We start from the raw sequence: 144,179 nt of genomic DNA, 5'->3' as shown, positions 1-144,179 counted from the left end.
AGAAAGAAATGCACTGGAATCCTGAGAATCGATTGATTTAGTTTTAAGTTGGGGGGGTGGATAGAGACAAAAGTTTCCAAAAGGATTTCATGTGTTAAAGAAGACTCACGGGATCCTGGAGGCCTGGCCATTGTCAAGCTAGGGTTGTTGTTTTTTTCTTTTTCTTTCTTTTTTTCCTTTTAGCAAGGTATTAACATTAAGACAGTTGGGAATTCCTGGAGGGTGTCATACTCTGCCGGTCTCAAGCAGATGCTTGAGGCTCAAGGGGCTGCCAGTTGTAAGATTTAATTTTATGTACCTTTCTTTTGTCTTTCTTCTCCACATCAAGGTGACAGAATGTATTTACTCACAGAAATGAACAGTGGCAGAAATTGCCATCAACACAGATTATACCAAATAGTTTTTCATTATGCTCTTAGTAGTAACACAACCATAGATTGGGTACTTACCCTGTGTTAGGTGCTCTGCTAAGAATATATGCACCTTATCTCATTTTGACCTTTACAACAACCCCATGGGATAGAAACTATTATCACCATCTAAGGGATGAGGCATTGGAAATGCAGATTCTTGATTCTTATTCCTGATTCTAGAACCTGTTCTTTATTCTAGCTCATCAGTGTCCAAGCTGGGATTTGAACCCATTTGTCAGCCTCCAAAGCTCCCGCTCCTTCTCATCCACTATCCTGTGACTGTTTTATATGCCATTTACTTACAAATTTGCCTTTTAAATGAATGTATAAAGAAGATGTGGTCTCTGTATACAATGGAATATTACTCAGCCATTAGAAACGACAAATACCCACCATTTGCTTCAACTTGGATGGAACTGGAGGGTATTATGCTGAGTGATATAAGTCAATCGGAGAAGGACAAACATTATATGGTCTCATTCATTTGGGGAATATAAAAAATAGTGAAAGAGAATAAAGGGGAAAGGAGAAAAAATAAGTGGGAAATATCAGAAAAGGAGACAGAACATGAAAGACTCCTAACTCTGGGAAACGAACTAGCGGTGGTGGAAGGGGAGGAGGGCGGGGGGTGGGGGTGACTGGGTGACGGGCACTGAGGGGGGCACTTGACGGGATGAGCACTGGGTGTTATTCTATATGTTGGCAAATTGAACACCAATAAAAAAAATAAATTTATTTTAAAAATTACCTTTTAAAATGATCTCCTTTTTGGGAAAAATCTGAAAGAACCGCTAGTTGAGTTGAGATGAAAAGATTTGCCTGGGATCCACTGCAGTCTCAAAGGAGAGATATGCATAGGGTGACACGTTGGGGAAAGCCAAGGCTTGCTGAGACTACCCTAAGCATGAGCCCTAAACTCCTATATGGAATTCCTAATCCTGCTAAGGCACTAGAGCTCCTTTGGTGTCTGTGATTCAAGACCCCAAGGCCAAGCCAAAAGCAATGGCCTCCTTGACCTTGATCTGTCCCTGCCAAACCCCCGGCCTAGTTTCAAATCTTAAAATTGGCCTTTGATGTTTTATGGCTCAAAGGACAAAAAGTTGGAGGACAGAGGATACCCAAGCAGCAAAAGGAGAGCATGGTTGACCTAATACATGATAATTTATATTTCTACTGCTAAATCTCAGCCCCTAACAATGAGGCCTAGGAATGCCCTTGACCCTAATTCACATTATCCTTTCTCCTTGGGAAGAATCCTCTCGTTTCTCCCAAGTAGCCCTGTGAGTTGCTGCACAAACCTGAAATATGCTCAGGGTCAGGGAAAAGATGCCCTGAATTCACAGCTTGCCTAGGGGCAATAATAGTAATTTGCAGTTGTCTATACCTACTTGTCGTAGGACAGGCTGATGATCCGTCAGGCACAAGTATGGGGGCATTCTATTTGTGCTTCTTTAAGGAATTAAAAATGTCTTAGACACATAATTAAACTGGTTCAGAAATAGATTAGTTGATAAGTCCTCTTATAAAGGGGATCCCTGGGTGGCGCAGCAGTTTGGCGCCTGCCTTTGGCCCAGGGCGTGGTCCTGGAGACCCGGGATCGAATCCCACGTCGGGCTCCTGGTGCATGGAGCCTGCTTCTCCCTCCACCTGTGTCTCTGCCTCTCTCTCTCTCTCTGTGACTATCATAAATAATAAAAAAAATTAAAAAAAAATTTTTTTTTAAAAAGTCCTCTTATAAAAACAACTCGTAAATATTATCTCTCCTTCCATTCATAAATCCACTCGATTCAGTATTTTTAAAAAATTCTTTATTTATTCATGAGAGACACAAAGAAGCAGATACATAGGCAGAGGGAGAAGCAAGCTCCCCGTGGGGAGCCCAATGTGGGAATCCATCCGGGGACCCTGCAATCGAGACCTGAGCTGAAGGCAGACGCTCAACCACTGAGCCACCCAGGCATCTCCACTAGATTCAGTATTACTCTCTGTTATTTATGTAATCAGATGTCTTAGTTGGGCCTTGGGATTGGTTAGTTCTGGTGAAGGAAGCTAGACAAAAATCTCCTTGTAACTCTTTGTGTCTCGTGGTTTACGGAGGGATCAAGAATCCTCTGGAAACAGTATTTGCCCCTTGCCGTTGTTGAGATTTAGATGTGTCTAATGGTCTGCAGGGGTCTCATGGAGATCAGATTGCAGGAGATGGAACCACAGGAGTAGGAAGATTCTGCTACAACCAGTAGGCCTGGCAACAGGATCAGAGTCTGAGGACATGGAGTTTCAGACAGGGTGTCCTCCCCTGAAGCAGTCATGATAGTCTGGGTGCTCCCACAAAAAAAAGAGACAGTGTTTGTGCCTTAAAAGAGGCTTCACAGTCATGATTCAAGGTACATTACCTCACTCCCTGACCCCTGGCAGAAAATAAACACGGTAGGAATGTTTCATTCATGGGGAGAGGCTTGGAGGACCATGGAGCCTCTACTTCTGAGACTCGTGGGCAATGTCTCACTTTCACAGATAGTCAACATTCAGACTTCCAGGAGAAGGGACAGTGCCCACCATGACACTGGGGCATGATTCCATCCTTGGAGCAGCAAAGCCCCCTGTGAATTATATGGACCAGGGACTTCAGAACCTTATGTGGACCAGCCAAGTGGTGAACAATGGTCAAGAATAATTCTTCCATTGTTACCACGTGTACACACCCCTGAGGAAGCCCAGAAATATTTAGGGAGGAGGTTTTATTAAAAACAAAACAAAACAAAACAAAACAAAACAAAACAAAACCCTAACTTTTTAGAGTCAGCTGGGGCTGATGGCCAATGGGAATGATTCTAAACTCCTGCAGTACTTGACAGGATGAGCACTGGGTGTTATTCTGTATGTTGACAAATTGAACACCAATAAGAAATAAATTTATTTAAAAAAATAAATAAACTCCTGCAGTTAATAAGCCTGAGAACTTTGGCATAATAGGGTAAAATATAACTTTATTATAAAACTCACATTGTATTTATTCTTTGTTCTCTGGGTCTCAGGATGACATTTGTTGGCACTCAGGTGTAGGCTCTGTGGCTGGCTAGAGCAGCCATATCAAACCCGTCCCAGCAGATGCATCTCAGGTCCAACCACATGGAAGCTGTCCACCCCCACGATATCACACTTATCAGAAAGCCAAGGGGTTGTTACTGTTGTGTAGTCATGTCCTCTAGTTTCTATCCCCAAAGTTCTATTCAGGGGACCTTATGCTGTATTCTCATATATTCCTATTGAGAGTGTAAATTGATTTAACCTCTATGGGGGGAAAATCTGGCAATTTTTTTCAAAATGACAAAGGTATAGATTCTTTGATCCAGCAATTCCACTCCTAGGAAATCGTCTTACAGATACATGCAAAAACATGTTTTTAATAGCAAAAGATTGAAAACAACTCAAATGACCATCAATAGGGGATGGATTATTTTTTAGATTGTATTTATTTATTTGACAGGGGGGAGAGAGAGAGAGAGAGAGAAAGCAGAAGCAGGGGAAGTGGCAGGCAGAGGAAGAGAGAGAAGCAGACTCCTGGCTGAGCAGGGAGCCTGGTGCAGGACTTGATCCCAGGACTCCGGAATCATGACTTGAGCCAAAGGCAGACGCTTAACTGACTGAGAGCCCCCCAGGTGCCCCCCAGGACTGATTTAATCAACTATGATACATCCTTAATTGGAATATGAAAGAATGAAGAAGTGCTATAGCTCTTTTAACAATTGTGGAAGGAGGAGGAAAAATCATATATGCACAATATAAAAATATATACAAATTATACTATGTAGAGAGCATTATAAACCTACAGTTTATAAATATATACACACATATAATTTTTTTCTACACACATATAATTTGCTTGTTTTCTGCATGAAATATCTAGAAGGAAGCATAAGAAATGTGTAAGTTTGGTGTCCTCCAGAGGCAAAGTTCAGCGATTCAGGGCAGGGTGGATGGGACAGTTTTCACTGTGTGCCTTTGTGGACCCTTTGTATTTTGAATCATGAATGAGTTACATATTCAAATAAACAAATAGTTTTTATTTTTTATTTTTTTAAAGATTTTATTTATTCATTCATGAGAGACCCAGAGAGAGAGGCAGAGACACAGGCAGGGAGAAGCAGGCTCCATGCAGGGAGCCTGATGCGGGACTTGATCCCGGGACTCCAGGATCATGCCCTGAGCCAAAGGTAGATGCTAAACCATTCAGCCACCCAGGGATCCCCCAAATAGTTTTAAAATTGCATATTAACTTTACTCATGATGCAACAAGGAACACAGCTCTAAGTTTGCCTAGAACTTTCACAGGACTGTTCCCTGCCTCTCTTCTGGTGGGCGGCATCAGAGAAGCCCCTTGTGTAGAAAGGAACATTAAAGCCCGAACAAGACCACACCATCTCTCAGACTAAACCATGTCCCCATTTCCTATTGATCCTTCTCAACTGTCCTATTAAGCGTGAGCTTCGATGTCTGGGAATCTTCAGGTGGTCCCCAGGACCAGCAAGGGGCCCCTGGGGATGTCCTCACAGCACCCTGGCCTCCCCTCTTATGGCAGTGGGTCATCTCACTGTCCCACCACTGCCCATTTACCCATCTTCAGCCCAGTCCAACTCACCTGGCAGGTGATTCAGGATCTGTGGACCTTAACTTCCATTCTCCTGTAATGCTATTAAGAGTACAAATTGGTACAATCACTGTAGAGGGCAATTGGCAATATTTTATCTGATATTATAATATCTTTTTTTTTAATTATTTATTTATTCGACAGAGAGAGAAAGAGCACAAGCAGGGGGAGTGGGAGAGGGAGAAGCAGGCTCTTCACGAAGCAGGGAGCCGGATGTGAGGCTCCATCCCAGGACCCCAGGCTCATGACCTTAGCTGAAGGCAGATGCTCCAGCTGAGCCATATGTAATGGCTCCTATATATCTTTTAAAATTGTAAAAGTACAACTCTTCTGATCCAGCAGTTCTTAGACATCTAACCTAATCTGAGAATTGAAGAATGAATAGGAATTATCCATTCTTAACAGGAAATGAGTGTGTTTCTTCTGAGAGACGCTGCTCTGAGGGATGAGCTCTGAGAGCAAGAATCATGACCGTCCCACTCCATTTTTAATCTCCAGAAGGCAAGACTGTCCCTCACACCCATAGGCATTCAATGAATATTTAAGTGGATAAATGACTGTACCCAAAATGCAGATTTGATTCATTATATAAAATTTATTTTTAAAAGCCCAGCATGTTCTTCTTCCAAATGGGACAATTAACCAGTCCTATAATTTTGAAATGGCAAAGCAGAGCATCTCTGAAGTGCTTCCTTTGTTGAAAACTGAAACGTATTTATTACTGACATTTAACTTTTTCTCCCACCTACTCCTTCCTTACAAATATTTCTGAAGAAAAATCCATTTCTGGATAGATTTATCCTCATTTGCATCGAATTCTCTTCAGACCACTCAGTGGAGGAGTGTTGGAAAAGGTTAGGACAGTGGGAAAAGGTGATAATCAAAGAATCGAGTAAAGACAGATCTTTAATCAACAATTAGTCAGAGTGAAGGAAGAGACAAAGGAACCAGATGCCTATTCTAAGAAGCAGCAAAAACTATCCACTTTGACTGATAGTTGCAAAGAACCTACAGAAAGGATTTCTTGTCCTTTTAGACTTGTCCTTCTTAAGCTGCAGATCCATGGACACATACCAAGCCAGAAAATGTCCCAAGGTAGCACCTAAAAGGTGAGCAAAACAGGAAGAACTCACCAATATGGTCAGAACCAGAGCATCCCTGATATTCCTGACTCATCTGGAAGGGTACATCTTCCTCTTACTTGGTTAGCATCGTTCTAGAATGATGTGCTTCTAGCACCTTCTGGGTCAGTGGTTGTGCCTATGGAACTAATAAATAACAGTAGTGACAAATTTGCATTTAAGGGCCATCTGAGAGCTACACCCAACCCAGACATTTCATGAAAACCGAAAATTTGATCTTAAACCAAATTGCTGAGACGCCTGGGTGGCTCCATGGTTGAGCATCTGCCTTCAGCTCAGGGTGTGATCCCAGGGTCCTGGGATCGAGTCCCACATCAGGCTCGCAGTGGAGCCTACTTCCCCCTCTGCCTGTGTCTCTGCCTCTCTCTATGTATGTCACATGAATAAATAAATAAAATCTTAAAAAACACACACACACAAAGAGTCTTTTCTCACAGTACACTTAGCCAAAACAATTACAGAAAATACTGGCCCTGAACTCCCGTGATATCTATTGCTTATATAATAGCAAATTTTGACCTTTTTGATCTCAGGACATATTCACACTCTAAAGGGAATGCAAAAGGGCTTTTGTTGATGTAAGATACATTGATCAATAGTTATCATAATAAACATTAAAGCCGGGAAGTTTTAAAAAATATGTATTAACCCATTTAAAAATAACAATAGTATACCTATCACCTGTGAACATAAATAACCATATCTTATGAAAAATAACTATGTAATCTAAAACAAAAACTAAATTTAGTGAAAAGTGGCATTGCTATGTAGTGTTGGAAATCTTAATATTTGAGAGATTTCTTTTATAAATACCAAATCCAAGTTCTTTTTTGGAAATGTGATTTGCAAATATTTCCCCTAGTCTGTGTCGTCTTTTCACTCTTTTATTAGTGATCTTGAAGATCAGAAAGTCTCAATCTTTCTAAAATTCAACTCAGCACTTTTTTTTTAGTGGATCATAATTTTGGCATTGTATGTCAGAAATCATTGCTTAACTTTGCCAAAGAGATTCTTTCCTACATTTTCTTTTGGAATTTTATAGTTTTAGGTCTTACATTGAGATCTATGATTAATTCTGAGCTAATTTTTATATGTGGCATAATGTAGAACTCATTTTGTTACATGTGGATACCCAATTTTTCCAGCAGCCTCATTATAAAAGTTGTCTGTTCTCCATTGAATTGCATTTGCTCCTTTATCAAAACTCCATTGATCCTATATGCATGGGTCAATTTCTGGACTTAGCTTGCTTCCATTAACCCATATGTCTATCTTTTCTCTAAAGTCATATTCCTTTGATTACTATGGCTTTATTACTAACCCTTAAAATCAAGTACAGCGAATCTTCCAACTTCGTTCTTCATTTTCAAATTTGGTTTGGCAATTCTAACTTCTTAAAATTCCAAGACATTAGAATTGGCTCATTGATCTCTTTAGTTTTAATAATAAATTTATTTTTTATTGGTGTTCAATTTGCCAACATACAGAATAACACCCAGTGCTCATCCCGTCAAGTGCCCCCCTCAGTGCCCGTCACCCAGTCACCCCCACCCCCCGCCCTCCTCCCCTTCCACCACCGCTAGTTCGTTTCCCAGAGTTAGGAGTCTTTATGTTCTGTCTCCCTTTCTGACATTTCCCACCCATTTCTTCTCCCTTCCCTTCTATTCCCTTTCACTATTATTTATATTCCCCAAATGAATGAGACCATATAATGTTTGTCCTTCTCCGATTGACTTATTTCACTCAGCATAATACCCTCCAGTTCCATCCACATTGAAGCAAATGGTGGGTATTTGTCATTTCTAATGGCTGAGGAATATTCCATTGTATACATGGACCACATCTTCTTTATCCATTCATCTTTCGATGGACACCGAGGCTCCTTCCACAGTTTGGCTATTGTGGACATTGCTGCTAGAAACATCGGGGTGCAGGTGTCCCGGCGTCTCATTGCATCTGCATCTTTGGGGTAAATCCCCAGCAGGGCAATTGCTGGGTCATAGGGCAGCTCTATTTTTAACTCTTTGAGGAACCTCCACACAGTTTTCCAGAGTGGCTGCACCAGTTCACATTCCCACCAACAGGGCAAGAGGGTTCCCCTTTCTCCGCATCCTCTCCAACATTTGTGGTTTCCTGCCTTGTTAATTTTCCCCATTCTCAGGGGTGTGAGGTGGTATCTCATTGTGGTTTTGATTTGTATTTCCCTGATGGCAAGTGACGCAGAGCATTTTCTCATGTGCATGTTGGCCATGTCTATGTCTTCCTCTGTGGGATTTCTCTTCATGTCTTTTGCCCATTTCATGATTGGGTTGTTTGTTTCTTTGGTGTTGAGTTTAATAAGTTCTTTATAGATCTTGGAAACTAGCCCTTTATCTGATATGTCATTTGCAAATATCTTCTCCCATTCTGTAGGTTGTCTTTTAGTTTTGTTGACTGTATCCTTTGCTGTGCAAAAGCTTCTTATCTTGATGAAGTCCCAATAGTTCACTTTTGCTCTTGTTTCTTTTGCCTTCGTGGATGTATCTTGCAAGAAGTTACTGTGGCCAAGTTCCGAAAGGGTGTTGCCTGTGTTCTTTGATCTCTTTTAAAAAAATTCCAGTAGGATTTTAATTGGAGTTATGTTGGTTCTACTGATCAGTATGGGAAAAATTGACATTTTTACTCTATGTAGTCTTCCAAGCCATGAACATGGTATATCTGTACATTTATTTAGGCATTCTTTGAGTTCTTCCATCAAGGTTTTGTAGTTATCAGCATATATGCATTTCACACATAATTATCTTTATGTCTAAGTAGCTTTTTAAAATTTTTTGTTGCTATTGTAAATGGTACTTTTTATTTTGATTTCTAATTGTTCATTTGCTAATATATAGAAATACAATTGACTTCACATGTTAACTTTGTATCTTGTGGTTTTACTGAACTAACCTACTGGTTTTCCTATAGATTCTTTGGGATTTTTAGTATAGAAATCATGTCGTTTGTGAATATTGTTTTATTTCTTTCTTTACAATCTGTATGTTTTTATTTCTTTTTCCTTGAATTATTGCACTGGTTAAGACTTGTAGTACAGTGTTGAATAAGAAGAGTGATAGCAGACATCCTTTGTTCTTAAAGGAAAGCATTCAGTTTTTCACCATGAAATACAATGTTGATGTAGATGCATTTATTAGATTGAAGAAGTTCCCTCCTATTACTAGTTTGCTAAGAGATTTTTTTTATTATGAAGAAATGCTGAATTTTGCCAAAGGCTTTTTCTGAAACTATTGAGATGATCTGATGGTTTTTCTTCTTTAGCCTGTTGATATGGCAAATTAAATTGATTGATTTCCAAATGTTAAACCAGACTTGCATTCCTAGGGTAAATTCTACTTTGTCATGATATAATACCTTTTTTTATATATTGTTAGATTTGATTTGCTAGTATTTTAAGATTTTTGCATATATGTTCCTAAGGGATATTAGTTTTTTGGTTGTCTTTTCTTTTTGGATTTATAGAATGAGTTGGGAGGTATGTTCTATACAGGGCCTGGGACCAGGGTGAGACAGCAATGTACAAAATTTATGGTGGCAGTCACTCATAGGCACTGACCCTCCACTTGCATTAATGCCTCTCTTACCTCACCTTAGTCCCAGGCCTGCTTTTATATTCTGGAATAGTTTGTGTAGGAATCATATCATTTCTTTTTTAAGTGTTTGGTAGCATTTGCCTGTGGAGTCATCTAGGCCTGGAATTTTCTTTTTTGGGAGTGTTTTAACTACAAGTTCAATTTCTTTAACAAATATCATAATATTGGTTATTGCTTCTTAAATGAGCTTTGGGATTTTGTGTTTTTCAAAACCTTTTTCTCTTTCATCTAAGTTATTTAATATATGGGTTAGGGTTGTTTGTAATATTCACTATTATCCCAAAAGGTCAGTAATGATGCCCCTTTTTAATTTCTGATATTGGTAATTTGTGTCTTCTCTTTTTCCATGGTCAATCTAGCTAGAGGTTTATAATTGTGTTGATCTTTTAAAAATGCCATCTTGCATTTTTTATTGAGTCATTTCCTGTTCTCAATTTCATTGAAGAAAGCTTTTATATTTACTATCTAATTCCTTTTACTTGCTTTGAGCTTCATTTGCTTTTCTTTTCCTGGTTTTGTTAGGTGAAAGCTTAAATCATTGATTTGAGACCTTCTTTCTTTTCTAATATCAGTCCTTAAACCTATCAATTTCCTCTACCCATTGCTTTAAATACATACCACAATTTTTAATACATTGCTTCTTTGTTTTTATTTAATTATAAATATTCCCTATTTTTCCTTGTGGCTTCCTCTTTGATCCATGTATTCTTTTTTTCTTTTTTTTTAATTAGTCTCAGGGGTAGAATATAATGATTCATCAGTTGCATATAACACCCAATGCTCATTACATCGAGTACCCTCCTTAATACCCATCACCCAGTCACCCCATCCCCCCACTCTGCTCCAGCAACCCTCAGTTTACTTTTCTAGACGTCAGCATCTCTCATGGTTTGCTTCCCTCTCAATTTTCATCTTATTTTAATTTTCCTTTCCTTCTCTTCCTCTATGTTCATCTGTCTTGTTTCTTAAATTCTACATATGAGTGAAATCATACGGTATTTGTCTTTCTCTGACTTCCTTATTTCACTCAGCTTAATAGTTCTAACCATGTCATTGCAAATGGCAAGATTTTATTCTTTTTGAAAGCTGAGTAATATGCCATTGCATTGATCCATGGATTATTTTCCAGATATCTTTGTGTTATTAATATCCAGTTTAATTATTTTATGGTCAAAGATCATACTTTGCATTGTTTCATTTTCTAAAATGTATTAAGTTTTATCTTATAGCCCAGAATATGGCATATCTGGTGACATGTTTTCATGTACATTTTATTTTATTTTAATTCCCATGTAGTTAACATACATTTTTATAACAATATAGTTATTCAATAATTCTATATATTACTCACATGTATACATTAAACATTTATGTATTCTACTGTTATTATGTGGCATATTCTTGAAATGTAAGGTCAAATGGATCAAAATAATTGTTCTAATTCTGAGTTTCCTCTTTAATTTTTCTATTGATTGCTGACCAAAGTTTTAAATTCATAAAAGTTTATAATTGTAGATTTATGTATTTTTGCTTTTCAATTCTATCAGCTTTGCTTCATGTATCTTGAAGCTCTGCTGTTGGTCGACATACACATTTAGGTTTATTACAGCTTCCTGGTGAATTGATTCCTTTATAATTAATGTAATACTCATCTTTATCTATAGTAATATTTATTCTCCTAAGTCTGCTTTCTCTAATATTAATATCAGCTATATTAATATAGCCACTTCAACTTTCTTTTTATTAGCATGTACATAGTAGGTCATTGTCATCCTTTTACTATCCTTGAATGTACCCATGCCTTTATAGTTAAGCTAGGTTTCTTTTTTAGACAATCCAGTTGAGTTTTGGGGTTTTTAATCTAATCTGACAAACTATATGTTTAATACTGATCATATATAATGCAATTATTGATTGATATTGTTGGATCAAAATAAATTTTTCTAGCCATTTTCTATTTGTTCCATGTTCTTCATTTCTTTTGACTGTTTCCTGCCTTCTTTTGACTTGATTATTTTTGTGATTCTATTTTATCTCCACTATTACCTCGTTTTTTATCTTTAAAAAGTGTTTTTGGTGGTTACCCTAGAGTTTAATTGTAGTCTACCTTCAAATAGTATGATGAGGGATCCCTGGGTGGCGCAGCGGTTTGGCGCCTGCCTTTGGCCCAGGGCGCGATCCTGGAGACCTGGGATCGAATCCCACATCGGGCTCCCGGTGCATGGAGCCTCCTTCTCCCTCTGCCTGTGTCTCTGCCTCTCTCTCTCTCTCTCTGTGTGTTACTATCATAAATAAATTTAAAAAAAAACAATTAAAAAAAAACAAATAGTATGATGACACTTCATTGCAGTCTAAGGACCAAATATACTGCCTTCTTCCTATTCTTTATGCTATTGTTTTCATATTTTACTTTGACACATGCTATAAAAAATACTATCATTGCTACCAGTTTTGCTTTACTCATTCACATTTTAGAGCAATTAAGAATGAGAAAAATATTCATTTTATATTTACCCACATTTGCACCATTTCCAGTGTTCTTCATTTTTTTGTATAGATCCAAGTTTTGGTCTGGCAACGTATTCCTTTCCCTAAACAACTTCATTTAACATTTCTTGCTGCGCGGATCTGCTGGTAATAAATACTACCAGTTTTTGAAGTATGAAAATGTTTTTATTTTTCCTTCAATTTTGAAAGACAATTTCCTTGGTTTTGAATTCTGTATTGACAGTATTTTCCCCCAGCACTTTAAAGATATCCCTCTGCTTTCTTATAACTGCCACTGCTTCTGAAGAGACAGCTTTTGTAAATTATTGTTCCTCTGAATTATATCTTTTTTATTTTTCTTCAAGATTTTCTCTTCACCTTCAGTTTCTAGCAGTTTGAATATAACGTATCTGAGTGGGGCTTTATGAGGGGCAGAACATTTATCCTTCTTGGTGTTCTCTGGACTTCTGGGATTTGTGGGGTTTGTCAAAAATCTCAGAAAATTCTTGGCCATTATCTCTTCAGAGATCTCTTCTACTCCTTTGTGTCTCTCCTCCTCTGAAATTCCAGTTACCGGCATATTAGATGATTTTCTTTTACCCCACAGACCATGAGTAATCTGTTTCATTTTGTTTTCAGTCATTGCTCTGTGTTTTTGTTTGAGTAATTTGTATTGACCTATCTTTAAGTACACTGACTTATTGGTTATGTTCAACTCTGTAAAGCATTCTTCATCACTGTTACCATACTTTTCTATTTCTTACATTTCCATTTGGGTTGTTCTTATGGCCTCAGTCTTGCTGCTAAAGTTCCCCATCTGATCATATACATCTGCTGTCTTTTCCCTCTGAGCCTTTAAAATATTATTCATTTATTTAAAATTTTAATAGTTCCAACTTCCATGTTATATCCAGGTCTAGTTCCAATGATTGCTTTGACGCTTGACAATACGTTGATTCTTTTCTTGTTCTTTTGCAAGCCTCATAATTTTTTGTAGAAAAAAAGTATTTTTCTTGCAATTTTGAAAGATAATTTTCCCAGTTATAGAATTCTGCATTGACAGTTTTCTCCCCAACACTTTAAAGATGTCTCCCTGTTGTCTTCTGATGGGTATATCGTGTGTAGGACAGTAGAGATCCAGATAAATGATATCCACGTCTGAAAACACACAAGCCTCTGTGATAATCCTTTAGTGTGGGGGGTTCAGTAATTCGAAGTACAGTATGGGATTTGTTGTTGCTATGGTTACCCTCAGTGCATGCAAGCTTCTAATTCCTCTAGCACCTTCTGTGTCAGGGCAGAGGCTACATTGTCAGAGAGTTTAGCCAGTGTCTGCTCTACCCTCGGCTTCTCTTCTCCCTTTTGCATGTGTACCTTGGAGAAGGCCTCTCTCCGCATTTGTGGCCCTCTGCATCAGTAGACATGTTGCTTGTTACTTATTGCTTGCTAGCTTGGTAGTGAGGGGCCCAGAACAGGGTCCTCTATTGTTCTGGTGCAGCTTTGGTCTTGGGTAGACCTCAGGGATGGAGTTTATTCAATGACCCTCCTTCTCCTTTAGTGATAGGAGACTCCCAAGGATCTGGGCCCAGCACATCTTCCTGCCCTCTCCTATCAGTATAGAGCTTTTGTGCTGTGGGTGCAATAAACCAAAGCATTTGTGTCTTTCCCACAGTGGCTTCTCCAAGTATACCATGAAATAAGCTTTCTCCATACCTCACTCTGCCTGGTCTTTCTCGTGATCACCCAGTAAGACTTGAGGAAGAGTCTATAATCACCACTCTAGGAGGTTGCTAAGGTCTGAATTTTTGTGGCACCCAAAATTCATATGTTGAGATCCTAACTCCCATGGTAAAGTACTGGTAAGTGGGGCCTTTGGGAGGTGCTTAAGTCATGGGAATGGGGCCCTCATGAATGGGATTAGTGTCCTGATAAGAGAGACCCCAGAGAGCTCCCTCATTCCCGCATTCCTTCTACCATGTGAAGACAAAAATATCAGCTACAAATCAGAAAAAGGGCTCCTACAAGAATGTGATCATACTGGTACCTTGATCTTGAACTTTCCAGACTCCAGAACTGTGAGAAATAAATGTTTATTGTTTATAAGCCACTTAGTCTGTGGTATCCTGTTAAAGCAGCCCAAAGAGACAAAGTCAGAGGTACCTGCTTTTTGTTACATTAGATCTCTATATCCTAAGCAGAAGCTGGAAGTCTCTCAATTTGGTTTTAATTTGCATTTTTCTGATGATTAATACTGATGACAACTTTGCCAGCCTCTTATTTCCACTTTTATATCTTGTTCTACGGAAATGTCTGTTGAAGTCTTTTGCCAAGTCTTTTGTTTTACTATAGAGTTGTAGGCACTGTTTATATATTCTGGATCTATATCTTTTGTCAAAAACATATTTTGTGAATATTTTTACCTTTTAATTTTCTTAATGTCTTTTTTTAAAGATTTATTTATTTATTCATGAGAGACAGAGAGAGAGAAAGAGAGGCACAGACACAGGCAGAGGGAGAAGCAGGCTCCATGCACGGAGCCCAACATGGGACTCGATCCCGGGTCTCCAGGATCACACCCCAGGCCGAAGGCAGCGCTAAACCACTGAGCCACCTGGGCTGCCCAACAATGTCTTTTGATAAGCAGTTTTTTTCAACTTTAATTCAATGTACCAGTTTTTATATTATGATATATGCTTTTTGGTTCCTGTCTAAGGAATCTTTGTCCAATATAAGTTCATAAAGATAGTCTCCTATGTTTAGTTATAAAAGCTTCATGTTATAAGCTTTTATGTTTAGGTTTATGGTCCATATCAAATTCTTTTTTTGTGTCTGGTGGGAGGTAAGAATTGAGGTTTCTTTTTCCCCATTTATCTAGTTGCCCCAGCATCATGTGTTGAGGAGATTTGCCCTCCCATTGAACTGACTTTGTGTGTTTGTCAAAAATCAATTGGCCATATATGTGCAGATCTATTTCTAAATTCTCCATTTTGCCATTGATCTATTTGTTGATTCATAATATCCAGTATTATAGCTTTATAGTAACTCTTGAACCTTGTTGCCTAAGTCCTTAAACTTTGTTCTTCTTTTCAAGATTATTTTAACTATTCTAGGCCCTTTGCCTTTTCAAAGAAAATCCTTGCTGGGATTTTTATTGGGGTTGCATTGAATCTATAGAACAACTTGGGAAGGACTTACTATTCCTTAGAAGCTATTTCCTAGCTTACTGTATAAAAAGACCCTAAAACCGGTGATACCTTAGTAGTAAGGAGCACATCTGGAATTCTCCACTAAACATCATTTTTTTTTAAGATTGATTGATTGATTGACTGATTTAAGAGAGTGAGAATGCGCGCACAAGCAGGAGGAGGGGAAGAAGGAGAGAATATCCAAGCAGACTCCCTGCTGAGCACAGACCCCCCCTACCCCCCAAAGCAGGAGTTGATCTCAGGACCCCGAAATCATGACCTGAGCTGAAACCAAGAGTTGGACACTCAGTTGCTGAGCCACTCAGGCACCCCCATTAAATATAATTTTTAAATACCATTCCCAACTAAAAAGAACCAAGGCTTCTTGAAGCAATGTTTGATCCCAGTCCTTTGATAGTGAAATTATAAGTCTATAACATCTTGTCCTATCAGAAAGTAAGGATGTATTAAAAAAATAAAAAGAAACCCATAGGGACATGTCAAAGGACCCAGGGCTAGCCTGCAGGACTACTATTGGACACATTTTGAATCATTTGAGAATAAAAAAATTATAGTAATGGATAATAATGCCTGGAATTTAAAAATGAATCTATAGGTCTGTGTTGATAGTCAGAAATGAGAAGGAGGGAGAGAAAAGGGGAAAGGTGAAAATAGGGAGTTCTTCTCTACTGATAAATGCCAACCAATAAAGGTGGGAGGAATTATAGATGTAGAAAGTCATTGTTTGCAATCCTCTATGTTATGATTCATCAAATGTTGTCAGTGAATGCTAAAATGACAAAATGAAAGGTTACCGAGAAACAAGATATTCACATGCTCTCAACACAGATTACTTATTGACTACAATAAGGGGAAAGGTGCCTTACCATGGAGAATGTTAGCAAAACCACATTAACTTAATGATCAAAAGTAACATAACCAGTGATAGAACAAACAGTCATCACACACTTCTTACTGTGATGCAATCGGAAGTCCATTATGTCATTGATGTGGTTTTCTCGTCAAAAGTGTTTAACCCACAACTAAACATAAAGAAACAGACAAATCCAGACTGTGGGGCACTCTACAAGATATGTGGCTTGGATTCTACACATGTGCACATGCACACACGTGCGTGTGTGCACACATACACACACATAATGTTAACAATTGGTTAATGTAGGTAAATTGTACACCAGTGTTCATTATGCTCTTATTTCTACTTTTCTGGAGATTAGAAAATTTTCAAAATAAAAGATTTATGCTAAAAAAGATTGCACAGGGAGTCATTTGGGCAACGTCTTACTTCACCCGGGATTACTCTCGTGGCAGAGTACTGACACGCTGGCCATCTCTTCAGCAACAAGCGTGGAAGTTTGAAAATAAGCCTAGGAGAGAAGGATGAGCAGTTGCAAATGCATGATGAATTATTGTTTGGGGAAATCTCATTGTCACCTCTGAGCTGGGCCAGAAAGACTCCAGAGAAAAGTGATGTGCTCATTAGCCGCCCAGGTTCAGCTCAGATTTGCACAGGTTCTACATGGTACAGCATCGCGGCCTCCCCTGCAGACGTCGGTTCCCGAGTGAGTGCCTGCTGTTTGCCAAAATGACTGTGCCAACCTCTCCCCTGGGGGAGCCGGAGGAGCGTGTGCAGCTCAGTGAGCCACCCGCCTGGTACACAGAGTGTGAAATGAGAATAGCAATGTCATTATCCCTGTAACACAGAGTGAGAAAGAGAGTCTCAGATGACCCTAAAGGGAAGTAGACTTTTTAAATATTCAAAAATGTGGTGGGAAGGGGGAAAAATGGCAGAATGTAAAATAATATCTGTGCTGTGGCCACAAATACATGTCACCTGTTTTGTCACACTACAGATCCAGTTGCTCATGCCCTTCCTTGTCTGAAGAACAAGGGACCCGCGGTGTCACACTGCCCCCAAGTCCTGAGGAGCTCTTTCTGGGGATGTCTCCTGTGAACTACCGAAGAGTACTTTTCATTCTTCCATTTCCTTTTCCTGCCCCCCATCATGATAACAAGACCCTAATGGGACCAAAGTGACATTATTCCCAAATAATGTCAGACCTTCCCAAAAGCTACAGACCCTAATGGGACCAAAGTGACATTATTCCCTTCAGCTTTCACTGGGGTTAAGGTAACGTGTGTTTCTCAAAGAACTAAAAAGCTGATCATGTCTCCTCTCAAGAGGCTCACCTCCCATTCAACCACCTGATTCCTCAAATTTAACTTCAAAAATATTCCTATAATAAAGCCATTTATCAATGCTCCCCATAGCTAATCTTCTTACCTGAGACTCTTGTTTAAATGCAGGTCCTGGCTCACTAGGCCTGGAGTGAGAGCTGAGGTTCTGCACCTGTCAGAGAGCTTCCAGGGATGCTGAGCCTACTGGTCCATGGACCACACTTTGAGCAGCAGGCTCCCATAGCACTTAGTACTAAGTCTGATTTACTTAGTACCTATGTTGCTCATACTTGGTAGGTAACCAGTAAACATGTTCTGGTGGGATTACTGCATCCATGGACTGTTTCTACAATAGTGGAATCAAGGAGAAAAGCCTTATGGAGACATCTGCCTTTCCTCCTACTTATGTGCCTCTTTTTTTCTTGGAGTAGGAAACCTGGAGGATGGTCAGGTGGAAGCAGAACTGGCTAAGAGGGATTTAGAACAAAGAGCATCACTAGTCGAGGGGCGTCATAGGCGGATGGAGCCTGTTGTTCCTGCTTGTAGCCACCTCCATCCCCACCTACACGACAATTATTGGTCAAAGTCACAGGTTTATTCATTGTTGACTCTCCCCTACTTTCCCTATCTTGAATACATATGGACAAGCACACTCCTTTTAATTTAAATTGATCCTTCTGCTTCTCTAATGAAAATGAGTTGTTTGATTTTACATTATTGAAAGCAAACTGTTAGTGGTATTAGCACCTTCTAACCTAGCCTTAGACCAACATAAACCAAAACACACATTCTTCATCCTTCTTTGATCATTAGAAATAAAATGTAATCTCAATGCGATCTGATTCCCTACACTTGTCTTTCTGAATAAGTATCCAATAATCTCTCATTTTTATTTCATCTCAATAATATAATCTTCAATTATAGGCTCCCTGTCTAAGACACCCACTCACTCTCAAGGCAAAGTGTTGTTCCCTCCTCGTGGTTGGAAATGCAGCATCATCTGGCTTTGCTATAGAGATAACCCCCAAAATATTCCTGGCAGGAGGCCTGAGTTCTCACAATAACCTGTGTGTGACCCTACCTGAAGACTGAACTAGACTAGGAGGTTTCTTAAGCCAAGTAGTCTATGATTCTAGAAAAGTCCACAGAAACAAAGCACTTAAAATACCTAAAGAATAGAGTATCTGTTCAGGTATATGTGACTGACTGCAATTGTGTGTGTGTGTGTGTGTGTGTGTGTGTGTGTGTGTGTAGACACACTCAAATGTTCAACCTCGTTTATATATATATATAAATTATATACATGTAAATTTTGCAACGTGTATAAATATTAATTTTTGCTATATATATATATATATATACACACACACACATATCCATATATCATATAAAATTTTGCTAATTCTACTTTGTTCTAGATTTCACAGATTACACAGATTAAAATATATACCACAGAGGCCTAGGAGTCAACTGGCTTACATTCTTTCCTCACTCTGCCATGGATTTCCAGTGTAATCTTCAGTAAGAGTTACACACACACAGATGCACACATACACACGATCACCAGCACCCACCACATTTCTGCTTCCATTAATCCAGCCCTGTCTTGAGCGGTGGCATTTTCAGACTTGTGGCTCAGAAGGGTTGTTCAGTTTGGATTGGGGTTTACTTAATTCGATTTGTTATAATAACAAGAGCTTTGTTTTAAACAAAATTCTGTACAGAACCCCAGTATATAAAATAAAAGTAGCCATTGTGATGAAAGCATGGAAAGCAATCTGAAACCCTGTCTCCACAGTTACCCCTCACTCCCCTGCCCCACATTTAAAAAACAGTCCACAGAATCCCAAACTTTCAACACTCTGGCCAATGCATTCCATCATTTTATCAGTGCTCAATTCCACTCACAGGAGACTGTGTGTTTTTGGTTTTTGTGGGTGTTTTTTGTAGTTGTTGTTTTGTTTTGTTTTTTGTTTTTTGGGGTTTTTTTTGGTGGGATGAGGGGAAGTCTAAGAACTTCAAAACTAAGAAAATTCTGACCCTCATTAATTCTTATTCATGAAATCTATTTCTTGATAGAATCAAGAATCACAATCTAGAATCACATTAAAAAAAAAAAAATCTACTCCCTCCTCCATATGACACCCTTCCAATAGGAGTTCACATTTCTCTCTTGTCTTCTTCAGGTGAAATTTCCCCCATCTATTTGGCTCTTGTGTTATATTTTCAGGTCTCTCATCACCTTAGCAGCCTCTTCATTCAAATTCCAGTTTACCAACATCACTTTAAATATATAACACATAAAAAAACAGTGGTATTCTCAATGGTTATGAGTCTTCAATAGAATTCTCAGATAAAGTGAGTTTTGTGGTTATTATCCTGCTACCCAGAGCTTTCCTCTCTCAAAGTAGACACTAGGATTTGAAGCATTTTTCAAAGATTTTATTTAGGGACGCCTGGGTGGCTCAGCAGTTAAGTGTCTGCCTTCAGCCCAGGGCGTGATCCTGGAGACCCAGGATCAAGTCCCGCATTGGGCTCCCTGCATGAAGCTTGCTTCTCCCTCTGCCTGTGTCTCTGCCTCTCTCTGTGTGTGTCTCTCATGGATAAATAAAAAAAAAATCTTTTTAAAAAATAAAGATTTTATTTATTTATTTGAGAGAGAGCAGAGCACTAGAGAGAGCATGAGTGGGAGCGAGGGGCAGAGGGAGAAGAAGCAGGCTCCCTGCTGATCGAGGAGCTCTTTGCAGAGCTCAAACCCAGGATCCTGGGATCAGGACCTGAGCCAAAGGCCAAAGGCCGATGCTTAACCAACTGAGACACTCAGGTGCCCTGAAGCATTTCTAATAGGAAAACTTTGCAAGGAAAAATATCCTACCCGTTGAGGATCTATTGGGGATACCTTTGCAAATATCCATTTTTATATTCATTGTGCAATTTTGGGACCATCTTTCAGATGGAAACTGAGCTCTATTTTGTTTCTTCGCTCATTGTGGAAGCAGGTTTATGATTCTTAGATTTCAGTTTTCAATCTGTGGTAAGCACACAATTGTGAGTCCTGCTTCACTAGTGTGCCACTCGGCGTCCTCTTTTCAGAGGATCAGGATTAGTATATTCTATTAAAAGATATTAAAAGATCTTTCCTCCATGATAGAGAATTTTCTTTGTATTTCCACTCTACTGTCCAAACAGTCCATATTTGTTGTGTAGAGTACAGTACACAGATTACGGTAAAGTAATCTTTACCACAGTTACAGTAAGGAAATTAATTACTCTGCAGCCAAATGGGATTGATTGATTGATTTCCTTCTTTCCTTCCTTCCTTCCTTCCTTCCTTCCTTCCTTCCTTCCTTCCTTCCTTTCTTCCTTCCTTCCTTCCTTCCTTCTTTCCCTCCTTCTTTCCTTCCTTCCTTCCTTCTTTTTTCCAACAGATAATTCCTACCAATATACATCTGAACCCTAGTACAGATGGACTCTGCCGTCCTGCTGGACTCAGAAGAAGCAGCAGGATAATACTGTTGTAAGGAACAATGGTATCTTCATTTTAAGAAGCACAGACCACTATTAGTAAAATAATATTTAGGCATAACTACTAATATATATAATTATATATTAACTACCTATCTGAATCGTTTAATTAAAGTACCACACATTATCGTAAGCTGTATATGAGAAAAAAATAATTAGATAAACTAACATACAGCCAAATGAGATTTCTAAGGAAGTGAGGGAGAGTTTACTGAACAAAGGTCTCTCTCCCACACATCTACGTAATATGTGTAGTGCGATAATATTTTGATATAGTAAAGTATTTTTCCCATCACGATACCATTATTTTCCTTCCCCATCTCTTATTTAATTGGTTGGACTGGCCTGTTGTCAGTTACTCAGAGGCGGGCTGGACAGGCAGATAAGTGAAACATCTTGGCTTTGATTTCAAAAGACCCAAGCATAAAAGAGAGCAGAGGGTATCCTGGCATAAAACAAGTGTTTGGGAGGACAGAAAATAGAGAAAGGGCCTCCCTTACAAAAAATGTTACTAGGTTAAGAGGAGTTCATAAATGGGACGCAGAAGGGGGATAGGGGAGAAGGAGGTGAGAATAGAAAAGTTAGTGGGACACAACATGAAAGGGAGGGAAATCTAGGCAAAAAGCCACCGGCAACCCAGCTTCAGTGCAAGTGGGCACCGGGCATCGCCCCTTGGGGTCACCCTGCTGCCCCTCCCAATCCTCATCTGCTGGCTGGTAGAAACAATATTCCAAACTACTGAGACGTAATCACTTAAAAAAAAAAAAAAGATTTATTTGCTTATTTTAAAGAGACAGAAAGGGTGGGGTAGGGGCAGAGAGAGAGACTCAAGCAGACTCACCACTGAGTGTGGAGACCAACATGGGGCTCCATCCCAGGAGATCATGACCTGAGCCAAAACCAACTTGGATGCTTAACCAGCTGCACCACCCAGGCCCCCCGAGACTTAACTATTTTAACCTGCATCTTAAAAAGTGAAGATTCTTGGACATATCCCAGATTCTCCAATATGCATCTCAGTCTTTATCTCTCATTTTGGGAAAATATGTGGAAAAAAATAATCTATTATTGGCTAGAAGTATAAATAAACTTTTTAAAAGACTCTTGATAAAATCATTTCAGAAAACTTTTACACTCCCACCAGCAGTGTTGGGGAAATGTTCAGCCTCATTAATATGAAGAAAAGCAAATTAAAACAAATAGGATAAACATTTTTATGATTTTAATGTTCAAAGCTGACAGGGGTAATAAAGAGATTTGTTCCCTCATGCACAATGATGTTATTGGCTGAGGTTAATAGACTTTTTATTTCAGTTGCCAAGAAGAAATGGGGGAAATTTACATCTTGAAAGTACCCTTCTTGGCCTAGGTGCTGTGCTAGGTAACAACACGCATGGCCTCACGTAATTGTCACTATACCCAAGGTGGCAGGTATGATCAGTAACCAAACTTTTAAAGAGGAAAAAAGCTAAGTGAAATTTGTTTAATATATTTTACCTAACCCAACATATCCAAAATTTTATTTCAACACATAAGGATATAATAAATTATTAATGAGATCTTTACACCTTTCTATACTGAGTCTTTGAAATACAGTGTGTGTTTTATACTCAAGAGCCCATCTCAATGGAGATTAAACACATTTCAAGTGCTTGCTAGCCACATGTGGCTCTTGGCTCCCATATGGGACAGCACAGGGCTAGAGAGGGCAAATTTTTCAGAAAAACTATGATAGGAAATTCTCCTTATAGACCCCCATTTAGCACACAGCCTTTCAAATCATGGGAGATGGAGGTGGAATTTTACAATTGTAACCAAATATTTTAATTTCACCAAGCCATTCATTTCTCACAGGAGCCTATTTTGCTCTAGAGGCATTTGAGAGTTCTTTCCATTTCTGCATTGATTTATCTTTAGCTCCCATAGAAAGCTTTTGGTGGGCATCCCAGTTCCAAAACTAACCTTGCGGAGTCCAAGACCCTCTCCTCTGATCCCTCGTAGGTTTTTTTTTTTTTAAGATTTTATGTATTTATGCATGAGAGACTCACAGAGAGAGGCAAAGACATAGGCCGAGGGAGAAGTAGGCTCCCTGCGGGGAGCCTATGAGGGACTCGACTCCAGGACCCCGGGATCACGACCTGAGCCAAAGGCAGATGCTCAACCACTGAGTCACCCAGGCGTCCCCCCATGTAGATGTTAAAACCAATGTCCCTGACTCCTAGGCCCTGCAGTCTTCCTCCAGGGCACACGTGGCACCCGTTTATGTGTTTGTAACTTTGATTTTTAGTTCCCTCATGTCCTGGCACCAGAGGACCCTCCCAACTCCTCTTCTTCCTTGTGAGCTCAGAAATGCATTTTTTAAAGATTTTATTTATTTGAGAGAGACTGTGCATACGAGAGAGCACAAGCCGCAGAGACGGAGAAGCAGGCTGCCCATCAAGCAGGGAGCCTGATGCCAGGCTCGATCCCAGGACCGTAGGATCATGACCTGAGCCAAAAGCAGATGCATCACCAACTGAGCCACCCAGGTGCCCCAGAAATGCATCTTTAAATGATGTATCTTTATCCAGAATTTCTATATGGTCATCGCTGGAGGTTTGGGGTTGGTGCAGTCTGCCATCTTATCCAGGTCAAAAGTGCTTATTTGTCGTATTCTTTGTTATACCATGAGAGAGGCAAAAAGGTAAAGGAAACTTGTGACAAAGGAAACACAGTCCCACTTCTGGCTTCCTGTGTCCATTCATTCATTCACCACATGCAGTTGGTCCTTGTTATTCATGGATGGAGTCCGTCCTGCAGTTTGCTGCATATATTGTACATAAATAAAAGAATTCATATATGATTTTCTGTATATTATGATGTTTTGTCATCCTGAAGAAACTTTCCAGCTGGGAGACACTGCCACCCCGGGCTAGCCAATTCTTCGAGATAGCACAGCTGTGATCTGCATGTTACCCAGTCCTGAGCTAGACCTCTCTCTCTGGCCTGTGTGCCCCAGGAGACAACATTCCTCTGCTTTCATCACCCCAGGAGCCAGGTAATCAGGGACACCCTGACAGCCCAAGCCTGCTGAACTGTTCACATTGGCCAGTCTTTACCTATTTACCTTGCCCTGTCTTTCCTTTCCCTGGAAACCCCAAAAAAGGCTGCGGCTGAGTGCTCTCCTCTCTCCTATTTTCTGCTCCCTGACATCGCTGGTGCTGCCCCCCTATGGGGGGCCCTGCATGGTGACTGTGCCTCATGCCTGCACGACTTTCGAGTTTAATAAACTTGGTTTCCCTGGATCTTTCCCTCATCTCCCCTTATAGCCGTACTTGACGGACCAGTTCATAAAAGAATACAAAACACATATCACGACATACTTGTAACTCCAAAATGAACATTGATGGCCCTTTCAGGGTCATTTGGGCACATGTGTCTGTGCAGAGTGGTGAAAAATTTGAGTCACCCAATGCACACGTTTCCCGTCTAAGGCTGAGCAGGGTGACACTGCCTTCAGCTTTCAGCTCTTGTACTGCAAAGGAGTGCCCTTTTTGCAATATATGTACTGCTCCTTTTTGGCATTTCTGTGCTTTATGTGGTGATTTTGCTGTTTAAAATGACCCCCAAGCATAGAGCTGAGGTACTACTGTCTTAGTGGTCCCAAGAGCAAGAGTATTGTGCGGAGCCTTACAGAGAAAAGGCATCTTAGATAAGCTCAATTCGAGCAGGAGACGCGGCGCTGTAGGCCGTGAGTTCAGCATTAACCTCGGCCAGCTCCACAGCCTAGGCTGAGCCTAGGGAAGCAGCTTAAAATTCACAGCAGGTAGGAATATGCTGGCTTTTACTTCTCATTGACTGATTAGATAGTTGGTGGAGCATGGTACCTGATTGACCTCCAGGCATCAAGGCAGAGGTTCCAAAACGCATCTAGGGGCCAGGTCGGTGGCTAGAAGAGAAGAAGTGGCAAAGGTGCATTTACTGCACTTGGGGGAATGGCATCTGCTTGGCCATCATTACCGCCGAGCCTCCACAGAGAAGTGTGGGAGCACGCCGCCTGCTATATTGCTTTTGTGTAGAAGTTTCAGAGTTCCCATTTCCTTTGCCACTGGAGGAAATATATATCCTCTATGTGGATCTGGTGCTATTGACTACTTAGTTTACCCACCACCTAGATAGACCCCTGAGTTTGGGAAGACAGAGAACAGGTGTATCAGGCTATCCAAGAAGGCTCATGTCTGAGTCTGCCCCTTCCTTGGAGAAACAGAAAGCTTTTGATGCTTTGTCCCAGGTGGCCCTGTTAGAGGCAGCTACATCTTGCTGGTGGCCCTCAGGAGACCCTATGAATCAATCAGCTACCAACAGTCCATTAGGGAGAAGACCATAAAATGTCTGACATGTCACCACTGTGCCTGGATGTGGAGACGAACCAGAATTTTTTCCCACCTGTCCCCACTGCCGCTGGTTTCAAGATGGATACAAAGTCCAGTGAAAATAATCTGCGATAGATCCACAGAGGAGGTGTTGCAGGACCGCTCCGGAGAGGCCTGGACGTGACCGTGCTGTAATGGGTCTGCTATTATTGCAGGAGTACGCCCTATTTGCAATTAAATCAGTCCTGCTTGTTGAAGAAACAGGAGTGAAAGCATGGGTCTCCCCTTCCCTAAGGATAGAATGATTTTACCAGTTTACTGTTCATTATTTTTTGTGGGATGCAGTGAAAGCAGTGCTCCGAGGACACACTGTGGCTTTGAATGCTTCTACTATAAACTACGAGAGGGAAAAATGAAAATGAAGAACTAATCCAGCAGAACACAGGCCAGGAAAAACCCAGGGCAAATAGAAAGCACAATGTGAGACAAGACAGCAGAAAATAATCCAACTACATCCGTAATCACTATCGGTATAAGTGTGTTAAAGGCTTTGTTAAAATACAGGTGATTAGATCAGATTTTAAAGTTTAAACAGGTACCACTGCCCAAAAAAAAGTCGACATGGAAAAGACCAGAAAAGCGCACCAGGCGAATCTTACCCAACAGCACCCTGGAATAGCCATTTGGATACAAAGCAAAGCGGACTCTAAGACAACAGGTGTTATATGGCATGAAGGGGTTGACAGTAATGTCATGAAACATGATGAAACAGGCCACTGCACATACCCAACACTCCAGAAAGAGCAAAAAAGTGGACAGATCCACAAGAAGAAACACACACACACATGCACGCATGCACACACACCTGCCAGCCACCGAGGAGTCAAGGAAAATAAGGGGAGGATTGGAAAGTAAGGCTGACAGTGATATTCTCTGCGCAGAACTTCAACGGGTTCGTATCAATGCCCTTGACGTCAACCTTGGTAGAAGAAGAAGGCGGGCACGCCGACCCACACTTTGTGAGACGGGAAACAGGAGCCGAGAATGTGCCAGGCGTGATCAGGGAGCCACGCGAGCCCCCACCGCAGAAGCGAAAGTGCTCTATCCTGACACCAAGGTAAGGACCCCTGCCCCGCGGTCCAGCGTGCTCCTGTCCCCTCGTTCCTTTCCCTGCCTCTTTATTTTCTATTTCTTTCCCTGCCTCCCTTGGAAGCGGAGAAACTGATGATGTTATCTCGTGCACCTCCTCTGAGCACTTTGGGGAGAGGCGCTTTATGAACACAAGCTGGTTCTGTTGGTGTGTGAAGCTGCTCAGCGCCCTCCACCTGCCTCCTCCGCAGGGTTCCCACCCGCCCCCTCCCCCGGCCACATTCTAAGGCTGCATCCGTGGAGGACACCTGTGACCCACCAGGGCCAGAGAAGAGCGCCAGCCTAGCGCAGTGCCAGGTGTGCACTTCTGCAGAGGGACAGAGGGAGACCCTGTTGATGAGCAAGACTCACCAGTCGGCTTCCTTCTGCCCAGCGCTCTCTCCCCAAGCCTCCATCAGATGCATCTAGAAGCAGCTGTGCAGCTGTAAAGCAACCAGGCTGCTCTTGACCTTTTAATCTCTGCGAAAAGCACCCTTAGGACTGTGCGCCCAGCCACCGCCCAGGGCTACACGGACCCCACATGGGACTTCTCCTTTCAGGCTGAGAGTTCATGGGCGTCATGAGCCAAGCCCAAAGCCAACCCAGATGGGCCGATGGGGCCTGAGGAGCCCAGCCCTGTCTGGAGAACGGATGGTGCCCTCAGGGACAGCCACCAGCCACCACTGCAGAGAGGCCCCACAGTCCCCTGAAGCTTCCGGCTCGGGTAGAGAGACTCTGTAGGATGTTGAGAGGGGCCAGGGCAGATCAGCAAAAAGAGAGGCCAATGTTGTCTCTCTTCCTAAATCCCACAGTCTAGGGCAGGGGTTCTCCACTGGGGGCAATTTTGTCCACCAGGGACCCAGCTGAAACACTTGGTTGTCACCGCTGGGCAGGGGAGGGTGTGCTGTGGGATGTCCCAGGCGAAGGGATGCTGCTGCTAACATCCCAACATGCTCAGGACAGCCCCCCCACCACCTCACCTGGCTCAAAACGTCAGCAGTGCCAAGGCTGAGGATCCCTGCTCCGGGGGTATCTTCACGAGACCACCTGCCTCATATCCCAGAGCTCAGAAAGGCAGAGAAGGGGTTCAACTCGGGTTTCTAACCACCTACCCCTTAATCTACGCAAATTCTATTACTTCGTAATTATCTGAAATGGGCAAAAAAAACATTTCTCCCAACGACGAATATATGGATGAGCGAACAAGTGAATGAATGAGTTTGGATCAGTTCTCTAGTTGCATGTGACCACTAGGCTCAGGAGAACCCAGGGCAGGCAGCTGCAGAAGAAGGAGCGAGGTGAGGTCCAACCCTGCTCGTCCACAGTGGAGGCTGAGACTCTGGGGGGCTCTGCATCCTCCCCCACAAGGGCTTTCCACTTGTTCCACAAAACACCTCTGAGCACTAACACGTCAAGATGGTTCCGGAAGTCCACTTAGCTCTTCATCCAGAGGAATTTCAGGAGCTGAGAAGGCCCATGGAGGATGGAGAGCTGTGGTCTTGCCCAGAGGCCTGGGCATAGCGTGGGTCTTGCATGACCCTTCCAAATGGTTCAGCCCCAGGTTCAAAGAGCTCTGGGCTCACAGGAGACCCAGATCCTCACCCTGACTCTGTCCTCGGTGCCCTCATCTGTGAAACAAGGAGGTTGCCTGCCTCAGTGTCCCTACCTCTTTGCACCATTATATTTGGAATGAAATCGAAGCCCCCTCAGCTGGGTGTTGGGTGCCTCTGGGTGGGAAGCCAGCCTCCTGACCCACACCTGCCCACCTGCCCCTCTACCCCCTCAACCCATCCTCAGACCTTCTCCTCCCTGGTTCTCTCCTTCTCAAGCCTTTCTGTCTGAACCTCTGCTCTCCTCTCCTGGCACACACTGCCTATGTTCAGTCTCCAGGATGGGGCTGCTCCTCCGTCCTGTCCTCCGGCACTGGCCATGCTGACATTAGGCTGTTTTTACCCATCCTTCCATACTGTGATGCCTAAGAGAACAGGGTTCTCAACTTTGAACTCCTCAGGGCCCTGCCAATACCTGGCACACAGCAGGGGCTCCAAAAATATTGGATGAATGGATGGAAAAAAATGGGTAAAATTCAGATGATTTTCCAGCAGAAGCTCTAGGCACAGTGTGTCTGCCCCCTTGTGTGTCCTCTGATGAACACAAACTTGCAGAGCTCTGTGAGCCGCTAAGGATAACAGTGCACGGCAGGACCCACAAGAATTAGAAGACAGCACTTGAACTTCAAGTCACCTTCTCTGCTTTCAAAGCAGGACCCACGTCCAGCTTTCAAAAGGAGGGATGGATTGTGAGAATTCAAGCCCCACACAGGGAAAAAAAAGAAGAGAAAAAAAAAAGTAGATTGCTGCATATAACATTGAAGAACCAAGTAGAGTAGCAGCAGGAAAAAAAAATGAAGAAAAATAATTTTACAGAGGTAAAGTTTTATCTCTTAAGACAGAGCTTGCTAAACCTCATATACCTTATTTAGGTAATGAGAGCACCTTATGACACTAATAGTCTTATAATGCTGTTGTTATACTGTCTCAATATCACTTATACTGGCACTGAAAATGCGTTAAATTATGCCTAACAGTTTATAAGTCAATTACACAGGTGCTCAAAGCTAATTTCTCAAGACCTCAGGCTATAACTCCCTGTTTTTACTAGAAAAAGACTGTGTAAAGTTACATAATTTTTACTTTAAGCAGCCTTTTCAGAAACATAACCAAAGTATGCAATTGCCGGTCCCAAATGTTAGGATAATCTCCAACTTAAAACCGTTATACACTAAATGGATCAAAGCAGCAAGGTTTTCACAACAAAACTGTGAGAAGGTAGGAAAAACATAGCCAACCTCAACCCAAAATAACCCATTCACACTCAGGCTAAAAACTGAGTGCTAATGTAAAACAATTCACAATTACTATAACACACACCTAAAATCTCTTGATGCAACCAAAACACTAACAACAAAAGAGGCATTTCCCTAGAAAGGGGTCTATTCCTCGGCCATTAGAAAGGACGAACACCCACCATTTGCTTCAAGGTGGATGGAACTGGAGGGCGTGATGCTGAGGGAAGTAAGTCAGTCAGAGAAGGACAATCATCCTATGGTCTCACTCATTCAGGGAATATAAGAAATAGTGAAAGGGAATAAAGGGGAAAGGAGAAAAAATGAGTGGGAAATATCAGAAAGGGAGACAGAACATGAGAGACTCCTAACTCTGGGAAACGAACAAGTGGTGGTGGAAGGGGAGGTGGGCGGGGGGTGGGGGTGACTGCGTGATGGGCAATGAGGGGGCACTTGATGGGATGAACACTGGGTGATATGCTATATGTTGGCAAATCGAACTCCAATAAAAAAATATACGAAAAAAAAGATAAGTTGAAAGAGAACAGACCACGTTCATGTAACTTTTATTACAGGACATTGTTACATTGTTTTACCTTATTAGTTATTGTTGTTAATCTCTTACTGAGCCTCATTTGCATATTAAACCTATTAAACCGTATCAGGGGGAAAAAAAAACAAAAAAAAAAACAAAGGAGGGATGGAGTGATGAGGACGGGCATGGGAAGGCTGAAATCAGTAGGAGCTAAGATCAGGAGCTGCTTCTCGGGTTAATAGAGCCTTTTCTCCTTTTCCTCAATGAGCAAGTTGCCAGGGCAGGAGGGGAAGTGGGAGGTGGTGGGAGGGCCAGCGGGACGGCGGGTAGGAGGGGTCAGGGATGCAGAGTGCCTGTCATCTCTGTGACGCAGACAGCTGGTCCGGTTGTCTTTTAAACGAAATCGCATCCCAGGGTAGACACCACGTCTGGGATTACGATCCACCCCGTGACCTGTCCCTTTTATATATACATATACACACGAGGGAGTGGAGTGGTTTCCATAGAGAGGGAACCATCACGGCCCACTTAGGACACACAAAAGGAAAGAAGAAGTGACTCCAGCAGAGACAGAAGTTCAAGGGGATGTTTCTGGGGCAGATCTCCTGGTACTGAAGCTGCACCTGCCACGCCGAGCATTTCTACTCCAGAACGAAGGCCACTCCCAGGTGAGCTCTTGGCTGGGACTCGCCCATCGGGGGTGAATTTATTTGCCCCTAGATAAGGCAGGACGTGCTGGGGACCGGGCGGGCGAGGGTGAGAGGCAAAGCCGGCCAACACCCCCCCTCCCCCGTGGGAGCACCGGCCCAAGGGAGCCCAGTGTGCATTTTAGGTAAGAAGTGCATCCTCCCTTTGTTGGTACAGAGAGACCTGCTTTGCAAAGGTAAGAGATTGGAGGCAGAGCGGGTTCTCGCAAATGTATTTTTTCCAAACAAATGGGGAGGTGGGTGTGAACAGAAACTACAAACTACAGCCTGTTGTTCCCCACATTCCTGGCTGCAGGAGCAGGAGGGTGCTGGGATTTATTGCTTCCTCCCTGGACACCTGCAGGACAGGTGATGTCTCTCTTTCTCAGGATTCACCCCCCCCCCCCGGGGCAGGCGAGAGGGTGAGGGGGGTTTCGAACCCAGGTCCTCTTGCCTTCAAAGCCCAGCGTCCTTTCTCCCTCGCCATGCTGGGGACCCTAGAAGGAGGGGACTCACGTCTCTAATAACTCGGGGTCACCTGGGAGGGGGAAGGAACACAAAGACAGACGTTGGATGTCTCTATGTGATGTCCGGGTTCTCGGAGGAATCCCGTCTTCTCCCCAAACGTGGCAACCTTGCAAACAGGCGCACACGCACACACGCGCACACACCACTTCTGAGAGTGGATTGAGTGAGGTGAACATGAGCACTGCCAGTGACACGTTATCCGTAACATGCACCCGCTTCTCCGGGCGCTTCCTCTGTCTTTGGGCGGTGGTGGGGGGAAGCCTTCAGGTAGGAGCCCTCCTCGCCCGCTCACTTTGAGGGTGTCTTGTGCAGCCATCGGAGGGATCCCCCGTCTACCAGAGAGGGCAGCTCCTTGCTATGACACCTGCTGAAACGCGTAAAGGTCCCCCAGATTCCGCAGCCACAGTTTTATATTTAAAATTTTTTTAATTTAACTTCTTCCCGGTGTTTGCAGATGAACAGGGTAAAATGGGAGGACTGGTCCTGCCTCCCACGGCTGGGAAGTGCTGACCCTGGGTGCAGCTGGGGAATGGGTGCATCTGCCTCTGGCTTCAAGGCAGGTGCCCATCCCTCCCGGGGCGCCCAGGCTCTCGGGTTCGGGTTCGGCTCTGACGGGCACCTGCGGAGGTGGCGCTCGCAGGGGAGGTTGCGGTGTCAGGTACCCAAACCAGCAAAACCCACCATGGATGGAGAGCTGTCCCCCCTTCCATCTGTCTCCCTGGAGGGGGAGCACTTACTCCCGCAGCAGGTGGCAGAGACTTGTCCGCCTCTGTGGGGTCCCACTAGGGGGGATGGCGAAGGAATCCTAAGAATGTAGGAGGGGAAACGCTGGGGAATCAGACCTCCGGGCGGAGCAAAGGACTTCCTGGCTCCCTTGCGGAGACCTTCCCTTGCAAACCCTAAATGAAGCTCTCTCCACTACTTCCTGCTACCACTCGCCCTTTCTCTGTGAACTGGGTTTTTCTGAGCCTTTAAATCCTTTCAGTCTTACGAGCCCTTGGGACCTGCCCCGGAGCTTTAAGATGCCTCCAGGGTGTGAGGCTGCTGAAGCCACCGCTCCTTCTAGGTTTACACAGGTGGCCACTGGGTCCTCAGTGAAGGATAAAGCCGAATGTGCAGCTGTTGAACACGACGTTACAAGAAAGAGCAAGTCCACTTTCCCACAGAGACGGTCCACATGCCCCTGGCTACTGTCACCTGTCCCGGGAGCTGGTGCGCAATTCTTTTTTTTTTTTAATTTATTTATTTATTTATTTATTCATGAGAGAGAGAGAGAGAGAGGCAGAGACGCAGGCTGAGGGAGAAGCAGACTCCATGCAGGGAGCCCGACGTGGGACTTGATCCCGGGTCTCCAGGATCAGGCACTGGGCTGAAGGCAGCACTGAACTGCTGAGCCACCTAGGCTGCCCTGGTGTGCAATTCTTTTTTTATATATATAAATTTATTTTTTATTGATGTTCAATTTGCCAACATATAGAATAACACCCAGTGCTCATCCCATCAAGTGTCCCCCTCAGTGCCCGTCACCCAGTCACCCCATCCCCCACCCGCCTCCCTTTCTACCACCCCTAGTTCATTTCTAAGCAGGTCCCAGGAGGGCAGGGACAGCCGAGGGGTGGTTCCCGGACCCGCAGCATCAGGACCCGTAGGAGCGGGTTAGAGATGCAAATGCTCAGGCCTCATCCCATCCCTACCTCACCGATCCAGGAGCTCCTGGGGTGGCGCCCTGCAGCCGTGCTTGGACAATCCCTTCGGGTGATGCTGAGCTTCTCCAAAGGCTGTGAGCAGCTGACTGGGACTTCGTTCAAGGCTGGAAGAGACTGTGGGCGAGAGGATGACAAAAGTGGCACAACAGCCAAAAACTAAAAAAAAGCTAGAAATACAATACAGTAAAGAAGATATCGGCCTGCAGGATCAAGTGAGTGGCCAAGAGGAACCTGGCATGGAGAGATGTAGATGGAGAGAGACCGAAATACGGAGACATAGATGTCACCGCCCAGATGGTTACGTGTGACCTGAATCTCATCCTCACGGGACCCAGAGATTATTTATGTGCAAACATATATTTATGTTATGTTCGCACATAAATAATAGGAAGCAGCCTTCTTTGCGAAGTGCGTCTGGCTGGAGCAAGAGCTCTTCCACCCCGATTTCATCCTCCACGCGGGCTTTCCGAGGTCCGAGGTCCTCGTTGCTGTCCCCCTCTGTCGGATGAGGGGATTGCAACACATGGAGGTTAAGCGACCTGCCCACGGGGCTCAGGTGAAGAGGGACAGGGTGGGCTTGCACCTGTGTCTCGCTAACTCCCAAGTCTGGGAGTCTGTGGGTGTCACCCCACACCTCCACGTGCCCTGGGCACCTAGGTCAGGCACTTGGGTCATAGGAAGCAAGCATCGCGTATTTTTCCATAACTGATCAAATAAACTTGAAATCTTAACGATGTAAAAACAAATAACAAAGAGATCCACCTGGTTCTTAAGGGGGACGTGGGGAAGGCAGGCAGTCGCTACAACGGGAGTGGCCAGGAAAGCACCGGCCTTCCACGGGGCGCTGGCCTGGTCAGTGCGTGTGAAGGCGCACAAGGTGCTCCTTCAGAGAGAGGACGAGGCTCAGGTGTCTGAGGGCTGGTTCTAGGTCCATTCGCGGCCTAAAGAAGCTGGGAGGGGGCGTGGGTTCATTCCCACTCAGGAAAAGACCTGCTCACGGTCATGTTGACAATGATTCACAGAGCTGAGGCCAGCGCTCAGTCTCCACGGCCAGCCCCTCTCATCTCTGCTTGTCACCTGTCCCTGCAGAGAATAGAAGGATCATCTGCTATGCTAATAGGTTTTTAAGAAAATATTTTATTTATTCATGAGAGACACACAGAGAGAGGCAGAGACACAGGCAGAGGGAGAAGCAGGCTCCCTGTGGGGAGCCCGATGCAGGACTCGATCCCAGGACCCCGGGGTCACGACCTGAGCCGAAGGCAGGTGCTCAACGACTGAGCCCCCCAGGTATCCCCAGGCTAGCACTTCTTAATGCCCAGAAGGACCCCTGTGTTGACTTATTTATCCAATTTTTTTTGCTTCCTAAAAAACTACCTTATAGAAGCAGTCTAGCAGGTTCCACAGAGAACCCCAACTTTCTTGCTTTCTTTTGTGGGAGCCAAGGATGTCGTAGGCAGGAATTAACTCCAGGTTCAGGTAAAGCAGCCGAAGCGAACAGCGCAGCCCTTCCCTCCTCATGCCCCCTGGGACCGTCGGGCAGCCTGAGAAGAGGGGCGGGCGGGGGGATCGGTGGGTCGGGTGTGCAAAGGCCGGGGCCCTTCCTCTGGGGGGGTTGATGGACTCCCACACCTTGGACCTCACATGGTTTCCTCGCACCTGATGAAGGGAGACAGTGAAGTAAGGGAACCTCAGGTCTTTATTCATCCCAGAGCAGGAGAGAGCGTGGGCAGGATAGGCCAAGGGGGCTGGGGTGCGGGTGGGGGAGTCCCGGGCCCCAGGAGGGGCATGCTGCCCACTTCGCCATTGTCTTAAGGCACAGTGACCACACACAACCAAACGCTGGTGTCTTCTGAGCGCTGCGAGCTGTTGCTGCAGAGGAGGCGGGACAGAGGGTGGGACTGGCCTGGCACAGCCCTTCTCCCTGCCTCGTCCAGCGCTGATGATCAGGGGCCCAATGCCCATGATAGCTTCGAACCCAAACAGCCCAGGTTCCAGGAGGGACACTGCGCTGGATGTTTTCACGGCCATGCATGCTTCCTACACTAAATTTAGGTTTTCTTCCTTTGCCTTCTGTTTTTTGTTTGTTTTTTTTTAAATAAAACACTCGATTCAAAGGGTCACTATAGACCATAACCCTTTCATACCTCTGAGCATGTCCGTCTAGCCCTGGACAGCTGCACGACCTGCCCTGCATTTCAAACCACGACCGAGCAAGCACCCAGAGAAGCACGGAGCCACTCCCGGTAAAGCAAGTGCTTGAAAAAAAAAAAAAAAAAAAAAGCATGTGCTTGGGTGTCGGTGCCTCCTGGTTCGTTCTCAGACGATAGTCTTCATTCAGGTTGATGGCCAGCCAAGAGCGTCATGTAGTAGAAAAAACTGATAATTTTAGGATTGAGGTCACCTCAACCCTGCACACTAGAGAACATAGGTGTCCTTTGTGAAACACTGAACATCTCGACACAGGGACCAAACTGACTTTTGCTTTGTAAATTCTATAGTAAAGCCAACCAAATTCACAAACTTGCTTGCTCCTGAGGAAGCAGGCGACGGACCTTGAAGATCTGCCTCAGAAACACTGGCTGGACCACCCACCATGGTCTTTAAGCAATAGGGACACACTCAATAGGGCCCCTGCTAAGGATGAGAGATCTGCAAGTACTCGGCCGCTAAAATCAACCAAAATAAGCTACTAAATGCTCATCTCGCCTATTTGCCTTTCATTTTTCAGGGCCAGTGATGACCGGCAAAGCTGAATGAAATATAACCCATCAATTCCAGCCGATTAGTGGTGCTCAAACTTTCCCAACCATGAGAATCACCTGAAGGGTTTGTTAAGCCCCAGATTGCTGGCCCCAGACTTAGATCTAGTAGTTCTGGGGGTAAGAACTGAGAATTCTTTGCATTTCTAGCAAATTTCCCGATGATGCTGCTGGTCCTGAGACCACACTGTGAGAACATTACCAAAGCCCCGGGTCCACGTCCTTGTCACACCCTCTGCCCTCATCCCTGTCTTCTCTTCCAGGGAGAGATGCTGATGCCAGCCTACCTCCTGCTGCTGCTGCTGCTGCTCCCAGGAATCCCGCAGCCTGGCCTCTCCCAGAAGTTCCACCCAGGAAAGTCCTTCTTCAGCTGCATCAACACAGCCCTGTGGGAGGCCCGGCGGAGCCCACTGGAAGATGCACCGCTGCTGAGCAAGAGAGGCTTCCCCTACCTGCCCAGCCAAGACCCATCCTCAGGGGAGGATGAGGAGAAGGAGCAGGAGGAAGAGGACAAGAAGAAGAGGACCTTCCCAGGCTTCGGGGGTGCCAACGGAGCCGTAAGCGCCCGGTACAAATACCTGTCCCCAGCTCAGCTCAAGGGGAGGCTGCACCAGGACAAGGCCAAGAGTGATCGGCGTACCAAGTTCACTCTGTCCCTCGATGTCCCCACTAACATCATGAACATCCTCTTCAACATCGCCAAGGCCAAGAACTTGCAGGCCAAGGCAGCCGCCAACGCGCACCTGATGGCACAGATTGGGCGTAAGAAGTAGAGGCAGAGGCCAGCAGGACGGCGACACCTCAAGGACAGGGACGGGGGTCAGGGTGGAGGGTGAGGGTCTACCAATTTGGCTGCTTTGTGTTTTGAGGGATGGGCCAGGTCTCCAGGCCGCCTCACTGCCCACCCCCCCGTGCTCCTTTGGCGCTTCCAGCCCCCCTCCCTCCGCTGCACACACACACAGGACACTGTCCTTCCTGCATGGACCTGAGCCCATCGGGGTGTCTCCCGCTCTGCGCCTCCTTTCTGCTCCCCCGCAGTGAGCGGCCAAGGTCACTCGGGCCTGCTCGCCAGGCTCTTCCTCCATGACCCGTGCCGGAGAAGAGGGCGCACAGCGCTCCTCGTGCCCTCATGCCTCCCAGCCACAGCGGCCGCAAGACAAGGTACACCGCTCACCGTCCTGTCTTCAGACCCCTTCCCTTCCCTCTCACCCCCATTAAAACCAATGGCTTCTGCAACCCCGAACTGGTTCCAATTCCTCGTCCTTTAGTCAATGGGCTTCACATCTCTGAGCGTGGAAAAGGGGAGGAGAAGGAGGGAGGTGGATGAGTCCAATCCTGATGTCTCCTGTGTTGGAGAGCTTCTTAGAGGTCCTAGGAGAGCTAAAGGGAGGCTCAGGAAGGCCAAGCTGGCAGGACAGTGCCAGCCATCACCCAAGCTAAAGCCATGTGCTTGGCCTGGTCCCACCCAGGAGGCAGAGCCTAGGTCTGCTGTAGGATGGGCACCGGGTCAGGTGGGAAGGGAGCTTTCAGTTACCCCCCTTGATACCCCAAACTCCTCCATGGCTGAGCATGGGGCCACTAGGCTGTTAATAAGTGTTCATTGGATCAGAAGTAGCCGCCCAGCTGATGCCAGGCCTGGTGGGAGAGGCCGGCGGGGAAGGCAGGGCCTCTGCTCTCCATTAGCCTGGACGCTAAGTGATGATCTGAGAAGAAGCAACTTCCACCAGGGACCATAGAAGCACTGGACTGCAAGGTGATAGCAACTGGTGTAAAAAGTTATATGGGGGGGTTTGGAGATGACAAGGTTTAATATGAGCAAAAGTCCACAAGAAAGGGGCATCCGCAAGAAATCTGTGGCCTCTGGCTGCAAAACCCGAGGGCCAGATTCCCAACCAGGGACTGTGGGTCTGCTCCCTTCTGTGTGCAGATAAGTCACAGTCACAACAGGAACTTCCGCACGCGGCCGTTACTTCACAATAAACAACACACACACCAGCAGCCAACGCTAGGCAAAGTCTGAAGACGCACACGTGATTAGATAAATGCTTGCCAGTCATATAACAAGGACCAAAGGCTCCCTGATCAAATGCATACAGCTGCTAAAAATTAAGAACAACCCCTCCCCCCCAAATAAGCAAGGACATGAATAGATCTCTCTCTCTGTCTCTCTCTGTCTCTGTCTCTCTCTCACACACACAGACACACACACACACACATTCAAGTGCTCTTTGCATGTATGAGAAAATGCTAAACTTCATTCCAATGAGAACTGCCCTCCTAACAATTTCTCACCTACCAGATTGGCAAAAGTCCCTAAATATGACCATTAACCTAGACTCCACGGGTAAGGCAAATAGTCACCCTCCTCCGTTGCTGCCTGGTGGGAATATAAACTCCAGAGAGGCAATTTGGAGGTACCTATCAAAATTACACATTTATTTTTTTTTTTTTGAGATTTTATTTTTTAAGTAACCTCTACACCAACATGGGCTCTAATTTACAAGATCAAGAGTCACACACGTCACCGACTGAGCCAGCCAGGTGCCCCTACAAACTCATTTTACCTTTAACTCAGCAACCCTGCTTCCAGCAGAAATTACTAGACAAAGTAAAACTGGATATTTTTTTAAACAGTGAGTCGAACATGAGATGAATGTGTAATGGTTTTCCTGGTACATTCTTCCTCCAGGTAATCTGCATTCTCTGTATGTCACTTCCTCCATGTCTCTGACAAATGCCTCTTTCTCACTGACCATCCTCCTCTCCTCTTACCATGGTCCTCTTAAGAGGACCGATGCTCAAAAAAACTGAAAATGCAACTTGTTTCCATTCTGGAAAAGGCTCTCAGAGCCTTATCTGTGATTTAAATGTAAGCATAGACATAGGGTTAATGAACTAGGAATTTGCCAGAACTGGTCCCAGCAACAGTGGGAACACACAGGTTTATGTAGGAGCAAGCCCAGCATTCGCTGTCTGAGCTCCTGACTCGGACCCTGACCTGAGCGCATGCCGAGGCCGCAGGGGGCTCACAGTCACATCAGTGATGCCCACGAGGACAACAGCCACATCCACAGATCCCCAGTGATCCCCCTTCACCCTTGACTGTACTTTGTGAAATCCCTGAGGAGGCGGAGAGAGAACTGGTGTCAATCCTCTTATTTTATTTTTAAGATTTTATCTCTAAACAAATTTCTATACCCAAGGTGAGGCTTGAACTCACAACCTAGAGATCAAGCGTCGCACGCTCTACCCACTGACCCAGCCAGGTGCCCCAATCTTAATTGTTTTAAAAGGAAGGACCACCCCCACCCACCCCCCAGCCCCTTTGCCTTCTCCTCCGTAGAGAAGAATACGTGCATAGGAAAGGAACAACTTCCCCAGCCACAAGAATCTAATGTTCCAATTTAGTGGCAAGAGTTGAAGAGTATTTTAGGAGGATATGACAAGACCACGGTCATCCCTGAGTGCCACAGCAGGCTCCAGGTACACAGGATACAACATTGTGATTGAGGCTTTGGTGAGTCCTCGATGCACAATACCTGTCACCTGCCCAAGACACAACTGGATAACTCTGCGGGGCAGATGCCCACGAACAGGTTGCTTCCCACCCACAAGCCTAGTCTGTTACCAAGTGACCTGTCTCGGGGCAGGCGACTCAGGCTCCGCTCCTTATCAAGGATGCCCCGTGTCATGACAGCCCCGAAGAGGGCTGCTCAGGTTTTCACTGGTCTGCGTTATTGCATTTTGTGGAGATTACTGATGAATTTGCAATCCTCAGAGGTCTTCAGCAAAGTCTCACTGTGTAGGCTCCCATCCGAATCATATCAGGGAGCCCCCCAAATCCTGTGCCCTAGAACTGAGAGCGCCACATGCTAGAAGGTCTAGGAGGGAACACCCATTGACAAAGGCTGATAGAACTGAGTTCAGCCGACATATTATATAATAAACATTTTTAAAAATTAAAAAATAGTAGGTTCCTAACTAGTATTAGAATTTATGAGGGACTGTGCTGTGTTAGCACTGAGGACCCTCCTCTGAAGTGGATTTAAATTAAAATAATAATAATTATTATTATTATAATGCTTTGGCTGTATCCATAGAGAGACCGTGGGATGAATGATACCAAAGGGAACAGTGGTCTTTGCTTGTCAAGGGTCAGTAAGATTCGTGAGGCCAACGAAAACACTAGTGTCGCTTCATCATGTCCAGGAAAGGAAATCCCATCATGGAAAACAATTTTAAAAAGATGTGATGAACACAAAAGCATATGAGCTTCACAGGAAAGTTTTGGAAGTGGGTTTTTGGGGGTGATAATAATGATTTCACATCAGTGAAAATTCTCAACACAATTTCTGTTGGATTATTTGTGTTGATTTAAACTCCTTTGAAAAAAATGTTGAAACCCTCTTTTAAAAATAAGACAAGGCTCAAAAGCCAAGTGAGGCTGCTCAAAGGAGACAAGACCAGTGAATGGATGAAGTGATCTCTAAATGTCCTACCTCATAAGAAATATGAAAACAAACACCAACCGCAAGCGAAAGGGCCTACTTTGTGACAGTGGCATGACTTGAGAGCTATAACCAAATAACCAGGGAAAGCTGAGGGACACTCAGCATTCAGTCAGATATTTAATATAATTCCAAAAAATGGAAGATGCACAAGTTCACAAGAATGTAGTATTAAGTTAAAAAGACAGTTGCATATATTAAGAGCCAAAGAAGTACAAAATCTTGCCAAATGGTGGCAAGATAGTAAGAATTACAGATGAATTCCAGTCTGACTTGAAAATTAAGTAATCACATTAATCTAAGCATGGGCCATCAGACAATTTGTTATATTAAAATAAATTATTGGGGCAACCTGGGTGGCTTAGTCAATTAAGCGTGTGCTTTCAGCTCAGGTCATGATCTTGGGGTCCTGGGATTGAGCCTCATGTCGGGCTCCCTGCTCGGTGGGGAATCTGCTTCCCCCTCTCCCTCTGCTACTCCCCTACTTGTTCTCTCTCTCTCTCAAATAAATAAAATATTTTTTAAAATTGTTGAGGTATAATTGACATGTACCATTATGTCATTATATTAGTTTCAAAGGTACAACATAATGACTCCCCCTTGTTCTTTAATTAATGACATTCCCATCACAGACTGTTCCTAGGGTTGAGCGTGTTCCATCAGAACCTGTCACAACCTGGTGGATGTCACTAAGAAACCTCCGTAAGCCAAGAAGGCAAAAGACAAAAACATTATCTTGGGAAGGAAACCCCGAACCTATGGGATGACCCAGTATTTTCTTAAAGGTAAGCATGCTTCATCCCAGGAGATCATCCCCACTTCCTCCCTAAGCCATTATTCGCCACCTGAACCTCACATCATCATTTGATCACCCCACTGCCCATTGTTGTTACCATTCACCAACGCCTGGGTCAGTACACCTCATTTCCCCATCACTTTAGCTCTCAGCTCATGAGTCTCTTGGACACCATTCCTGCCTTTATGGTTTCAACACATGTATAGATGACCTGTCCAACATCCTGGGTCTCATTGCCACTCCCTGACCCTGACCAACTCACTCCTAAAGTCACACTCCAGACTTTGCCATTACACCAGAAGCTGTCCAACTACCCCTCCTTATCTCCCCAGCTTGCTCCTCCCAGGAAGCCAACCCCAACCATCTTCCAGCCTCACTGAGACCAATAATCCTTCAATCCTCAAAACTGCCCTTCACTCTTTGCCAATGTAAATGCTGTGATCAATCATCATCACTGTACCTCTGTAGACACCTGTAATTCCCTTGTTCTGCTTCTGCTTTGCCTTATGGATTAAACCCCCATGAATTCACTCTACCACGCTGTCCCTGCACTCTGAAGCTGAACATGCACACACCTATGCGCACACACAATCACCAATCCCACTATGCAATCCTGACAAGCTCTTCATGCAGTGCAGCAGTGACATTGCATTTCCTTACACTCCCACTCCTACTACCCTAGACGTTCACTCATTTTCCTCTCTCTTCAAACCTCATATATTTCTGCCCCATATCCAATCTTAGGTGATGACTTTGCTTTTCATTTCACTTAGAAAATTAGATGCTTCTGAAGCAAAATTTCATAAAATCCCATCACGGCCTTCACCTACGCAAAGTGTCACTATCCACAAGCTCTCTTTCTTCTCTACATTGGACGCACCATTGGTGCTCCTGTGTCAGGGACAGCCCTGTGTCACACACAAAGTTCCCCTCCCCTCCCCTGTTGCCACCTTAAGACACTGATCCAACAACTCTTCCTTCTTTCTCCCATGTCATCGGCATTACCCCACCTGCTATTCACATCAGCACAAAAACCCACTGTACTTTTCCTGCATCATACCAAACCCCAAAAAACCTTGACTGCCATTCCTTGCAGACAGTAGCCTATTACTCTGCTTCTTTTACGGCAATCTACTTTTGAACCATTTCTCTCTTGGGAATGAGTGTCTCTCATTCCCATTAAATCCACGCCATCAGGCCTCCATCTCTACCCTTCCACTGAAACTTCTCATCAAGGTCAGAAAAGACTTCCACATTGCTAAATTCAATGGTCAAGGGACAGCCCTCATCCTTCTTGACCTGTAAGCATCATTTGATACAGTGGACCACTAACTACCTCCTCCTTCACACACCTTTTTCCAATTGACTTTCAGGACACCAGAGTGTTTCCCTTCTTCCCCACGGGCTGCTCCTCTAGATCTTCCTTTGCTGTTGGGTTTTCCTGGTACATTCTTCCTCCAGGTAATCTGCATTCTCTGTATGTCACTTCCTCCACGTCTTTGACAAATGCCTCTTTCTCACTGACCGTCCCCCTCTCCTTTTACCATGGTTTATTTTTCCCAACTGTACCTATCACCTTCTAACATCTGATATAATTCAATTGTTGTTTATGATCTTTCATACCCACCCCCATCTTCACTACTGTATAAGCTCCATGAGGGCTGGGATTATTTTTGCTTTATTCAACATTATATCCCCAGTGGTCAGAAGAGTGAGTAGCACCTGAGAGGTGGCCAGTGAATAACTAGTGAATGAGTCAATTAAATAATGTAGTAAAGTTCTTGCGACAAGGAATCCGTACATATTTAGCATTTAAAGTACAGCTTTTCTGATAGTTGAGTATAGAAGCATTTAGGCTTATAATTCCAATTTTAAGATATGTGAACTGAGTGAATGATTTATATTTGTGATCTTAAATAAAAATCTTACTAGTTTATAGGCGGTTTGGAGTACCTAAGCATGCTTAATCAGCACGTTTATAGTTTCACTTATTAGATTTTAAAAGAATTACTTCGAGTACTTGTGCAAGTCTGTTGGACAAAGCCCTTAAAAGAAAACAGAATATATTAAATTTATAAATGCAATCTAAAATATTTAAGAGCAATCTTCTAAGATTGCAAAGGAGATGAAAAATTTGTGTGTATTCCCTTTAAAAGCTATTAAATTTGCTAAGCTTAGAAATGATCAGATTCTCATGCTGACCTTAAAAGTATAAGGAATAATTAGATTTGGTTTTGTTTTTTAGAGAGGGAGAGAAGAGGGAGAAAGCAGGCTCCACGCCCAACACGGAGCCCTGGTGAGGCTGGATCTCACCATCCTGAAATGATGACCTGAGCTGAAAGGAAGAGTCAGATGCTTAACGAACTGTGCCACCCAGGTGCCCCCAAATAGTTTTTTAATCTTAATGTTAGTAGACTATTAATTTTTGAAAACAAGAGAAAACCTCTGAATAGTCTTTTTTGAGTGTATGAATACACATAGGCGCTCGCTTGCACACCCACACACACGAACTTCCTTGAAAATAACAGAACAATTATGTGACCTGAAGGGGTTATTTGAGCATTCACTAGTGCCCTCTGGTGTCTAAAGAGAGAAACAACAAATGCTCCTAAAACCAGTAAAAATCTAACATAAGTTCAAAGCTCTCTGTAGGATGCGTACATGAAAATGTATGCATAATTCATTAGTGAGTATTTACTATAATATTTCCAATTAGTGAGAGATTTCATAGTGTATCCCAAGTACCCCTAATCCTGGGGTGGGAGTAAATGGATGCCCAAGAAGCTACATGGAACAGAAGAACTAGGTTTGAAGTATTACATCACTCAGCCACAGAAGGAAAGAAGGAAGCAAGCAGCAAGAAGGAGCAAAGGCAGAGGAGAGAGAAGAACAGGTGCTAAAAGGGGCTGGGGGGGGCGCTCCAGTTTGGATGGAGTGCATGGCAGCACAGTGAAGGATGGCACTGGGGATTTAAGTTGGAACTAGTGAGGACAGGCTCTGCACACCACGTGCAGGAATTTTTTTAAAAGATTTATTTATTTATTCATGAGTGATTAAGAGAGAGGCAGAGACACGGGCAGAGGGAGAAGCAGGCTTCCTGTGGGGAACCCGATGCAGGACTGGATCCCAGGACCCCAGGATCACAACCTGAGCCAAAGGCAGATGCTCAACTGCTGAGTCACGTAGGGGACTCCATGTGCAAGGATTTAGACCTCTTACTTAAGAGGTTGGGACTCACTAACCTTTGAGCAAGGGGGCAAAATAATTCCGAATGTCGTCGCAGCGTGGTGTGCAGGACAGGTCAGGAAGGCAAAGGGAAAGGTGAAAAGCCTTTGGGCTCTACTGGTGCTAGCTCTGGGGAGAGGGTGTGAAGGCCTGAGCTAGGTCGGCTACTATGGGAAGAGGAGGAAGGGAATGGATTCATTACAGAGGTAGAATGGGTAGGACTCCTATAAGTAGAGAGCAAGAAGACAATCAGAAGACAGTCAACGATGACAGTGTTTTAGAATCTGGGAAGATGACATAAACAAGAGAGAACACCAGGGGAAGAGCAGATTTCTTTTGAGGAGAATGGTAAGGTTTTCTTGGACAAAGTTAAATTTAAGTGTAGGCAATACATCTGAGAAGGTAGGTCCAGCAAGTAGGTGGCAGTTTCAGTACAAAACTTGAGAGAGAAGGAGAACTTAAAGTTTTCACAGTGACCCACGTGGAGCTGATGTGGTTGTGGACAAGGTAGCCGAGGGCCACAGGAGAGCATCAAGCCTGCCTCCATCAGAGGTGGACGAGTCGGAAGAGGAGCCCACAGAGATGCCAGGTGTAGTGAGAGAACCAAGTAGAGCTGAAGGAACCACAGGACAAGTTTCAAGAAAAAAGGAATAACCAAACGTTTAGGGCAAAGAAATCTGAAGGCTGAGAAAGTCTTTGTTTCAACAAATGAGGTATGATTGGTGATCTTACAGGTAAAGTTTTCAGTAGAATGGTGGGGAAGACGCATCACAAACGAGCAGTAAGCAGAAAATGAGGCATGGGCATCAGACATATATTCCCTAGAGAAGCTTGACAGAAAGGAAAAATGTGATAGTGGGCCATGGGGTAGGAGAATCTCGGGAAAGAGGTTGTGAGTAAGGAAAAGAACAACAATGAAATCAGTGGAGAAAGAGCCTATACAAAGATTGAGATTGAAGCATAAGGTCTTCTGGAAGGTCAGAGTCAAGAGAAGGTGCAAAAATTATAAATGGCATCAGGATGGAAGAGGATATGTGTAGATTCAAAATAAATTTAAGGAAATGATTAAAGAGAAACACAAAAAGTTAAAATCAGATGGAGGTGATTTCGATAAAGTAGAAAATAAGGTCATCTCCTACTATGCCTGGTAGGACTATCACCTACCAGGAAACCATTAAAGGTAGAGTGGCCATCCTGGGTCTACACAATAAGAAGAGAATAGCACTGTAGTTTGGTAAATCTCTCAATAGGACACTCAACTGGGACGCCTGAGTGGCTCAGCAGTTGGGCAGATGCCTTCGGCTCAGGTCCTGATCCCAGGATCCAGGATCAAGTCCTGCATTGGGCTCCTATGAAGAGCCTGCTTCTCCCTCTGCCTGTGTTGTATCTCTGCCTTTCTCTCTCTCTTTGTGTCTCTCATGAATAAATAAATAAATCTTTAAAAAAAAAAAAGCACTATCTATGCTATAGACCACAGATGACCAAGAGAGTCCCTTCCTCAAGTTCATTATTCTATTATTGCAGGTGATCTCACTATTTGAGGAAGAAAAAGCAAATATCATTCCCTGTCAACCCCAGATCCACATCAACAGAGTGTCTAAGGGAGGAATTTTGCCAGAAGGAAAAGGACGCCACATGGAAGCATGATAACCCAGAGGGAGTGAAGAGGAGAACTAGGAAGGCAAATCCAAGCAAACACCTGGCTTAAAACACCAGCAATAACAGTCAATGCCTTCTAGAGTTTAAAATATAGATGGCACTAAAATATAAGGTAACAATACACAAAAGACAAGAGAGTAGTGAGTGAGTTGAAGCATTCTACAACTGGTATTTATTATTCTACAACTGGTATTTATTATCCAGGAAGTGGTGAAAACACTAATGCTAACAAGTCAGCTTTGAATGTTGTAGTTTCTATGGTATCCACTGAAAGAAAAAAACATTTTAATGAATGTTTAATAAATTAATAGAGAGGAAATATGAATAATACAGAAAAATACTTGGCAAATCTAATATTATGTATGGCATACTGTAGAGGCTTGATGACTGCTCCTCAGGAGATCTAATCCTAATACTTACAAGTATGTGAAATGTCTACTATATTTAGGTTATCAAATATCTTTACTACTGAATAAGACAGAGGGTTTTAAAATGCAAATACTGGCGTATAGGTTAGTTGAAAAATAGAGCCCCATAAATTTGGATATAGGCTCCTTCAAGCATTGATGGTTTTCTTTGATACTTAAATAAAGAGCCACACAATCCACTGTTGGCCTGTGTTGGATTTGGGGGAAATGACACAGACTACACCAAATCTTTTCTTTATTTGTAGAAAATTTTTTTCTTTTTTTACTTTCCTCCAAATATATGATCACAGCAAGTCAGAGACATAGAAATGAGAATCATTCCTTTCCTTATGATTATCCTGGAAGCCTTGGCACATCTTACAATGAACAGGCCTCAGGTTCCAAAGGGAACTCTTGAATGAGGTTGTTTTAGCTTCAACATAAATTGAGCAAAAGACCTTGAACATAGAGTCCAAAGAGAATCCAACCAAAAGCTTTGAGACTTGAGAACTGAGCAAAAATTCATTGATGAGTGGGCTGGAAAACCACATCTTGACAGGTAGGTCTTGAAGTGTCTAGACATCATTTCCATCACACTGCACTCACTGGCCCCCATGGTGACGATGTAGGAGTGAAAAACACAAAATGGTATATCGTGTGAATGGAGCTCTTGAAGACCCTGTCCCAGGGCAGTGATATTAGTATATAAAAGCACCTACCAGGAAACCATTAAAGGTAGAGTGGCCATCCTGGGTCTACACAATAAGAAGAGGATAACACTGTAGTTTGGTAAATATCTCAATAGGACACTCAACTGGGATGCCTGAGTGGCTCAGCAGTTGGACGGCTGCCTTCGGCTCAGGTCCTGATCCCAGGATCCAGGATCCAGTCCCGCATTGGGCTCCTACGAAGAGCCTGCTTCTCCCTCTGCCTGTGTTGTGTCTCTGCCTTTCTCTCTCTCTTTGTGTCTCTCATGAATAAATAAATAAATCTTAAAAAAAAGAATAGGACACTCAACTTTATGCCTTCAACCAAGGCTTTAGTGGCAATTCCCCTCAGATGTCTACCTGAATCAAAAGCCCTGACCATGTTGAGGCCAAGAGATTACAAATGGAGGACTGCAAGGTAAACACCACAGCTGAATGAGGCACTTGGAAACTATCTACCATTAGCTCAAGAGCAACCCCCAAGCCCAAGTGAGCACCTTTGTAGTGTCTAGTTCTCCCTGAATCCAATGATTAGTCAGGTAAAACATCATGGATAATAAAAATGTGACTGATGGTTTTAATGCATTTATAGCTATGTGTTTCCATTCTAAGTTATAACTTGTTTGAAAGTGGTATACTTTAATACCAAAAATGAATTCCGTTAAGTGTTTTTAAGCTTCAAACTCTTAGGTCATGCCCCCTCCAACCCCTAGAGCTTCTGTAGTGAAGCTCAGGAATCTGCATTTTTAAAAAATTTTTATTTTTAATTTTTTTTAAGTAATCTCTACACTCAACATGGGGTTTGAACTTATAACCCTAAGATCAAGAGTCGGTCCCAAGAATCTGCATTTTTTTCCTAAATGTCTCTACTGGTTCTGATGCAGGGCTCTGTTGACCACACTTCGAGAACATCTTTTCAAGGACAGGGGTGGTGAGAGAGATCCCTTTTACCTTCTGACCCATAGGAACACAGATGCACAGTTTTGAAAGGCCCAAGAATATTCTTGTTTTTGTTTGTATAAAAAGCAAGCTGAGACCCTAAGGCCTACATTTGGAAGAAAGAAAAGAATGATACTGAACATGTTCGTTATTTAATCAATGTACAAAACATAGCCATGGGGGAAATAACATTATTGTGTGCTGTTTTACACTTCAGGAAAGGAAAAGCGAAAGCACTGACTTGAGGGTTTCATCGTCTTTTGTTGAAAAAGCAAAGAATAAAGCTAGGTTTCCATTCAGAGAAAAAGAAAAAAACAAAAAAGAAACATGGACGGGATCCAGAAGCTCGAAGGACCCCAAACGTAGGAGGTTCATAGGTAGTTGCGCTGAACTAGCAGACAAGGAAATCCAAGCTCAGTGTTGATACTGACCCATTCAATGTAGTGTGGAACTTAGGGGCTTGCTTGATTTGGTTTCCAGTTTCTTCCAATCAGGAGAACTCTACCCACCAAGAGCAGATAATGTCTTGAAAAGAAAGCATGACACTTCAACCTAACACTCATTCTCCCTGGCCACGTTTACATCAGAAACTTCGCCCCATTTCTTCATAATCCTTCTCCAGGGCGGCCAAGTCTTCCCGGGCCTCTGAGAACTCATCTTCCTCCATGCCTTCTCTGGTGTACCAATGCAGAAATGCCCTCTTGGCATACATGAGGTCGAACTTGTGGTCCAGGCGGGCCCAGGCCTCCACGACGGCCGTGGTATTGCTCAGCATGCACACGGCCCGCTGGACCTTAGCCAGGTCCCCTTCTGGCATCACCGTGGGTGGCTGGCTGTTGATGCCCACCTTGAAACCAGTTGGACACCAGTCTACAAACTGCACAGAGTTCCTGGACTTCATGGCTGCAATGGCTGCATTCACATCTTTGGGGACCACGTCCCCTCTGTAGAGAAGACAGCAGGCCATGTACTTCCCCAGGCGAGGGTTGCACTTGACCAGCTGGTTGGAGAAGTCAAAGCAAGCCGCAGTGATGTCGCACACAGAGAGCTCCTCACGGTAGGCACTCTCAGCGGAGATGATGGGTGCAAAGGTTGTCGTGGGGAAATGTATTCTCGGATAAGGGACCAGGTTGGTCTGGAATTCAATGAGGTCCACGTTCAAGGGCCCTTCAAACCTGAGGGAAGTAGTGATGGAAGACACTGCCTGACCTATGAGCCTATTAATGCTGGCGTAAGAGGGACACTCGACACCAAGTTTATGGTGGCAGATGTCATAGATGGCCTCATTGTCCACCAAGAAGGTACAGTCCGAGTGCTCTATGGTGGAATGCGTGGTGAGGATGGAGTTGTAGGGCTCCACTATGGCAGTGGAGATCCTAGGGGCTGGATACACAGAGAACTCCAGTTTTGTCTTCCTGCTGTATTCCATCGAGAGCTTCTCCATTAGGAGGGACGTAAATCCGGACCCCGTGCCTCCTCCACAGCTTCGGAAAACCAAAAATCCCTGAAGTCCACTGCACTGCTCTGTCTGGGGAGGTGAGAGGAGATGTGAGAACTGGGTCAAATGAACCCAGGAGCAGTGGTAGTGGGAGGTCAACAAGTTCCCCCCCCCAAACAAACAAAACCTTCAGAAAGGACGGGTGTACCATTATTAACACCACCGTAACACACGCAAGTGGTTGGTTACCTCTGGGGGTTGGGGGGGCACTTTAGAATTTCACTCTAAGCAAAGCAGAAATATTCAGCTGTCTGTAGCTGCCCTCCCCAAGTTTATCTGCATGTGACCTAAAGCAAGGTCTTTCTCAGTAATGAAGAAAGCAAAATCACAAACTATTGAAGCAACCTATCCCCCCACTTTCCTCCCCAACCCCCGCCCCGGGAGATGAAGACCCTATCGCTTCTATGTCCAATCTACTCTGGGCTAAAAGACATCGGATTCCTTGAGGATTACACCAGACACCGAAATAAGCACTAGACAAAGGGGCCTCCAAAGGCAGGTCCTTAAAGAAGAATTAACAGTCAGTAACTACAGTAACCAATCTCCAGGTAGGATGTGCCTCCTGTTGACTTCATGAATAATGGATACTGCTGGAAAAGGACCAGGTTCAGGATGCTCTCTCTGGAAGCCTGTGCTGACAAGGCGAGCCATGAGGAGTTGCAGAAACAAGAGTAGAGGAGGGGGCTAGTCATTATAAAGCAGGTCATCCTGCCATTTGTGGCAGCGTATGTGGACCTTAAGGGCATTATCCCAAGTGAGAGACGTCAGACGCAGAAACACAAATACTATATCATCCCATTCACATATGCGGAGTCTAAAAATGTCAAACTCATAAAATCGGAAAGTGGAACGGTATCTGGCAGGGGCTGTAGGTCAAAGGACACAAACCTCCTGTTAGAAGATGAGTAAGTTCTGGGGATCTAGTGGACAATGTGGTGACTTTGGTGAACACCATGTTGTACGCCTGAAAGTTGGTAAGAGAGTGGATCTTGAATGTTCTCATCCCCCTCCCACGCACACACACATTGACTGTACTGTGGCAATCACTGCGCCATAGATGTGTATCAACTCATCACGTTGTACACCTTAAATTTACAGGGTTGGGGGTCAGTTATCTCAATAAAACAGTGAAAAAAACCCCAAAATATTTCCTCATAAGTCTAAAAAGAGAGTAGGTGGGGTTGCAGTAAGGGTAAAGGTTTCTTTCGCCCTTCCTACACGACAGAGCCTAACCAAGGCCAACAGCAGGATGCTTCCCAGCTTTGAGCATCTGCGGGAGAGGCCACAGTGGTGATGCAGGTGGGAGGATGCGCTGGTGCTGTTGGGAGGGCAGGTCCCAGGCCTGGGGGTGCTGCAGCCTCTGGGGAGAAAGGGGACCACTTGCCAGCTTTCGGATCCTCTCTAGCACAAGATCGATGATCCCTGACCCCATGGAGTAGCGACCGCGGGCATAGTTTTTTGCAGCGTCTTCCTTCCCACTGACCAGCTGCTCTGGGTGGAAGAGCGCACGGCGCGGGCCGGCTTGAATGCCATCTGCAGGAGGGGACAGGAGGTCAGTGCTCCATCCATTCGACCACCACCCCTTCGCCAATTCCTGCACAGCCCAGCACCCTGCCCACCCATCCCCAGTGTTGCCGTGAAGCGAGGGCTTTACACCACTGGACTGGCCTCCCTAGTCTACAAACAGGGTCATCGCTTCCAGATAGATTGAAAGTCTGTCCTCCCATCCTACACCCTTTATTAGTTTCTTGTGGCTGCTGTAACAAATTACAACAAACTTGGTGGCTTAAAGCAAGAGGAATGTTTTCTCTCACAGTTCAGGAGGCCCTAAGTCCAAAAATCAAAGTGTTGGCAAAGCTGCTTCCTCCAGGGGTCCCAAGGAGAAGCCGTTTCACTCCCCTCTCCTGGCTTCCTCCTTCTGGCCGTTTGGGGAGCTCCTCGGCTTGGGGCTGCACCACTCCTGCCTCCGTCATGCATGCCCACTCCCCCTGCCTGTGGCCCCTCTTCTCACAAAGACACAGACTACTAGTGTTAGGGCCGACCCCAACCCAGTAGGACCTCAACCTCATATACCCACTGAGACCTTATTTCCAATAAAGTCACATTCTGAGGTTCTAGGTGCACACAGATCCCATCACGCATGCTGTGACACTCTGGCATTCTAAGGCGAGTATTTCTATCTACAAATAGCCAACTGAGTGCCAGAAAAGTGGAGAAAAGTGAACTGACCTCAATTATTAGGAGTATGCTTTAGCAGAGAAGGTGTGACCAGCTCCAACGCCCACCCAACTCGAAAGCAGTTGATATAAACACAACCAAAACTCTTTCCTTCATTCTAAAACCATTCCGGGTGCCTCTGGACAAGATCAGCTGCTTTCACCACTTCCAAGGCTAGATTATAAAAATGCCATGGACTTCAGCTTTGTGCTCATGAGACGCTTGCTCTTAGAGCCGAGCGGCCACACCATGTTTCTGGACAAGATACTACAAAGTCTGCCATTAATAATCATAAAATTGTACTGATTTCCCCACAATTAGAAGATGTGTTTGGCTCCTTGCCTGTTTGGAATCATGCTCAGGTAATGCCAATTTCAGATTCTTTGTTGGAACCCTCTAGCAACTGGTCTTCAAACTCAAGAAAAGATTTAATCTTCTGTTACAACAGATGTGTGTGGAGAAACTAACAAGGTTTGAATTTGTTTCATCACACAAAAAAAGAAGGCTATACTAGTACTCCCTTAGGGTATGTTTCATGCCAATCACCTTAGGTGGTCATGAGTGAACTTCTGGATTTAAAAAATGTCCCTATGATCTTATTCAGATAGATTCATATAACCTAGTGATCCCATCCACTGGTACTGGATTTGTTAGCTTTGATTGTGGACCTGGTTAAGTACCGTTGAATGCGAGTCTTACGTTACCTATAACACTGGGCTCCAGATCCATGAAGAGTGCTCGGGGCACATGCTTCCCAGCACTCGTCTCACAAAAGAAGGTATTGAAAGATGCATCTATATGCTCCATGTTAGCATTTTCCAGCTGATCCTTTTTACTGTTGAGAACAACACCATCTGGCTGGATTCCATGTTCCAGGCAATAGAGTTCCCAGCAAGCATCCCCAATCTGGATGCCAGCTTGGCCAATGTGGATGGAAAGGCACTCCCTCTGAAATAAGCCACAGGAAGTTAGAACTAAATAGTCTTCTTAGATAACATGAGCTTGCTCACTCAGTAATTCTGCTCACAAGCAATAGAAAGCAAGCTAGCATAAGCCAATAAGAGAAATGTACGATAAGGCTAATTAATAGTATCTTGTAGAAATCAAAAACCAGGTACAGGTATGTTATAAGAACAATTGAACCAAAAACTCCAACCTTACTGAAAGATTTCTTTCAACAACATAACTTAACTATTTATTGTGTAACAGGCCAAGAGTGAGGTAAAAATATATATATACATAATATACTATATATGTATGAAATCAAGCTGCCTCACCTAGAAAAATATCAGGTAGTTACTAGAAAGGGATAAAACCAAAGATCAATGTATAAACTTGATATATATTAAAACCCATAGCACTTAAATTGAAGATTTTACCTTTTCATATATTGAGATTTTATATTTACTATTCATATGTGTTCTAAATAAGGAAGGATGGAACATGAGAGACTCATAACTCTGGGAAACGAACTAGGTGGGGTGGAAGGGGAGTGGGGGTGACCGGGTGACGGGCACTGAAGGGGGCACTTGATAGGATGAGCACTGGGGGTATTCTATATGTTCGCAAATTGAACACCAATAAAAAATAAATTTATATTAAAGAAAGAAAGAAAGAAAGAGAAAGAAAGAAAGAAAGAAAGAAAGAAAGAAAGAAAGAAAGAAAGAAAGAAGGATGTTCTAATCATAAAAGCAGTGGAAAATTTACCAAGGAAATGTGTAATAGATTTAACAACCCAAAGTTGTAAAATCTCAATACTATAATAAGCAAATAAGAATAATGATGTATATAAAAATGAGTTATGTATAGTCCTTCATATTAAGGTATATCAATAAGGCAATTTTATATATATTAATTTTTTAAAATGCTCGAGGGGCACCTAGCTGGCTCTGTTGGTAGAGCATGCTACTCTTGATGTCAGGATTGTAAGTTCAAGCCCCATGTTGAGTATAGAAATTACCTAAAAATAAAATCTTTAAAAACCCAACCATATACTTGAAATATCTAGTAGATAAATAGGCAAGTGACATACACAAATGAATTATTTTGAAAAATAATCTAAAATGCAAAGATTTAGGCACAATGGCATTCACAGCATTATTGTTTATAAGAGTGAGAAGCAAGAACCAATCTACATTCATTCATTATTGGGCATTTGAAGAACAGTTAGGCAACCCTTAAAAGTTTACCCTCCAGATTTTATGACATGGGAAAAGCTTATGAAAAAAGATGATGTAAAAGGTATGTAAGTCACATAATTATATATTAAATAAAATATCAAATATATTAAAAATAAGCATAGAAAAAGATCTTTAAAGTACATCAAATATTAACTGTAGTTCTATCTGGACAGTGATCTTTTTCCTGGTTTAAACTCTACTGTTTTCCATCACTGTCATCAGCCTCCACTCTCCCATCCCACGTTTAAATCACCATTCATATGTTTTTTTTTTTTTTAATTCATGAGACACACAGAGAGAGAGAGAGAGAGAGAGGAGAGACACGGGCAGAGGGAGAAGCAGGCTCCCTGTGGGGGCCCCGAAGTGGGACTCCATCCCAGGACCCCAGGATCACAAACTGAGCCAAAGGCAGATGCTCAACCACTGAGCCACCCAGGCGTCCCCACATCTCTCTTCTTAAAGACCAACAAATTTGAGTCATTTAAACAGACACAAATATCTACTCAACTAAGAGAAGTAAAGAAAAGGTTAAATCCTAAAAAAAAAACATAAGAACAGCAATCGCCAATTTGAATGTGGTTGGGTTTTGGTTGCCAGTGGGCGTAGGACAGGTGTATGCAGGGGGGCTCACGGGGCGAGCAGCGTGTTCTCTGCATCACTGGGACCCTTCCAGCTGTTAGCCTGTGAGCCGGTGGGCAGCCCTGCCCTTGTACAGGCTGCTCTTTTCCTGGACAAGGTCTGAGATTCAACTAGGAAAAGACCACTAGTCCAGGGAGGGAAGGAGGGAGGGAGCTCTGGCCGGTCACAGCCCTGCAATGCGACTTGGATTCTGTTCTTGCTCCACTGCATCAAGCCCTTATACCTCGCCTCCTTGATTCACCAGGCCTAACACAGCCCTCTTTGCTTTATGAGGAATGCAAGTTCACCCCCTGAGTAGAACTTCCTCCTGTTTCCTCCCCGTGCAACTATGGGTCTCTCATGACAAAGGCGGCGAGCTCAATTCAGAAAGCACCTCGCTTAGCATCAACCAGTGTTCCAATGTCTGTCCGGCACAGAAAAAAAAAAAAATATCAAACAGCATGTTCCAGTATAATAAATAGGCTTCTAACACAGTTGTCTGCAAAGCATGGTTTTATTCCTCCCACACCTGCTGGACTGCAAATGATCTCAGTACATCAGATACTGTAATCAGATCAAAACTCCCTAGATTTAGGTAAAAATGCTGAAGGGAGGGGCATTTCAAGAGTTCCACATAATTTAAGCCACTTACACCTCAATTTCTGTCCTTTCCGAACAAGCCAGGAATACTTGGCCCAAGAAGGATCAATCACACCCTTCCTGGTTTGAGAAGCAGCTGAGTTTATAACACGACTGTGTCCCAGAGGACAGAAGGTAATCTTCACCTTCCTCTCTTAGCCGGTCCCTCCTTTGCAAACTATCTGTTAAATATTAGTCACACTATAAAGTAAGATTGTAAACTGTGCATTCTGTATCAATATTATAAATCGCAGCATGTTAGCTGCAGCAAGGTCAATCTGAATTACTAGGAAGGCATCATTTTCTAATTAACGTTTTATTTTGAGATAAGGAGAAGTCGTAGATTCCTAGATTCAGATGCGGTCCTAAAAAAGGGTAGGTATCTTGCAAGACGCTAAAGAACAGTTTCACACCCAGGATACCAAAGTTGATTCAGTGAAGACGGGGAACAACATTTCTCTGACCGCAGGGACCCCTCCTGTAGGAAGGCATCATTTTTTTTTTCAGAGCAGAACAGCTTCAGCATCCTTAAAATGTTGGGGAGAGAAAGTCCAAGGGGGATGAGAACATCAAAGATGAGAAAGCACTATGAAAGGCAACTGCCATTTAAGAATTTAAAATTCTAAGATACCAAAAATTACTGTGACGGACACATAAGACATTAAAGGGAAAGTGGATCTTAAGAGAGGATCCCCAAAGACGAATTACCATAAGTAACTAAGTTTCCTGTTGTCTCCTAAGAAGGAAACTCGAGAGAGGACGAGGATGTCCCTGCACTTTACCCTGCCATGCATTTATGAGCTTTAGCAACAATGACCCGGGTCTGAAGTCCCCAGAAAGTCTACAAGCGTAACTAAAAGTGAAGCAATGGATTTCTACAGAAAAAAAAAAAAAAAATCAGCACAGCAGGTCTATGACAAATGTAGACCTAAGGGAAAAGAGGGGTTCTTGTTTCAACACTTGAGTTAAAAGCAGTGGAGCACTGCACACCCACCAAGTTTTCCCCCAAAGCAGCAAAACTACAGCTGGATGGACGAGAGCTTATCCAAATCTTGATAGAAACAAACGACCCCTTGCCGATTTCTTCTCTGGAGTAAGAATTTATGAAGGGCGGGTTAGTGGGGAGAGGACCAAATCTGGGGAGTACCCTCAGCTAGGGCTAGGGCACTGCCAGCCGGGGACACAGCCACTTACCATGCTGATCTGGAGATGCCCCCACCGGGCCAAAAGGACGAGCGAGCGGGGCCCAGGCCGACTTTATCACATCTATCACAGGGCAGGAAATGACTCCACCTGAGGGCCCAAGCACCTGCTTCACTTAAAGCTGTACACGCCCCTCCGCTGCTGCTCTCTGTCCCCCAGGGGACCTGAACCCCCCGGGAGAGTCTGTGCACGGCCACCAGTGGAGCTTACCCAAATCTACTTCCACCTTAAACTCATTTTTTTGTTCCTGTTAAAAATAACAAATGTCTCCTTCCAAACATCTTCCTCCTGTATTAAGACTGTGTCAATTATATGGTCTCATTCATTTGGGGAATATAAAAAATAGTGAAAGGGAATAAAGGGGAAAGGAGAAAAAATAAGTGGGAAATATCAGAAAGGGAGACAGAACACGAGAGACTCCTAACTCTGGGAAACTAGGGGTGGTGGAAGGGGAGGTGAGCAGGGGTGGGGTGACTGGGTGACGGGCACTGAGGGGGGCACTAGATGGGATGAGCACTGGGGGTTATTCTATATGTTGGCAAATTGAACACCAATAAAAAATAAATTTATAAAATTTAAAAAAAGAAAAAAAAAGACTGTCAAACATGGAAAGGGAAGGAGTAAAATTTGCTGCAGCAGCAAATAACTTTCTCTAGTGCATCAGTATTACCTGAGTATCTTCTCTTTAAATAAGACTCAACCGCCCCAGGGGCAGAGAGCAAACGGAGAAAAGTGTCTTTTTACCTCCCACCTCCTACTCCTGCACCTTGACCACCAGCACTTCCAAATGTATGGCGATTTTCTGGGTGTTTATTATTACTAATTTTATTATTTGTTCTATTTTAAATTATGGTATGGTCATACGCAACATACACGGATGCCGTGATTTTTGATTATTCAAACTAAGATCAGAGAACAGACTCTAAATGATTTCTCTCTATATGTATTTGTCAAGACAACCTCTATGTTCTGCTATGTGGTCAAGTTTTGAAAATGTTCTGTGAATGCTTGAAAAGAATGTACATTCTGTAGTTTATTGGATGCAATGTTTTTATATACATATTTCAAACTGATTCACTATGTAATCTAAATTTTGAGTATTGGTTACTTCTAAAGATGTGTTAAATTTTTCCATCATGATTGTTGATTTGTCTATTGTTTCTCTTTCTGACAGTTTTTGCTTTATATATTTTGAGGCTATGTTAAGAACATGTGACATTAAATTATTATATTTTCTGTGGAATTGAAAGATTCTATTATTTTTAAATGGCTATATTGGGGCACCTGGGTGGCTCAATCGGTTAAGCGTCTGCTTTCAGTTCAGGTCATGATACCAGGGTCCTGGGATCAACTTCCTCATTTAGGCTCCCTGCTCAGCTCTATCCTTCTCCCCTGCTCGTGTTCTCTCTCTCTCTCAAATAAATAAATACAATTTAAATAAAATAAATAAAATAAAATAAAATAAAATAAGATAATATAAGATAAAATAAAATGACTATATCTACGAATGATTTTGCCTTAACATCTTTATTATTGAATATTAATGTTGCTACTTTAATGCAGTTTTCTTAGTATCTGAATGATGTCTTTTCCAGCATTTTACATTCTTAAGAATTTAAGAACCCTTCAGTATTGTCATATTATTGATGTGTCCTTTGTAGGCATAACTGAGTTTTTTCCAATTTATCTTTTAATCGAATAATTTGGTTTAATTACATTTAATGCAATAACTAACATAGATGGGTTTAGATATCATATCTTATTTTGTGCTTTTATCTTATTTCCTCTTTTTTTTAATTTTTAAAAACATTTTATTTATTTATTTGAGAGAGACACAGTGTAAGAGGGGACATGAGAGAGAGCAAGAGCAGGGGGAGGAGCAGACTCCCCGCTGAGCAGGGAGCCCAACGCGGAACTCGATCCCAGGACCCTGGGACCATGACCTGAGCCAAAGGCAAGTGCTTAACTGACTGAGCTCCCCGGCGCACCACTTTTATCTTATTTCTGCCTGTCCCCATGTCCAGGTTATCTTTTTACATCCTTTCTTTTGCACCAATGAAATGTATTTAAGCCTGCAGGTCATTATTGTTGTTCTTTTATAAAATCAATGTTTGTTTTAGATTTACCCACATGTTACAGCTTTTTTTGCTTTTCATTCCTTCTCCCATTTCAGAACTTACTTTTTTTCCTTTTTACTTCTTCTGTCTGAAGTAAATCCTTCAGAATTTCCTTGAGTGACAACTCTCAGTTACTTTTTTTTTTTTTTTTTTTTTTTGCTTTTGTCTGAAATGCCTTACTTTCACCCATCTTCCTGAAAGTTATTTCAGCAGGTAAGGATTCTATGGCAACATTTCTCCCTGAGTCCACTGGCTTCTGGCTCCTGTTCCTGACTACAAGAAGCTATTGGTATAAATATTGCTCCTTTTAAGGTCTCTTTGGCTGCTTTAGGATCTTTTTCCCTTTTTTTGAGGTTGAGATGACATTTATACAACATAAATTAACCATTTTAAATTGTGCAACTCAGTGGTGTTTAGCACATTCCCAGTGTTGTGCAACTATAACTTGTATCAAGTTCCAAAGAATTTGCATCACCCCAAGAAAGACTCCATACCTGATAAGCTGTCACTCCCCACCTTCCACCTCCCAATTACTGACAACCATTGATTGACGTCATCTCTATGGATTTACCTATTCTGGATATTTCATGCAGATGCAATCATACAATATATGTGACCTTTTGTGTCTGGCTTCTTCTTCTTGGCATAGTGTTTTGGGGGTTCATCCACACTGTAGCACACGTCAGAATTTCCTTTCTTTTTATGGCTAACATTCCTTTGTATGTACATATCACATTTTTTAAATTTTATTTAAATTCAATTTATTAACATAATGTATTATTGGTTCCAGAGGTAGAGTTCAGTATTCATCAGTCTTTTTTTTGTTTTGTTTTGTTTTGTTTTGTTTTTTTTAATTAATTTTTATTGGTGTTCAATTTATGTATTCATCAGTCTTACATTACACCCAGTGCTCATCACCACTTGTCCTCCTTAAATGCCCGCCACCCAGTTGTCCCATCTCCCATCCCCCTCCCCTCCAGAGATCTTCATTTGTTTCCCAAACTTAAGAGTCGCTTACAGTTTGTCTCTCGCTGATTTAAACTTGTTTTATTTTTTTCCTCTCTTCTCCTGTGATCCTGTTTTGTTTCTTAAGTTCTATACATGAGTGAGATCATATGATAATTGTCTTTTTCTGACTATTTTATTTTGCTCATCATAGTATCTTCCAGTTCCATCCACGTTGTTGCAAATGGCAAGACTGATTGGCTGATTTTTTTTTTTTTTTTTTTTGCTGCTTTAGAATTCATCTTTGTGTTCAGTTTCTTTAGTTTTACCGTACGTGTCTTTTTTTTGCATATTTTTTATAATGTGTCTTTATGTGGATTTCTTTATTTGTCTAGCTTTGGATTTGTTGGGCTTAATGATACGTAGATCCATGTCTTTCTTAAGTTTTAGAGAGTTCTCAGCCATTACCTTTTTGAATATTGCTTTCCTCTCATTTTCTCTTTCCTCTACCTTTTGGTTGACATTTTTACTGTAGCTGGTACATCTCTGCACACCTTGTATTTGCAATCTCTTTGTACCCCTGTGCCACATCCTGCTTAATTTCTACGGCTATCTTCCTCTTCATCCATTGTCTTTCTTTGGCTTCACCTAATCTTTTTTAAAAGTCACATACTGAGTTGTCAATTGTAATTATATATTTTTTCGCTTTTAGAAGTTTTTTTTTTCTAAATATGCTACATCCAGCTTTTTATAAATAAATAAATATTTTATTTATTTGAGATAGAGCAAGAGAAAGAGAGAATGAGCGGGGTGGGGAGCAGAGAGAGAGGAAGAAGCAGACTCCCCACTGAGCAGGGAGCCTGACTTGAGACTCAATCCCAGCACCCTGAGATCATGACTTGAGCCAAAGGCAGACACTTAACCAACTGGGCCACCCAGGAGCCCCTCCAGCTTTTTTCTCTTTTTTGTAATTGACTCTTTCCCAGTGATATTTTCCATCTTGTCTTTTTTCATTTAGACACAGTAACTGTAAATGTTTCCTAATCTGTCTGATTATTCCATGAAACAAACATCCTTCTGGTCTGTTTCCTCTGTCAGTTTTTTTTTTTTTTTCTGATTCTTCCCAACAGTGGCTTTTCCCCCCCTTACGTGTGAGCTTCTGATTTTCTTCAAAAACTTACATGAAGAGCATCTTTGAGGTCTAAGATGAACATGTTTCTCCAGAGATGATTTGCGTTTGCTTCTGCAAGGCATCTAGGGGATTTACCTGTTTACACTGATTCACTGAAGCTTTATTTTTCAGACCATCCAAGTGAATGATTTTAGGTTTCCTTTTGGTCTAGGGCCAGCTTGTGGTTATAACTTCTGAGATGCAATCCCTCCCAACATCCTGCTCTGCTCAATGCCAGGAAAAAGCTTTGTCATTTCTTGAGTGTTGAAAACTAGAGCGGGCTTACCCTTATTCTAAAAGTATTTTGGGATTTGAACTTTTTGGAGAAAGATCTCCTATGAAACTATCTTGGGTTGGGGTTCTCTTCCTTGTGCCCACTGAGTCCATGAAAGCTGATGCTTCCCTGTTTGGCACCTTTAGCACAAAAGGGAGTTTCTGGCCTCCACCACCTCTCTCATTTCCTCAGGAACTGGCCTATCTTATTCATGAGTCCTTTCAATATATTCTTTTGTGTGTTAGTTGGCATTTTTAGTTTCACTTAGTGGTCAAAAGGGTCCAAATAACTTATCCCATCTTATTACTGGAGCTGGAACTGTTTTTTTCTTAAGATTTTATTTATTTATTCATGAGAGACATAGAGAGAGAGGCAGAGACACAGGTAGAGGGAGAAGCAGGCTCCCTGCAGGGAGCCTGATGTGGGACTAGATCCCGGGACCCCAGGATCATGACCTGAGCCAAAGGCAGATGCTCAACCACTGACATATCCAGGTGTCCCTCCAATTGTTTATTTTTAAACTTGTAGATGTGCTTCTTATAAGGATGATGAGAGTCTGTCTTTTGATGGGAAAATGTGTTCACATTGCTTGTGATTACCAATATGCCTGAGTATATTCTTGCCTTACTTCATGTTTTCCACTATGTTTTTCTTTTCTTACTTTTCTCCAATTTGATAGATCGACTGAATTTTCTTTGCACCACAATTTTTTTTCTAGTGGTTTGTAAGTTGTAGCACATTTTCCAGGACTTCTGTTACTCTCAAAATTTTAAATGCAGATTTGATTATATTTGTTAATTTATATATTATTTTAATCTTATATTTTTGTCTTTTAAAATATATTACCTGCTGAAACTCACACACACATTTTTAATCTTTCCCCTCTCCCTTTGTAAAAATTTTTTTAAAAATTTTTATTTATCTTTTTAAAAATTGTGTTTATTTATTCAACAGAGACAAAGAAAGAGACAGAGACACAGGCAGAGGGAGAGAAGCAGGCTCCTCGCAGGGAGCCCAATGCGGGACTCGATTCCCAGGCCCCAGGATCATGCCCTGAGCAGAAAGCAGAGGCTCAACCACTGAGCCACCCAGGCATCCCAGCATTTTATTTTTTATTTTTTTTTTTTTTTAAGAAATCTTATTTTATATTTCACTATTCTTTTCTTTTTTTATTATTTATTTATGATAGTCACAGAGAGAGAGAGAGAGAGGCAGAGACATAGGCAGAGGGAGAAGCAGGCTCCATGCACCAGGAGCCCGATGTGGGATTCGATCCCGGGTCTCCAGGATCGCGCCCTGGGCCAAAGGCAGGCGCCGAACCGCTGCGCCACCCAGGGATCCCCCAGCATTTTATTTTTAAGTGATCTATCTCTACACCCAATGTGGAGCTTGAACTTATAACACTGAGCGAAGAGTAGCATGTTCCACTAACTGAGCCAGTCAGGCACCCCTCATTCTTCCTCTATTGATGCTATCTTCACTTCTATCACTTCCCAAACTGAAAATATCTGGAATTTTGGTGCCAAAGTATCACTAAAATAAATTTTTTACACTAGCCATCAAAAATTATTTGGGCATAAAGATAAATAGTATTGGCTTCTTTATACACTACTGCTCCCTGTAACCCACTTATTCTTTCTTATAGGATTTGTTAGTCATGTTGCTACATTATATATGCAAGTAATTTTTTCTTTTTTTAATTTAATTTAATTTTTTTTGCAAGTAATTTTTTCAGTTATGCAGATGGTCCATTTGATAGGTTCTTCTTGCAGATCCAAAAATGTTTTCTCTTTTTCTTAACCTTTAAGTAACAATTTGTTTGAATATGGGCTTTTAGGTTCCAAATCATATGTCCTCAAATCTCTGAAGATATCGACCATTATTCTTTCTTTCCAATGAAAACTATTACACTGCTCTGATTCTTTTTTCCTTGTAGATAACCTATTTTTCTCTGAGAACTTTTATGATTTTCCTCTTTATTTCTTCTAACATGAAAATTTTCATGACGTGTCTATATAAGTAAATCTTTTTAAAATCACCTTGTTCTGTACTTGGAGGACACTTCAAATATTCAGGTCATATGCTTTCTTGAGTCTGGGCTTTTTATTTATTTGATTATTTTCTCCTCTCCATACTGCCTGTTCTCTTTCCTGGAACTCTTGTTAGATGTAAGTTGAAACTTTTAGTTCTACCCTTTTGACTCTAAATCGTCCTTTCATACTTTTGTTTCCCAGGCTCTTTGCATTATATTTTTGGAAAATTCCTCAGCTAGAACTTTTGGCTAATTTGCTTCTCATCTGTGTTGGCTCTGCTACTGGTGTGTCTTTTGGTTTATTTTTATTTTAAATGGCCAGAATTTTAGTGTTTTTTTTTTCATGGCTGAACTGGCATCTCATCTGTCCCTTTGAAGTCTTCTTCTGTTTACTTTATTTACTCTCTTTCCTTGTTTTCAAATTCTTCCCCCTTTAGGATTTTGATGTCTCTCTCATCTTGAAGGTTTCCTTAAATCTTTTAACAGTCATGGTTTTGTCTTTCATCTTGTTTTCTTAGACCTCTATTTGCCAAGCTGTGCTATTTTCTACAGCCTGTTTCTAGTGATAAAAGGGGGAGGGTTGGAATGTACTGCCAGAGTGGCTTGTACGTCTCCTGGTTTAGTGTTCTTCATCTTCCCTGGAATATTCAGCTTTCTGAGGCACTGCTCCACATCTCCAGCTCTGAGTCCCACTCACTGCTTTAGCCTATGGGCAAGTATACTTCACAATTGACTCACCTGCTCCATATATACCTTCCAACTTAATAGCTCCAACAAATCATTCAAACTCCTTCTGCATCTTGTACCTGTTGATTCTGCATGGGGAGCTCCTTTAATCATGTGCTCTCCAGCAGTTTTCTCCTGAATTTATGAGTTCTACTTGTCTCAGAATTTGATCTTCATAAAGTCAATCCTGTCTGTCCCTACCTGCCAATAATCCCCCAAATTTTTAGGGTTCTGGTAGTTCTATATAATAAAGATGAAGAGTAAGCCGATTCCATTTTATAAAATCAGAATCATGTTTATTATGTTGCTGTGTCAAATTTCTCCCATTGCCCTCTGATTATTTTTAATTTGAAACAAGATAAAGGAAAATGAGATGATTTGAGTATCTCATTTCTGGTCCACTGACATATTCAGTATGTTTCATTATTTTTTTTTAAATTCTCAACCTCATATAGAGCTATGATTAACTTAGATTTGCAAAGGAATTAGAACAAAATTAGAAGAATCTCTTTTGCAAAGTAACTTAAGAAATACATCTTAGTATTATTTTTTTTAGTAATTTTTTACTACCTTGAAAGACTAAATCTAAAAGCAATAAAGTTCCCTAAAGTAATAATAATTGGAATTTCAAGTCTGGAGAAGTCTTCTGTTGTGATGGTTAGTTTCATGTAGCAACTTGGCTAGCCCATGGTGCTCAGTTATTCAATTGAACACTAACCTAGGTGTTGCTGAGAAGGCCTTCTGTAGATATGGTTAACACTGACAATCAATTGATTTTAAATATTACCCTTGATCATCTGGGTGGGCCTCATCTAATCAGTTGAAATGCCTTAGGAGCAAAGCAGCAGCAGCCGCTTCAGCATCTGCCTGAATTGCCAGCCTTCCAGTCTGTCCTACTGACTTGAGACTTTACAGTGCCCACAGTGATATAAGCCATTCCATGAAATACATCTCTACATATGTATAATATACTACTTCATTATCTCATATACATATAATAAATCTCTCCTCTGTATAAAACTCCATTTTTCATAAACATAAACACACACACACATATATATTATATAAATTTATTACTATTTCTATTTCTCTGGTAGACCCCTCACTGACACATGGGGTGACACTCCTTAGATCTTGAAAGAGAATGAAAAAATACCTGCATGTATAAAAGTATGGTGTGTATAGTTAGGATTTCCTTTCTTTACAAAGTTCCCCTCTTAAGTATTTTTTGTTTTGTTTTGTTTTTCTTTTTTTTTTTTCTTCTTAAGTATTTTTTAATATAGGCCAGTCAACTCACTGGCTAAGTGAATGAGAAAAAGAAAGCTTCTAAGGAAGAAATTCCTGTTCAACAAAAATTCTTCAGCATTGAGAAGTAATTCTGATATTCTGACATTTCTGAAGTTATCTTTGCTAATTCTCCGTTGGCAGCCAGAATCACTTTTCATTGTCATTCCCACCCCCACTGAGCCCACATCCCTATATTCCTCCCTCTCCACCCTCCTCCCCCATGACTAACATAATTCAGTACTTTAAAACTCCAATGGCCTCCTCACAAGACAGTCCAAGAATAAAAGCAATTCGACTCAATCTACTTCTAATCAATTGTGCTTCTCCTGGGCACACATTTTTCTCCCCAACTTCCATTCTCCTTAAACTCCCCCAGCTGGCACTCTAGTTTCCAATTTTACTGTTTTTCTCCTTAAAATATCTAAAAGCAAACCACGATAGTAAATAGATGATAAATGGATGAAAAAAAAAAAAAAAAGAAGAACTCTCCCTTCCTTCCCCTACACACAAACACACGATAGATTTTAAAAAACAATAAAACTGATTTCAAATAGTCTGCTCTCTGGTGCCTGTACATACTGTTCTGCTGGTCAGATTAGATGATGGAACATTGTCTTCATCAAATAAGTTTACCATCAGAGTAACCTTCCCATTTGGCAGTTTATGAAAGCACAGCTTCAATATCTTTTAAAGCATTCTTCTAACTCTGATTTTCCTGCAAAACATGTGTCTGAGGGCCTGGTGAAAGAACTGAAGTATCCGGGGTGCAGAATTAAAGAAACTTGTGCATTCCCAGCATTTTCCCTCTATAACCCCACTCACATACAACTGGCACATACTATCTGACCGCACTGATTGCTAAAACAAGCAAGATTCGTATCACTTGGTAAGTAGTTTCACAAAAAGAGAGTTGGATTCACTTAGGGAATGAAAGAGAATAGGTTTTAGAATCATTGATTTGTGTACTATTTCATATCAGTCTACTAGTTGTTGAAATAACCTTTGAGAAAGACCCCCAAGAGAATATTTGTAAATCTCTGTTTTGGTTGAAACCAGCTCCTTCTGGGCACCTGGCTGGCTCGGGTGGAGGAGCATGTGGCTCTTGATCTTGGGGTCATGAGTTCAAACTCCTGTTGGGTGCAGACACGACTTAAATAAATAAAAACAAAGAAAAACAGCTCCTTAACATTTCTTTTTTTTTTCTTTTTCTTTTTTGCTTTTTAGCATTTCTGTACTGCTTTATTCTAACGGCTTCAAAGCAATACTCTCTTCTTTAACTTTGGGGGAAGGGTAGGATAAGGTAGGATATCTCAACATGATTCTCATAACACAAGAACTTTTCCTTGTCTTATAAATGCAATTCAAATTCAGCATCTCATGATTTAAAAAATTACGAAATAGGGACTCCTGGGTGGCTCACTGGTTGAGCCGCCGCCTTTGGCTCAGGTCGGGATCCTGGGGTCCTGGGATCGAGTCCTGAGTTGGGCTCCCTGCAGGGAGCCTGCTTCTCCCTCTGCCTGTGTGTCTGCCTCTTTCTCTGTGTCTCTCATGAATAAATAAATAAAATCTTTTAAAAAAAAAAAAAAAGGTCAGAGGAAGAGAGACTTAATTGTGGGAAAGTAGCTGCAATATATGAGAAGAGAAGAGGTACTGTAATGAGTGTTGTTTCTACGAATTCTGTGTCCTTGGGCTTCCTCCTATCTCCCCAATGGGTTGATCAGGACGCTTCTTTCTTCTTGGTCCAGGAAGGGCAGCTTTCACAGGGGAGTCAACCTCCAGGTTTGAGGAAGGAAAGGACGAGCTCAGAACAGGTGCACATAGCTCAGAACAGCCCCGACACCACACTGGGGGGGGGGGGCATGCTCTGCACCCCTCGATGCACATGCAATCCTTTTTTTTAATTTTTATTTTTATGCTATGTGTTTATTTTTTTGCACATGCAACCTTATGATGCCTTAGGATGTAGTCCCAGAAACGGAATCTGTAGCGTCAGAGAGAAGTTTTGCAGCCTTTGACACATAAAACGCAAGAACTTAAAAGCAAAGACCGTGCTATTGAACGCCCGTGTTCTTTACTTGAGATGGTCCTTCACTTGCTGACTCGGCTCCGGAGGGCGGTCAGACCGCAGCAGGGCTTCCCTAGGCGCCGCCCCGAGGTCGCCTGCACCTGCGGTTACCGGGGATCTACGTCACCAGGGGGTATGTGGCCAGCACATCCCAGCTTAGGGCACCACCACCGGGGCTCTCTCGGACCCCAGCACCCTTCCGGCGCGCCCCGGCCGCGGGCGAAAGCCCAGGAGCGGTCGGAAGCGCCTGCGCGCCGGGGGCGGGCCTCGCGTCTCCTAGCAACCGCCCGCCGCCCCCGATTGGCTGCTCGCCGCGCGGCCGCCATTTTCAAACCCCGGAAGATGGCGGCGGCGGCGGCGGCGCCCCCCTGACAGGACCCGCGCTCCGGGCCGAGGCGGTCGGGCGCCGTGCCCGTCCCAGCGGGCCCCCCGGGCACCCGGCCACCGCCCCACCCCCGCCCGCCCCCTCCGCGCCATGGAGCCCGCGCCCGCGGCCCCGAAGCCGCCCCGGCCGCGGAGGCGAAGCCGTCGGGCCTCCGGGCTCCACGCCGACGGCGCCGCGAGACCCTCGGCCGACGCCCCCAGGCCGGAGCCGGACGGCGGGTAGGCGCGGGGAGGGGGGCGGAGGGGGAGAGAATGGGGAGGGGCGGGGGCTGGGGGGACGGCCGGGGGCTGGGGGGTGGGACCCGGGGAGCGGGGAGAGAGGAGGAGGGGCCTCCCCCGCCTCCAGCCCTGCCTCGGAGGGGGCGTGCGCTCCGCCTCCCCCGCGCCCCCCCCGCTCTGGGGGGCTCAGGCTGCTCCTCCTCCTCCTCCCCTTCCTCCCCCTGCTCTGGGGGGCTCAGGCTGCTCCTCCTCCTCCCCTTCCTCCCCCTGCTCTGGGGGGCTCAGGCTGCTCCTCCTCCTCCCCTTCCTCCCCCTGCTCTGGGGGGCCTCAGGCTGCTCCTCCTCCTCTTCCTCCTCCTCTGGGGGGCTTCAGGCTGCTCCTCCTCCTCCTCCCCTTCCTCCCCCTGCTCTGGGGGGCCTCAGGCTGCTCCTCCTCCTCCTCCCCTTCCTCCCCCTGCTCTGGGGGGCCTCAGGCTGCTCCTCCTCCTCCTCCCCTTCCTCCCCCTGCTCTGGGGGGGCCTCAGGCTGCTCCTCCTCCTCTCCTTCCTCCCCCTGCTCCCCCTCCTCCTCCCCTTCCTCCTCCTGCTCCCCCTCATCCTCCCCTTCCTCCCCCTGCTCTGGGGGTCCTCAGGCTGCTCCCCCTCCTCCTGCTCCTTTTCCTCCTCCTCCCCTTCCCCCCCCTGGCTGTGGGCAGGCTCAGGCTGCTCTGGCTCCTCCTGCTGCCCCTCCCCCAGGCAGCGGGGTGGGGGGGTGGGGGTGTGGTGGGCGGCTCAGCTGGGGGTAGGCTCAGAGTAGGCGGTGACCCTGCTCTCCGCAGGCTGCAGGGGTGGGGTTGTGGCGGGGGCGGGTCCTAAATGCAAACCGGGAGCCTGAAAGTGCCGTGGGTGACCCCCAACAGGCAGGGAAGTTTTGGCCCAGAGGGGGCCTGTGATGTCTGGGGACACCAGCATCGGTCTTTTGGAGAACTGGCCCAGTCGGTGAACCGAGCAGAACTGCCGGTTCCAGCCTCCCCGGTGCAGAGATGCGAGAGGGTGGCCGCCGACCCTTTTTCCCTGTTCACGCCGTGTCTCGAGTGTCCCGAGTGTCCAGAAGGGGCACTGAGGGCTTCAGGAGGCCGTCTGAGGAGCAGCGCAGCAGGGAAGTGCGGAGAGCTCCGCTTGCCCACCCACGTGGGAGGTGGTCCGCCGGGTCGGCGGGTGGGACCCTCCGTGTCCGGCCTGTCCTCGCCCTCGCCCGTCGGTACCTGGAGACGGTGCCGGCCCTGGCTTGTACAGATCGAGACCTGTGCGGGGCAGACAGAGCAGCTGCGCAGAGAGCCCTGTTCGCTCCTGCTTGTGGTTCTCGTCTGTGGGTTCCACCTCTGCTCATCATTTCAGAAGCCCCTGTGGGCCATTTCACATTCTGCTTTGGGCAAAGTCCGGTACATGACTTACGTTCCCTGTATGCCTGATGTGCTGATCCCTTTTTGAGAGCCAAGACACCTTACTTTCATCAGCAAGGCTGATGTAAACCCATATAAACCCATCAGTAGGTTACTCCGCAGAGGTCTAGGTTTTTTGTTTTTTTGTTTTGATTCTGGGAGTTCTGGTGAATAAAGTAGATGAAGTCCCTGTTCTTGTGAAGCTTGACTTCTCACTAGGGGAGGGTCACCTGGTTGAGCATCTGCCTTAGCCTCAAGTCCCCAGGACCTGCATCAGCCTTCCCGCATGGAGCCTGCTTCTCTCTCTGCCTCTCTCTGTGTGTCTCTCATGAATTAATAAGTCTTAAAAATTCTGATTGGGTGAGAAAGACCTGAATCAAATATATAAAACAACAGGTGGTCATGCTGTGAAGAGAATAAAGGCATGGATAGACCTAAGGAAGGGGTAGTGTCGCTATTTTTAAAAGAGCAGAAGGGGGATCCCTGGGTGGTGCAGCGGTTTAGCGCCTGTCTTTGGCCCAGGGCGCGATCCTGGAGACGCTGGATCGAGTCCCACATCCAGTCCCACATCGGGCTCCCGGTGCATGGAGCCTGCTTCTCCTTCTGCCTGTGCCTCTGCCTCTCTCTATCATAAATAAATAAAAATTAAAAAAATAAAAATAGAAGGAAAAGCCTGTCTTATGACGACATTTGAGATCCGAAGGAATTAAGCAACTAAAGCTTTGTGAATATTTGGAGAGGAGCAGCAAGTGCAAAGGCCTTGAAGTAGAATCTTGTTTGGTGTGTTTAAGGAACTGCAAAGAAGCCAAGATGAGCTAGTGCTCAGGGGAAGAAGGGCAGAGGATGCAGAGACATGGCTGTGGCCATATCATGCAGTACCTAGGAGACCCCGGAAAGGGCTTTATATTTGAATTCGTGAGTTGGGAAGCTAGAGGAAATGATGTGATGTATATTTTAAAAGTACCACTCTTAAAAAGCAGAGACCAATTAAGGTATTGCAGTGGAGATATCATATCAGAGTGGAAGATGTGGAAAATACTCACATTTGGGACGTGCTTGAAAATAGAGCTGACAGGATTTGCAGATGGATTAACTGTGGAGTTAAGAGAAAAAGACAAAGGAGCACTCTGAGGTTTTTGGCCTCAGCACTAGAAGGGTGGATTTTACTCATGTCAGAAAAGGAAGACTTGGAGGAGGTTTGTTTTCTGGTAGGTTATGAGACACTTATTAAAGAGTTCACAAAATAAATAAAATAAAGAGTTCACAATTTTTTTATTTTTTTCCTCTTTTTTTAAATTGAAATATAATCAACATACAGTGTTCTATTAGTTTCAGGTGTACAATATGGCGATTCAACAATTCTATACATTATTCTACTCATTACTCTCATTTGCTTTTTTCTCTCTTTTTTTAACCTCTTATTGAACTTTAACACTTGAAAGAGTGCACAAATTGTGTTTAGCTCAGTAAAATTTCATAAAGTGAACCCACCTACATATCCGGATACGAATTTGAAAGTTGTCAGCAAATTGGCTTGAAATCATGGAACTGGGAAGTCATATAGATAGCGAGTATAAATAAAGAAGAGTTTGAGGACGAACTCTGGAAGCTCTCCCAACATTTAAAGGTCAGGGTAAAGAGAATCGTCAGAACCAAGTAAGAACAGTATCTAGGAGGGCAGATGAAGAAAGGACTTCAAGAAAGAGGATATGGTAAACTATGTCAAATGTTACTGATAAGGAAGGACTGCAAAGTTTAAGTTGGATAAGGAAGAAAAAGACCATTAAATCTGGTCATGAGAAGAACACCATCTTAGATCATTTCTGTAGACTAGTTAAAATAGTGAATTTAGAATGTTTGCAGGGTTTGAGAAGAAAATGAGGTATGATTTATTCAGGAAATATGTAAATGCCAGATACTAGAAAACGGAGATGGAAGATACTATCCTTAATCTGTAAGAGTTTATAATTTTATAGGGAAGAAAGATACATTGATAATTACAATTGTGACAAAAGTTACGTAGAGGTGTACACAGGATGCCATAGATGCAAATAAAGGGAACACTTAAGAAAAGAACAGAAAATGATTTCCTGTTGAAATCCCTGAGTCTTGAAGGACCAATCTGGAGAGGTGTAAACAGGTGGCTTCTTACAGGGGAGAAGCATGCTGAAAGGCCCTGAGGCAAATGAGCATGAGTTCTGTATATCACCTAGTTGGCTGTGACTGGACACTACTTGTGTGGAGGGAAGGATTTAGGGATAGTGATGAGAGATTATGCTGAAGAGGTAAGAGCCACATCATGAAGGAGTCCTTTATGTCGTAAGAGTTTGGGTTTTATCTTAAAGGTGATGGGGAAATACTGAAAGACAAGCCAGGGGCATGATCATATTTGCATTTCAAAAGGTCATTCTGCCTTCACTGAGAAAAGTAGGTAGCAATTGGGGTCATAACACTCCTTAAGTCTTAGAAAATACCCCCAAATTTCAGATTTGTAGTCCCTTGCAGTCCAACTATGGATACCAAATTAAAAATCCCAAGTGTAGATGATGACTTGGTGGGAAGTCAGTCTGCAGTAGTCTGGATAAAAACTGAGTTTTTGAATGAGAGCTGGCAATGAGATTGGAAAACAAATACTGAGTGTGGATTGCACTTTCAAGAAGTTTCATTGCAACAGGAAGGCAAGAGTAACGGGGGGAGGCAACACAATTTTGTGGGGCAGACTCTTCAGGTATAAACTTGATAGGATTGGGAAATAGGTAGAGGGAGACAGGAAAGAAAGGATGATTAAGCAAGGAGCCAAGAAGGCAGAAAAGGATGGAATTCAGATTAAGGGTAGAGAATGTAGCCTGGCTAAGAGCTATGGATGGCTTACTTTTGGATAAGTTTTGAGGAGTAGGGAACGTTGTGAGCGGGAATTTGAGGCTGCCATTTTTTTGTGTGAGGGTAGAAATGAGGTCTGCTGAAGAAAGGGGGGTAACACAAGCAGCATGAGGATAAAAATGAACTTGGAAGAACCCTGGAGGCAAACTAGGGAGTGAAATAACTATTCCATTTTCCAGAAAGAATGTAAGACACCTGCATAAAGACACAAAATATGACAGGGTAATATCAATTAATTGTGGAGGAAGGAAGAAACAACTATTTAAGTTGACACCAAATCCGGAAATCATAAGGAGAAAACCTGGTGTATGAATCTATGTAAATATAAAACTTTCTGTAGATAAACTCACTGTACACTAATTTGAAAAACAACATACAATACAGTTTTGCCCATTTAAAGTATACAATGTTTTTCTATGTATTCACGTATGTGCAACCATCACCACCATTTTAGAATAATTTTATTAATCTTGAAAAGAAACCCCATGCCCTTTGGTTATCATTCCACCTCCCCAAAGCCCCTCCCCTTCCTTTGTCCCCAGCTCTGAGTTCTTTCTGTCTCTGTATTTCCCAGCTCTGGACATTTCATACAGATGGAATCATGGGGCCTTTTTTGCTGGGCCATCTTTTGCCCATTTTTTTTTTTTAGTTATTTGTCCTTCATTATTGAGTTACAAGAGTTCTTTATTCTAGACTCAAGTCCTTTATCAAATTTATGATTTGCAGATATTTTCTCTTATTCTCGGTTGTCTTTTCAGTTTCCTGATGTCCTTTGAAGAACAAAAGTTTTTTGTTTTTTTTTTAATTTTGATGAAGTCCAATTTTTTTGTATTTGTTGCTTTTTCTTTTGGTGTCACATCTAAATCCTTTGCCAAATTCAAGGTTGTGAAGGCTTACCCCTAAGTTTTCCAGTTTAAGCTCTTATATTTAGGATTTTGATCCATGTGAGTTAATTTTTATATATGATGTGAAGTAAGAGAACTCTTTTTCCTGTAGCTGTCCAGTTGTCCCAGCTCCATTTGTTGAAAAACCTGTTCTTTCCCTATCAGATGGGCTTGGCATCTTGTCAAAAACCAGTTGATCATAAGTATCTGTTTCCTTTGGGACTTTAGATTTTATTCCCTTGATCTGTATGTATATCCTTGTTCCAGTACCACACCTTATTATCATTATTTTGTAGTAAATTTTGAAATCGAGACATACGAGTCCTGCTTTTGTTCTTCATTTTTCATGACTCTTTCACCTATTCTGGGTCTGTTGCAACTCCATGTGAATTTTAGCATCAGCTTGTCCATTTTTACAAAGAAGTCAGCTGGGATTCTGATAGGGATTACATTGAATCTGTAGATCAGTTGTGGGAGGTATTGTCATCTTAGCCATGTTAAGTGTTTCATCTATGAACAAATAATGTTTTTCCAACTATTTAGATCTTTATTCTTTCATCAGTATTTTGCAGTTTTCAGAGTATAACTTTTGTACTATTTGCTTAATTTATTCCTAAGTATTTTTTTCTTTTGGATGCTATTGTAAATGGAATTTCTTTAATTTCATTTACAGTTTCATAATTTCAAGTGTATAGAAATACAATTGATTCTTGTATCCAGCACTGTTGCTGAACTCATTTTTGATCGTTTTGATTGTTTTTCTTGGTGAATTCTTCAGGATTTTTCTACAATGTTATGTCATCAACAAATAAAAATAGTTATATTTCTTCTTTTCCAACCTGGATACCTTAATTCTTTCTCTTCCCTAATTGCCCTCACTAGAAACTCCAGTGCATTGTTGAATAGAATCAGAGACTGGAAATCCTTATCTAGTTCCTGACCTTGGAGGGAAAGCATCAAGTCTTTTACCTTTAACTGTGATGTTAGCTGTGGAATTTTGTAGATGCCCTTATCAGACTGCCATTTATCAAACTTCTATTTCTAGTTTTTTGAGTGATTTTTATCTTGAAAAGGTATTGGATATTGTCAGATGCTTCTCTCCCCACCTCACCCTAACTTTGGTCTGTTTTTTATTGTTACGATGTATTGCCTTTTTTTTTTTCTTCAAAGATTTTATTTATTCATGAGAGACAGAGAGGAAGAGACACAGGCAGAGGGAGAAGCAGGCCCCATGCAGGGAGCCTAACGTGGGACCCGATCCCGGGTCTCCAGGATCACACCCTGGGTTGAAGGCGGCACTAAACCGCTGAGCCACCCGGGCTGCCTCTATTGCCTTTTTTTAAAAAAAAATATTTTATTTATTCATGAGAGACACAGAGAGAGAAGCAGAGACAGGCAGAAGGAGAAGCAGGCTCCATGCAGGGAGCCCGACGGGGGACTCGTAGGACTCGATCCCAGGACCCCAGGACCACACCCCAGGCCGAAGACAGGCACCAAACCCCTGAGCCACCCAGGGATCCCGATGTATTGCATTTTTAAAAACATTTTTATTTATTTGTCAGAGAGAGGGAGCACAGAGGGAGAATCTTGCTCTCCACTGAGCAGGGAACCTAATGTGGGACTCAGTCCCAGGACCTGGGATCATGACCCAGGCCGAAGGCAGATGCCCAAACCAACCTTGCCACCCAGGTGCAATACCCCTGATGTATTACATTAATTTTTAGGTGTTATAACATCTTTGCCTGACTATAAGTCTCCCTGGTCATGGTGTATAACTTTTATACTGTTGGATTCAGTTTGCTAGTATTTTATTGGGAATTTTTTTCCATCTATATTCACAATATAGTTTTCTTTTAGTGTCTTTGGTTTTGGCATCAAAGTAATACTGGTTTCATGAATTGAATGGTGTTCCCTACTCTTCCGTTTTTGGAAGAGTTAGTGAAGAATTGGTATTAAATCTTTAAATGTTTGGTAGGATTCAGGGGTAAAGCCATCTGGACCTGAGCTTTTCTTTATAGTTTTTTTATTGCTAATTTAGTCTCTTCCCTTGTTTTAGATCTGCTTCTTAAGTCAGTTTCAGTAGTTTGTGTCTTTTAGAAATTTGCTCATTGCATCTAAGTTAATTTGTCAGCATACACTTATTCATAGTATCTTTTATAATCTTTTTTATTTTATAAGATAAATGATAATTTATTATCTTTTATTTCTGTTTCTAGTAATTTGAGTCTTTCCTTTAATCTTGGTCTGTCTGGAGATTGTCCATTTTGTTGATCTTTCCAAAGTATGAGCTTTTGATTTCATTGATTTTTCTCTACTGTTTTTTCTCTGATTTTTCTCTACTGTTTTTTCTCTGTTTCATTAATTTCTACTTTATTATTATTTCTATCCCTTTGCTTGTTTTGGGTTTAGTTTGCCCTTCTTTATCCATTGTCTTAAAATGGAAAACTATTTCTTTGAAATCTTTTAATATAGTTATTTATAGCTGTAAGTTTCTCCCCAAGCACCACTTTGGTTGCATCCTACAAATTTTGATGTTTTGTGTCTTCACTAGCACTAATCTCACATTATTTTGTGATTTCCCTTTGCTTCTTTCACTCATTGACCCATTGATTACTCAGGAGTGGGTTGTTTAATTTCCACATATTTGTTAGTTTCCCAATTTTTTTTTCCTGTTGTTGATTTCCACTTGCATTCCACTGTGGCTAAGAATGTATTTTGTATTATTTATATCCTTTTAAATATATTAAATTTTGTTTTATGCCCTAGAATATAGTCTCTCAAGGAGAATGTTCCATGTGTATTTGAAAAGAATCTATATGCTTTTGGACATAGTGTCTATAGATGGCTGCTAGATCTAGTTGGTTTATAGGCTATTCAAGTCTTGTATTTCCTAGTTGATCTTCTAGTTACTACTCTACCATTATTGAAGACGACGTGTTGAAGGTATTATTGTTGAACTGTTTTTCCCGTCATTTCTGTCAGTTTTTGCTTCCTGTATTTTATTAGATACATACATTTGTAGCTGTTATTCTTCCCTGATGCATTGAACCTTTTATCATTATAAAATGGCCCCCTTATCTCTGGTTACTGTTTTTTGTTTTAAAGTCTATTTTGTCTGATATTAGATAACAGTCTAGCTTTCTTGTGGTTTGCTGTTTGTATGATGTCTTCTCTCTTACTTTCAAGCTATTTGTATCTTTGAAGCTAAGATATATCTTCTATAGATGGTACAGTTGACTCTTGAACAATGTGGGTTTGAGCTGCAGGGGCCCACTTATATGTGGATTTTTGACAGTGCTGTAAATATATCTTCTTTTCCTTATGATTTTCTTAATAACGTTTTCTCAAGCTTGCTTTATAGTAAAAATGTATTTTGTATAATACATATGCAAAATAAGTGCAAATCTACTATTTGTGTTATTGTCAGGGGTTATGGTCAACAGCAGAAGGGTATTAGTAATTAAGTTTTGCAGGAATGAAAAGTTAAATGTGGATTTTTGACCACATTGTCCAGGGGGTGGGGGGTGGGGTCACAATGTCCTCCTAACTCCATATTGTTCAAGGGTTGATGATATATAGTTGGATTATGTTTCTTTTTTTTTAAATCCAGGTTAACAATCTCTTTTGATTGGGTGATTTACTCCCTCATTTGTAGTATTAACTATTGATAAAATTTGATTTATGCCTGCTATTTTATTTTGTTTTCTATGTGACTTTTGTTTCTCTGTTTGCCCTTTATTGCTTTCTTTTGCATAAAATTTCTAATTTATGGCATTTTAATTTCTTTATGGATTTTTTTTTCTCTTTTAAACTGATTTAATTGATGCTCTTTGTTTTTTTGGGTAGATTCCTATAGGCTCATTGCTTTTAGTCTGAATACTTCTGTATGTGGGACAGGTCTACAAACAACAAATTTTCTCAGTTTTTGTTTATCTGATAATGTCTTTAGTTCACCTTCATATGTGCAAGATAGATTTGCTGGATATAGCATTCTTTGTCAATAGTCTTTTTCCTTGAGCACTTTGAATATGACATCCCACTGCTTTCGGGTTTCTATTGTTTTTGCTTATAGGTCAGCCCTTAAACATGTTGGGATTACTTTGTAATTAGCAAGTCATTTTTCTCTTGCTCCTTTTAAGATTCTCTCCAATGGGGATCCCTGGGTGGCGCAGCGGTTTGGCGCCTGCCTTTGGCCCAGGGCGCGATCCTGGAGACCCGGGATCGAATCCCACATCAGGCTCCCGGTGCATGGAGCCTGCTTCTCCCTCCGCCTGTGTCTCTGCCTCTCTCTCTCTGTGACTATCATAAATAAATAAAAAAATTAAAAAAAAAAAAAGATTCTCTCCAATGTTTGACCATTTTTACTGTGATATATCTGTGGATCTCTTTGAATTTATCTTCCTTGGAGTTCACTTAGCTTTCTGGATGTATATGTTTTTGTTTTTCAGTAAATTTGAGTCTTCAGACATTATTTCTTCAAATATTTTTTCTGCTCCTTTCTCTCTGGTACTCCCATTACATGTATGTTGTAGAAGAAATTTGGCAGATGGAACAAAATTTTAAGAGTACATATATATTTTTTGATATGGATTTTATTTATTTATTCATGAGAGACACAGAGAGGCAGAGACATAGAGGGAGAAGCAGGCTCCCTGTGGGGAGCCTGATGGGGGGCTCAATCCCAGGACCCCAGGATCACGACCTGAGCCACCCAGATGCCCCTAAGAGCGCATATATTTAAACTGAACACTATATATATAGTAATTTATCTTAAGAAAGTAACTGTACAAGTATATGTGGGTGTATATACAATCAAGTATATCAACACATTTTTATAGTAATAAAAAGGCTAGAAAAAACTGGAAGGAAATTAAATACATTATGATACTTTTTTACAGTGAAATATTATTTACTACAATAGTTTTAAGTCTTTTTCCGTAATTCAGATGGAGTTTATTTGGTATATCATATAAGGTATATTTGGGTGTCCATTTTCTTTACCTGTACAAGTCTTTTCTAGGGTAGCAGTTCTCATTTTTGTGGTATCATGACTTCTGTATACTCTTTAAAATTCTTGAGGATACCAAAGAGCTTTTGTTGATGTCTATTATATTTATTTAGAATGATTAAATTTGTTAATTTTTTTAGCAGTCAGACCCATTATATTTGCATAAACAACATATTTTTGAAAACAAAGATTTTCAAAACCAAAAATTAGTGAGAGGTCTGGAGTTTTTATAAGTTTCATTGATTTCTAATACCTAACTTAATAAAAGGGAGCAGTATTCTTTTGCTTCCTGCAGTATGTAGAGATGAAGTATATTAGAGAATGAAGTATAGATGAGTATATAAAGAAAATATGCCCTGACATAGATTTTTAGTTCAAAGTGCATGAGCCCTTTAATGGTCTTTTCAGACAATTATGGGTATTCTTCTTGGATTAATATACCAGAACTTGACAAGTGGTAGTTTCTTAAGGTTTGGCTGCAGTTTGGAATCTGAAATGTATCATGAACTTTTAATTCTTTGTTATACTAAAATCCGTTGTCTTTTAAATGTTTTAATAGATATGTTTTACTTATCCATGATGACATGTATTTGTCATTTAAAAAATACTGGTGTACTGAGTTATGCAGATCTTCCAAAGGTTGATACAAACTATTACATGCTATCAAAAAATCACATTTATATAATCACCAATCTCACTTGAAAAGCTTTTAAGTGTTGAGGTATGCTCACATGATACAGTTTTCAAACATTCTAATTTTCATTTGAAAGCACAAATTTTTATCATTGGCAGGAATACTTCATTGTAGAGTAAATGCCTGCAAAGTATTCAAGTCCAAATAATGATAGTTTATCTGTTAGTGGCTCCTTCAAGTAAATACATCGTTCTCTGAAAATGACCAGCTAAATCAGTTCATAAATCCATTGATCACACAATTGCTTTTCTTCAAGACAACCTTGTTATACTATGTGCCCTTATTCATCAAGGATCTTCCTCTAGCAATTTTTATCTTTAAATTGTTGCATTTCATCTAGTTACATTTCATATCTGATTATTGGGGTTTTTTGAAGTTAATGTGTTTTGTCTCTGGCTTCTCTAAAGAGTAGAGAAGAGAAGATACAACCCAGTGTATAGGTGGAGGGTTTGGTCTCCTAATACGGCTTACACATTGTAACAAAAAAAGAAGAAAAAGTTTAGAATATGTTGGTAGATTGGACAGCGTAAATGTGGGGGATATAATATTATAAGATGCAAAGTCATAAGCTGAAAATGAGGGCCAGTTGAAGAGGGAGTATTGGAAGAGTAAGAGAAAGGTTTGAAATAGTTATTTCCAAGAGTAGGAGAGGAGACGACCAGTAATTTCACTGCTAGGCCAGAGTGAAGACCTACCTGAAATTTGTGGTCAGGGCAGCCTGGGTGGCTTAGCGGTTTGGCGCCGCCTTCAGCCCAGGGCATGATCCTGGAGACCTGGGATCGAGTCCCATGTCAGGCTCCCTGTATGGAGTCTGCTTCTCCTTCTGCCTGTGTCTCTGCCTCTCTCTCTCTCTCTCTCTCTCTCTCTCTCTGTTTCTCATGAATAAATAAATAAAATCTTAAAAAAAAAAAAAGAAATTTGTGGTCAGAAATTTAAAGTGAAACTAGTCAGCACATGGTGTGTGTGTGCGCGCATGCGTATTTGTGCATGTGTGCATGCACATGTATACATACACATGCATGCCCACCCTCTAATAACCTGACCCACAGGTCTGGAGCTCATTTCCAGCTACACCCATTGCCAATAATTAATCCTGGCCCGCAAAGCAAGAAATGCGCTACGTCAGAATGAAGTGGGCAATAGAAATGGCTAGGATGTACAGCTCCTAGGAGAGATAGATGACTTACTGTTTTTAAGTCTGTACCAAGTTAAATAAAGGGTTATGAAGCTGGTTTGCCTCCGCTACATACAGATTGTGGGGGGAACATGTCATATGTGTAGTGACTGCTATAGGCTCTAGCAGGGGAGAAATTAATGGGGAGGAAGGTAGAAACAGCTAGAATCCAGTGGAGTGTAAGCTTCTGTGTAGGTTCTATGGCAGGCCTCTCAAATCCTTTCTCCCCTTATGTCCCTCTCTTTTTGTCCTGAGTAGGAGGAAAGGGTCTTGTCCACTTACAGCCCTGGGCCCTGCCATATAATTCAGAGCTCAGAGGAAGGCCTGCTTTCCTGGTCTCATTTCCCTGATGCTGACTGTTCTGGCCCTAGCTTTGATTCACCTAATTATTTTCTCTGGGAATGTACATTCTTTTAGACTGACACCCATAACCCAAATAAAATACTAGTGTTTAAAGTGTTTAGGCTTTACGGTCAGGTTTCCTGGGTTCAAACTCTGGCTCTTGAGGACTCAGCCTCTATAAATCTTATTTCATAGTATCTCTGCCTCGTTAGGTTTTGAAAATCATGTGACATAATTCATGTAAAGCATTAGGACAGTACCTAGACAGAGCAAATGCTCCATAAATATTAGGTATTATAATTTGTAATTTTTGCAGGAAACACTAGAACTATCACTTACTTAACATTTATCAAGAATATTAGCAGTTAGCTCTGTTGTCAGCTTTTGTAGAGGTGGTGTAGGATATTTAGCAGTGTAATGCGAGATGCAAACTGACTAGATGTGAATCCTGATGCTGCCACTGCCGACTTTGAGGCCTTGACTATGGTTTCACTGATGTGTGCTGCCACCTTCTTCATTTATACTTTGTTTATAAGAACCTGACTTTTAGAGTTGCTTGTAAGAGTTATGAGTCAATGTACAGAACTCATGTAAACATCCAAACGCTTAGAATAGTGCCTGGGACATAACAGGCATTCCATAAATTTCTTGATGCTGCTGTTATTAACTCTAAGAAACATTGAGTCATCCATTTTAGTACCAAGAGGGCCTTAGGATTTAGCACAAATTCTTCTATAGATGAGAATGTGAAGCTCTCTGAAATTTCACAGCTCGATGCTAGAAAATGTCCTGTATTTCCTAACTCTTAATGTTCCCTTTGCCATGCCTCTACAAAATGTCTCCAAAGAGATGTATTAGTAGCATTAACCATTGAAACAATTACCATCAGTCATGTAACCACATTTAAGGAGCTTTTCTATGCAAATACTACAATTACTGGATATAAATAACATTTAAATAATTCTATTTCTGCTGTTTGGAGCCTTGGGAGAATCTACCAAATATTATATATCACTTGTATAGCAGGAGCATAAATCCCTACTGATCCTTCTAAGGATTTTATAGGATTTTTCTTTTAACAGATTTGAAGTAATGTTCTCCATTGGTAGAAAGATAATACATGGGGTGCCCGGGTACCTCACTCAATTAAGCCATAGACCCTTGATTCATGATCTCAGGGTCCTGAAATCCAGCAGCATGCCTCCCCCAACCCTACATCAGGCTCCATGCTCAGCAGGGAGCTCGCTTGTCCCTCTCCCTCCCCCCCACTGTCATGTGCATGGGTGCGAATGCTCTTCGTCTCTCTCAAATAAATAAAATCAAAAAATTAAAAAAGAAAGATAATTCCATCCCAGTGATTAACCAGTGGTGATGGGACTTACTCTGTACATTTTTTTTCCAATGAAAGTGATAAATATATAGAATGATATCCAGGGTTAAAGGTAGTCTTTAGCCAGACTAGCTGTTATATAAACTCAGAGCTAAGGAGGATTTCTGTTCCCTTATTTAAAGAAATTTCACTTTTTGAATAGGCTATTTTTCAAAACGTATTTTATTTTATTTTATTTTATTTTATTTTATTTTATTTTATTTATTTTGTTTAAGATTTTATTTATTTATTCATGAGAGATACAGAAAGAGAGGCAGAGACATAGGCAGAGGGAGAAGCAGGCTCCCTGCAAGGAGCCGGATGTGGGACTCCATCCTGGATCCTGGAATTATGCCCTGGGCCAAAGCAGACACTCAACTGCTGAGCCACCCAGGTATCCCTCAAAACATATTTTAAACCACATTAGGGCATATAAACAAATAATTGAGCCAGTTCTCGATAATTTGAGATTGTCATTGTCATTACTGTTTATATAGTTGCTAAAAATAAAAGGGTATCCTCATTAGTTCCTAAGGCTATTTGCTCCCAAATCAAATGATTACTTTTTTAACAGTTTTATTGAAATACAATTTGCACATCATAACATTTACCCATTGTAAGTGTACGATTCAGTGAATATTAGTAAATTTATGTAGTTGTGCAACTATTACCACAATCCGTTGATGGAACATTTCATCACCACGGATATTACCTCATGTTTGTGTGCAGTCAACCCCCCACTTCCACCCCTAGGCCTAGGCAGCCACTAACCTGCTTTCCATTTGTATAAATTTATATTTCTTTACATTTTATATAAATGGAATCATACAATATATAATCTTGCAGTTTATCCATATTATGGCTTGCATGAATATTTCATTCCTTTTTATTGCTAAATAGTATTCCATTATATGAAATGAATATTCTACATTTTGTGTGTATGCGTGATGCTCAAATGTGTTCTAGAAATGTTCCAAAATATATCTATTATTTGGAGCTCACAGCTAACAAAGTTGAGAAAGCCCTAATAGTAAGAGATATTAGTCTATATGAGTTTCTTGTGGAAACTTTACCAAGTGGGAGAAGAGACAATTTCTTTTTTTTTCTTTAAGATTTTATTTATTTATATATTTATTTATAAATGAGAGACACAGAAAGGCAGAGACACAGGCGAGGGAAAAGCAGCTTCCCTGTGGGGAGCCCGATTTGGGACTTGATCCCAGGACCCCAGGATCACACCCTGAGCCGAAAGCAGACGCTCAACTGCTGAGCCACCAGGTGCCCCAAGAAGAGACAATTTCTTAATAGCAAAGATGCTAAGTAGTCAAAACAGTCCATTCTATCAGATATTTGACCCAAATAAATGAATTGTTTCAGTAATATTTGTCATTGTTTTTTGCCTGATTTACGAAGAAACTGAGAACCTTAATAGTTCAGCACCCCACATATCAACAAATTTTCACTACAGAGAATAGTTTACATCATTCTTTCTACATTCATGGTACCCTTAGCATCTACAAAGTAAAATTTTAAATTTTAGCTGCTTATGAGTTATGCATAGTAGTTTGTAGTTAGGCTAAGACATTTATTTGAGTTGCACTGCTGGTGTGTAGGACCAGCTTCCTTTGTCTAGCAGCTGTATTTCAGCTCTATTGTATTCTTGTTTTACCATGTAGGAACTAATTCTCCTTAACAGATCTGGAGGCATCACAATTTTCAATTATACTCTGTCTTATTTTGGGTGCCCTATGCATCAAGTCGTCTTGCTAAATGTCAATGACCTAGTCTGTTATATTCCTATCTTTAGCCCTTCTATTTTCCTTGCTTTTTAAAAATATTTATTTTGCTAACTCATTTTGGTGGTTCTTTGTTAAAAACTTCTAAATGTCTACCTTGTTATAAGCCAGTATCTTTACATTTTTGTGGTTTTCCTTTTTAATTGGAAGGATTAACTCCCTTATGTTGTCTAGTACATTTTATGAAAATGTTCATTGAGCTGTCTTTCTGCTATTTATAATTCAAATTCAGTTCTTACTTATTTGCCACGATAGAAGAGGGCAGTAATACAAATCATAATCTAAGAATGAACTAACAATTTTTCTCTTATTGAATATCATCTTTACCATTGTAGTTTTGCTTTGTGTAGGCCAAAACTAGTTCAATGTAAAAATAATTTACATTGTTTAAAAACACACGAAAAGATAAGAAAAGAAGTATGGATGTTGGGCCAAGGAATAATCACAATGAGATTAATAGAAAACACGATTTACTACAACAAGCTGGTTCCTTCACTTATTAGTTTATTTTATGCCTGAAATGTTGTAATTGTTTGAATATATTAAAAAAGAGGATTGGACAAAAATTATTGAAAAGATGAAGGACCATCATTTCTTATTTCAGCCCTTAATACCTCTTTAAATGAACTCTGCTTAGTATCTTTTAGAAAGGCCACTTACAATTTTAACATTTTATGAAATAAAATTTTTTTTCCCACAAGGATTTAAAATAGCTATTACATTTGGGCCTGACCCCTGTGAAAGATAACTGTATGTCTTTCCAAGATTTTTTAAAAGTTGGCACTGTCTTACATGATTTTGAGGCACAATTTGTTTATTGGGTTCTTTTTTTCCATGGGTATTCAGAATAAATAGGTACTTGTTATTGAATTGGGAAAAAATAGCATTACTATAAAACTGATTACAGCTTGTACTGGAAAGAATCTTGCCATCTGATTGGAAATATTTTTCCAGTTTGTTGACCTATTTGAAATTCCTAAGAGCTATTTTTCTTTCCAGCTTTCAAACATGAAATTCATTCTGAGGTCAGTTTGGTTGATTCTAGGGACTAAAGAAATGAGTAACTTTGGTTTTGTGTTCTCCTTAAAACTCATCTTAAGGATGTATTTATTGAATATTTTAAGTGCTACTATAATTACTACTTTGTAATGAATATTTGCATTGGATTAAAAATAATCTTATGAGAAATCATAATTAATGCTTCTCAACCAAGTCCCCACTGATGCTGTTATTAACCATGTAGTATATAACAGCACTTACCTAGAGAAGTATTTTTAAAAAGTATGATCCATGGACTCGTGGGGTATGAATGTCCTGCTTTTCCCTATTGTCTTTTAGCATTGTTTATAATATTATATCTATGTATTGTTTAGACATATGAATTCTGATTCATTTCAGATGTCATGTTGGTTTAACCTAAATACCTCACTCTAGTGTTTTATCAAAAATCATACTATTTTCTTCATTGTTAGTTTTTCTGCAGTGGCAAGAAAAATCAGTTCCTTAAGTTCTCTTGCTCCACTAAAGAGGCCCTGGGGAGGCCTGGGATGGGGGGACGGAAGGGCGTGGGATGAGTTTTAATAGTAATAAAGGTGGGGCATCCAGGGGTTCAGTGGTTGAGTGTCTGCCTTTGGCTCAGGTCATGATCCTGGGGTCCTGGGATCGAGTTCCACATCGGACTCCCTACAGGGAGCCTGCTTCTCCCTCTGCCTGGGTCTCTGCCTCTCTCTCTGTGTGTCTCTCATGAATAAATAAATAAAAATCTTTTTTAAAATAGTAACAAAGGCTTACTGTTTTAATATTTCATAAATAATTATTTAGGAAATGCTTACTTAAATATCTTAAGATCTTTCTGCATCTAATTATCAGTGGAACCCTATTTCTCTGTGCCGGGAAACTTGCTGGAAACTGAGGCTGACATAGAAAGAGGGAAAAATCTGCTAGTTTTGTCATTGACCCACTTTCTAATATGCTTCACTAAACTTTGTTGCTATTCCTTCACCCTCTTGCTTCTTCCCGACCAGTCTTGTTGCCTCCCAGTTCATCCCTCTTGTTCCAAGGCTTATTGCTGCCGCCATTCAAGATCAAGTCCGTACTCTCTAAGGGTTGTTATGTAAGGCCTTTTATCTAGTCCTACCTTATTTCTTTAGATACTCAAACATAAGGAACTACTTGCTGTTTCCTGAATATAATTCATTTCACTCCCACTTGTGCTGTTCTCTTTGCCGGAAAAGCCTTCCTGGCTCTCCTATGCTTTGCTAATTACTATTTCTCTTTGATTTAGCTTTAGTATTGTTTAAGAATTGATTCTGTGAAGCCTTTTGACATCCTCTTTCTCTGTGTAGCCATTTTCCCTTGTGTTCCTTGTCAAAATGTAAGCAGACTGCTGCTTTATATTTAGCTTAAAAAACTACCTGTATTTGATGTAAGCTTGTAAAGTCTTGTAGGTTTAATAGCGTCTGTGGTATTTTGTAGTTAGAGTGAATAAAGACCATGAGGATCAAGGGTGAGAGGTGGAATGAATATACAAATGGAGGATGGCCTTACAATCCAGAAAGCGGAACACTAACTTTTCTAACAATTGAACCATGTGGCCAGGACTTGATCAATAACTGCCAGGTTCCCTAATTTTTATCCTTGCTTCCAACTTAGAACCAATCAAAGCAAGCCAAATACACCCCCCGCCACCACCACCAATCACATAGGATGTCTCACCTTCAGCTTCCCATTGCCAACAGTCTCCAATCAGGGCACACTTTTGAAACCTTCCCTTTTTTCCACTATGAAGCTTTCCCTCTCTTCAGCCTGCCTTTGAGTCTTCCTCAACACAAGTGATGGTGACTGACTCCCCAGCGTCTGGCAGGCTCTGAATATATAGCCTTTGCTTTTCTCATTTATTTCTATACAAGGGGAAAACCTATTTATTTTATATTTACTTACATCCAAAGTGATTAATGGTAAGTATTTATAAACCGTATTTCTTGTGCTATCTATATTTTGTGTTTTTTATCTACATGTTTTATAAACATAGAGGCTTATATATTATAAAGGTGAAGACAGGTTTTGGTTATAAGGATTCTCATGAATGGAAAAATAACACAGAAGAAAAGTCTGTCACTTAATAGTAATGAACAAAAACTCTAGTCAAATTTTAATCTTACTTGAGATCTTCGTCTCAGATACAGTTTTTAAAATTCTTTATTTGGTTATTTAAGCCATAACTTTTTAAAAAAGTACATGGAAGAGATTTAAACATGAAATGCAAATTAAATATGTTTGGGTTTTATTATATTGAACATCCTTTTATTTTTAAAATACTAGGCATACATAATGACTTTTATTAAATACTTTTTGCATCATTTACTGCTTTTTATTTAACCTATTAGTATACTATACTATATAGATTTCTTGCTATTGAACCATGTATATGTACCTAAAGTAACCCTGCTTGGTTTGGTGAATTATTTTTGATATGTCCACTAATTTTATTTTAGTGCCCTTTCACTTTTTTAAAGATCGTAAAAATGACTAAAACCTATACCCTGGTTTGGTTTTTTGTTGTTGTTTTTTTTTTTTTGCATGCTCTCATTTCTACAATGGAATGACTAATAAGGCTACTTAAAATCATTTTGAACCTATGAAAAAGAGCTTTTTGTATGTCTAGAGTGCTTTGTTTTATAAAAGTTACTCTCGGTTTATTTATTACTTGAATTTTCTTTTAACAGATATTCCCTTCGGAGAGGTAGCTCCTTCACATTTTTAACACCTGGCCCCCATTGGGACTTCACTTTGGTGAGTAGCTCCTGGGTATTTTATGTCTGAGCATTGATAGAATTAATTCCTAGATTGTCTTTCAGTCAATGTGGTGTACAACTCAGTTGTCGGTACTTCTCTGAGTATCTTAAGGTACAGAGTTCCTATCACCATCCTTGGCAGTCTAATTTAATTCTTTTCTGCTAACAAGCTAAAAAAAAATACTTTTATTTCAATTAAATATAAAACGTATTTTGAAAAGTACCAGATCTTTTTATTTTTAACCCTATGCAACCCTTTTTCTTATTACTACCAGTTTTTAAATTAGAATATATTATGAAACATGAAATTGTTTTTGTGTTCATACTCTAACAGCTTTTTTCTTGTTTGAAAAATATAAAAATGATTTCAGATGATATATATGAGTGAATTATTTTGTGTTGTTAATCATCCTTGTATCCTAGTCTCATTATTTTTAGAATGAGACTTTATGGAGGCATCTAACTGCAAAATGACACCAGACAATTGATTCTTTTTGTAATTAAAAACTCATACCTTATAAATACTCATATAAATAGTGTATATACAAATAGAACATGATTCTTTATTTTCTTATTTGGAAGAAATAGCACATACCATTCTGTTTCTAGGTTGCCAAGCTTTACATAATCATGTGCCAATGGGTTCAGCAATACAGATTTAATTTGTACTCTCTTCTTTTGTATTTAATTTATATTTCTGTTGAGGACTTTGAGATTTCTGTACTCTTAACACCAGTAACTTATATTAATTGGTCAGTGAAGCATTCATAACAAGAATCTCCTGACTCTAATATAATTCTCTATTTTCTTTGAAACTTTTTTCATCTTAGTTTCTTTCCCTTAATAGTTGACAAGGCTAAACTCACACAGAAAAACTTTAGTAGAGAAGTATCTCCAAACTTGATTTTGTAAACCTATCAGCAAAAATATTTTGAACATGTATGCCTGATACATTTATTTGGAATTTTTATGTATGTACTACCATTATTAACTACTAACAGCACAGTACTCAACTTAGGGTGAAGTTCATGATAGTGGACATAAGTCTTTATTGCAAATAGCCATGACATTTTCACAGTGTGAGGTCAATTTCTTAATCTGTTAGATTTCCTTATGATGTAGATGATGAGCTCATCATCTGTGTATTGAATATTAGTAAAGCTTATTCTTAAGGATTAGTAAATACATAAAAATAGAATTTCTTGCATTTTCCTCCTCCACTCCAGGGAAGATATCTTACATCTCCTCTGGGATGGGTACATCCCACTTGGGAAAAACACTTTTGTAGAGTTCTCCCATGACAAAAGAAACATCTCATGGTTCATGTAATACGACGTTTGGAATGTGATTAAGGAGTTCTAAGAGGGAGATTTATAAACTTTTACATAACATGGTTTAAGAAAGGAAAAAAACAAAAAGTAAGCATCTAGCTCAAGTAATTAGAGAAAACAGCAGAATGAACCCAAGAAAATAGAAGGAAAAGTGAGAATGGTTAAAAATAAAATCAGCACCCAATCATGAGAAAATTCTTGGCAAACTAGGAATAGAATTGAACTTCCTTAGCCTGAGACCTACCACAAGCAACATGTTTTGTAATGATAATATGTTAGAAACATCCCCTTAAATTTTTTTTAAAAAGCCTACTGTCACCATGTCTATCCAGTATAGTACTGGTGCTTCTAACCAACACAGTTAGACAGGAAAACAAATGGTATTCAAATTAGAAAGGAAGAGACAGTAGGATTCCATTACTTAGGAACAATTTGACTATCTACATAGAATATCCAAGAGAATATTAATTGCAGCTGTTAGAACTAATAAGAGTTCAAGCAAGATTACAGACTATAAAATTTATAAAAAGAATTCAATAAAATGTATATATACTGGCAATAAACAATTAAATGTAACTTGTAAAGCTTTTATTGAAATAACAATTTTTAAACCTAGAATAAATCTATGAGAAGATCTGTGAGATTTTTATGGGAAAGATTGGAAAGCATTAATAAAGAACATAGACACCAAATTAAATGGAGAGTCATGCAACATGAAAATATCAGTACTCCCCGTATTAATTTATAAATTCAGTGCAGTTCTGATAGAGTATAAGAGATCTCAATTCTACAGCTCAGGAAGAAAAGTGAAGGCCCGACAGCTGTAAAAGTATTGTGCAAGCCAGGGATACATGTGACTTATTATATTAGCTGTTTAGACTTACCCCACAGGTACAGTTAAGTATGGAACCACAGTGTGGATGAAAGTCTAGGTAAGTAGGCCAATGCCGTAAGATCGAGAACCCAGAAACTGACATATGTATGAGAACTTACAGCATCATAGGCATCAGGGGGAATAGTGCTTGCAACAGAGATAATAGCGGTGGGACAGTTAGTTAGCTGTGGCATAGTTCTATACCATATACCATATACCAACAAACAAGTTCTAGATGGGCTGCACATGTAAATAGGAAAAGCAAAATATTCTTAAGATATTTAAAAGAAAATACAATAGAATGTTTTAAAATATGTTAAATGTCTTTATACATATGCAGACACATGTATGTGATTTTATATAAATGCATAAGTACACTCATAAATGAGCTTTTCCCCTCAGTACACTTCTTTCTGACAGTTTTCCCCCTTTCCTCTCTTCCGTCAATCCTTCCATCCCCAACCTCCACTCTAACCCTTGTCAGCAACACTGTACCTGTCCTTTATGTTTTGCTCATATAATTATTCACACACACACACAGCTTTACAAATAAAATACACACATGCATGATCTTTGCTTAGTTTGTTTTTCTAAATTAGGATCATATTATTCATATTTTTCTAGATCTTCTGGATATGAACTTAGGATCAATAAAGATTTCTTGTCACATCATTTTTCATTTTTTCCAATCCTGATTTATATTTTCTTTCAGATCTTACACAATTTTCTTAATATCTTTTAGCTAAATTTTGAAAAGTATGTCATAGCTTTGCTCTGCTTCTTTGAGCATTTTGTTCTGAGGTACTTTCATTCCCTGTAGGTATGTTACTCTTCCCTTTTTCCCGTTTTTTCCTTAGTTACTTTGTATAGGATTTGACTTGGAGAATTTTCTGTTCATTTTAATGTGAATTTAGTTTTTCTGAACTTTGCAAAGAGGCTTGATTCAGATCAACTTTGATCTTCACAAAGAACTTTGCTAACTTCACAGAGCTCCCTCTCCTTATTTTGATGATGCCTTACTTCTGCGAGATCCAGGCTCCATCTGTTCTCCCCCTTCCATCTGGACTTCATCTTTCCTTTTCTCTGTAGTCCCTATCCTGCTCGATTTTGACTCCACTACTAGCAGTTTCTCCTTGGGATAGAGTCAGGTCCTGGAAGGGAACCCTGGCTGGTCAGTTTTGAGAGTTCACAAGAGCTAGACTGTGTCACAGGTAATCCGAAAAGTTATTCTGAGGGGTAAGTGGATGACATGTTACTTAACGATTCTTCTTCAGTAGTGATAAAGGACAGAAATGAGATTGTACACAGTTTCGCCACTACAGGCATCAGCAGAGTTGAATGAGGCTGAAGAATAATAGCTAGGAGTGTGTTGTCTTCCAACCAATAAATCCTGCTTCAGGCAACAAGTCTTAATTTCTTTGAGCCATGAGAAAAGGATTTTTTTTTCCTAGTGAAGGCCTTCCCCCCTCCATAGGATAAATAATGTGTTCCTTAAAAAAAAAAAAAAGTTGCCTTTATGTTTAAAACATAATTTACTTTTTCTCAGAGTTGTGTTCTAGAAAAACTTTCCGTAAGGTTTTTTTTAATAGGGTGTAGCATGAGATGATTCACTTAGGGAGACTAAGTAGTAAATATACTAGAGATAATTTATGAGCATCCCTCAGAAATAACCTCTTTTAAAAAAATTTTAAGTACAGCTTCACTTTTTTTATAGTGATTTTTCTGGCTTTATGGAGTCTTTGTTTAATGAAGCAACATGCATTCCTTTTTTATAAGAATGAAATCTTTTTTTTCCACATAGAAAAGAAAGCGGAGAGCAAAGGATGATGATGTTGTGAGCCTTAACAGCCTTGATCTAAAGGTAAGCCTTCCTTCTCTGTCAAAGAAAAGCACTTAAAAAATGCAGATAGTGTTTTATTTTTTGTACCTATAATAATAATGAATGCTAATTTTTAAAAAATTGTAAGTGCAAAACTGAATAATGCTGGCTCTTATAGGTATTTTCTTTTTCCTGTTGTTCTTAAGAATGAGGTGAGAGCCTTCCTTAAGAACCATGTAGGCTTTAGCTAGTGCTCTCACGTTCAAATGTGTAAAGAGGTCAGGCCTACTGTATATGCCTTGAGGAAGGAAGGGCTGTGGTGGAAAAGAGAAACATGCCCTCCTGCAAGAGGCAGCTGCTACTGTGCTCTAGCCCTTGGCTACCTTTAGGACTATCAAAATCTGGATTTTTAAGTGAATTCTATGTAAAATTGTTAAGTCCCCAAACCTAGTGTCTCTGGAATTTCTTAGACCATTTTCGTCAGTTGGCCAACTTTATAGAACCATCTTGGTTTTAAGGAACCTTTTTTTAAAGATCGTTATGTAAAAGTTATACATTTGTTAAGTGAGATTTAAAAAATGTCTGGCATTGTGTGAAATGATGGCAAATTTTTATAGGTCTGTCCATCAACATTTTACCAAATCCAGCTAGCCAGAGGGGGGTGGGATGGGGCATGTGTATGTACATAATATGTTTATGGAAGAACTCTGTGTTTTAAGTGTTAGGCTTTTTGCAAAACAATTTTAGTTACACTTAAAAATCTTACAAAGAAAGAAAAAAGGATAAAATGGCAGCTCTGAATATTTTTAGGTATGCTTCAAGTCAGATCACATACAGAAATAGGACAGTATTTATCATTCACCACAATAAAATCCATGGTCAAATCTACTTAAAGATAATCCTCCTTCGGTTGATCCCAACTTCTGCATAAAGACAATCCTCCTTTGGTTTATCCCAACTTCTGCAATTCGGATCATTCTCATTTTAACTATCAACCTGCCTCCTCTCCCCTGGATTATTTTGAAGAAAAATCCTTTAAGTTGTATCATTTTATCTGTATCGTCAGATTAAGTGTTCATACTTCCCTTGATTTGTCTTACACCTTTTTGTTTTGGTTTTGTTCATTTTGTCTGTTTGAATTGGAATTCATATAAAAGTCCAAACGTTGTCTCTTCAGTGTCTTTTAATCCACAGATTCCCTCTCTAGCTTTTTGGGGTTTTTTAGGATTTGTTGCTAAAAAAGAAATCGTGTGTAGGACCTTTTATAGTCTGCATGTTCATGGTTGTGTCTCCATGGTATCATTTCTTCTGTCCTCTCTTCCCTTTATTCCTGATAAACTGATAGAGCTAGAGATGGTTTGGGCTCTCTAATTCCTTGGGAGGTACATCATGTCTTTTTGTGATGTTGTCAAAATTAATTATCATTGCCTAGATTTATTTGATCCTTGAAGGTTGCAAAATGGTGAAAGTGCCTTTATCAGTCATCTTTATTATATTTCTGTAAAAAGAAAACTGCCTTTGGGGCACCTAGATGGCTCAGTCAGTTACACATCTGCCTTCAGCTCATGTCATGGTCTCAGGGTCCTGAGATCTAGACCCACATTGGGCTCCCTACGCAGCAAGGAGTCTGCTTTTCCCTCTGTTCTCCCTCTGCCCCCCCCCACACACACACACTTCATGCTCTCTCTCTAATAAGTAAATAAAATCTTTTAAAAAATAAATAAATAGAACTCCCTTCATCAACTATTTGGTTACTATGATGTACTTACTTATACTAAAGGTAGGACAGGTGCTTGATTTGATTCCTTTTATCGGTTTTCAGAAGTGATGAGTTTTATTCATTACAATTCTCTGAAAATAGTTAATTTTTTTTCTTTTTAATATAGTTATGAACTTGCAGATATTAGCACATTTGCGGTGTTCTGATCCATTCTGGTTATTACTCTTACAATGTTTAGATTACCCTATCTTTGGCCACTGGATGCTGCTTCAGAATGGCTTGCTCCTAGGTCCTTTTTTCCCCTAGTTTTAAGGTATAATTGACATTTAATATAATGTAAATTTAAGGAATGCAATGCATTGATTTCCTATATCCTTTGACATTGACCCCCCCCCCCCTTATACCTAGAGGCTCAGTGGCCTCCCTTTCTTCAAGGATGACCAGTTATTCCAGGCCCACTTGTACATTTTGTTGTTGTTTCTGCTCCATACCTGGACTCCGTCATTTATAAAAATCCTGGTTTCCTTAGGAAATGGTAGAGGCTTAAACCTGTTCTTTAAGAACACTCCCTGCTGCTGTATTGATCCTTTTTCTATGCCTTTTAATGGACAAAGCTAGGAAATATATATCACTTTTTCAGATAAATTATAAGTTTATACTTATATTTCAGATTTGAGGCTACAATGTTTCTTACTCAGTCTCATCAATCTTACTATCTGGATTTCTCGGCCACGCCAAAAATCTAGGTCTTGGAGATACTGGCATAATTACTGATTTGATTTACTCACAGTTCAAAGACAACAGTCTACATTACTGCAAATCACTACTGTATTACTATAAATGAGACAATTACTGAAAACATGTTTCATTTTTTAGATTTTTTTGTTTTTTACATATAAGTTGTAGTGCGTATGTACAGCTTATATGTTTTTCAATTATTGAACTAGTATTTTTTTTGTTAAGATAGCACTTGCAAGTAGGAACAGGGGAGGAGCAGAGGAGAGAGAGAATCTCAAGCAGACTCCTTGTCTCCTTGCTGAGCATGATGGGGCGGGGTGGGGTTGGCTTAATCTCAGGACCCCAAGATCATGACCTGAGCTGAAACCAAGAGTTGGATGCTTAACCAACTGTGGCACCCAGGCGCCCCTGAACTAGTGCTTTTCTATGTGTAATTACAACAACAACTCACTTGTTCCTTTTTATTTTCAATTTTTAAGAACTACTACTTTTTAATTATTTTTTCTTATAATCATGTGACAAAATTGTGTGGAATTTCAAAGTTAAGTTCCATAGTATTCTTGTTTCTATTCCTGGCCCTTCTACCCTACTTCTTTCTTCCATACAGAATCTTTTTTTTCTTTCTTTTTTTTTTTAATTTTATGCTTTATTCTTTCACTTTTTAAAAATAGAAGCAGTTGCATGTATATTTGTATATTCCACTTTCTTGGCTACACAGTAGCACGCTGTCCTTCATTATGTGCTCTATTTTATTCTTTCCTTGTTTGTTTTGCTTGTGTGTTTATTGCTTTGTAATGTCTTTCCATATTTAGGAATGTTCATGTTTTTCTCTTGGTTATTTTTTTTTTTTTTTTGCTTCAGTTTGCTCTTTTTAGCCTTTGTAAGTTGGTTCATTCCTACAAGCATTGTTTTAATCAACTAACACCTCTTCTCCCTCCTCTCCTTCTCCCCTGTTAATAAACTAAAGTAATATCTCTTCATTCTAAATTAATACATTTAAAGTATTAAGTGCTTATTTTACTTTTCATGAACATCACCATTATTCCATTTCTTGAACAGTTTAATTGTGTCCATAAGATCAGAGCATTTAGCCATTGCAGACTGTGCTGTGTACCCTGGTAACCATTATCTAGGCTTTAGTTTCACAGGTAAGTGTATATTGAATGTTGAGTACCAGTTCTAGGTTTTTGGTTTTCTGAAATTCATTCCCTAGCAAAGGGGTCAGCAAACTGTAGCCCACAAACCATTTCTGACCTGCTCATTGACTTACATGAATTGTTAACGGCTGCTTTTAAAAACACTACAGTGGCAGAGGTTGAGTAGCAGTGACAGAGACCATCTGACCTATAGAGACTGAAATATTTACTATTTGGCCTTTTATAGAGAGTTTGCTGACCCCTCCTCTAGACTTGAGTAAAATTCAGAGGACTTGTTTGTTAATGAGGACAGTATTATGTGAGTTACTGAATGTTCATGTTGGTTGATTTGCAGTCACTGTACTTGAAGGGTTTGAATGGATGAAATCCATGGCTCACATTTTCTTTCCTTGATAATTAAATATTTTACTCCATTAATTTCTGCATAAAATGCTACTGTTGAAAAGTTACTATAAATACATATTTTTGAGTCATCTTTTATTTTAGGAACATTTTTTTCCTCATAGTTTTTGTCATTTTTTTCTATTCCATTGTTTTCTGTCCTCTCCCTGCCTTTTATACTTGGATTGGATTTTTTTTTCTTTTATATTTATCACTAAAAATATTTTTTATCTGTTCATATCTTTTTTATTTTTATTTTTATTATTTTTAGTAGGCTCCATGCCCATCAGGGAGAGCAACATGCAGGGCTTGAACTCATGACCCTGAGATCAAGACCTGAGCTGAGATCAAGAGTCAGATGCTTTGCTGACTGAACCACCCAGGCTGTCTTTAAATTTGTCTTCCCTTTTGTCTTCTTTTTCTCTTAATGCAGTAGATAGATTTTCTTTATTCTGAAATAATTTTCTTCTATTTTTAATTCTTTTTGAGTTCTATCACCTCATTACAAATCTTGCTTTCTCTGCCCACCTAATTTCTGAGTTTTGTGTTCTTCCATAGCTTCTATAATTTTTTTAATTTATGTTATAGAGACATTATTCTACTTCACATTTTCTGCATCTTTATAATACTTTTAAAAGGGATTCATGGGGACACCTGAGTGGCTCAGCAGTTGAGCGTCTGCCTTCGGCTCAGGAAGTGATTCTGGGGTCCTGGGATTGAGTCCTGCATCAGGCTCCCCATAGGAAACTTGTTTCTCCTTCTGCCTGTGTCTCTGCCTCTCTTTCTCTCTCTCTGTCTCTCATGAATAAATAAATAAAATCTTAAATAAATAAATAGGATTCATTATTCTTTTCTGTTGCTCTTTTTTTTTTCTTTTTTTGAAGTGCAATAAGTTTTCCTGTCTTAAAGGTGAGAGGGGTGAGCCCTTTTACCCTGTCTTCACCTTCATTGCTCCAGAGCTCCCTCTTCTGTTGTCTTCACAAAGTGGTTTTTAACAGTACAGCCTCAGGCTTTCTGAGATCTTTTTCTTTTCTGCTCTTTTTTATCTGGGCTTTTTTTTTTTCTTCTGTTGCTCTGTTGATCTACTCCTAGTAGTTTTTTCAAAGTAGTGTTATCTTCAAGAGTTTAAGTGCCGCAGACTGCTTAACCTTTATAGCACTGCAGGATCTTTGCTCAGCCCAAGAATTTGATCTTGGGGTCCTTCCCAGGTTAGACTACTGTCTGCAGACTAGCATGCAGACTAGCATGCTCGTGAGGGGTTCCCTGTCCTTAGTGCTCTCAGAGAAGCCCAGTTGCCTTCCCTTTGATAACCCTGTAGGTCTCCTAGCTGTCCTTTTTGTCACTGCCTGGCCAATAAAAGGTTTTGGGGGAAATACTGTGTCTTCATTTTGTTGTAGATTGAGTTTCCTGTTTTGCTAGGTTAGTTGCTCTAGCTGCCTTTTTTTTTTTTTTTAAACTTTAAAGTGTGAAGACCTGTCAAAGACTTAATTAACATAATAATGAGTGAACCAACAGAATGGTAAAGCTAATCAAAGGACTATAGGAAACACTGAAGTATTCTAATTACTGAAAGAAGGAAAGAATGGTGAAGGGGGGCCTGGGTGGCTCAGTCTGTTGGGTGTCTGACTTCTTCTGGCTGGAGTTGTGATCTGAGGGCACTGGGATGGAGCCCCACGAGGGGCTCTGCGCTCAGCCTGGAGTTTGCTTCTCTTTCTCCCTCCGCTCCTCCACTCATGCTCTCTGTCTCTCTCTAAACTAATTAAAATATTTTTTAATAAAAGAAAGAATGGTGGAATAAGATTGCTAAATTAGATGGAAAACAGATTAATGTCCTCATCTGTAGCTCTACCTGCAAAATGTATTAGCACTGTTTTCAGCTTTCTGCAGTTTAATGTTTGCCCTTACAGAGTCACAAAACCTGATCAATAACAGTGTCAAAGAAGATGCACACCCTAGAAGATGAAATCATCCACTGAGAGGACATGGGGACACCCTTTATGTCTGATTTCAAGTTTTGATTTTCCTCTATTGCTAATTCTTTCCTTAATATTACCACTTTTCTAATTCTGATTTATACTCTTTAATAGCTAATATTGGAATATTACAGTTTTTTATGAGCATGTTTTTCTACCAGGCTTTTCTTTTTTGTTGGGATATTATTTTTTCCCTTACACCTTTTTTCTTCATGAAAACTTCATAGAGATGTGACTGTGATTCTTTTCTATTGGTCATTACCACAGGAAAATGGCCTTAGAAAGGAGGAGTGCGTCAGAAGAGCTTTTCTAGCTTCATGACTCTAAAGCTTCCTCTTCTGTTGACTTTAACAAATGGTAGATATAGATAGACTTTGAGCTCTCCAGGACCTGTTTCCCTCCTCAGCTTTATTCAGAACTCTTTCCTGTGTATCTGTCACTTCTATTCCTCTTGACTTGAATCTATTCCCAGAACTTGCGCCACAGTGTATGGCTTTGTCCTGGAAGGGAGCTTTGAAAGTTTCTAAGCTCATGTGTTCCAGCCTTGAACCCTTTACTGCTACCCTTGAGGAGATAAAACCCTTCCCAGTTTCAATTACTGTGCTCTCTGAAGCTGCAGCCAGTAGCTGTCATGGTTTCAGGATTCCTCTCTACTCAGACCTGGCAGGTGTTTTATTTTTCTCTGCTTTCTCTTCTGATACCATATAAATCTTATAGTTAGTTGTTGGTAGTTTATCCATATTAACTTGTATTTTGGAGTTAATGGAGATATGTACCTTGTTACATATCTATTCATAATAACCTTTGGGTTTTGGCCTAGCTGTCCTTGTTCTGAAGGATTTGGAAAAATTGTAAAACTATGTCTCTGCCACCACCTTAAGCCAGAATTATGCCTTCTGTATCTTATTCCCAATGGTGAAAGGCAAATTTAGCTTTCTTCTGAACCTAATATAATTTGATCACATGTTATTGACACTGAATTTACAGGAATTATTTAAATTGCTATAATTCTTAGGGTCATATGTTATGAACTGATACCAATATTCATCAACTAGCCAAAAGATAAGCTTTTTATTGTCTTTGAAAATTTATCAAGTTTGGGGCAATGATTATACATTTGCATGTACTGTTACTAGCTTCTTCAAACTGTGGAGTTATCTTCAAGAAAGAAATCCTTATAAAAGTTTGGTGACATTAACCAGACTCACTTGCATGCCATGATATAATCTCCATTTCTTCTAAACCTAAGTAATCATATACAACTGTGATAAGAAAAGAATGAATTTGAAATAATAATTTATTGAATATCATCTTTGTATACTCAAAACTTCACTAGGGTCAGCTCTAAATTCTTTTTTCTTTTCTTTCTTTCTTTCTTTCTTTTTTTCTTTCTTTTTTTTTTTTTTTTTTTTTTTTTGATTCCACAAATATTTTATGGAGCACCCATAGTGTTCCAGGTCCTATACTTAACCTTAGTTTCCAACCAGGACAAAATCATGCCTGCATAGATTACAGAAGTATGATAGTGTTCTTAAAAAGAGGAATTGGAGGGAGAAATAGAAGATTTGGGGAGGTTTTGATTTGGAGTTGAGTTTTTATGTAAGTGAATATGAACTGGGAAAAACCAGACACCCCAGTTGGGGCGTCTACAATGGAGATTATCATTGGATTGGAGAAAAACCAGACACCCCAGTTGGGGGCGTCTACAATGGAGATTGGTTTGGAGCATTGTCATTGGATTGGAGCATGTCAAGAATGAAAATGAGTTAAGTGTAAGGAATAATAAACATTATTTGGAAAGAGTCAAATATATGAGGAAGAACTAAGAAATGAAGTAGTACAGAGGCTTAATTGGCCACTCAGTTTGGAGGCTGAAGAGTTTATCAATCTATGAAAATGAGCAGAAAGGACATTCTGGATTCTTGAACTGATTTTCTGTGGTTACAGTCCTTCCATCTCTGTAGAAAGTACTGGTTAGTGAGGGCCCAGTACAGAGTCTGGAAGCCTGGAATGAGAGTGATGGCTGTGGAAATGAGAAAAGCATTCCTAATGTTTCATCTTCATCAATTTTTTTTTTAAAGTTTATTTTTGATAATTGAATTGGTTTCTTTTTTTTTTTTTTTTTTATTATTATTTATGATAGTCACAGAGAGAGAGAGAGAGGCAGAGACACAGGCAGAAGCAGGCTCCATGCACCGGGAGCCCGACGTGGGATTCGATCCCGGGTCTCCAGGATCGCGCCCTGGGCCAAAGGCGGGCGCCAAACCGCTGCGCCACTCAGGGATCCCCTTCATCAATTTTTTTCTTCTTACTTAATTATCTTTCTTTGGAGAGTTCATTCACTTGCCAGATTCAGCTGTCTGTAATTGATGACTCCCTAATCTGAATCTCTAAGCTAGATCACAGTCCTGATTTTCAGACCCTTTATCCAGTTGCTTCTAGAGATACAGCCTTGTAACTGGCCTCCCTATAGCCTCTTTATGATGCTGTATTGATTTTCTTGGGTCTGTTTTTTTTTGTTGTTTTTTTTTTTTTTTAAGAGAGAGCAAGCTAGAAAGTGAGCATGTGCAGGCATGCAAGTTGGGGAGGGGCCGAGGAAGGGAGAGAGAATCTCAAGAGGACTCCATGCCCAGGGTGGAGCCCAACATGTGCTCATTCTCATGACCGGAGCTGAAAACAGGAGTCAGGAAGCCTGACCAACTGAGCCACCCAGGTGCTCCTCTTTGGTCTGTTCGGTACCTTGCTTAAATTGTTTCAGTAGCTACTCATTGCTTTAAAGATAAAACCCAGATATTACTTAACATGTAATCCCCATTGTATGAGCTTCCTGCAGCATCTCTTCAAAATCTCTCTTCTTATCATACTCCCTGTTTCCTTTCCCTTCAACATCCTTATTTTCTTTGCCTGAAGAATGCCTGCCTATCCCCACTCAGGCATTATATCCAGGAACCCTTCCCAGAGTCTTACACCTCGCTGTATTCCACCCCCATGAACCTGGGCTGGTTACTTTTCCCATTAGCCCTCTAGGTAGGGAAAATTGAATAGAAAAGGAACAAATTAAGATTTCATGAGGAGGAAGGAGGTCAGCATTGAAGTTCTGATGATCACAGTAGCATTAAGCTATATTTATAGCTTGAAAATAACGACTCAACTCTGGCTGCAGGTCAGAGTCACCTGAGAGTTTTTAGAGGAGGAAATGTATGGCTAGGTCCTATCCCAGACTGTGTAAATGTGAGGAGATGGCGGAATAAGGATGGGTGCCCTTGGGACCTAGGAACATCTGGTTGTTGGTTTCTTTTAAGATTTTTATTTATTTATTCATGAGAGACACAGAGAGAGAGAGAGGCAGAGATACAGGCAGAGGGAGAAGCAGGCTGCATGCAAGGAGCCTGATGTGGGACTTGAACCTGGGAATCCGGGATCACACCCTGAGCCAAAGGCAAGCATTCAACCGCTGAGCCACCCAGGCGTCCCTTGGGTTTTGTTTTTGTTGTTAAAGTTGTTGTGGTGATTCTTAAGTATAGCCAGGGTTAGAAAACCATTAAGTTAGAATGTGACATTCTTAAGGTTGTCCTTCTCCCCAAAAACACACCGTGAAACAGATACACTGCTAACTCTCCCAGCCCTGTGTTTTGCGTGGCCTTTCATCTAAATACAACAGTGATTATGTAATATACTAATCACTTTGTATGGTCTTTTGAGGACTGCTGCTTCCAGCCATTGCTTCATTTACCTCTACTTCAGCCACCTAGCCCCATGGCCTGACACATAATAGGTGCTCAGTAAATATTTAATGAATGAACAGATAATATAGGTCAAATGAATCCAGTAAGACTTTGGACTTAGGTAAACATGTAATATGAGCATTGTTACATGTTTTGATTTTGGATATCTTACATTAGGAATGTAATACTGATGTTAAGAATTTGTCATGTAGGGGATCTTTGGCTATTTTGTTGTGAAGTTATGGTTGCTTAATCAAATTTGTCTCTAAATTTTAGCACTCTGTTTTATCAGGTTGCCTCACCATTATATTACATATAAAATTATTCATTTTAAAAGGAACAAAGTATTTGTTTTTCAAAGGTGTTTCTCAGCTGTGTTGTTAGCAACCATAACCTTGCCCTTTTCTTCTGATAGTAAAGAGTCCAAAGTGACTTTTTACAAATAATACCAGGATGAGTAATACTGAGTCATATTTTTATGACTAAAGTTTTTAGCTCTGATAGTCATGAACAAAAAACAAACCAGAACTCTTCAAAGGGAATGATTATACATATATATGAATAGTTCATTCTTTCTCAGAATGTTCAGATTTAGGGATTTCACTTTCTGATTAGTTAAATAGTATATTAAAGGGTTATACTTTGAGTATTTGTATACTCTAACTTTTAGATTAAACATAATGAGTTATATATATATTATTCCTAATAAATGATTTTTAAAAAACATTTGTGATTGTTTAGAATTATAATACTCTTTTGTCAGTTCCTGGCTTAATAAAATCTCACTTTTGAGAAACCCACCTCTTAGAACCATGACAGGTAATTGGTGATTTTTCTGAGGCACAGATTTGAATAATTTGAAGCTAGCTGGCATGCTAAAACTAGTGGCTTATTATATTTTTTAAAGATTTATTTAGAGAGAGCAGGGGGGAGGGGCAGAGGGAGAAAGAGTCTTCACACAGACTCTGTACTGAGCAGAGAGCCTGATGCAGGGCTGGTTCTCACCAACCCAGAGATCAAGACCTGAGCTGAAACTAAGAGTTGGAGGCTTAACCCACTGTGTCACCCAGGAGCCCCTAGTGGCTTATCTTATGAATAAGGCTAACTTACTGCTCCCCTTTCTTCCATTTTGATGTAACTTATGGTCTCTGCTGGTTGCCCTGTAAGATAATATAATAAAATATTATTTCTCTGGGACACAGGTCCAGAAAATGAAGCCAACTGCTAGCACAAGTAATGAAAGTTAAGAGGAACAGAGGATAGATAGATACAAGACAATGGTTCTTCTTAGCCAAAAACATAAAAGTTAAACATAAAACAATTACTCCTGGTAATGCTCTAAGAAGCCACTGAAGTATCCAGAGTTATTTGTCCTTATGCTTAATCATTCCTAGACCTCTGTGAATCATTCCTAGACTATGTGCATTTAAATGCTTGTATCTACTTTTCAGTTATAAAAGTAATACAAGAATGTATTGTCCTTGTTCAAAATTAAATATTTTTTTTTAAGTTTCCTTGTATCACCTTCATCCTGTGAAGTAGCCAGTTACTATTTGATGTGTTCCAGGTTCCTTTCTGTTTATTTAAGTACTTTCACACAATGTGTATAATGGTGACCTATATATGATCGTACTATACACGTGTTATAGCTTGCTTTTTTCTCTTTATGTCTTATCAATACCATATAAAGCTACCTTGTTCTTTGGTTGCCATATTCCTAGTCTATAGTATAAAGTACCATAATTTATTTAACCAGTCCTTAAAGAATGGCCCTTTAATATCTTTTCCATTTTTTTCACTTTAAAAATAATGCTTCAGAGGTGCTTGGGTGACTCAGTCAGTTAAGCACCTACCTTCAGCTCAGGTCGTGATCCCAGGGTGCTGGGATCAAGCCACACAGGGGACTCCCTTCTCCGCAAGGAGCGTGCATCTCTCTCTCCCTCTACTGCTCTCCCTGCTTGTGCTTGCTCTCTCTGTTAAATAAATAAAAAATAAAATCTTTAAAAAAAATAAAAATAATGCCACAGTGTGTCTTCTTGTATACAGAGGAACCATTGTTGTGTCTCTAATACAGATATCGAGGTAGAAATGCTGGGTTACAAGTTTCAATTTTGATAATATTGTTCACTTGCCTTCCAGTAGTTTGACAAATTTATATGTCTTCATCAGTTTATGAAAACATATCTCTGCATTTTTCTCAACCCTGAATGTTTTTAATGTTTTAAATTTTTGCCACTTTTGTGATAGACAACTGGACAGAAAGTTAATAAGGGAATAGAAGACTTGAACACCACTGTAAACCAATTGGACCTAACTGACATCTATAGAACACTATCCAAAACGAGCAGAATATACATTTTTCTCAAGTGCATGTAGAACATTCTCCAAGATAGACCATATAAAGCCTTAATCAATTGGAAAAGATTGAAATTACAAAATTACATTGTGATTACAAAAATAAAATATTTTTGGATCACAATGGAATGAAACTAGAAATAATAGAAGGAAAATTTTAGCACTATCTTGTATCAGATTACCTTACTACTATATTATGTATAATAATGTATGTGAAAAATTCACAAGTATGTAGAAATTAAACAACACAGTATTGGACAACCAGTGGGTCAAAGAAAAAAAATCACAAAGAAAATCAGAAAATACTTTAAGACAAATGGAAATGAAGACATAACAAAACATACCAAACTAGTGGGATGTGGCAAAAGCAGTGCTAAGAGGGAAATTTATAGCTCTAAACTCTTATAAAAAGGAAGAAAGATCTTGGGGCTCAGTTGGTTAAGTGTCCAACTCTTGATTTTGGCTCAGTCATGAGGGTTGTGAGATCAAGACCCACACTGGGTTCTACTCTGGGCTTGGAGCCTGCTTAAGATTCTCTCTCTCCCTTTCCCCCAAACCCCTGCTTGCGTGCATGCATTCTCTTTCTCTCTCTCAAAAAAAAAAGATCTCAAATTAGCAACCTATTTTCACACTTTAAGGAACTAGAAAAAGATGAACAAGCTAAATTCAAAGCTAGCAGGAGGAGGGAAATAATAAAGATTTGATGGGCATTAAATTAAAAAGGGAATAGAACAACAATAGAGAAAAATAAATGAAACTAAAATGAAACATAAAATATATGAAATATATGGTCTATCTTGGTTTATCTTTGAAAAGATAAAACCAACAGATCTTTAGGTAAATTGACTAAGGGGGGAAAAAGACTCAGATTACTAAAGTTAGAAATGAAAATAGAGACATCACTACCAATTTGCAGAAATAAAAAGGGTTATGAGAGAGAACGGTGAACAATTTTATGCTAACAGATTGTATAACCTAGATGAGGAGGACAGATTCCTAGAAACCTACCAAGACTGAATCATGGAGACAATCTGAATAGACCTATAACTATTAAAGAGATTGAATAAAAAATAAATAAATAAATAAATAAATAAATAAATAAATAAATAAATAAATAAATAAATAAATAAAAGAGATTGAATAAGTAATCAAAACACCTCCCAAAAAAGAAAAGCCATGGACCAGATGACTTCATTGGTGAATTCTACCCAACATTTAAAGTAGAATTAACACAAGTCCTTCTCAAATTCTTCCAAAAAATTGAAGAGGCCAACAATACCCTGATACCAAAGCCAAAGATACTACAGGAAAACTATAGACCAATATCCCTTATTCCCTTATAAGTTTTGATGCAGAAGTCTTCCAGAAGATACTTGCAAAGTGGATTCAGCATGATAATAGGATTATACACTGAGACCAACTAAGATTGATTCCCAGGATGCAAGGATGGTTCAATAAATGAAAACCAGTGTAATAACCCTACATTAACACAATTCAGGATGAGAAAACCTCATGATCGTTTCAATTGATGCAGAAAAAAACATAAGACAAAATCCAGCACTCTTTTGTGATTAAAAAAAAAAATAGCCAACAAACTAGGAATAGAAAGAAACTTCCTCATGGATAAACAAGATGTGATACATACATCCAATGGAATATTCAACTTTAAAAAGGAATTGATTACATGCTACAACACAGATGAACCCTGAAAACATTATGTTAAACGAAATAAACCAGACACAAAATGACAAGTGTTGTATGAGTTTGTTTATATGAAGTACCTAGAATAGTCCAATTCATAGAGGCAGAACAGAATAGTGGTTACCAGAGGCACAGTAATGTGTATAGGGTTTCTGTTTGGGAAGGAAGATGGTGGTAGTGATGGTTGCATAACAGTGTGAGTGCACTTAATGCTTCTGAGCCCTACTTACTGTACTTTACCCTTCAAAATGGTTAAAGTGGGGGGTGCCTGGCAGGCCTATTTGGTTAAGCATCTGCCTTAGGCTCAGGTCATGATGGGGGGAGGGAGTCCCTGCTTAGCAGGGAGTCTGCATCTCCTCCTCGCTCTGTACCTCCCCCCACTCATGTTCTCTCTCGCACACTCTCAGATAAATAAAATCTTCAAAAATGGTTAAAATTGTAAATTTTATGTGTATTTCATCACAGCTTGTAGGGTTTGGGTTTTTTTTTTTTTTGTCTCTTGTTTTTATCTTTTGATAGGATCATTTATTTAATATTTTTCATTAATTTTTTTGGCATATTTTGGACCTTCTAATTGCAAAGAATTACATACATTTGTTTTTAGAAATGCCTTGTAAAATTTTTTGTTTTCAGATTATTTTCATCCTCTTACTCTAGTTGTAGCTTTTAGAACTCAGGAAGATTTCAGAAAATCTGGAATTATTTTATGTTTACTAACTCTTTTTTTCTTTCCATCTCTTTAATCTTGTATGCTATTCCCCAACTTCATTTTCTAGCTTGCTAATTCCTCATTAGTGTCTATTCTGCTAGTTAGCCTATTTACATTTCTATTTTGGTAATAAAATTTTGACAATTTTATTTCCAAGATCTCTAATTTTTTGTTTTCCCATAATAGTCTTTATTTTCATTAATGTACTTCCTTCTATTACCTTTCTGAGAATATTACTTCTATTTCTTTTAACATCTCCTTCTGTTTGCTTTGTTAACTAATATAAAATAAACCATTAACCAAATGAAATTATGCTAGGGCCAGTAAAGATTGTTTAGAAGTTGCAAAGTTTTGGACTCAACCCACGTGTGTAACTATTAGTGTGACTTTGTACAAATTGTATAACCATTTCTTTTTTCTGTATTTATGATAAAATTTTAATCTCAAATTTGATTCATAGCTCTTTTTATCCACTCCTCAGCATATTTGGTCTTCATTCATTCATTCTTGTATTACTGAGCTCCTTCTGTGTGCTAGACACTCAGAGAACAAAATACAGTCTTCGCCCTCATGAAGTGGAGGCATATCTGTCTCCAGATTATATCTGTCTGCAAACCTAGAAATTTGTAGAAGAGATTTGTATTCTGTTTATTGCATGCATCTCCTTCCCACCTTTTTGAGACCCAGATTCCAAGGGTGAAAGGAGAAATAGAAAAGAGTCTCTTTACCGTACTGGATGAGATTACAATCCTTTCGGTGTTGGTTTGTAACTTCTGTTCTATCTCATCCTCTATGGGATCAGTGAGAATGAGTAATGGCTCCATCAAATCCTGCTAATGAAGGATCCATTCCTGTCAAACTCCTCAAGGTAGTGACGATAGTTTATTGCAAGATGAGCCATGTCTTTTGGATGTCCTCTAGCAAGTAGCATACCATGTGCCCTTCAGTACGTGCTGTTGTTTGCCCACCCGGGTGCAGCCACCCCAGCAAGACTATGCCCTCAATCTCACCTCTGCTCTTTGTACTAGAGGAACCAGACATTCATGTGGGCTCAGTGCCACATTGGCCCTCTCTCCTCTTGAAAGTCCCTAAGGGAAGGAAATCTTGGAGAGAAGAGAGAACAGTTTCTTTCCAGGCAAACTATAGGCCCCACACCAACAGTTTTATTTCTCAGTCCTTTTCTGCTGAATTGGAGATGGCTACTGCGGGCATGAATGGTTCATTCTCTGATCAGATGCTCATGAGTAAGTCTTGCAGGAAAGCTGTAATTGAAACACATTTTCCTCCTCCTCTTCCACCACCCAAGATAGGTTTGTCTCACCCTGAGCTGGTGGCTGGTGCCACTTGCTCATACCTCATTGAACTAGAAATATGGGTGTCTTGGGACTCCTGGGTGACTGAGTAGGTTAAGTGTCTGCCTTTGGCTCAGGTCATGATCTTGGGGTCCTGGGATCAAGGCTCACATGGAGCTCTCTGCTCAGCAGGTCAGCTTCTCCCTCTCCCTCTGCCTACCCCCCTTGTGTGTTCTCTCTCTCTCTCTCTCTTAAATAAATCTAAAATAATAATAATAATAATAATAATAAGACACCTGGGTGGCTCAGCAGTTGGGCGCCTGCCTTTGGCTCAGGTTGTGATCCCAGGATCCTGGATTGAGTCACATCGGGCTCCCTGTGAGGAGCCTGCTTCTCCTTCTGCCTGTGTCTCTGCCTCTCTCTCAGTCTGTGTCTCTCATATAAACGAATCTTTAAAAAAAAAAAAATACGAGGGTCTTAGTCTACGTTTCCCCCAGAAAGTAGAACATGAGGTAAGGCTTTTATGTAGATTCTTTATTTGGGGGACATAAGGGACTGGGAAAATGAGGAAAAGTAAGTTCCAGGGCGATTTGTTGGTTTGGCAGCTAGGCCTCTGAGGAGTCACATAGAGCATCCTCACAGGCAGAGAAGAAGCAGCTCATCTGTTGGTCCAGGTTCCCTGTAGGATATATGTACCCTAGTATTTTTGTAGGTTGTATATTCGTGAAGCATTCAAGAAGCCCTGGAGCAGAAAGATTGATTTGTAGTACAACTAATCAAAGGGTAGGGTTAGGGAATGTGAGGAGGAGGAGGATACAAATGCTGTTTGATAGTGTATACTCTGTACTGTGGAGATGTGCTCATAGACTCCTTTAAATCCCGTCTGTCACAGAGGCTTCTAGGTAGTGGCCAGCGACCAACTCTGCAAATTTTGATACAGAGCAACAAGCTAGTGTCTGCTGCTACACAAATCCCTAAATGATGAGCATCTTACTCCTCCACTACTGTGATAGCGTTCCTTCACCATTGGCCAGCACTTCAGTGAGTCTGAGTTGCCTGCTCTACCTTCATCCTTGAGGAGTCTGACCTCCTAGTTTACCTTTTTTGAGCCTTGGTGGCTACAGAGCAGGTTGTACCTGGGAAGCACCACATCTGGGAGTGATGATGAGAGGGACTAGTTCTACTTCCACCCCTTGGTTCCTGGGACCAAGTATGATAGCTGTTGAGGACATAGCACCATATATAGGCTATTTCACAAGACCACATTCTGAAGGACAGTGTTCCAACACTGCAGAATTTTAACTCTGAGCTGCTGCAGTAGCTAAATCTTTAATAAACAATTACGTCGGGATCCCTGGGTGGCGCAGCGGTTTGGCGCCTGCCTTTGGCCCAGGGCACGATCCTGGAGACCGGGATCAAATCCCACATCAGGCTCCCGGTGCATGGAGCCTGCTTCTCCCTCTGCCTGTGTCTCTGCCTCTCTCTCTCTCTCTCTGTGACTATCATAAATAAATAAAAATTTAAAAAAAAAAAAAAAAACAATTACGTCATTCAGTTAAGCTGTCTGCTTCTGGATAATGGGGAATATGGAGGAACCCATGGATCAAGTGATTATCTTTCCATTGCTCTAACTCCTTTGCTATAAAATGGGTCCTGAAGTCTGACCCACTTGTGTAGGATCCCATGCAAGTAGAGCAGGCACTATACAAGCCCTTAGAGGATGGTGCTGGCAGGGGCCCTGAAGATAGACCAGGAAATTCAACGTCCAGTGGAGGTGTCCATTGCAGCAGGTGTGAACCACTGCCCACTCTTAGAAATAGGGTCTGATGTAATCAATTAGCCGCCAAGTCTGCCCAGGGAATGGGACTATCTGGCCAGATTTCTAGCTGCTGACAGGTTGGGCATTCATCAGTGGCAGTGGTTAGGTCAGTCTTGGTAAACGAGGGCTCTGGTGGTGGACCTGCCCATACCCTTCATACCCGTGCTACAGCCGCACTCTGTGGGCCTCTTCCATTAGCGCTGTGATGGTTTAGGAGAGAGACTTGTTGATATGCACAGGATGAATCATTGTTTTTACCTGATGCTTCCAAGGTACTAGTACCTTTGTACTCTTGATAACGAGACAAAGATCCTCCCGCGTTGTGCACACTCCATAGGTCCATTTATATGCTGCTTTCCAAAATTCTCAGCCTTGTTTTAATCTTGCTCCTTCCAAGCCCTGAGCAATTAGCCAAGCTATTCACTACTTCTCAGGAGCCTGTATATATCTGTATTTCCTGCCCTTTCTCCTTCTGTATAAATTGGACAACTGCCTGTAGCTCTGCCTGCTGGAATTGTTTCCCTGTACCCTTCTCCTTCAAGATTATCCCTAAATGGCACTGCATTGCAGTAGGGAGTCTGTAGTAGTGCTTATAACAACAGATGAAGCTAATCTACCCAGGAACCCAGGGGAAGTTTTTCTCCTCTATCAGTTGGTTATCAAGAACCCACCAACAACAACTGAAGGCTTGAAGGTGTAATATCACTGTACTGGGACAGTTGGGGACATCTTTTTATGTGATTTACTTAGGCCTTTTGGTCATGTTCAGGCCTAACTCCACATAGACCATTTCCATCATATAATAGGTTGCCATTGTACCTGCCCAACCCCGTGACTTGGTAGGCTTGACCCTGTTCATTTTGGACAGCTCTGATTGCATTAATCACATGATGTTCCATGGGCAAGTCCTCAGTCTGTACTAGAGCTGCTAGCACATGAGCTGCTGCTCAAACAGCAAGTGATTTCCTGCCATGGAAAAGCATAGTCTAGCTTCAGAACCCTAGGGACCTGCATTGCAATTCTTTTCCTGGCTTTGCCAAAAACATCACACAGCATCTTTGTCTACCATAGAGACCTCAGGCTTTATCAGATAGGCTGGGTCACATGGTTTGAGCAGCAGGACAGCTTGCACCACAGCCTAGACCTGCTACAGAGACTTCTTTTGCTCCAGATTCCATTCAAAAAAGGCTGCTACGAAGACTTCTTTTGCTCCAGATTCCATTTAAAGCATTTTAGGTTACTCCATTAATGGGTCAGAGCAAAACTTCCAGATACAGGTAAAGTCCTTCCTAGTGCTAGGGAATGCAAGGTACAACAACTTGTTCTTTACCTTGGAGGAGAGATCTCAGAAAGTCTCAGGCCATTGGACTGATTAAAACTCTTCGAATGTGAGAGCCCCAGGATTTTCACGGCATGCATTTGACTTCCTGGGGGTGTCCAGAATACTTGCCATCTCCTGCCCACCAAGTTCTGTTTGAACGATGTCGTCAGTTTACTAAACTAATATGTTCTGTGGATAGCAAGGTCCTTTAGGACTCTGACAGAAAAGTTAATAGCCTCAGGACATGAAATAGAAACTTCTGTCCTTCCCATCATAAAAGCCAACTACTTTTAATCCTCCTCACTAATGTGAATTGGAAAGAACACACGGGCCAGATCAATAGCCATATTATCAAATGCCAGAGGATGTCTTGATCTGTTCCAATAAAAGATCTGCATCTTACCCAACAACTGAGATTAAAGCTACCACTTGAGTTAAATTCACAGTAGTCCACTGTTGGCCATCGTGGTCCATCTCATTGTAAGAGCCCCATGAATTAATTGGATGGAAATGTAGTGGAGACTGTCATTAGTGCCCACTGTAATTTTGGTGACTATCTCTGCATTTTCCCTTGGTGTGCAATATTGCTTCCATTTATCATCTTGACTCTGGGATAGGGGATAGAATTTCAGGGGCTCCCACTTGCCCCTTCTCACCGTAATGACTCTGAGAACATTATGAAAGTTACCAGCTGCTTTTTCAAAGCCTTTAAAACAGTTAAGAGAAGACCACCAATTCTCCAACCTTTGCAGTTCCGATAGGATGTTTTTCCTATGCCACAACTGCTCTGTGGGCCATTGCTTAACGCCATCTGTACCGATCAGCAACTATAGACCTCATTACCCTTTTTCCAGAATCTTGTTCTGTATGTCTAGTCTCTAGGGCCAGTATCAGTGTCCGTGTCCTAGCTGGATTCCTTTCAGAAATCAGCCTGAGACATTTTGAGATGTGGTTCCAGGGAATGGGGAATTGAAACAGAAGAAAGTAGCTAATACCAAGTGCCTGCATTTAAGCTGGTCACCACTGGGCAGCTCGTTTTTGCCAGAACCTCCTGAAGAGCCTTGTAAGATACATCACAGAATTGTCTTGTTGAAGGACTGAAGAGGGAGCACTTATCGACCAGCCCCAGTGCTCCATTAGTCAGTGGCTCACCTGTAGGATGTTAGTCTTACAGTCTCAGGCTTCTTGTGTAAATAATACACTCCCTTCAGGAAGCCCAAAGTGGGGAGCAAGAACTGCCGAGTACAGCTGGTTGCTGTAGCAACAATTGAAGTAAAAGTGGGCTGAGGAAATAGGCTGGGCACAGGACATAGTACCATTTGTCTTAAGGTTCGGGCCTTAGCTGAGTTTCAGGGACAAATGAGAAAAATCCCATTCGGCATCTTATTTTGCAAGTGTAAGTGATCTTACATTATCCTGGGTGTTACTTGCTATCCTCTGTACTTGAGATAAAAGTCACCACTAATAGCACCAATACCCCATTTTATTTGCTGTTTGTGTTATTGGAAAAAGAACTCTGGTTTTGCTAATACCAAGTTTCTTAGCCTCTCAGGTATTCTGTTTGTAGTCTTTCCTTTTTTTTTTTTTTTAAGGTTTTATTTATTTATTCGTGAGAGATGCAGAGAGAGAGGCAGAGACACAGGCAGACGAAGGAGCAGGCTCCCTGTGGGGACCCCAGTGCAGGACTCAGTACCAGGACCCCGGGATCACCCCCGGAGCAAAAGGCAGGCGCTAAACCACTGAGCCACCCAGGCACCCCTGTTTATAGTCTTTCTAATAGTAAAAGATCTCGATTGATCTTTTTCCAAACCAAGCTCTTAGTAAAGCTTGGAGACCATCAGGTTTTTAATCCAAATAATTTTGTATGAGCACCTGGGTGGCTCAGTTATTAAGTGTCTGCCTTTAGCTCAGGTTATGATCTCAGTGTTCTGGGATCCAACCACCCAGCTCCCTGCTCAGCAAGGAATCTGCTTCTCCATCTCCCACTTTCCATGCTCATTCTTGCTCTTGGCACACGAGCTCTCTCTCATAAATAAATAAAAATCTTTTAAAAGACTCAAATCTACATATAACTTTATTACCAACTTCTTTCATGTGTATCTAGTCCAAATGTAACTGCATTTTTGTTGTTTTGTTTCAAAGATTTATTTATTTCCAGAGTGGGGGTGGGCAGAGAGGAAACAGACTCCTCACTGAGCCCCACAGAGCCTGTGGGACTGATCTAACAAACAGGAGATCCTGACCTGAGCCGAAACAGAGAAAAAAGTAGGTTGGCAATTGCATTTCACAGTATCACCTGCAGAGGGCAGCGGAGAGCTAAGAGTTTGTTTTCTTTCCCATACTAGGGCTTTCCTGGCCCAATCTCCAATTGCTTATTACTCCAGACAAAAGTAAATAAAAATAAATAGTATCCAGACCAAAAAAAAGTAATGATTATTCTTTAGCTCTAGTTTATCTAAATTCTAGAATTTTGATTTCACCTTAAAAGGAGGAAAAAAGGTTAAGTAGCCTTTCTCTATAGAAGGGAAGCAATGTTCCCTCTTTCTACCTTCTTCATATTTTAGGAAAGAAATCATTGAGGGCTCCATACAAGCAGAAGAACAGAGGTTACAACTATAACTGGTCTTTGGAAACCCGTATTTTCACCAAAAACTGGTCTCTTACAGAGCTGCATTATTTCTAGAAAACTCAGTTTTTAAGTTTATAAATTTTAGATTTTTTACACAGAGAAAAGACACCCAATCTGTGCTTCAGTTATGTGATTAGTAATATGTACAAGTCATGCTTTAATAATCTGGGAATAACATTAAACGATTGAAAAAGGATCTCCTCTAAAATTGAAGCAGTTGGAACTATTTTATTATCTTTTTACTTACCTGCCTCATTATGAAAGACTATGAGGCAACTCATCTCTCAATTGTTTCATGATTTCCTTCTCTGCAAAGCATTCACGTTTATTTCACAAACACTAGCCTGAGACCAGGAGACCCAATTCCCTGAAGGAGGCCGGCATTGACCACGCATCAAGTGTAGACTGAGCATGCTGAAGGCGGTGCTGTGCTGCCCATCTCTGCAGGAAGCTGTGCTGTGACAGGAGTTGGTAGACCAGACTCAGGCCTGTCCAGCTCCTGGCTAACTCTGCAATTTCGGACAAGTTTCTTAGACTATCTGAGGCCCCGCTTCCTCCATTTGTAAAACGGTGCTGAAAATAACACAAACTTCATAAAGCTGGCCAAGCATGAAGCTCTGATCCTGGGGTAAGGACACAAATTTCCCTTTTCTTGTTTTACTGGTGCTCAGTTTCCTCCTAAGAAGATGGAGGAGGAGAAAGAAGACTAATGACCTCAAGGACCTTTTCAGCCTTGTGATTTTATGGAGCATTGTTAGCGTCGGAATCTTCTTAGGCTCATTACTCAGGGTGCTCACTGAACATCCTGTGTTCATTATTGCTTTTTTAGATGCTATCTACAGTTGTCTAAATTATATTTAGACCATACCCCTGAACACTCAAAAGGAAATGAAGATTTTAGGATTGGTGAGCTGGAATTTTTGTGCCATGACTATCACCATTAAACCCTATGTGGCTCCTGTAGGCTTTCAATTTTTATAAGACTTCTGTTTACCTCTTGGGTCCTCAACTACCAGGGAGAAATGACAGGAATCTCCCTCCTCATTATCTTGGCCTTACCTCTATCAGAACTAAATAGAAAAACAGTGAAAAGAGATGTCAGGTAACAGACCCATGAGGTCACACTGGCAGCTTCTTCCTACACTCCCTGAGTGTAAGGCCTGTATTCCCTTAGGAAGCTCAGTGGCCATCAACAACTGGCCTTACTTGCATCATTTTTGAACCAGTGAAACTAAACCAGACTCCTGGGTTATAGCCTCACCTCTTTCTGAGGGCTTGAGCAGGTCAGTGTTTTTACCTGTAAGAACTGTTCTTACCTGCTATATAGTACGTCTTCTGCACACAGCCACCCTTGAGGCCAACCATATCCATGAAATGTATGACCAGGTGTGGTCAGAATAGATTATGAGATCCAACCAGTCACCGTTCTTTTTTTTTTTTTAAAGTCTCCGAGCAAAAAGATGAATTGCCTTCATCTTGAATACAAAATACATTGGCATTTATAGAACAGCAGCATTGATGCTTCCTGTAAGGAGTTACTCTCTCCCACAAACCTTAGTAACTTGTTATAAATAGCCTGTGCCCCATATTTATTCTGCTCTATTCACTCTCCAGCCTCCTTAGTTTATCTTCTTTCTTGATTTCACTGAACTAGCAACACTCCAGGTCCTCATTAAACTTATAGTCACTCAAACCATGGGCCTTTTTTTTACCCTTCTTAACCTTTCTGCTGTAAGCAATACCTTTTCTTCCTTTGGTATCTTGCTGTTTCTTTTCTGCTGACTTTTCCTTTTGCAAGTCTTTTTCCTTTGGCATTTCTCCAAAGTTAGATCCTTGTTCTTGTCCAGATTTTCTCTCCTAAGCATCTCATTCACTCCTAGCTTCCACTCTAGTCCCTGTGTATATGGCTCCCCAGTCTAAATCTGCCCTCTGGCCTCTTCCAGGTTCTTGTCCAGGATCTTCAAGTATTATTAGCTCAGGATTTTCAATTTTACGTTCTTCCACCACCTCAGTAGATCTAAAAATGAAACTCAGAATTCTCTTTCAGAGGTCATTCTTGCTTATTTATGTGTATTAACGGTAATCCCTCCTAACTTTAACATTGTAGGCATCTTTGACTTCTTGATGTGTTGCCCCTTGTACATATCCTTTTCCTTTCCCACGGTCTCTACCTTAGGCCAAGTTCTTGATATCTGATTGTGATTCTTGCACTGTATTTCCAGTCATCTTTCAAACCATCTGAAAGACCAGCTTATAACCTAACTTCCATTTGGAATCTCTCACCTGCTCAGTATAATCCTCCGCTCATCTATCTTACCCACAGTCCATGATCGCAGTCTGTGAGTTCACTTCTTCATGCTCTTTTGGGAAAGCCTACGCTTTCCCCTTTCCCAGTCCCATTTCTCCTCAGAGGACTGCTGGAAGCCACTTCTCTTCCTGAACTCCTATGGCACTTATTAGCTAGCTGTATAACTTACTTGGAATTTTCAAGAGCTGCTTTTTATGAGTTAACTCTTTGTGTAGCCTACTTTTTACACAGTGGTTTATTAACACTTTAGGAGCAGATATGAAACCTATTTTTTATATCATCCACAGTACCTGGAATAGGGCCTTCTACATAACGTTTCTCAGATTTCTCTGATCCTAATAAATTCTGAGAACAGAAATTTTTTTGCAAATTACTGACATCATTCATAGTAGTTAAGATAAAATCCTGCTTTTCAAAATAGAATACAGTATGTTCTGTTGAGGAAGAAAATCTGCTTTTTAGCAGGCCTACCAACCCAACATAAGTGGTTTTTCTAGAGAGGAAAGAATTTAGAGACTGTCACTAATGCATAACTTGGGGCCAGTTACTTCACCTCCCTGAACCTCATTTCTCTACCTGTAAAGTACAAGACTTCTTATGGCGGCCTTTTGACTCTTTTAGGACTTTATCAAGATGAGTTATTCAGAAAATAATCCTGTTATTAGAAATCACCTTTTTTGTGTTTATGTTGTGAAACACCTCTTACACAGATACCAAGTTTTTAAAGCCTGTAAGTCTCCAGAGTGCTGCCTTTGCAATCCAAGGGAGGGCAGTTCTTCTCCCACAGCTGCGTGGCGGGGTGACCTCAGGTGGGCGGGCCCTCGCGGGGGTCGGTGCGCTGGCACTGAAAGCTCCCTGCGTAGTCGGGCTTCTCTTCGGTACCTACACGCAGTTTTCTTACTTGGAGCCAAGCTGTCCACAGCTGAGTTCGTCCCGAGGTGCTAGGGTTTGAAAGAAAACTGTCCCGGGGACTGAGTTCTAGAGTAGGTAACCTAGATAGGCAATTAGTTTCCCTTCCGGAATGCTTCTTAAGGGAGGAAGACCCCCTAAGGTTTCCTTGAGCCTGCTCGTCTTGCAGTAGAAATGCCAAGCTTGGAAAGCTTTCTCCTGCAGGGCCAGCGGGAGCCTAGGTGTGCCGGGCAGTCGGTAGGCGCGGTCACGCCCCCGCAGGCCACGCCCCCGCAGGCCACGCCCCGCAGGCCACGCCCCCGCAGGCCCCGCGGGCTGGGTGGTTCTGGCTGCGGCCGCGGGAGCTGCAGTCGGCGGCGGCGGCGGGAGCGGTGGGGCCGGCGGGAGCGGAGCGGCGGGGCCCATGGCCGCGGGGGGGCCGCGTGCAGGGAGGGCAAGTCTGCGCGCCGGCGGTGCGTCACCGTAGGGCGGCTCGGCTCCCTTCCAGCTGACGGTCTGCAGGGGCGCGGGGGGGAAGCATGGTGGCTCATGACGAGGTCGGAGGTCTCCTGCCCATCAAGAGGACGATCCGGGTCCTGGATGTTAGTCATCCGTCCTTCCGAGAGCAAGAGGTAAGGCAGCCGCAGCCTTCGATGGCCCCGCGCTGGCCCGAGGTCTCGGCTTGTTCAGGGTCGCCCCGAACCCCACTTGTGACGGAGTGTTGAAATGCAGGACTCGGAGCCCTCTGCAGGTGAACGGCTCCGCGGTGGAGCTGTGGGAACCCTGCACGGGCAGGTTTGCCCGGAGCAACCCTGAGACGGAAAGCGCAGGCTGAGTGTGTAGGCTGCTCCAGTTGGTTACGTTGGTCACGTCTCCGCTGCTCCGCACTTTGTTCTTTTTAACGTGGACTAATGTTCCTCGTCTGAGGACCTGCCTGTGGGCTGAAAGGAAAGTAAGAGAACCTTCCGTGCAGGTTCACGCTCGGGAGCAAATGGCAACTAAAATGCTCTCACCCAGCGCTGGTTTTTATTTTTCTTTGCACATCTAGTAAGTTTATCGTGTGTGACTTTTTTTTGGAAAGAAAAATATGTTAAAATGTTTAAACCATCAAATCATTAGTTAAGTAGTTCTCCCTCCTTTGTCTAAAGTCATCGTGGTTTTTAAAAGTCGTTATGAACATTTATCAAAATAAGTGATTTTTGTGCCATTTTACTTAATTTTGACAGTTGATATTTAATACTGTGTGGATATTCTATTTATACTGCTTACTATAAATATGTACCCTACGGTATATACTACATTATCACTTACGGGTTAGAAATAGTGTTCCTGTGTTCAATTAACTACAGACTTCTTAATCTGGATTGTGGTGATAGTTTTGTGGCTTTACACTTGCATCAAAACTTACCTGATTATACATTTTAAATACGGGCAGCTTGTTGTATACCTCAGTAAGGCCCCTTATTATACATACACACGCCTTTTGGTAGTTAAAATAGCTGCCATCTCTAGGACTTATGCTTTCATTTGGTATAGTTTAGTTTTGGATTTTGTTTTTGTTTGGTTTTGGTTTTTGCTTTCATGTTTCACTTCTCTCAAAATGTGACTTTAGGGCAAGTCATACATGATTATCAGTATAAATACTGAAACTGATCATTTTTTGGACCATCAAAAACTAGTCCTTTTCCATTGGTATCTGGCACTGGCCGTGTTTCTGGCATATCTTTATTCCAAGGATTTAAAGCACTGGGAATGTTGTCAAGTTTTTAGTACTAGCAGTAAGAACCTAAAATAAATGACTAAATTTGATTGTTTCTAAGTAGAAAGGGAAGAAATCCTGTATAATCATAACTCTTTTATCTTTTTATAAACAATTTTTTCTTTTTGTTTTTCTTATTTTCAAGTTCTTACCAAATAGTTCATCCCGTAACCCAAACAGATAAACCCAGATATATAGATTTTTTTCTTTTTAACTAAGATTTATTTATTTTTTTAAAGTAAACTCTACACCCAACGTGAGGCTCAAACAACCCCAAGATCAGGAGGCACACGTTCTGCTGAACGAGCCAGCAAGGCTCCTCTGTACTGGTGTTTGTTTATTTATTTATTTTAAGTGTCTTGTTTTGGTTAACTATAGAAGAGACTCTCCTAGCATATCCTCTTTCATGATGTCATTAGTAGAAAAAAATCTTTTATCAAAAACAACTGCATTCACAACAGAATTTTTCTGTTTTTGTTGTTATGTGCAAAGTACATTCCAGTAAAAAAATTAAAATCCATCTTGGGACACCTGGGTGGCTCAGCGGCTTAGTGTCTGCCTTCAGCCCAGGGCGTGACCCTGGAGACCCCAGGACCCCAGGATCCAGTCCCACGTTGGGCTCCCTGCATGGAGTCCGCTTCTCCTTCTGCCTGTGTCTCTGCCTCTCTCACTGTGTGTCTGTCATGGATAAATAAATAAAATATTTTTTAAAAAATAAATAAAATCCATCTTAACAGTTTTCTGTTTTCAACTGGATTAGTAAAATAAATTGAAAACTGTCTAAAAGCAGATATCCTAAAATAATGCATGTGATTGCCTGGCTAAACTAGAAAGTCTAGTTAAAACCTAATCTAAATTTAAAAAAAAAAAAACCTAATCTAAATAAACAACACAAATTTACGTTAGAGGTATTGGAGTATATTTCCATCTCTGTGAACTTTGCCCCTGGTAAGAGATCGGCTACCGGAGAAAGTTCCTGTGTATGGAAAATTCGTTGGTATTCCTTGTTTATTCTCATAGATGTTCAGTGTCTTTTGAGGAGAGTGTATAGTTTCACCATCTGCACTGGCTCTTTAAGCTTTTTGTATTCACCATGGCACTGTTAGCCGCACTCCAGAGCAGAAATAACAGCAGCAACAAAACCATTTTGTAAGCCTTATTTTGAGTGATGGTGAGGCAGGTAGACTCCTACCCTACTCCACTCATCACCTCCAAGCACTGTGCGTCTTGGCAGATGTGGGTGTAATACCAGTTCTTGAAAAACTTTGTGTTTGAAATAGTTTTGGTGCAGGGCAGATGTCTAGATTCTTAATAACCAAACCTAGAGCATTCAGATGGTTCATCTGGACCTCTAAAGACAAACTCCATTTGGTTGTAGCTTACATAGGCTGAATCCTAACCTGTGTTTTTATTTATTTATTTATTTTTCTAACCTGTGTTTTTAAAAGAAATTTTTGTTCCAACCTTTAAAGTGACCCTGTAATAGATGAATGCCTAACCCATATCACATTGCCGCAGAAGTTTTCTCTGTGTGATTTTTTTTTCTCAAATACTGTATGTGTAGAAGTGAACTGTATTCAGTGTTACAGCTTTACATTTCACCCACACTTGAGTTACTAAAATTTTTCATACTCTTGAAGTATATATGCTGAAAGTTGGTGTGTGTCTCCTAAACATTCATCACAGATGTCCTTTTAGTAAGTAAGGCAGTAAGGCCTTTACTTCTGGATCTCCAAAAACATGTGAAGAGTACAGAGGTGTCTCCACACACACACACACACACACACACACACACACACACACACACATTTCCTGATTTAGTACTTGTACTTACCAGGACAGTCACAGAGTCTCGTGTTCTAGTGACTGAGCTAGCCTGGAGCTCTTAATCAAGACATTTTAGATTAGATAAACTCAGAAGACCGCCATATCCTTTGTGAAGATAAGAGATACATGACTTTCTAAAGGGCTGTAGAATTTACTTAACCACCAAATCCAAATACTGCTCAACATAAATATCCCACCGCCCTGAACAGACTGCATACACAAGATCCATACTAAGTTCAGAAAGATGCTTTAGATGTATTTAACATTTAATCATCTAAGTCTAAATTCTGTAGTTTTAACTTGAAGTACCACATAATTTTGAGTTACCAGGAAATGAGTGGTTGAACAGTAACTAATCCTCTAAAGATAAGAATTTTTTTTATCATTAACTTGACTTAATATAATAAAATGGATATCAAAAATCTTTTCCTTCCATCGAAACTAACTTTTCAAGTTCACTGCCGAACGCTTATTTCCAAAGACATTTTAAGTTGAAATGACTTATTCTGTGAGTTACTAGGAAGTCAAATTTGTTATGTTTTAAGCAGGAAAGAGGAATTAACCTCTGTTTCCAAAAAGTGGAACAGAACTTTCTGACAACTGCTTTGTTTCTGGTTAACATTGGCATATCTTCCTTTGTGAGGAGGTAATTATATCTCTGTTCAAACAGAAGACTCTTTGTACTGTCTTTACTAAATAGAAAGGAATGCCTTATGCTGGACCTTCTGCCCGTGCACGTGTCACTTCAGTCTTGCACAGATGTATGTTGTAAAGGCATCCGCACATGTCCTTAGCCACACAGTGTGTCACTTTACTATGTATCTTGAAGGTTTCTTTTTTAGTTCATTTAACATTTGCACATTAGTGGTTTTATAGTCAGTTTTACTTCGGGGTCAATCATGTTGGTGGGAGAGAGTTGGTCTGCAACTCTTCTTCGTTAGGCCTTCAGAGACCTGAGCTGTTACCTGCCCAGCCTCCTTACGTGGTAGGTCACACTCCCTTCTGATACGAGTGTGTACCTTCAGGAGCTGTAATAGGCCTTGCGTCATTGAAGGTTCTTCCCAGAGGATTTTAACTCTTTCTGCTAGTTTATTCTAAGGGGACTGTTTTTACTCCATTTTCTCACCCCTTTTTTATATGACTTCAGTCATCTCAAAGAGTTCTTAGAAAAAAATGTTTCATCTGTCATTTTTAAATGGTAATTTTAATTTTTACATGTTATCTTTATTTAAAAATAAATTTTAAATTTTTATTTTTAAGTTAATTTTTAATTATATATCCTTCTGAATTATCATCAAAACTATTTTTTAAAGTATACCACAATTATCAAAAGCACCAAATACAATTAAATATGCTTCTTAGATATGTAAAAGACAGACTTTTTGTATGACCTGATGTTATTTCTCTGACTATATGAGTCACCTAATGCTAGGTCTTCATTTTCCTAGCAGTAAAATTAGAATAATGTAATTTCTAAGTTTTGAGATCCTTGAATGATTAAGTGATGTGTTTGCTGAACTATTATTTTTGAAACAATACGTATAGAATAACGATTTCTTTTCAACTTGTATGTGTTTCTTCCTTTAAGTTAATAAATTAAATGTTTGAGAGAGAATCTAATTACAAATCCCAGTGTTTATGTAGTAAGTGGAAATATTTCTAAGAATGTTAGTAATAGCAGAAACGTAACATGTTCCAGGCATTGTTTAAGCCACTTACACATATCTTATTTAATCTTTGTAACAACTTTATAAGAGAAGATCTACTATTAACTCCATTCTTCAGATGAGAAAACTGAGGCCTGGGATACTCCCCAGCAAGTGCTGGAACCAGGATCTGGGCCCAGTCAGTCTGATCACAGAGTCCTAGTGCTCTCCTGACCACTGTCCTGCCTCTGCTTGAATACCTCCCGTCACAGGGATGCTCTGCCTTCAGAATTGACAGCCATTCCAGCGGCAAATACATTCATTTAAAAGCTATTCTCTAACTGAAGTGCTTAAGAATGAAATGATATACCATGTCTGGGATTTGCTTTGAAATAGATGAAACAAATGCTCACACCAGAAACTTACTGAAGCTGTGTTACAAGTACATGGGATCCATCATGCTACTATTTTTTGCTTTTGTGTATGTTTGAAATTTTTCATAATAAGATACTTTTTTAAAAGTGTATTAAAATAAAAAGTTCTGTAGGATTCTGGAATCTAAGGTCTGTGTTTTCATTTTAGTTTTTCTTCTGTGTACTGGTAATATTTGTTCTGTTCAAAGTGATATTCAGCTGGCCTTTTTCAAACCATTAACTTTTTTAATAATTTACCATCATTAGTGTTCTTAGTATTTTAATAGCAAAGGACAACATTCATTTTCAGAATTTCATGTTTTTCTCTATTTTATAATTTACAAATATGGTTTTTGAGAGTGTTCAACTTTGTCCAAACTTGTTTGAAACCATTACACCTAAGCACACATTTAGTGTAACCTGTTTTTGTTTTTACAGGAGCCAAGCAATAAAAGAGTTCGACCTCTTGCTCGGGTCACATCCTTGGCAAATTTGATCTCTCCTGTAAGAAATGGAGCAGTCCGACGCTTTGGTCAAACAATTCAGGTAAGCGAGGGATGGGACTGGGGGGTGAGTAGTGTAGTAAGGGAACTTCTTACAGAAGCCTAAAATATGTATTTTCCTTTGAGTTGTACAAACAGTTTTGCACTATTATATTTAAACGCAAAGTTTTTTTAACATGCTGGCAAGGAATATTTTTACCAGAACAGTATCAAGTTATATCTTCTATCAAAGAAGAGTCTTATATAGTTTTTAATCCCCAAAAATGTAATTTTGGCTGATAAATTTTAGATTGAAACTTGGATAAATGATTGTTTTATGTGCTGATAAATTCTCAGAACTATATTTTTGTCTTTGTTTTTTTAAGAAAAAGAAATAATTACTGTATCCTTTAAATCTCTTTTGCTCGGGGCAGCCCAGGTGGCTCAGCGGTTTAGCACCGCCTTCAGCCCAGGGCCTGATCCTGGAGTCCCGGGATCAAGTCCCACATCAGGCTCCCCTGTGTGGAGCCTGCTTCTCCCTCTCTCTGTGTCTCTGTCTCTCTCTCTCCTCTCTCTCTCTGTCTCTCATGAATAAATAAATAAAATCTTTAAAAAATATAAAATAAAATAAATCTCTTTTGCTCACCTTTTTTTTTTTTTTAAGTCATTTACCCTTCGTGGTGACAGCAGATCTCCAGCTTCTGCCCAGAAGTCATCGAGCAGATCAACAGTCCCAACACCTGCCAAAAGGAGAAGCAGTGTACTGTGGTCAGAGATGTTAGATGTCAGTATGAAAGAGTCTTTAACTACCAAAGAAATTAAACGTCAGGAGGTAAGCTGGCATTCAGTAGCAAGGCCATATTTTTTGTCTTACACTAAAAAAAAGTCCCTATTTTTTAAACATGTTTTGTCTTAAGAATAGCAAACTAATACCTAAGCAAAATCAGCTTGCAGTTTTCTGTCTGAGTGGTAATTCATAACACATGCTGAGCAGGGATCCCTGGGTGGCGCAGCGGTTTGGCGCCTGCCTTTGGCCCAGGGCACGATCCTGGAGACCCGGGATCGAATCCCACGTCGGGCTCCCGGTGCATGGAGCCTGCTTCTCCCTCTGCCTGTGTCTCTGCCTCTCTCTCTCTCTCTCTGTGTGACTATCATAAATAATAAATAAAAATTAAAAAAAAAAACAAAACACATGCTGAGCAGCAACATTTTGTGATGGGTGGTAGTCATCAAAGTTAACTCTGATGGACCAAAGTTATAAAGCATATGGCAACCTCTTATTTGACATTCCATTCTGAGTTAGAGTTTTCAGACTGTATCATTTTAAAAAGCACTCTGCAAAACATCAGCTAAATAATTAATGACAAATATCAATTGTATATAATTTTCCTTTCTCAAAGGAAGGAATGACCTGTAATGTTTGCTGGATTTTTTTTTTCCTTTTTTTAGGCAATATATGAAATGTCCCGAGGTGAACAGGATTTAATTGAGGATCTCAAGCTTGCAAGAAAGGTCAGTAAATAACTTTTTATCACTTGCTCTAGTTTTAAAAAATTATATTTCACAAATTTTAAACTTTTTATATGACTTGAAAATCTCTTCAAATATGAGTATCAATAAGAGACTTTGAGTATTAACATATAGTTTGGTTTCTTTTATGTGTAACAAATAGAATCCACGCTAGCTTTTATATAGTTAGTCATGTTTGTGTTCAAGGAAGGTGTCTCATCATGTTTTATTTGCTTGATCTTTTTGGGTGACATATTTTTCCCCCTCTGACAGGCCTACCATGACCCTATGTTAAAGTTGTCTATAATGTCAGAAGAGGAACTCACTCATATATTTGGTGATTTGGACGCTTACATACCTCTCCATGAAGGTGAGATATATGATATTTAATTTCTATTAGTGTCTGAACAGCATTAACACAAAGTTGTTTTTTTTTTTATTTGGGGGGGGCAGTATTTTTTGTTTGTTTTTTAGAGCACGCAAGGTGGGGTAGAAGGAAGGGAGAGAGAGAGAGAGAGAGAGAATTTCAAGCAGGCTCCATGCCCAGCACAGAGCTCGAGGCGGGGCTTGATCTCACAGCCCTGAGATCATGACTGGAGTTGAAATCAAGAGTCAGATGCTCAACCAACTGAGCCACCCAGACACTCCAACACAAGTTCTTTTGAATCTAAACTTCTAATTTAGTGCTGAATTACTTTTTAAGATAAATTTGTTATTGGTATTTCTGCCTTTTTACATTTCAGATTTGTTGGCAAGAATAGGAGAAGCAACCAAACCTGGTGGAACAGTGGAACAAATTGGTCACATTCTTGTGAACTGGGTATGTAGTGAGCTCCTTACACCAGCTCCTTTTTCAGTCTATGCCATACTTGTCATTTGTGGTGAATAGCAGATCTAGTAAATGAATTCTAAAAACAGAGAAACAAGGCATTAAGACAGAACAAAATTATATAGCTGTAAGAAGTTACAGTATTTACTTAAGAAAATACTTCACAAATGATATAGTTTTATTTGTTTTAAAAATCTCTTTCTCTTGGGACAGAATTCCCACATAGCCTGTTTTGTTCCTTCAGTTAACATTTCGGTCCCTCCTAGATGCTAGGTGCTGTTCCAGGAGGGCTCACTGGGGGTTCAGTAGTGGAAGGTGTCTCTATTTATAATCCAGTGAGAAAGGGTGGGTAGTCAAGTACATATGCAATCTCAAGGTTGGTGATGACTGTGGTAGAGAAACACTCAGGTGCCCTGGAAATATAGAAGACTAGCATCTAAACTGAGGCTGGGAGAAAGTAGAAGCCATGGGTCTTGGGTTAGATGTAGTCAAATGATAGGAAAATTACAAAAGGACATTCTGATGTTGGCTCAGATACTACCTTATCCCCATCATCATCTGCAGGGAAATTTTTGCAGCTTATTAAAATTTTCAAGAATTGGCTGCAAGTTTTGTGTTTGTTTTCACAAAAACATATATCCTACTGTGTTTTCTCTTCGTATTCTTTAGTTGCCAGGCTTGAATGCCTACAAAGGCTACTGTAGTAACCAGCTGGCAGCCAAAGCTCTTCTTGATCAAAAGAAACAGGATCCACGCGTCCAGGACTTCCTCCAACGATGTCTTGAATCTCCCTTCAGTCGAAAACTAGATCTTTGGAGCTTCCTAGATATTCCTCGAAGTCGCCTGGTCAAATACCCTCTACTGTTGAAAGAAATTCTTAGACACACTCCAAAAGACCACCCTGATGTTCAGCCTTTGGAGGAAGCTGTAAGTCTAGTAAATGATTCTTAGATTTTTCAAGTTTATATATTAGCTTGCCTTAGAAACATACACAGTGGTACTCTCAAATCTTATGTGTATTGCAACATAGCGAAACGCTCTGTTCATTACCCAGTACACATGTGTACTAAGCAGTAAAGAGATGTAATGCATGTTATATTTGTATTTTAATCAGAAGACTAGATTGTAATATCTGACCTCTTCCACCAGCTAGCTGTATGGCTTTGGGCAAGTCACCCAATTTGGCTGTGGCTGTCTTTTCATCTGTAAATTGAAGAGACTGAATTATCTGATTTCTAGAGAGAGTCCTTTCAAGCTTTAAAATCCTGTCACTTTAATATAATGTTTTAGCCTTGTAAGGAAACCATAAAGCTAATATGCTGAAAATGCTTCGTTGATTTCTTGATAACTTTTAGATACTGATAATACAAGGAGTTCTCTCTGATATCAACTTGAAGAAAGGTGAATCAGAATGCCAATATTACATTGACAAACTGGAGTATCTAGACGAAAAGCAGAAGGATCCTAGAATTGAAGCAAGCAAAGTACTGCTCTGCCATGGGGAGCTGAAGAATAAAAATGGACACGTGAGTGTATATTTTTTCTCACTAATATGAAATGAACTATTACTTTCACCTTCCCCCCTTGTTTAATTTTTTCTGCATAAGTTATGAAGCAGGTTTTAAAATAAAATCATCACAGTGAGAAAATTACTAGTTTTTACTTTATTAGCTTTGATGAAGCAAACTTCAGTTTCTGTTGTGACAGAATGACTTAAAGGTCTTGGTTGGAGAACAGTTGTATATTTTAGTTTAGTTTTTTTTTTTTTTTCCAAAGATTTTATTTATTTATTATCACCAATTCGTGAGAGACACAGAGAGAGAGAGAGGCAGAGACACAGGCAGAGGGAGAGAGAGAGACAGACAGAAGCACAGGCAGAGGGAGAAGTAGGCTCCATGCAGGGAGCCCCTGTGGGACTCAATCCCAGGTCTTCAGAATCAGGTCCAGGGCTGAAGGCGACACTAAACCACTGAGCCACCTGGGCTGCCCTATATTTTAGTTTTGAAGCATAAATCAACTTTTTTGGCTAGGGGTTCCTTTCAAAATAAATTAATAGTTTCCTAATTTAAAAAACCTGTCTTTCAATTTTTTTTTTCGAAGAGTTTATAGTGATAGAAGTAACTTGTAGCACTACTAAACAAATTTCTACAACAGTTTGAGTGAAAGCAAACTTATTTTTTAAATATTAATTATACAGGCACCTGGGTGGCTCAGTGGTTGAGTGTCTGCCTTCGGCTCAGGGTGTGATCCCGGGATGGAGTCCCACATTGGGCTCCTGGCCTGGAGCCTGCTTCTCCCTCTGCCTGTCTGTCTCTCTCTCTCTCTCTCTCTCTTTCTCTCTGTCTTTCATGAATAAATAAGTAAAATCTTTAAAAATGAATGTTTATTAAAAAGTACTTGCTAGAACTAAATGTAAGCATGGATTTTTTTTTTTTTTTTTAAGATTTATCTATTTATTTGAGAAAGAGAAACAGAATGCACCTGTTCAAGGGAGGTGCAGAGGCAGAGAGAGAGAGAGAGAGAATCTCAAGCAGATTCCATGCCCAGCATGGAGCCCGATGTGGGGCTTGATCTCGGGACCCTGAGATCATGACCTGAGACAAAACCAGGAGTCAGATGCTTAACCAACTATGCCACCCAGGAACCCCATGTAATGGTATTTTGTTTTATTAGGTGCTTTTCAGAAAGAAGGCCTTTTTTTGGGAAGTTTTATTTTAATTCCAGTTAGTTAACATACAGTATAATATTAGTTTCAGGTGTATAATGTAGTGATTCACCAATTCTGTACATCACCTGGAGCTCACCACAATTGCAGTCCTTCATCTGCATCACCTATTTCCCCCATTTCCTTACTCCCTAGAAGCCCAGTTTAGAAATTGAGATCTTTTTGGCAAAAGTTGAAACCTGACACCTCTGATTTCTATTATGAAGCCTAATTGTTCTATAAAGGCTTACATTTGTGTGGGACAAAATCAAACCATTAACATTTTTACCAACTTGCATTTGTTAATCCTTGTTTTGTTAGAAAACTGGTATCTGATACTGGTGTCTCCAGACATGTTACTACTGGTAGGTGTTTTGTGGTGCATAGCGTTTACTCAGCTGCTGCTTAATCTAATGTTACCCGCTGATAAAAATAAATTTTATATAGTCTGAGATTAGAAAAGCTCTCCAAGTAGAACATGGGTAGCTTTGAAATCAAAGTCTTTATGAGATCATTTGTAAGGAGGATGTTAGTAAATAAATCTGAGGAAGTTACTGTCGAATCAAGTCATTTTAATGGTGGATTTCAGTCACTTAAAATCACAGAGTTTCACATTTAAGACATATTTATTTCTTGTTTTTCCAGAAACTTTACATATTCCTGTTTCAAGACATCTTGGTTTTGACTCGGCCTGTTACACGAAATGAGCGTCACTCTTACCAGGTTTATCGGCAGCCAATCCCTGTCCAAGAGCTGGTCTTGGAAGACCTGCAGGATGGAGATGTGAGAATGGGAGGGTCCTTTCGAGGGGCTTTCAGCAACTCAGATAAAGGTAAGAATACAAGCATTAAAGTAGTTTAAATACACATAAACTCAAAACCTAAGTGAATTTAGTTGTCCTTATACAAAAAAATTGTAAATGAGAAGGATTCCATCGTCCTGTACCTGTTGCACTCACTGAGTTGGCAGGCGCTTTGCTGCTCTGACCCAGCAGGTGTATCTAAGGAGTCAGGGATGGGCTTTTCCTAGGCTGTCTGCCTGATGGATGTACCTGCGATATGAACACCCACCATTCTAAGATTGCATGCTGACTTTATTTACCAGAAACTTTTTTAAGACTCTTTTTTTACATTTCTTTATTCTTCTAGCTAAAAATATCTTTAGAGTTCGCTTCCAAGACCCCTCCCCAGGCCAGTCCCACACTCTGCAGGCCAACGATGTGTTCCACAAACAGCAGTGGTTCAACTGCATCCGTTCGGCCATCGCTCCTTTCCAGCAGGCTGTCGGCCCAGCCGACCTGCAGGGTCTCCCAGAGCTTGACGAGGAGTGTGGGGAGAACGACCCCTCTGCCGGGAGCATCAGGGCCCGGAGAAGGGCCTCCACGGCGTCCAGCATGACTCAGGTCCAGGTTGACGGAGACACTTCAGAATGTGTGTCCCCAGTGCACACAGCAGAGGACGTGAAGAGTGTGAAAGTTCACCAAACACAGTCTGGCTTCCGAAAAGCAAGGGACAAAGCCCAGTTCAGTGGCAAACGGAAAGAGACTTTGGTATAAAGGAAGTTCTGTGTATGAACTGGTGGAGAGACTGTTTATTTATAAATGTGTACAGTTTGTTTTTTCTTGTAATGTAAGCATGGGAGCATTGCAGGGCTACTTAATACCAGTCTTAACATTTTCTATGTTTTTGGTTGGTTTGGGTGGTTGTTCCTTTTTTTTTTTTTTTTTTTTTAAGGCAGCTAAAGATACATGCAGATTACTGTTAAACTGTAGCCTTTTTTTAAAAGATGTTTTTCTCAGATTATTTAGAACATGCAAGCCTTTTATTAATCAAATGAAATATTTATGAAATGGATTTTCTCTTTATTCTGCATTCATCAAGACTTTCTAATTATGGTATTTACAATATTTGCCAAAACTTAAAGTTTTACAAATACTGGGATTTCACCAGTGTTTCTCCTCTGGTAAACTCTGCATACAGAGTTTGAGTTTGTAGCATCAGCAACCTGAAATCTTCACACAATATATGTTTGTGATATTTCAGAACTTACACTGAAACTTAAAGTCTTTGGAGAACAAACTGTAAAGCTTACTAAGTTTTCCATTTTGTCAACTGGAATGCTTTATATTTGTTTTTCATTGCACATTCCTCATTTTTCATCCATTTAACCTGCCAAGTATTTAATTTTTTTTAATTTGTAGTTTTTAGTATTTGCTTTTATTTTTTTTTTTACTTTGATGCATTTTCCTTTTCAAATTGGTGTGTCTCTAAAGTATTTTTCTTTTTTGATTAAAATGTGTATGTATGTGTGTGTGTGTGTATATATATATACATATATATATACATATATATATCTTTTTTAAAAAAATCAGATTAACTTGACCAAGTGAAATCAAGCCATATTGTTTTTGAGCCAATTAAGAAAATTGCAATCTTTAAAGCATAGCATGTCAGAGTGGAGAACACACGTGAAATGACCCCGTGTATTCTGGACTACGGGAAGAAAAATGCCGTAAGGTTCTTCTTGAAAGTTTTAGTGTTGTCTGAGAAGCAAGAGGGAAGGCAGTTGACTGGTAATAAGTTCAAAACAAACAAATAAAAAAGAGAGCCTAAGAGAGTAGTTTTGTCTTAAGGTAAAAACGTCTGGTTGTGCCAGGACGTTGAAAGGATATCGTAAAAGCTAAACTTGAGGGTATGTCGTAAGTCGTAGAAGGCTTGGGGGAAGTGAATTTTTCTTTGTCTTGGTTTATGGGTTTGAAAGGAAACAAATGTGTTGAAAATTTGACCATATTAGATCAGTTTTGCTGGATTTATTCATAAGAGGGAAAAATAACTGATGAATCTTTCACTGTAAAATGTTTCTGTTCAATGAGGCCATCGTCTCTAAGGAGGGAAGGCTGAAGCCCTGTGTCATGGCAGATCTATATTGGTAATCAGCTCAAGTAAATGTTGACTATTACGTGAACTGTTTCTGACCAGTGGAAATGAAAATTGAAAAAGATTGTAAATAGATAATCCAAATGATTTCTCTGTATAAATGAATTATACAATTAAAAAAAAAAGCACACACATAATCACCCTTAAAGGTTTCTTGGCTGGTGGATGTTGAGCGACATGTGCCATGACATGCTGGTACAGCAGAGGAGGTTAATGGCAAGCTTCACAAAGGTTTTAAAAATCGTAAATAACTAAACCCTTAATTCATTGATGAGTAAGAGAAAGACTGAATTATAAGGTCAAGCTTTGTGAGTCTTCTTAGAATATCAGAATACAATATAATCAAAAATAGCTATTCGATTGAAGTCAGCTGAACATCTGGCTGCTTCCTGATTATAGTAGTAAAGCTAATAGCAAAATATGCTGATTAATTTCAGATTTTCATGTATCTCAGGTTTCCAGGTTTGGAAATGCAAAGTCAAAAGTGTAGGTTACATGAATAGTTGTGATCTGAAAAGTCAGAAAACAAGATGTTATATAGAACATTCCTTCCAGAATTACCCTGATCAGCTTCTGAAGGTACAGAAACAAGTTCAAATGCTGTTAATGGAATGATTTTTCATCGAAAACTGTATCTTCTTTGGTTCACTCAAGAGAGAAAATAGGCCCAGAAACTGAATAATTACATGGAATGAACATTTCAGAAATTGCATCTGTATTTGAGAGCATCTGATAATCTAGCTAGTGGCTCTCAAACCAGTTCAGGCATCAGAATCACCAGGGGTGCTTTAAAAAAAAAAAAAAGAAGTGGGCCCACCCCTTAGCTCCTCCCCATATAAATACCCATTTCCCTGAATCAGGATCTTGCGGAGAAGGGGTGGCAAGAGTGAGGGCTGATCATCTGTATTTGTAAACACTCCCTCCTAGTAATGCTGATAAGTGAACTCCTTGGGTCAGCACTTCGTAATCAGTGACCCAGCCAATAGCCATTATGTAAATGATACACGTAAGTATAGGCATATCGCTAACTTGTCCATCTGCCTCACACTCTTCAGGGTCTGTCGAAATAAGTCTGATTTTTCTAACTTCTTTCAATGGGTGCATTTATGTATTTTGAGCAAAGTTAGTCTCTGCCTAGGGAGGTCTTTTTTAAACTCAGGATGTGTGCACACGAGGTGGGGCGGGAAACTAAGGCACCCGCCCAGATTAACTCTAGAGAATGGGAAGCCATTGCCATTCAGTCACCCTTGAGTCTGTGAGGACTGGTGTTTCTTCAACTGACTCAGGTGAGCGGTTACTTTTGTGCTAACTTCTCTCCACAAGCAGATCCAGCCCAGTACTTGGTTATTTAATATATAGAGAACTATAATATTACTAGATTAATTTTGCAAACCACAGCAAATGCCCGGTTGAATGCCCAGGGAAGGCTTCCTTCCACCATTCAGTCCTGGTAACTGAGACGCAGAGAGGAGGTCTTACAGTTTGTCTTCATGATGCCCATCAGATAAAATTCCTGCCTGTCCCCAGAGATGAAACTGGTGTTCGTTGTTCATTCAGAAGTCCACCGGATTCAGAGGACATGACAGCTCAACCTCGAGCTTTTCTTAACCAGCATTCAAGAACACCTACAAAAGAATGGTATTTCCTTGTCCACTGAACCTAATTCCCCTGAGGGGAATGTCCTATCGAAAAAAATCTCCCTCAATCCAGAGGACTCCATAATCTCCGCGATCCAAAGGAGTTTTGATTCTTGCCTGAACAACTCCAGAACCAACCGCAAGCCCAAGGATGCCTCAGATAGAAGTGGTTCCTCAGGGCCAGTCGATAGGAGTATCTTGAGACTCCCGATACAAGGTATGGGCCCTCTCCCCCCAGAAAATGTATATATGTACATACACATCCACACAGGTTAGTGGGGTTCAGGGATATTCCCCAAACCTATCTATGGACCCCAAGTTAAGATTTGCTCAAATGTAGTCTGACCAGGACTTTGTTTAGGGAAACATGCCATAGATTCTCAATTTTTGAAAATCAGGAAAATATAAAAAACTTGTGTCGAGGAAATGAGAAGACTACAGACTCTAGGAGAATTTGTAAAAGACACATCTGATAAAGGACTACTAGCCAAAATCTGCCAAAAACAACCAAACAAAAAAACCTTTAAAACTTGACAATAAGAAAATGAACAAACTAGTTTAAAAATGGACAAAAGACCCAAACAGACACTTAAGCGAAGAAGATATGCAGGTGACAAGCACAGGAAGAGAGACTCCACGTCATACGGCCTTAGAGAAGTTCATGTTCTAACAACGGGGTTCCACTCCAGCCTGTTGGGACGGTGAGATCCAGGTGCTGGCGACCCCAGGCCCTGGCCAGGATGTAGAGCAGCAGGGACGCTCATTCATTCCTGCTGGGAACGCAAACGAAGTTGGGCAGTCTCTTCCCAAACTGCAAAGGACAAACCCCGCCCCGCAGTCAAGCAGTCCTGCTCTGGTTTTACCCACGGAGCTGAAAAGTTCTGTCCACACAGGAACTTGCACGTGGATGCTTATGGCAGCTTTATCCGCAAAAGCCAAAGCTCCGGAACAACCGTGGTGCTCTGCTTGGTGACGGGGAAGTAAACCATGGTGCATTTAGACCTAAATAAGACACTCGGCACCAAAAACACAAGGAGCCATCAAGCCCCGAAGACAAGACACAGAGGAATCTTAGACACGTATTAGCAAGGGGAAGAAGCCAATCTGAAAGGGCTCTGTGCTGTAGGATCCCAACTTTACGATGTTCTGGAAAAGGCCAAACAGGAGACCGTAGGGATCAGTGGTTGGCGGGGGATAGGGCGACGGGGTTTTTACTTCTAAGACAGTGTGTGTGATACCATAAGAGTGGATACATGGCATTGTGCATTCGCCCAAACCCAGAGAGTGCACAACACCGAGCGTGAGCTCTAATGTCAGCTGTGGACTCTGGGTGATGTGACGGTGTAGGTTCATCGCTGTCCCAGTCCGGGGGGGGGGGGGGGGCGCGGGGGGCGGTTGCTGATGGTAGGGGCGGCTGTGGGTGTTTGGAAGCAGAGGGTAAGGGGAAGCTGCACTTCAAACGTCTTATTTTTGAAAAAAGAACAAAAAAATTACCCAGGCCCAGAAAAAAAAAATGTGCACTTAGGAATATGCATCTTTCAGGTCAGATCTGCAGAGACCAAAACTGGAACACTACTGTGGATATTCCTACGACTTTGGGTGAAAAGTGAGAAAAGTGAGCTGTATGTCTGGATGTCCGGGCCAGGACCTCAGGTTCTAACAGCAGGTCTGGCCACCCAGGGCAGCCCGTCCCCAGCGCCTGACGGCCAGGACCTGGGGCGGGAAGGCGGCTGGGCCAGTCCTCCCAGAGGAGGAGGAAGAGGAGGAGGAGGAGGTGCTGTCAGCAGCACCACCCCAGCTGGGTGCGGAGGGGTGCCCTGGACTCGGCCCGTCCTCCCCGGCTTGCATCTGCGGTTGGGGCTGTGCGCTGTCCTCGGCGCCCCGGAGCCCCACTGCCCTCGTCTGTCCCTGTCTGTCCGTCCCCGTGGGCCCCCATGGGCCGAGGGAGTGGGGCCTGCCCTCCACTGCCGCCGCCTGGCCGAGGCCGCACCTGGCGCCCACCCCAGAGGGTTGAGGACGAGTTCGTGGCGGCCGGCGGGGTGTCCCCTTCCTGCACACGCTGCTCCCAGCTTCCAACTGCTACTGTCAGGGCGGGACTTGAAAGGTTGGCCCAGGCCGCCCCCCTCCTGGAAGGGAGCCCCGCGTGACCTCACCACCCCGCCCGCGCCGCCTGCCCGTTCTCCGATGTTGGGCGCTCTCCAGGTGTGAGCTCAGCCCCGCCCGACTGTCCCAGAAACCCGGGGTCTGCGGTGCCCGTGGCGTGCGGGCGCAGGCGGGCAGGGGCGCAGAGCATCGGGTGGAGCTGTAGCCCACGGCCTGCCCAGCACCCCATCCCGCCCCACAGTGTGCAAACCCACCCCACGGCAACCCACACAAGCCCCCCGTAGGAACAGAGAGCTCGCGGGTTCCTATTCATACATCAAGGGTCCAGTGCACTGTACGGGGGGAAGGGGTGCCGGAAATGGGGCGCTGAGCTGTGGAACCGGCAGGCCTGTGGTCACCGGTGTCCCCCAGACCGCCGGCCACCCGCTCCCCCATGAGCAGCGCGCTTCTCCACCGCAAAGGACGGCCGCCTGGGTGGGCAGCCGCACACCCCGCGCGCCCTGTGGAGCAACTGGGGGGCCGAAACCCCGAAAGCACGTCTGCCTGCAGGCAAGGGGCGTGAAGCAGTGTTTTCCATCGCTGGAAAGTCCTTCTGTGCTGTCGTGACCCACAGCCAGCTCCTCCAGGCTGAATGTCCCGGAACTTTCCAACGAGCTTCTTTGTTGCAGGAACAGACGAGCGCAACCTGGCATCGGCCTAACAGATCGCCCTGGAACGATGCGGAACTTTCCATTGGTTCTGGGAGGTTCTGAAACCTGAGCGTGTGGGAGAAGAGACATCCTCGTGGGGCAAGGCCGCACCCCGACCCAGGCCGCCGGCTCTGCACCTGCCCCATGTCTCCACACCTGGGCGCCGCTCCTCCGTCCTCCCTGAGACCCCCTCCACGCCCTCAGGGCCCCGCTGGCCCTCACCTGAGCCCAGCAGCCCTCTCCATCCCGCCCGCTCAGCTCTGCGACACGGGACACCTTCCCACCAAGCATCGCCGTTGCGTCCAGGCTCTGGGTGTCCCCAGTAACGGCCATTTCCCCCGATGCAGGGAACGCGCTTGCGTGGGTTTGCTGAAGGAACCGGATGGATACGTTATCCCGGCCCCGTGGGAGCAGGAGTCGGCGGCACAGGGACGACTCGCGGCCTCTCCGACGGCCTCCGACGTGGCCGGCCCTCCCGGTGGCCGCTGGCCAGCCCCGCCCCGGCAGCTCGCACCGTCCCCGGTCCCTCCCACAATGCATCGCTGGTCCCTACGACCCACGGAGTGACACGGACGTGACGGCGGGCGACTACTGCTTGCTGCGCCTCGGGTGGCAGGCTCTGGAGGACAGTTGGGCTGCTCAGGCGGCGGAGAGGCCCCGGGGAGGTCCGGCTTTCAGGGGGCGCCGGGGGCGCCCTGGGACCTGGAACCGAGCCGCCCCGACGGCCAAGCTCATGAGAGGTGCGGCCGCTCGCCCAGCAGCTAGCTGCTCCCTGAAAGGTGAGCTACCCCCTGCTGGTTCTCGTCTCAGCCGCGAGGTCGTTGTCCCCCAGCAGCAGGCGAGCATCTCAAGTCCCAGAGGCTCAGCGGGGTCGTGGCCGCTGCGGGGAGAGCCGTGGGGTCGCCGGCCGCAGGGACTCACGGGGGGCGCCCTGGGCCCAGGACACGCCCAACAGAAGCAGCGAGGAGCACCTCCCAGGAGGAGCGACCGGGCTCTCCCCCGGGCCCAGACGCACAGGTCACGCGAACACTGAGCAGGCGTGGCTGTGGCCCGCGCCCCGGGGCCTGCTGCCCTGCGACCCCGAGTCCGCGTCCCAGGGGCCCCGGCGAGCGCACTGGCCTTGGCTGCCCCGCTCTGCCTCAGGGCACTAGGGACCGTCGCCCCTGAGCAGTTCCAGAGGCCCCCACCTGCCCCCGCACCTGGACGCCATCCAGCTGTGTAGCAGCCGCACAAGCCCCGTCAGTCCCTGAACACCCCGCTTCGGTCACACCGCCACCGGGAACGGCCATCTCCTGGGCCCCGCCGCCTGCCACCCCGACCTGGGCCCAGAGGGGCCTACGCACCCGGCCCACACCCCACCCGGGGTCAAGGGGCTCCAAGGGCAGCGATCTGCCCCGGGTGGGGCACAAACAGGCCCCAGAGGCGGGTGCAGGGTCCCAGAAGGCGGGGGCAGGGTCCCAGAAGGCGGGGGCTCTGGCTGCGGAGCTGTGGGCCCAGCAGTGCCCAACTGCTGGGCTTGGCCAGGTGGGGACACGCCCGTGGGTGCCCAGAGCCGCGGCCCCGGGCCTGGGCGAGGGCGGCCGTCCAGGCTGGAAACCTGGCCCGGCCTTATTTGCCCCTGGAGACTCGCTGTGCCCGAAGGTCTCCTCGAAGTCTGTCCCAGGCGCTGGGGCTCCGCCTGACCCCCCGGGAAGCCGCGCACACCTGAACCTGAGCGTCCTGGGGCCGACGGGGGCGGGCTGGGCAGCACACCTGGTGGCAGCGAGACCACAGGCCCCCAGACTGGCACGGAGTCGCGGGGGGCACCGCGCCCAAGGCCAGAGTCCTGGGGCAAGTTGGGGGAGGGGTCCCGAGGCAGCCCAGGAAGGGTCTTCCAGCGCCCGCCCCGTGCTGTGAAGCCAGTGCCTGTGGACTCGGGCTCGGGGCGCAAGGAGCGGCTGGTTGGGGGCTCCCCGGGGAGGAGGCCACGCTCAGGTCCCTCTCCAGCCCCAGCCCACCGGCTCCCCAGGACTGCAGGGCAGCTCCCTGCGAGGGGCCGCAGGGCATCACCCGGGGGGCATCACCCGGGCCGCCCTGAGCCCCGCCTGCCGCCAGCCGGGCTGGAGCACCCGGAGACCCTCACTGCGGGGCAGCCAAGCCTGGGGAGACCGAGTCACGCCACGGAGCCCTCAATTCTGCAGGGCCTCCCGCGTGCAAGCAGGTCACCTTGGAGAGCACCTCGAGGCCTGTGCTCGGGGAGACATCAGGGACGCGGTGGTGGCGCCCAGGAGCCTGCGATTGTGGGTTCACCCCAACCGCAATCCTGTGTCCGCCCCACACGCCTCAAGGCCGTTGCTCCTGTTTAGTGACCTTCTTCTCATAACGTGACCAAGCTTCCCCTCTGTCGGCCACCGCGTCCCAAGGAGGTGGCCAGGGAGGCGTTGTCACTGACCGCCGGGGGCGGGGTTGGAATGGCCTGTCCTAACCCACGTAGAGGGCGTGCGGCACATGCCTCCGAGACCCCACGGGTCACCCCGAGCGGCTGGGCATCCCCCCAAAGGGACTCCAACGGGGACACACGCGCTGTACACGTCCAGGCGGCTGGAGATAACCAATGAGGACTTCAGACACTCGCCACCGGTCGACGGTCAGTGGCCTGGACGAGCTCAGGGTGGCGACCACAGCTCCGTCCTACAGCCTGGTGGCTGCAGGCGGCGCCTCTGTGGGGTGACGCTGGCGATTACCCGGGACCGCACCAGGGCGCTCAGCATAGGGACCCAGACCTGCGGGATAAATGCCGCCGCCTGAACCCCGGCACTCCGCAAACCCGTGCACGACTCCAGGCTCAGATGGCTGCCCGCCAACGAGCGTGGGGCCTCGCACAGGCCCGGGGGTACCGGGGTCAAGCCCCCCTTGCTGCCCACGAGCCCCCTCGGCGCCTCACACCAGGTGTGAGGCTCACCCCCGAGGCTCGGGTGCGCTCTTCTGTGCTGGGTACGTTTCCGTCTACACCTCCCGTATTTATTTTAAGAGACCGCTTCAGGCCCCGATTAAGTGGAAAACCAGCTTCCCTCGCCATAAATAGGAGGAAACGGCAACAATCAGGGTCCTGCCTCGATTCGCAAGGGGGGGTCTGCTCTCTCTCGTTGCGTTTGTCATCCTGGGGTGGGGTGCAGAGGCCCCAAGTGAGTTCAGAGACATTTGGGGTCCCTTCCAGAGCAACCAGTGGAACTATTTATTTTTGTTTCTCCCCCTCCACCCCCAGGGTCCCCCCGTGGTCGCTGTTACCCCCCGTGACGATCACAACACATGCAGAAGCACAATCCTGGGCTGTGAATGGGCATGCCTCGAAAGACCCTTTTTTTCTTTCTTTTTTTTTTTTTTTTCCTTTTTTTGCCAGCCCAGGGAACAAGGGCCCGGCACGGTCAGGGGAGAGATAAGGGGCTGTGTTTCCAGCACTTGTCCCACTGGCCCTGAGAGATACCCCGGTGGTTCCTGATAGGAAATCCCCTTGTGCCTCATGGAAAACCCAGAGAGGGAAGCGGAGCAGCCCCCGCGGTAGGTTCAGGCTCCACCCAGAGCTGCAGGGGCCGAGTCCCCAGGGGGCAGGCCTGGGTCTCCTCCCCTGGCCTGTGGGCTCCGACCAGCCGGGGCAGGGACCCCAGAGCCCGAGTGGCCTCTCGCTGTGGCGCCGCGTGTGAGCTGCTCCAATGGGGTCTCTGCACCCACGGCACCTCGTGGAAATCTGTAGTGGGGGGGTGGCCTGGGGGCTCAGTGGGTGAGCGTCTGCCCTTGGCTCAGGCCATGGTCTCAGGGTCCTGGGATCGAGGCCCATGAGGAGTTCACTGCTCAGCGAGGAGTCTGCTTCTCCCTCTCCTTCCGCTCCCTCTGCTCATGCCCTCTCCCTCTCGCTAGCTCTGTGTCAAATGAATAAGATTTAAAAACATCTGCAGAGAGAGAGAAGCGTCGCTGCCCCCAGATCTGCAAATAGAAAAGTCAGGGCCAAGGCAGGCTCCCAAAATCTAACTCGAGGTCAGTGCCAAGGTCAGCGTCACTGCCTGCCCCCCACCCCTGGCATCAAGGCTCCCCAGATGTGTCCCCTGTTCCTTCCAGAACTCAAGAGCTGAGCTGTCCAAGGCCACCAGGGAAGGCGGCCCGAGCCTCTGGCGCAGGAAGAAGGAGAGAGAACAGGGAGGTGCAGGACAGGTCTTGGGGCTCCCGGCAGCTGCCCTGCGGAAACCAGGCTTCCTCTCCCAGTGGCGGTGGCGGCTGCGGCCCTCTCTGTCCTCAGGGACTACAGCTCCAGTCCTCAGCCTCGCTGCAGCCTGAGGGCACCTGAGTCCCAGTTACAGAGCGGGGTGCGCAGGCCAAGCACCACTGCACCCTCCTCCCCGACCTGCCCCGGCCTGGGGGGCAGGGGTGTACCGCCGGGGAGGAGGGGATGCTGATCCGCTGTTACAGCCCTTCCCGAAAACGGGAAGCCCGACCCCAAGATGCGCCCTGCCTGGCGGGAAAGCAGTAGGGGGAGCTGGGCTCCAGCTGGGACCCTCTGGGGGGCCCACCTCCCCACCCTTCCCCCCCCCCCCCCGGGGTCCTCGCCACCCCGGTCCCTGCAGCCTGAGGAGCCCACGGCACCCTCCAATCTGCTCACAGCCCACCCAAACCCTTTGCTACCCAGGAGCCCTTATTCCCAAATGGTGTTTTTAGCACAATTTAGCACCGACACTGCTGAGCAGCGCTCCTCTGGTCTTCCCACTCAGTGCAGATCAGGGACTTGGGGACCCCCAAAGCCCGTACAGCTGCAGAAGGGGGGGACTGTGCACCCCTTCCTCCATCCCCTGTGAGCAGCTGACTGCTCACCTCCCCCACCCGTGTGCACCCCCCAGGACCCTGTGACAAAGCACTGCACATTGGGTGCCCTGACACCAGAGCTCATCCAGCCTCGGCCGGTTCACCTGCCCACCCCACCCCCAGTGTTGCAGGGTGTGCTTCCCCGAGGGGAACTGGGGGGAGGGGGTGTTAGGTCTCTGGCGGCGGGCAGGACCCCGACATGCAGTCCATCTCATTGCTTCCAATAAAACAAGGGTGTTTAGACCCGTCTTGCGGAGTTAGGGAACCGCTGAAGAGGGGCAGGGGGACACCCGGGGTCTACGCAGCCAGCCCCCCCGGGGGGGTGGACGAGTGGTCACCGCATCTGCCTGGATGCTCCGCCCACTGGCTCCCTGCAACCGTGGAGCCTGGGGGAGCCCCGCTTGGGGGAGCCCGGTCCTGCCCCCACCCCTGGCCCCGATTTTAGCCCCAGGGAGCAGGGGGATGTCCCTGGGCGTCCAGCAGGCACTGTGTCCGTCTGCCCTGCTGCTCGCCCAACAAGGGCCTGCACCCCTGCCTTCAGAAGGGGGTGCCTGTTGCCGAGTAGAGTGGCCATCGCGGGTGCACGCAGCCTCCAAGCTGGAATCCGTGTGGGGAAACCAGCAGTGCGCAGGACAGTCTTCCAGTGGAGGGGGGAGGAGGGAGGGAGAGGGGAGAGGAGGGGAGGAGGAGGAGAGTGGGGAGGGGAAGGGGGAAGGGAGGGAAGGGAAGGGGAAGGAGGATGGGTGGGGGAGGGGCGCCCTCTGAGCTGCTCCGAGGGAGGGAAGGGAGAAAGGGGAAGGGTGAGGGGAGGGGAGAGGGGGAAGGGGGAAAGGAGGGAGGGGGAAGGGGAGGGGAGCTGCTCCAACGGGGTCTCCGCACCCATGGCACCTCGTGGAAATCTGTGGGGGCGGCCCTGGGGCTCAGTGGGTGAGCGTCTGCCATCGGCTCAGGCCATGGTCTCAGGGTCCTGGGATCGAGGCCCATGAGGGGCTCACTGCGCAGCGGGGAGTCTGCTTCTCCCTCTCCTTCCGCTCCCTCTGCTCATGCCCTCTCCCTCTCCCTCTCTCCCTCTCTCGCTCTTTCTGGACAGGAAGCCCTGGGGTCACTACTACACCTTGGCCCCCCCCCCCCCCCCGACCGCCGGGGCCCTGGCCAAAGGGGGATCTGAGCAGCCCCCTCCATTCCTGGGGCCCGGGGACTGGGGACTTTTCCAGGCTGTGCACTCTGCCCTCTTCTACCAGAGCCTGAGGCTCTTGGGCTCCCTGTGGCCCCAGGATTCTGAGAACTAACGTGTTGTCACCACTTGGCGGGACGAGAGGCCACACATGCCCCACGGTGCCGGTCCTCCAGCCACAGTGAGGACAGAGGCAGCTCCCGAGGCGGGGCAGCCGGGGCGGCACCTCCCTGGTGTGGCCGAGCCCAGAGTCGCCTCCCTGCCACCACCACCCCACCCCCACCCCAGGTGTCACCGAGGCCCCGGTGGACACAGCACCACCCCTGCCCTGCCCTTGCTTGGCGGCCCCGGGCCCATCTGCCGCACCTCTTCCTCATAGGCTCAGGCTCGGGGTGTCCCCGAGCCCCCGCTCTGCTTCACCGCCTACCGCTGACTATAACCTGCCAAGAGCAGGTGTGACCGTGTGTCCCCTCCCATCAAACTCCTCCCCGAGGATCCGTTGCACGGATCGCACTGCGTGCGAATCCAGAGCCAGCTGCTCGGTCCCTACTCGGTCACTACTGCCATCATGTCCTCCATAGGACTCACAGAGACCTCTCGGCCACATTGACGGAGGCATGTTATTGCCCCCACCTGACAAGGAAACTGGCAGAGGGGACCTGACTTGTCCAAGGTCACACGCTGGGGGTGGCTCTGCTGGGAGGCCCTCCGTCCCGGGACACCAGCGTCTCCCCCATCTCCCAGGCTGTGGGATGCCCCAAGAAGGCTTGGCACGTCCCCACTGCCACACCTTTAGTCTCATGGTTCCTCTGCCAAGAACATGAAGGCCCCTTGCTCCTCCCTGGGTCTCTGCCCTCCCTGTGTGCGCTCCCGATGCCAGAATCCATCACGAGGCAACTGCCACCCACCGTCTTCGCCCGTGTGTTCACAGCCACACCTTGTCACCCTCCATGGGCAGAGGTGTGATATTTCCCTCCGTGTCCTCACAGACCCGTGGTAAGGCGGGTGGCTCAAGAGAACTCTGCAGAATAGATCAACGGATGGCTGGAGGTCACCGCCACCACTGCCACCTCCACCACGCGGCCATGGGGCTCCGCCGGGGCCCCCACATCCCTGCCCCAAGACAGACTTCCAGCTGAGTCAAAGGTCAACCAGGCAGAAAGGCGGCAGAGAGCTGAACTGGTGGTGTTCCCGGCACCAAGCGTCCCTGAGCGGGTATTGGGGCTGGCGGGTCACCAAGCAGAGCACCATCTGTTCCCAAACACAGTGACTCACACTTGACTTGTGCAACCAGTGGAGACCTGTAGAGACGAGTGCCTACTCCCCCGGATTCCTCTCCACATGCTGTGCCCATCTGCCCAGTGGGGCAAAGGAAGAGTTGACGGGGAGGTGGCCCGTAGCCTCATGGTTTCCAGAGATAGGCTGGAGCAGTACTTCTTACTCTTGGCTTCTCAATCATGGCCGCACAAGCACTTGGAAGCATAAAACAGATGGTCAAGCCTGGGCCCCCAGACCAACTGGGGTGTCAGAACATTGGGGGACCCCTAGACCATCTGGGGGGTCAGAATGCCGGGGACCCCTAGACCATCTGGGGGGGCAGCACCTCGGGGGACCCCTAACCATCTGGGGGGGTCAGCTCATCAGAGGACCCCTAGACCATCTGGGGGGGTCAGAACATCGGGGGATCCCTAGACCATCTAAGGGGCCAGAATGTCGGGGGACCCCCTAGACCATCTGGGGGGTCAGCTCATCAGGGGGGCCCTAGACCATCTGGGGGGGCAGAACATCGGGGGACCCCTAGACCATCTAAGGGGCCAGAACATCGGGGGACCCCTAGACCATCTGGGGGGTCAGAACGTTGGAGGACCCACGCATGGCTGGATTCAGCAGAGCGCAGGTGCAGGCTGGACCAGCACAGCTGGGGTGAGAAGCAGGGGCCGGGTCCCTGGGCGCGAGGACCACCTGCTGTTGGAAAGGGGGAGGGCACCCTAAGAGAGGAAACAACTGTAGATGGGCAAGGGGGAGAGTGCAGGGTGGGCGTCTGGGTGCTTTCCCAGAGAGAAGGGCAGGAGGAGCAGGGGCGCGCCTGCTGGGGTGGGCGGCACCTGGGAAAGGCTGGCCCTGCTCCCTCAGTGGGGGTGGGGTGGGGTGCTGAGCAGACCCAGAGAAGGAGGGCTGCGGCAGCCGTACTGCACACCCTCAAACTCAAAACCTGACCAGTCTACAGGGAACATGGGCCGAGTTGTCTTATCTAGATTTGTCCTGAGCACCTGGCCATACAGGTCCTGTCCCCGGGGTGGCAGAGGGGACGGTGCCCCAGGAAGAGCACTGATCTGAAATCCTGCAAACTGGCGCAGAGGCCCGACCCCTGCAATCTCTGTCCTGTGACTCACATGCCCTGGGACCTCCCTCTTTCTACACCAAGAGCCACTGAACTTGAGACGGTTCATTTTTGGTGTCAACCTAGCTGGACCGAGGGGTGCGCAGACGGCTGGTGAAACCTTGTTTCTGGGTGTGTGTGAGGGGGGCCGATTCGGGGCACCGTGTACAGCAGGTGGCCTCCCCGGGGGCAGGGGCGCCATCCAGTGCATCCAGGACCCGGATGGAACAAAAAGGTGGAGGAAGGGCGAATTGGCTCCCTGCTCTTGAGCCGGGACGTCCATCCTCTCCTGACCTGGGCCTCCCGCCCTGCTATTCCTCGGGCCAGGGGACGTGGACAGGATTTCTACCCTCAGCCCCCTGATTCTCAGGCCTAAAGACTCAGGCTGAATGACGCCGCGGGTCGCAGCACCTCTGGGCCGTCATACTCCTGAGAGCCAGATCCCATAATAAATCCCCTCTTGGATGTCTCTATGTCCCACGGGCCCTGTTTCCCTGGAGCACCCAGGACTGTCGAATTTTAGAGCTTGCGCATAGAGCACAGTGCAGAAGGGGGGCAGGCTCCCCCTCCGTCCCTCCGGGTCTCTCCTCTTCCTGCTGAGTGGACGTTGCGGAGACCCCCCCCCCATCCTGTGGGCACCGCAGAAGCCACATCTGGGCGGTGGAGGCGATGCCTCGTGGGGGACGGAGCCCGCCCGGTCACCACATCTACTGCGGACTCAGGGACCTTGAAAGAAAGGCCCATCCGGAATCGATAGAAATTAGGATTTAAAAAAAAAAATCCAGGGGCAATTCAATGACGAGATTGTATTACCAAGTGTAGGGAAGTCGAAAGATCTGTTTTGACCGGACGCAGAATAATTCATCTCAAATCCATGTCTTGATTAATATCTTGAAGGATTTGGGGAAAATTTTGCTTCAGTTCGGATTAGTTTTGTTTCGACGGAGGCTATTCCTCCCCTGCCGGTGCCCGTTGACTTATCAGTTCCGTTCTGCTAAATGTCAGTTTTGTGGGTGATTTCCTATTTCAGACACCAAGCCTTCACCAAATACGTCCTAGAACACACACAAAATACCCGTCCTGCTGAGCCAGTTCATACATCCGGGAATTAAAAAAAAAAAGTATGAAAGCAACAGCCGACATTGAAAATCTTTTTTTTTTTAATTGTATTTACTTATTTATAAGAGACACACACAGAGAGAGGCAGAGACACAGGCAGAGGGGGAAGCAGGCTCCCTGTGGGGAGCCTATGCAGGACTCGATCCTGGGACCCCGGGGTCACGACCTGAGCCAAAGGCAGACGCTCCACCGCTGAGCCCCCCAGGGGTCCCCAACGTTGGAAATCTATTCGTGATTTATAATCCAGAAGATCCTTGCTATTAGAGGCCCCTCGACCTTGAAACGCCCCATTCTCCTTCCCCCAAATCACAGACCCGATGCACCCAAACAAACACGAGAACAGAAAACAGCCAACATTCATGTCTGTTGGGTGGTGGGGCGAGGTTTTGGTGAGCGGAGTAATGCAATGTACTGCGCCAGGCAACGGAACGGAGCGAAAGCTTTAACCTGGGTGA

At 42.8% G+C, this 144,179-nt stretch overlaps 3 protein-coding genes across 4 annotated transcripts; 2 read left to right on the top strand and 1 right to left on the bottom strand.

The window, feature by feature from the left end:
- Positions 1–30,479: 30,479 nt before the first annotated feature.
- Positions 30,480–37,013, top strand: UCN3 (urocortin 3). Its single transcript, XM_025982800.2, has 2 exons — positions 30,480–30,756; positions 36,034–37,013. The coding sequence occupies exon 2, from the start codon at positions 36,040–36,042 to the stop codon at positions 36,541–36,543; it is 504 nt and encodes a 167-aa protein (XP_025838585.1). The 5' UTR covers positions 30,480–30,756; positions 36,034–36,039; the 3' UTR covers positions 36,544–37,013.
- Positions 37,014–48,594: 11,581 nt separating this feature from the next.
- On the bottom strand, positions 48,595–60,019 carry TUBAL3 (tubulin alpha like 3). The gene is made up of 4 exons (XM_072745163.1): positions 59,897–60,019; positions 52,431–52,674; positions 50,890–51,042; positions 48,595–49,535 (listed from the first exon to the last, which is right to left on the bottom strand). The coding sequence occupies exons 1-4, from the start codon at positions 60,017–60,019 to the stop codon at positions 48,595–48,597; spliced, it is 1,461 nt and encodes a 486-aa protein (XP_072601264.1).
- Positions 60,020–67,394: 7,375 nt separating this feature from the next.
- NET1 (neuroepithelial cell transforming 1) lies at positions 67,395–128,604 on the top strand. Of its 2 annotated transcripts, XM_072749637.1 has the most exons (12): positions 67,395–67,586; positions 86,879–86,945; positions 90,954–91,013; positions 121,771–121,878; positions 122,479–122,646; positions 123,264–123,326; positions 123,597–123,693; positions 124,067–124,143; positions 124,822–125,079; positions 125,508–125,678; positions 127,502–127,688; positions 128,005–128,604. In XM_072749637.1, the coding sequence occupies exons 1-12, from the start codon at positions 67,459–67,461 to the stop codon at positions 128,409–128,411; spliced, it is 1,791 nt and encodes a 596-aa protein (XP_072605738.1). In that variant the 5' UTR covers positions 67,395–67,458; the 3' UTR covers positions 128,412–128,604. The 2 variants fall into 2 exon arrangements, with proteins under 2 accessions (XP_072605738.1, XP_025872721.1); XM_026016936.2 differs by lacking the exons at positions 67,395–67,586; positions 86,879–86,945; positions 90,954–91,013 and adding an exon at positions 116,071–116,319.
- The last annotated feature ends 15,575 nt before the right edge of the window (positions 128,605–144,179 follow it).

The sequence above is a fragment of the Vulpes vulpes genome, chromosome 2, assembly GCF_048418805.1.
Source record: "Vulpes vulpes isolate BD-2025 chromosome 2, VulVul3, whole genome shotgun sequence".
Classification (NCBI taxonomy): domain Eukaryota; kingdom Metazoa; phylum Chordata; class Mammalia; order Carnivora; family Canidae; genus Vulpes; species Vulpes vulpes.
This window is presented reverse-complemented; position numbering and strand designations above follow the sequence as displayed.

Excerpts from the sequence above, each read along its gene's own strand:
- NET1 (XM_072749637.1), top strand. The coding sequence starts at position 67,459 with ATGGAGCCCGCGCCCGCGGCCCCGAAGCCGCCCCGGCCGCGGAGGCGA. Across the intron at positions 67,587-86,878 it reads AGGCCGGAGCCGGACGGCGG|ATATTCCCTTCGGAGAGGTA; the intron begins GTAGGCGCGGGG and ends TTCTTTTAACAG. Across the intron at positions 121,879-122,478 it reads GCTTTGGTCAAACAATTCAG|TCATTTACCCTTCGTGGTGA; the intron begins GTAAGCGAGGGA and ends TTTTTTTTTAAG.
- UCN3 (XM_025982800.2), top strand. The coding sequence starts at position 36,040 with ATGCTGATGCCAGCCTACCTCCTGCTGCTGCTGCTGCTGCTCCCAGGA.
- TUBAL3 (XM_072745163.1), bottom strand. The coding sequence starts at position 60,019 with ATGTGGCACAGGGGTACAAAGAGATTGCAAATACAAGGTGTGCAGAGA. Across the intron at positions 52,675-59,896 it reads GGAAAGCAATATTCAAAAAG|AGGGAGTGCCTTTCCATCCA; the intron begins GTAATGGCTGAG and ends GGCTTATTTCAG. Across the intron at positions 51,043-52,430 it reads TCTGGAGCCCAGTGTTATAG|ATGGCATTCAAGCCGGCCCG; the intron begins GTAACGTAAGAC and ends CCCCTCCTGCAG.